General features: G+C 37.6%; 1 protein-coding gene and 1 long non-coding RNA gene across 9 annotated transcripts; one reads left to right on the forward strand and one right to left on the reverse strand.

Annotated features, from left to right (window-relative positions):
- The first annotated feature begins 1,297 nt into the window (after nucleotides 1-1,297).
- LOC134531541 (persulfide dioxygenase ETHE1, mitochondrial) lies at nucleotides 1,298-87,725 on the forward strand. 8 transcript variants are annotated; one of them, XM_063367214.1, is made up of 6 exons: nucleotides 1,298-1,467; nucleotides 16,062-16,206; nucleotides 26,948-27,133; nucleotides 36,304-36,486; nucleotides 70,389-70,505; nucleotides 87,495-87,725. In XM_063367214.1, the coding sequence occupies exons 1-6, from the start codon at nucleotides 1,450-1,452 to the stop codon at nucleotides 87,533-87,535; spliced, it is 690 nt and encodes a 229-aa protein (XP_063223284.1). In that variant the 5' UTR covers nucleotides 1,298-1,449; the 3' UTR covers nucleotides 87,536-87,725. The 8 variants fall into 8 exon arrangements, with proteins under 8 accessions (XP_063223284.1, XP_063223283.1, XP_063223287.1 ...); XM_063367213.1 differs by lacking the exon at nucleotides 1,298-1,467 and adding an exon at nucleotides 1,679-1,807; XM_063367212.1 differs by lacking the exon at nucleotides 1,298-1,467 and adding an exon at nucleotides 2,043-2,342.
- Nucleotides 87,726-92,026: 4,301 nt separating this feature from the next.
- LOC134531539 (uncharacterized) lies at nucleotides 92,027-103,417 on the reverse strand. The gene is made up of 3 exons (XR_010075025.1): nucleotides 101,597-103,417; nucleotides 98,643-99,354; nucleotides 92,027-92,323 (listed from the first exon to the last, which is right to left on the reverse strand). It is a non-coding gene; the product is annotated as an uncharacterized LOC134531539 (long non-coding RNA).
- Between the last annotated feature and the right edge of the window lie 40,762 nt (nucleotides 103,418-144,179).

A 144,179-nucleotide genomic window follows, 5' to 3' on the forward strand; every position in this document is an offset into this window, starting at 1 on the left:
GACTGGGGTAGGCACCAGAAGTGATGACAACTCCAGAGGGCTAAGGGAGCATCCAACTTGCTGGTGAGCTAAGTGGAGTAGGGGGCCGGAGGTGGTACATAAGCTTGGATGGGTAGCCTCAGCCTCTGTGTATAGCTAAAAGCTCTAATGCTCTTCCTGGTTGCGTATGCGGCGTATCCGCATCCATGCTCATGGGGGCCCCAGGGCGGTAGGGCCTAACGGCTAAGAGCGCTGGGTTACGAAAGAAAAGGGGGGGTAACCCCTGTGACAGTCTATGTAGGTGGCTTCTGTGGAGAAAGGATCTGTTTTTTTTGCTCTTTATTAGCGGTTTCTAACCAAAGACAGGTATCGAACTAATCAATCGGTATTCCAATAAATAAATTTTTTGATGAATTTTGGAATTTTTCTCGTATCTCTAGCATTATAATTACGGATTTTGAAGATGGCGGCCGTCACGAAAAGTGGAATGGTGTTTTTTTAAGGATTTTTATTATTTAATTCGGTTGATAATTTTTTAATGATTTTTAATTTTTTTCCCGATTTTCTAACATAAAAATTACGGATTTTCAAGATGGCGGACATGACGTCATGCTCACTGGCGATATATATATATATATATATGCTATTAACAAAGTGGTGGGGGCAAGTCTGCCAGCGTCCACTGTGAGGGAAGGATCGGTCAAAATTTTTTTGCCCTCACCAGTTTCGAACCGAGGACTCCGATCTCCGTGCCGTAAAAGTTTGTTTTTTAATAATTTTTATTAAAATTAAATTAATGTGATTTTTTTTATAAATTTTATAATTTTTTAAATTAAAATCAGATAATAAATAAAAAAGTTAAAGATTGCGGGCATAACGGAAATTGCAATGGTGACGTCATAATTCAAAATGGCGGAAAACGAAATGCCGGAATGTTCGAGAAAACAAAATGACGTAGTCCAAAATGGCGGATCCAAGACGATGGATCCGAAAATGACTGTCGGGGTAAAGGTCAAGGTCACGACCATCAAAGATGGCCGCCATGACGTCACAATCCAATATGGCGGTCGGCTCCTCGGCCTGCGCTCGGACCGACCAAAACATACTACTTTCGGCTTATACTTGGTATGAGTTATGGAGTAATTTTAATACCTATAATGCAAGTTTTTGAAATATGTACCTTGTTTGACCTTAAATAATAATAATAAAATACTATTAAAAATACTATTTTTTTTACTTTAACAACAAGCCTTACATCGTGCATTTATGACCTCGTAGTTGGATTTTTATATTTCAGTTTTTATAGGAGAAGTAAAATGGTTGTTTCAAGACCTTTAATGGGTGGGTGAAGCTATTGCCTGGAAGGAAAACTGGGCGCGCGATCTTGTTGCTGTCCGTCGACATTTAAAGTGTCTGCCCAGTCGAAAATTCTGAACAGTAAGGTTACAGCTTTCATTTGGTGCATGGCTGATGTTCGACCTATACTTGGTATGAATCATGGAGTCGTTTTAATATAATGCAAGTTTTTGAAATATGTACCTTGTTTGATCTTAAATATTTAAAAAATACTAACATTTTTATTTAAATAACCAGCCTTACATCTTGTGTTTAGGACCACGTAGTTAGATTTTATTTTTCAGTTTTTGAACGGAGTAGTAAAATGGTTGTTTCAAGGCCTGTAATGGGCTGAAGCTATTGCCTGCAAGGAAAACTGGGCGCGCGATCTTGTTGCTGTCCGTCGACTGTCAAAAATTCTGAACAGTATATTTTCTTAAGTAAGGTTACAGCTTTCATTTGGTACATGGCTGATGTTCGGCCTATATTTTTGGTATGAGTCCTGAAGACGTTTATATATAAAGAAATTTGTAAAAATATGGGCTTTGTGTAACTTGATATTTCGACAATTTGATTTTTTAATTTTTCGCAACTATTTTTTTTTTTTAAATTAATGGAACATTTTTGTTGTTATGTTATATATTTCATACATTTTTTGGTCGTTTATATGCTTTTATCTTCGTTAAATTATGGTAAATCTGTGATTTTTTCAGCGTGTATAGTATTATTTTCTCTCATATAGTATATGATAATACTGTCCAGCGCATTTTCTAGACAACGGTGTGTTTATTTACTTATCTCTGCTATTCGTAATTCTCGTGTATAGTATTTATATTTATTCCTTGATATTTATGTTGGATTCAGAATTTTTCAACAACGTTACGTCCTTGTGATTTTTTTTTTTTAATTTTGTTATGTCGGCAAATATATGGCGTTGTCAACAGTGGGTAATTTTGAAAAGAAAATGTGATACAAGTTGCCGAAAATATTGTAGTTTTCATATTTGGAGAGACGTTTTATTGAGACAGGTACATTTAAATGTTCTTGTGGGTGTATCTGCTGGTTTTTAAAAGTTTTTTTTTTTTGCTAGAAGTTTTCTTTTTATATTGTGGTTGTTGGGTTATTAAATACATTTCAAGTAGGTAAATTTGGTATTTGGGTCGTTGTTGAACAGAGTGGCTTTTCTTTGGTAAAGCATGTTTGAAAATTGTGCTTTATGAGTACCGGTACCGTACTACTGCTCTTGGGTGGTTTTGAATTCTCACTGAATTAGAAATACTTGGATGTGATGATTAATGTGAACGGCATGTTAGGTTATATATATTAATAATGCATAAAATCTTTAGTTAATTTACTAGTGTAGTTAATCTTCTGAAATAAAAATTTAAAAAATTGGATGTTACTGTTGGTTAGTACTTATGGTGTTCTCAGATGATACCTTATAAGCGTTGTTATGTAACCTGACATACATTGGTAACATTCTTATCCTCTTGAGACCTGGAAATTTAAAAATTTCTTCAAATCTATTCAATATATTTTTTTTTGTTGGAAAAATGGTTGTAAATCATACAACTGCAAGTAATATTTTTAATTCTTTATTCTTTATCTCAATCCTATGTCACCTGTAGGATACATTAGGCTTTTAGCCTTATAATGCTCCTCTTTTGATTCAATTATAAAAATCATGAGTTTTGTTACATTAGACATTAACAAAATAATTTGCAGCTGTCCCTCACTAACCATTTACAACAAATGCATACTTAATAATTTCTGTGTATCAAACCATATTTTACAAGTACAAATATGCTTGTACTTTGGTAACAAATTTAAAATAAATATACAAAATTCTCACAGAAAAAACTTTGTCACTACACTTGTCAGTCATAAATCATGGCAAAGTTTGAAGCAATTCCTGTTGGGCAGCACACAAAGAAAGACCTTACATGTTGAACAACGTATTCTTGCTGTGTTGAACCCAGAACCTGGCAGACGACATCTGTTTTTTTGTGAACTTTCTGGGAACTCTGGCAAGTGAAGCACATGTTTCTTGCGAAGTGCATCTGGTGGATGAGGAACTCGAATTCTCGATCTTTTGGAGACAGAGGAAGAAATTGAAAGTCTGGATCATCTTCCTTTTTTTTTTCAGTGAAATTGAGGAACTCTTCATACTTCATTCGGAAGCTGAGGCAGTCGAGTATGTCTTTTTTGGGAGTTCCAAGAGCAACCTGGTGTCTTCGGTATTCTACCCATCCGGCACTGATTGCAAAGTCAAAGAAATGCATGATTATTCTGACAGTCCATTTCCTGGTCTTTGCTTTGATTCTGTAAAGGCTCATCAACCTGTCTAACATGTCCACACCTCCCATGTTTTTATTGTACTCACGAACAGAAAATGGACGATCAACTTGAATTTTTCTCTGCTCTTTCTTGCTCCAGTGTTGACACTTGTCGGTTGGCAACATTCCCTCTTTGTTGGACAAAATCACAACAGCCTTGTCAAACCATTTGGTGACAGAAATCTGACCATCACTTCTGACACACTGATCCATTGCCCCTCTTCCTTCTCTAAAACTTTATCAGTCTTCAGTTTGGTGTTTTTTGGTATCCTAGATGGCTGCACAGTGACTGTACCTGTACATCGTGCTTCAGAGTGCAGGCGGTCGAGCAGGTGCACAGAAGTAAAGAACCGGTCCATGTAAATAGAAACTCCTGCAGGCAGATTCTTTACCAGTCTCATCACCGCCTCCAAGGCACTGAAGATTACCCTCTTCAACAATTGGATCTCCTCGTCCTTGATAAAAGAAGAAATCCAATGGCAGTCCATCAGGTGCAGCAGCCAAAAAAATCTTCATACCACATGGGTTTGGTTTTGATTTGATAACTTGCCTAGCAGGCATACGACCCCAAAATGGCACCATTTGTTCATCGATGTAGATATTTGTAGGGTTCAACAAACAGCCATTCAGTACCATTTGTACTAAAGGCTTAACTTTCCAAAACTTTTCTTTCTTTTCATCATTAGGGATTTCATCATCGTCAACAAGTTTTAAATTGTTTCTGATGGTGAGATATCTGTCTCTACTCATTTTTTCAGCTATGCCAGTTACTCTGGTTTTTCCTGCCCAGTACATTCGAATGCGTGGATAACCAAGATATGACATCAGTACAGTTACTGCAAAGAATTTCTTCATTTCTTCTGGAGTACATTTCAATTCTCTACCAATTTCTTTGAAAAATCGCCTGTTTGTGTGATCGCTGAGCAAAGAGAAGATATCATCTGGTAGGTATTTTCCCACATAGTCCTGGGGTGGCAAATTTAATGCTTGGGTTTCTTCTGGTTCGTAAGTTGGTGCTAGTGGAAGAGGATCAAAATTCTCCAATTTTTTCCAGAATACTCTTTCTCTTACTGTTTCTGGATCCATGTAATTATTTTTGAATGGCTGTGTCTGCTTTTCTTCATCTTCTTCCTCTTCATCTTCTTCCTCTTCATCATGGCCAGCTTCACATTCACTTTCAGGTTCATAGTCTTTATCATCATCGAGGTCGTCGTCGTCGGATAGCTCCATTTCACTTTCGTTTCCATCGAAGTCATACCCCATAAATTTTTTGGAGTATGTTGATACTGAAACAAACATAATACATACATGTAGTGAAGGAAACTTAATATTTTTTTCAAAATGTAAAAGTTTTTGTTTTATTTAAGGGCAGTTAAATGGATTATTTAAGCCATGCACTAGGTAAAAACATTAATTCGAACAATACTGATTAAAAGTTGCAAAACAAAAAAGTTTATATTTTAGTATTTTGTACAAAGAGAAATGAATTTTTTTGAGGTTAGGGTATCACCGTGAATTTTTTGTACTAAATAAAACTTATTACACATTATTTCAAACAAAAAATTAGTTTTGCAATGATTTTTGAGTGTTAAATCACAATAAAATTACAGCAAATGCTATGAAAACTTCACTGATCAAACTAGCAGAAAATAAAAGCCTATGGCCTAATGTCTCCTATAGGAGACATGCAACTCTAGAAGTCCATAAAATGGTAAATAAACTGAATTTGTGAAAATTATCAAAGGCATGTAGTCGAAATAAGTTTTAAGAAAGAAATACAGCTATCTAATAAAAAATAAACTTAAAAATAATTAGTGGGAAAACTAACTTACCAACACACCGTCGTTTACTGCTGTTGGAACAGTTTTCAGCCATCTTGTTTACAGCTATACATGAGCCTGTTAAAGCCATAGTGGTATAAGTCACATTAACCTGCAATTGAGATATATCAAGACGTTTAGTAGAGTTGTCACAGAAAATTCCAGAGCACTAACATCTCCAATAAATCTAAGTAAATGTACTTTATATTGAATGGTTTAACTATTTATTAATTTATTATTATGTTACTAACATGCAAATAAAAATTGTTAGGCCCAAAAGTAAGTTACACCACTTTGGCTTTTAACATTTTAAAGATACCAAAAATTAAAAAATTACAACCACAACAGAATTATTATGAAAATGACTTTGCATTTCAATCCAATACTAAAAGTATTTATTATAAACACACTGAAAACAATTAAACAACTTAACAAGTTTCCAACAAATCATATTTGGTTACTCAACATAAGTATTTTCACCAGCATCCAGTGACCTGATGTATTTTGAAGAGACTGCTGTAACATCCAGAATATTATTTTGCAACACTAAGAATACCTTAATTTGCATAAATAAAATAATGTTAACAGTGCCTTATTACACCTCATCACTAGTGCTTGTCACAAACTCAATATTTCTGTTTTTACTCATACGTGCTTGCGTCATCTGCATCAAGAGGTCCAAAATCTTCAGCCGAGTTGTAGTACAAAGATTATGGTAGTACTCGTGGCTGATAGGGGGTATATAAGGCAAAAGTGCTTGCATATCTGGTCGTTTTTCTTTTGTCACAGGCCTTGCTCCATTGTAGAGTTGTTTTAGAGGTATATTGGCCAGAGATATTGGCCGTCCCCGTTTTGATGATTGCTATTGCTTGATGTCTAAGGTGTAAAAGTCGATTTCATCACACATGTTCTCTTTGAAAAAAATTTTTGTATGGGTCAGTTTTCTTGTACCGAATCCACTGCATCTTGAGCCATGACACTGGATGTTTGTCTTCAGCAACTTTTCTCGTGGGGATTGATTTCTCTAGGTTTTCTGTGGATACAAATTCTTCACTAGACATCACGGTAAGATGGAACGGACGTTTTGTCCTAGCTTTGGTGATAACTCTATACTCGTCAGAAGGGCAAAATATCTGTTGGCTCTTACTATAAAGTTCAATTGATCCAAAGTCAAAGTCATTGGGAAGATATGAATAACCACTTTGAATGAACTTGTGGTCAATAACTTCAATACTGTTGTTTTCACTTAAGACTAGCCTCATCAGTAGTAATGCAAGTTTCCAATTTCTGTTTTGTCCTGTACATGTATCACTGTACATGACCACATGTTTAGCTGTTGATGCCCTACTTTCTATGTGTTTGATAACACATGCTCCAATTTCTTGTGAGCCTCGAGATCCAATGGTTTTGTCCCAACAATACATGTAACCTAATCCTGTTGAGAGCTCATGACAACCTAAATTATAAACGTACAAATTACGTTTATAATATGCTATTTGGCATGTCAATTTAGGGAAAGCTAAAGATTTTTCCAAATCAAATATAAAGGAGTAATAAGAGCTATCAGAAGCAGAACGTTCAGAGTCTGTTTGCATAGACACCCTTACTTTATCAGCTTTTCGTAGATGAAGCTCATGTTGCTGGAGAAGGGATTTCTTTGCATGTTCATCTGTAGAACAGTCGAGCTTTATTTTAAATGAATCATACTTCATACAGGTATCTTTGTGTGGTGCGTGAAAGTGTAAATTGAACTCTGTATTAAACGTTCTCCAGTAGAAGTCCATAGGTTTTGACGTGACGTCTAATAAATCGATGAATGCCAGCTGCATGCACAAAAAAGTGTCCCGTAACACACATTGTCCCACTACGGATGTGTCCTGTTATGCTCATTGTACACATGCATGGCATCTCTCTTCCACTCGATTGGAACAACCATCGATTTGACTTTTCAATCATATTTTCGTCGTTTGAATTATTAATATTATGTAATTTAACGATCGTTCACCAATTTTCAGCACAATCGGTACGGTTATTGATTGATTGATTGATTGACTACCAATCCAAAGGTTGACGGATCGAAACCCGGCCATTGCGATACCTTCATTTTTGTACTTGTATAAATAAATATGGCTCGCACGACACTACAAAAGTAATAAATATATTTGAATTAATGAATGCAAATAAAAGTAAATTTATAAATTAAATTGTAGATTTCGTTTCACTCCTTCTTTGTAGCCATACAAAATAGTGATAATTCAATAAAAATGATTCAATTTTATTCATAAAAGTATGCAGAGGTAGATTTTATCATACAAAAGATAGAAAAATTAAAAAAAAAATTTTCTTTCTCAAAGAATATAATATTTTTAATGCCTAAATGGTTTGGTTGCAAAAACCTATTACGGCTCAGTCTCAGGCCGAATATGATATTTCATTTTCTTTTGGATCAATCGTGTCATCAATGTTTTGTTATGACGTCACGTTAAGCTATCGTCCGTAAACCGACTTTACAGACAACCAATTTTTTTGATTGCTTGTCTTCTGCATTCCATATATATTCACGTAGGTCTTGGATTTCTGCGACAAACAAATGTCCTACAACGACGTATGTTCGTCATTGCTTCCATATCAACCTTAACAGCAGGTATGACGTCGCTCTACCTTCTTGGCTCTGGGGTAGAGCGTCTGACTTGTGACTTGTAGGACCACCCGGGTTCGCGCCCCGGCTCCTCCAAGGCGGATTGCTCAGACAAATGGTGGCATTTGTCTGATAGGAATACAATCCCTTGTAACAAGTGAGGCTTACCCAAGAGGCGGTTTGGGTGGAAACAAAAAATCTGCTAAATTGGCTTCCATATGGGAGCACGTTTCTTTATGTGCTCCCATATGGAAGCCGACCTGGGAGGTTTCTCCGGGGTCGTGGAGTTTTGCCAAAAAAAATATATATATATAATTTTTCATTTTAGATTATAAAATTGTAACGTTTGATACATTATCGTGTTGGAAAAATATTAACCACTTTTTAAATACCAGACAATGAAATGTAATTTTAAAATAGTTGTATCAAACGTAATAATTCCTTTTACAAGTTAATATTTACGTTACATTGCATTACGATATCTAAAACAAAATCTTATGCACGGAATTTGTAAAATTTATCTGTATATTATTGATTATAAAATCCTTGTATATTTTGATTTTTGTCATAATTTTTTTGATAGTTTAAATAGTTTCATCATATTTTTATGCAATAATTAAGTTTAGATAGTTTCTTGTGAAATTGTTGCTTTTCAACGCTCGCTCTTTACGTCTGCCAGTCTGGGGCGGATGGACAAAGAAATTATATAAAAAAATTATACAATTTTAGCTAAATTCATGGCACACCCGGAATTCTGATCCAAATTCCTTTCAAAGGTACATAGCGACTTCAGCTACGGTCACCTGAAATAATACTGGGGAATATCGCATAGAGTGGTCATTTCATGTTGCACATTTACACTGTATTGCTTGCAATCTTTTAAAAAGGCTTGCTGAATTTATAGGCAGGCAAAATAATAATATTTAAAATGTGTATTGTATTTCTTGTAAGGCTGCATGTACCATACACAACCTATAAGGCCAATAAAAACATTTTACGAATGAAATATATATTGATTTCCTGCCGGAAATCTTTAGCCCTAAGCCGGTTGTTCACTACAGAATTATATACTGTACTGACTGTGTTGCTTTCAAAAGCATACTCTAGCCGTAAAACCCATAAAAATTACATGGACGAGTGGCCGCGATGCACGTTAGAAGTGATGTATCAATATATGTAAGTGATAGGGGAATAATAATGTCTACGAATGTGTGGATTGTGTGCAAGTATGCAAGTAGACAAATGCACAAGTATTCAATTAAGCGAGTGTGCTATAACGCAAAAATTTAATTGAGCACCTCACTCCTGAGCCCCGTTCCCCTATCCTCCTTTGAGTACGACACTGCTGATAGCTACCCTGTAAGTGTTACGCTTTTTTTATTCTGATTACAACATCGCCTCATCTTACTTTACCAGCTGTAAAAAGGTTACAATTAAATTTTCTTAAAATAATTGTTGCATCATATAAATACATACCATTTACTTTGACGTTTAGATGCTAGCAGAAGCTTCATTCGATTTTTCATGGACTGTCTACGGTGAGATAAAGGTGGCGAGATCTCGGAACACTTACGCCAATTTCTTCCCATGGCTTTAGTGTAGCAACTGGAGAATTGAACCAAGGAACAAAATCACTTGAAGTGTGGGTTTACTGTCGCGTGACAGCTGAAGATAAGGGGTGAAAGAGGGGGAGATAGGCGAAGTGGCAACAAGGCCGTTCCTTCTCTCATTCCACGTGGCCCTTATCGCTTGTGCGTCGCCGGAGCACATCATATTACCAGCGTGCGTTGCAGCCTATACATCAGGCACTGCCACAATATACATTTAAAACATTTGGTGTTGCTTGTATATTTAACCAGATACATTGCCATCGCCAAGGACTTTTCGTGAGATTGAGATATGACCAACGTTGTTACGAGATGATTTAGGGGGTGGAACATACTGACTGATAATTGTGACAAAATTAAAACTTAATTTTACAATATCAAACTTAAAAAATTAAATAAAATTAAAATTGTTTTCGTAGCAACCTATATGGTTATAATATCTACAATTTGGTGTTTGTTTTAATTTTCTATTACAATACTGACGGAATCGCGTGCATTTAAGTTTAACCTGTAAATCCCTATCCCGCCAATCGGCTAGAATGGGAGTGAACCGAGCCCTTAATACATGTAATGACAATTTGTCTTAAAAGCATTATTTTTTCTTGAAGTTATTGTGCTTTTCTTTTCAACTAGCAAGTGTCTAGTTTATATTTATTGTGTGGGGTCATTCCATGCCATTTCACACACCTGTTATCACCATCACCGAATTCAATGAAACTTAGGGCTTTAACAGTACAGGTGCAGGAAAGTGAATTCTCAAAGTTACAGCCCCCTGTGAATAATACTTTTTATACAGCAGGGTTGCCAACTTGTGGAAAAAGTGGAAATTTTGCTGCACAAGGTCCAATAAAAATATTTGTAACTTCCTTTGTAGTTGAGTGAGAACCTTGATGTAGGGCTCAATAGAAAACTAGAAAAGTTTACTTTGAGATAAAAATAAGTTTTATGAATTTTAAAAGAAATTTGTTTCAAGGTTATGTTCATGCAACCTATGACCTTGAAAATTTTGAATAGTGTATTTTTGAAAAATGTGAAAAAATTATATGATATGAAGTGTATTATTGGCTATAAGTGACATAAATTTCATTTTGGTATGGATCTGGGATCAAACACTAGAACATTGTGAATTAGGCCATATTCACTAAAACTACTCTAGTAAGGCATTAACACAATTAAAAAAATGGCGTAGCTTTAAGTCATTCGTGGATTTAACACTGAATTAATTCCTATATATGATTCATTTACTCATTACCAATACTGCAGGTTACTGTTGCTTCCTTTCCTTTAGTTGGCTTTCCGAGGTCTTTGTGTCAAAGGCTGTTAAAACGTATGTCCTTCCAGTTGCTGTTCTTGGATCTACAGTTGTGAGCACATCTTCAATTGAAATCTTCATAACATCTGGATGCTGGGGATATACATAAGATGGGGAGGGACCTTGTGGTTGCAGGAAACTAATAAGAATTTCATGAGAACTTTCTTCTACTTTCAGAACACATCCCAACCACCAACCACTTTACGTACATGCGTGTCACAAAACCTTTAACTTCATTCACAGACAATGTACATTTAATTTTATTTATGTAGGTAGTGAGTTTCACCTTCAGTTTCACTAGAAAATCTCTTCACAATTATTTCCTCAGATGAAACAGGCAGGAAGGCATGACGCTTCTGAGTTCCAGGTATTGGTTTAGCATTTGCACATATTTCAGACAACACCTTTCTTTCATTCATTACCTCTTCCTGAGTGACATAAGCAAAATTCATGTTATGCAAACTACTTACAGCCCATTCAAACAGTTGCCGTGGGGTCATAATTTGGTCTGTAAGGACGTTGCAGACTTGCCCTGGCTGCCAGTCGCTTCAGTGTTCCCTCTAGACCATCACATGTATTATTGCCATGAGAGGTGGCAAAAAAGTGCCACTCAGCTCCAACTCCAAAATCATTTACATGATACAGCAAATTTGAGAAGTTACTTTTATTCTTGTATTGAGCAGCACAACCATCAGAGACGTAATATATTTCACATAAAGTGACTTTTTCTTTCAAAAATGGAATAAGATGTGTAAGAAAAGTATGTACTGCAATGACATCATGTTGGAGACAGTCAGAAATTATTGTTAGGTTGGTAGAAATTATTTCCTCTGTTGACTCATCACGGTAGTATGTTGCAAATGGATGAACTGTAGCCTGTGCATTGTTCCAATGGAATCCCTGAACTTCATCTTGCATAATGAAAGAATAATTTTCTGCAAAGTCACATACAACTACCTCACCAATATCTAATTTTTTTTCAGATCCTTTAGGTAGTTCCCTTGCTGGTATGCGATGAAAGAGTGAGTTTGTAATATTAATAATTTAGAAATGAACAATTCTATGAAATAATCAGATGACTTCACAAGAACTTCAAGTGTGTAAACTTTTGATGCAACCCACTGCTTGAATGTTACAGTTTCAATTGAATTCTGCTCCAATGTCGTCTCCAGTGATTTTCATATGTTATCAGGGCCTGGGCATTCTGCACACTCATGGGAAAAACATTTAATTTGGGGAGCATTACACACCATTTGAGCCACATAGTGGTGATATGTTAACAGATTTTCTCTTTCCATGAGTTTGGCCAAATTACAGCCATCTATTAACAACTTCATATTTTGGTGTGTTACACAGACACATACAGTGTGTGTCCCAAACCAGTGTGTGCCAAAACTACATATTTAGGCCGTAGAGATGCAAATTTGGAGAAACCAATTTTGACACTTGGATGCTCCTGTTTGAACAAGGCATATACTTCTCTCAGATTGTTTAGTAGGAGCCTCTTTTGTTCTTTGTTCTGTGTTCTTTGGTATCGCCAATTCAAATAGTTACAAAGTCCTTTTTACCAGGCATCATTCTGCTTACATTGTCGTTTGAATAAAACATCTGAACAATATTGACGACACTGCAGTCTAGATTTCTCCCTTGTTTTGGATTAGGTGATGTCATTATTCCACTTTCCTTCACTAACTTCTTTGATGTTCGTATCATATAGTTCGTTGCAGTTGGGAATTCCTTCTGTATTCTGCTAATACTCCAATCTTTAGGTAAAATAGTCAAAATTTGCACCTTCATACTTCTTTCTGTACACCCTTCAAACTTTTCCTTCAATTGTTCTAATATATTTTTATCACAACTTTATTCCTGTGATACTCCTACTTCTGGTACAGAGATTTGAAATATTCTTTCTTGAATTGCAGATGATATTTTCATTACTGTTTTCCTTGCATATTTTGCTGTTCTCACTTTTCTGTTCTTTATGGGTGATTCCCCTATACTTGGTATACTGTTATTAAATGTGTGCAGCACTACATCCATGCTTGATTCCTCTTCATCACTGTCAGTTGAGCTTTCCTCTTCACTGCACTCTTCCTCCCGTGTAGTAGTACTTGCACTTGCTATTGATGAGATTTGTTTCCGACATGAATCACATACCTTCTGTCCAGTCTGCAGGTGTGGTTGTTTCTGTATCATCCACTGAAGAACATTTCTCAACTGTTTTCTGCTGCTTTTGTGACCCTGAATATTAAAGGGGTTACAGCACTGTGTATTTATGTAATTCTTTTCCATTGTTGCAAAGTATTTATCAATACGGCTAAACTTAAAAAATTCACACCAAATGTATAGCACTGTTGTCAATGACAAAGCTGCACTAAGACTGACCTTGCTTTGTGAGACTGACGTGATTATATACACTTGTCTGAACTTGCTCTAAGAACATTGGGTGCAAAAGTGGCTCAATTCCACTGCATCCCTAGTCAGTATTCGAGATGTAGCTTATGTTCCCAGATCCATCCCAAAATGAAACTTATGTCACTTATAGCCAATAATGCACTCCATAACATATAATTTTTTCACATTTTTCAAAAATACGCTTTTCAAAATTTCAAGGTCACAGGTTACATGAACATGACCTTGGAACAAATTTCTTTTAAAATTCGTAAAACTTATTTTTATCTCAAAGTACACTTTTCTAGCTTCCTATTGAGCCCTACATCAAGGTTCTCACTCAACTACAAAGGAAGTTACAAATATTTTTATTGGACCTTGCACAGCAAAAATTCCACTTTTTCCACAAGTTGGCAACCCTGCTGTATAAAAAGTATTATTCACAGGGGGCTGTAACTTTGCTAATGTTTCTGCACACCTACTGCTAATTCGCCAAGTTTTTTTTTTAATTCGGAGATGGTGATGTCAAAAATTATTATTTTCTGGTTGATTTGGCATTACCCCTATGTCTGTCGGGCGATATGAGTTATCATTGAGTTTAATATTCTCTCGCATTGAATTCAATTTCATATTAGTCCATCTAACAATGTCCTCGAAAATATCAGGAGTAAAAAGAAGTCCCCAAATGTCTTCAGGGCTGGGATGAATTACATTTTGCATGGGGCCTTTGATTGTGGATGTTTTAATTTTTATAATATTTTGGCTGGAACGGCTGTTTATGGGTTGGGCTGGATCTTTATTCCAAATAAAATTATTCCTTCCCCTAAAACTCCCTGAAGGAATGCTGCTGTCTTGGTTGGCAGGAGACCTCGCCTATTCTGCTCTCACCGTCAGAGCTGTGCTGTGACACTTCCTCATCATCTTCCGAGGTCGACATCAGACTCCTCATCCGAATGTGCAGTTGAAGCAAGTTCTAAAATGGTTCTGGTCCGCGCAGAAATGTTGCTCGGTGCTCTACTCATGTCTGTGCTCTGCTCATGTCAGCCAACCTGAACAAATGATACAGATTCTATGAACATGATAGAAAAACTGAGTATGAACAAAACAAAATCTAAACAGTTGTAAAGAGGAATACCGGTCTCATAGACTGGCTCTACGATAAAGGAACATGAGTCTCTGAGACCGGGTGAATAATACACACAAAGAGGAATAACGGTCTGTCAGACCGGGAAGAAACTTACCTTACAGGGAACACCGGTCCAGGAGACCCTGTAGGTTTCAGAAAAGTGTTTATGGGCGACCACGAGGTTGAATGATCCGGACGCTGATAACGACTACCTGCTGTCCGAGGATGCTGTGAGACTCTCTTAGAAGGGCGAGGAGGGTGCCACCCTGCACGCTCTACAGCTCAAATTTGAAACTATACCGGCCCCACAGGCCGGTGTTCCGTGCAGAGGGTTAAATATAAAAAAAGTGTTTGAGTTTCCATTTAAAACATTTTACTGAAGTACCTAATTACTCTCTTTATTTGTCAGAAGCTGCAACTACACAGTTATTAATATGATTTTTAAAATTAATTTGTAATTAAAATATTTTACCTAATATTCAGTAAGTTAATAAATGTTTATGTTTTCAAATTAAAAAAAAAAGTGATCCTTTATCTATTTTGAATCCAATGAAAAAAATTATTTTATGTTATTTTTATGGGAAACTATTTAGGAAAATACTTTATAAAAATCTGTGACATTAGAGCATATTAGAGCCCAGATGATTTGGCATGATATATGGTACTAGCTAAATAGTTGAAAGAGTTTTTTCATGAATTTTAAAATATCTTACATAGTTAGTTGCTGCTTGCCATTTTAGTTTGTTCACTTGTTCACCACAGGACATAAATAATGATCTTGTAACTCCCATGTATGGTATGTAAATATCTACAGAAATTAAGATTTTGTATGTACAAAAAATGTATTATTGTAGTATTATGTTTTCGTACAGAGAAATAACAAAGTAACAATTATTGCACATGCAAAAATTATTTTGATTGTTTAGTTTGCCTTTTGAGAGAGCTGTTTGGTTAAACAACTTGTCACAGGTGGTTATTTTCAGTGTGTGTATCGGTCATCGTCATGTAAGTGCTCATGTCAGACACAATTTTATCCTTGTGAGAGACAATTTTTAATCTGCAATCACTGACATGGTGCCTTAAACCAATCATGTAATATATTGTGTATGTTTCTACAATTTTGTGTTTTCACGAATGTAACACAATGTCATATGGAGTAAATATTACAATAAAACTCATTCCTATGCATTTTTAAAATAAACAATGGCCTGCGCAAATATCAGCTGATCGGGATCAGAAAGTCTTGAGAGTAATCAATGCATTATGTATGAACTCAAGATACAAGATCACACATAAAATCTGTGGTATAATGTGGTATATAAAAAAAATTATCAAGTGGTTTTAATGTTAATTTTTGTTACATGTAATTCCAAAACTTTGACATCAGGAAACCTTAGAATGTGATACCAGGTCAGCCAAAAAGATGCCGGCAAAAGACGTGTCGGATATGAAAGATGGACAACTAGAACGGTTGTCCTGTTGCTGCACAAGGCACACACACAGCGTCTCTGTTGCAGTTCTTGGACCAGAAGAGCTGGACCTACACGTACCTGCTGGCAGATGTGCGGCACAGAGAGGCTGTGCTGATCGACCCGGTACTGGAGCAGGCAGAGAGGGACGCGCAGAGCGTTGCCCAGCTGGGTCTGAGCCTCAAGTACGCCAGTGAGTGACTGCGCAGCTGACTCAAGTACTCTGTTTAGAACCTCTCTCTCAGTTCGTTGCGAACGTGCTGGTTGATCTTATCTAAACCATCTAGATCTGCATCTTCTATCATTTGTTGGTCTTTTATGAACATTGTTGGTGTTAATGGTACAAGATCTTGTATATCACCTGACAGGTATATAAGCTGCCTTGAGCTTACAATCACACTACAAACATAACTTCCTCATAATTCAAGGAGGCTTTACCAGTTTGCCTAAAGTGCACTGTAACAACTTCTCCACAACTTGCTGTAAAGGTTCTCACCAACTACCTCGCTAAATTCCAATAAATTTGTAGCACATCAGCTTCAGATCCAATGGTCTTCCAATCAAGAGTTATGAACAAATCTACTGCACCATTATCACTGTACACGATCTTAGGTCTGCCGCTACGAGAAATAAATCTTTGAAGACTTGTAACAACCCAGATTAATGCTCCCCCACTTGAAAAATATTTTAATTAACAATTTAGTATGGAGTCTCATCGTGCTCAGATCATTGATATCATTTAAATAACAGCTTTTTATTCCTTTAAAGAAGATTTTGTGTGTTTGTCATAAGTTTTCTGATTATAACTTACATTGTTTCATGCTTTTTAAAGTGTTGTGACAATTTGTTTGCTTCATAGTGAAAAAGCCCCTAGGTCTTGTTTTTACTTGTTTGTGAATTTACGTGTTTATAGGCTTTTACGTATTTTTTGTATTTTTCTTGTTCTCGCCATGATATTTGTCTGAAGACGAGCAGGTGAATGGTTAGCCTAGTGTGTAATAATCTAAGAGAGACAGAAAGTTAGGTAGCAGTGAGAAAGGATTCTATGCTGTTGCTATGCACTGGTATTGGCTGGTATTTTTTACATGTATTTTTTTGATTGGTTTAGAATGTCATCATCAGAATCTGTTAGTTTTTGTTGTAGTAATTTTTGCCGGAATAGCCTCGTAGGGTGTAAGAAATGTTATTACTGCTATGTTTTGTGAGAGATGTGCTGTGATTGGAGAGGTGATGAACCTGCTACTTCTTCGGGCGGTACACAGATGCACGTAGCCTCTAGTCAGCATTGGAGAGCTCGTGTGTCTGTCATTGCTGCTGTGGTCCAAGTACTACTTAGTATAATCAACCTTTTTTTATTTGCACGTATTTAGCCCACAACAAGGATCAAATAAACTTCGTCTTTGTTCCAAGGACCCAGTCCTCTTCGATCTGTACCATGAGTTTGTGTGCAACCACGGGATGTAATTGTGAACTGTCGTTTTAATGTTCATCCTTCGGTACGTGTGAACGGTCAACGTGTTAGTTGGTTTTTGGAGTCTGTGAAAAGTTTATGTGTAAAAATGGCTATTGCCGCAGCCTGCTGAGTGGAAGTGTAATGGATAGTTTGTCGCTCAGAGAAAACATAGATATTATGAACTGGCAGTTACAAAGGGCTGTTGAGAGTGCATATGCTTTTCCAGCAGTAGCAGGGTCATGCCATTCACAAATGGCATCCAATGCAGATATTATTTTAGGCTGATCAACAGAGGACGGATTACACCGTCATGACGTTTCACCCATCTTGTTTCACAAAGACAGGCTAACTGACCCCCTAACTTCCATACAATGACAATGTTTCTTTTCCCAGAAGAAGAAAAGAGCGAAATTTTCTCTTTCATAGTTCCTAATGGCGGGCACCTCACTACATTTTGAAATAGAGTTGTTGAGAGCGTGGTTAAAGCATGGGGTTCTTAAAGCATTTTTAGCTACTTTCTGTATTTCAAGGACTACCCCTCATGTTTCTGATAGCATTACTGAGCATCCATCTGTGCCAATACCACACACTGCTGTAGAGGGAGACACATACCTTTCAATTACTGCAGGACTCTGCCTCCCAAATCTTTTCCTGTGAGGAAAAGCTCTTTATTGTCAGTAATCAGTGTTTTTCATTGTTTTTTTTTAAGTGATTTATCCTCTACTGTTTTACTTTCGCTGCATAAGTCTCCACTATCTTCAACTTGCACTCTTTCAAGATAGTGGAAAGCATCTACAAAACCCATAAGTCTTCTCTTAACTCACCCAGGTGTACATACCAAAGAACCAGACTTATCTGTGATTTGTGTGATAAGTCTGTAGTTTCGTCAAATATAATTAAATAAATTCCTGCCTGCAATACATTTGTTAAAATTTAACCAAAAATCTCGTTACGAAAACTGTCAATCAGTTGGTTTTGTGCGGTCTTGCAAATGTATGTAGCTCTGGAGGAAGTGTGTTTAAAATGATTTTCAAGCATTTTCTCTCCTGCAGATACTCTAAAACGTAACAGCTCTCTGAAATTACCTTTATTGCAAATGTTTTCATTTGTCTCTGACTCTGACAGCATGAGCTGACCATCATCCTAATGTCCAATGTCCACGAAATGGAATATTCTGTCGTCCTAAGAAAATAATGGACTCCACAATGGGCTTCAGTCTCAGCCTGTTGTCTTGGATTTCTTGTATGCACTGCTATTGTCTTCAGTAGAATGATAGCTTTTGAGAAAACATTTACCTGCTTGCACAGCTTCCTTGTGATATCTAGTATTATTATGTTCCTCTAAATTACCTTTCTGACCTAGCAACTTAGAAAATGTTGCTAGGGGTTTCGTAACTAGTTTTTGCAGTTGTACTGTTTTTTGACCTCCTGCAACATTCACTACAGTAAACCATGTACAGTACATGCAATAAAGTCCCTGTTTGGATGGGGAGAAAAATAGCCAGTTATATTTACTGAGGTGATTGTGGCCCAGAAATCTTCTCACCACTTTACCATTCTTGGTGTGTATTGAATGCGGAAAATTGTAATTTGGAGGAGCCTGCCAAGGATGCTCTAATAGTTCACACTTTTGAATGTCATCTATCATTTTCCCAATGAAAATTCCAATGTCATTTACAGCTGTTTCTGATAAAAATGTATCAGCTTTAGTATTTTCATCACAGGTTGAAGATCCAGGATCTGGAACTGAAGAACTTTCAAAATTCACTAAAGTAGGCTCTGCCATTTAGAGTCTTCAAGCATCTGTGAAATCATATGCAACTACTGGTGTCAGTTCCATTGAAAGTTTTGGAAGATTGTTTGAAATAATCCCAGAATAAGTAGGGTCATCTTTTAAAACATTCATTCCTAATGGAAATGATAAATCCACCAGAATATGATTAAGGCTCAAGAGTTATTGTCACCAATAAAGCTGGTACTGATAAATCCGCAACAGAAGACTTAGGAAGTGCTGGCAAGAAAAATGAATTTATTGTGTTCCTCCGTTTCTTCGCCGATCCTTATCTTTCCTCACTTGCCTGTAAAACCAAGCAAGGAAGTAAACTCAAGTCTTAAATTAGGTGAACTTAAATTTTCCTGAATATTTATTGATCACAAATTTATAAGCTTTCAAATTTTATATTTAAAACTGGATCCCACATAGCATTTTGGCTTGCGGAAGACTTTAAAAATGACTTTCAGTGATCTAACGTGTTTACTTTGTCAGACTTGCTAGATCTAAAGATGAAACATTATTATGGGGTAAGAGGAGCTCCAGGAAGTCAGATTGATCCAAAAACTGAAGAATTAATTTTGCTGATACACAAATTGGACATTGAAAAACAAAAGTATGTTCATGTAAACTGAGAACGCCACATGCACATGTCCGTCCACAATTAACACATGGTTGCAACGGAACACACGGCCACAATGGAACACACGGCCACGACACTCCATTAATAATTTTGGACTGTAGAAAACTCACAACCCAGTTTTCAGGCCTTTAGATGTTGCAGATCTGCATAATAATTTTTTCCCGCACCTACCGGTTAGCCGCTAATCCTGCATTTTACATACACTCATTTAATCAAACTTTTGAAAAAGTATTTTTCGTTTATTCTCCTTGGTGAATCAAGTGTCTTAAAATCAACAAAAAGTGTTTTCAGACACTACGGTTTATTGTCATGATTGTCTGGTTACGGGTTCATACATCACTCAAACTAGATTCTCTTGTCATTCATGAAATTCATACAATTCTCAAACCTATAAACAAGATTGGGGTGTCTCTGATGTCTGTGAAAGATAAAACTCCAGCCGAAAACCTAGCTGTTGTGTTCAAGATTCTGTGTTCTTGTTGCAAGGTGTATGTGTGTGTGTGTGTGTATATATATATACACACACAGAAACACATACACACACACACACAAAAAACTGGCAGACGAATAATCACAAGGGTTAAAGAACATATCATTGACTATAAACATGAAAACAGTGATCAGCTATAGCTAGGGCCTGGAATTTTTTGCGATCACGGTTTCGCGAAAATTCGCGCGAATTTTGCATGAAAACGCGAAAAGTAAGTACATTCGCCAGGGATGTAGCCACATGGGGCGGCATGGGGCGGTGAAACCCACACTCGGAAATCGCCGACCCACACTAATTTTATCTAAAAACCATATCTCTATTCCTGGATGTATGGCAAGGAATGTTATCTCCTTGTTGCGCTAAGCAGTTTTTGCCGCCTGGCCGGAGCTGGAGGAGTGAATATGGAAGGGGGATGAGCTATTTTTAGACAGTCTTGCTGCGTGTGATGTGCCGCTGCAGAGAAGCTCTCTGCTACTTCCTTCCCACCCCAAGTCTCTACGTTGCTAGGCAACCATTCCTCCCCCTCTTTCCTTACGTTGGAGGGACAAAGACAAGGTCAAACACTCCGTGCCGCCTAGCCTGGCTCGTTTGCCGCCGCGCGTCTGATGATTTAGAGATAACAGTGCCGCCAGGCGTCAACAAAGGACCTTCCTATCTTCCGTGTTAAGTGACAAGCAAACCACTCTACTGCACCATCAAAAGTGACATGTAGGCCTATACTAAAACATTAATCTGTTGTATGAGTGTCAGAGTGGATAGGTCAGTTGGACTTGTGAAAGTTTTTCTTTGTTATTGAGAGAAGGCTTGTGTATTATGAGGTGATGAGTATATTTACTTGTTACTTCCAATGGCCTATTTCTAGAGTGCCAAAGGAGTGAGTGAAGAATTTGTGACAAATGGTATACTAATAAAACTTTTGTGAGAAAACTAACATAAATAAGCCATTAGTTTTAGTAATAACATTGTCGGTTCTGTATTTATTTTAAGATATTCACAAAGGGCTTTCTTTTACAGTAGTGTAAACATGTCTAACAATGGGAAAAGAAATCAGACAATTACAAAGTTTTTCGTTTCACAACCAAGAAAAAAACGGGAAATTTTTCTGGACAGTGAGAATGTTCATTCTGAGGAGACTACCAAATCAAATTGTAAAGTATCAGAGTTAGAAAACAAGTGCCTTGTGACAAACACTGCGCCTATTGAAGACCAGCCACCAGTGCCATCAACTAGCTCATCAAGTGTTGTGGGTGTATCTACAGAAGACCAGCTACCAGCAAGCACACTAACACCCTCAACTAGTTCTGCAGTTGCAGTGGGACGAAAACAAGCAGTCACATTTAGGCGAGAGTGGAAAACTAACAGAGCATGGTTGGTTTACAACACAGATGCTAAAGGTATGTTCTGCTTGCTGTGTCAAAAATTTAACAAAACTCCTTTTGATAGAGATACTTGGACAAAATCCCCATGCACTCGTTTGCGATTGGAAAGTGTTGTTCGACACGAAAATTGTGCTGCACATATTGATTCACTTAAACTTGAATTGCAAGCCAGCCTTCATGGTCCCATCAGTGACAAAATACAGCCAAGCATGTGTGAGGAAGATCTCATGAAAGCGTTTGCATGTCTATACTTCTTGTGCAAAAAGAAAATTCCTCATACAACAAACTTTGAGCCTATTTTGGACTTGGCATGCTTTCTTGGTGTTCCCATCAAAGACAATTCGTGTAGCAAAAAATGCTAATTACTGTAGTAGAACATCCATTCAAGATATGGTAATTAGTTTATCCACTGTGATAGAAAATAAGATCTTGGGCAAGTTACAAAATGCACCATTCTTCTCAATTGAAATTGATGAGACTACAGATTCAGCTGTAGTTGAACAATTAGTCATTCATGCACGTTATGTTGACAGTGAAGGTGTCCTGCAAAGCAGTTTCCTGAAAATTATTGACATTCTCAGTGACTTAGGAAATAGTGGCCTTAGTGGTACAAAAAATTGTACCTCAAATTTGCAAGGTGTTGCCCTGAACTCTGTTAACATTTCAAATGCTGTTATATCATATTTGCATGATAGTGATCTATGTTTCTCAAAGCTGTGTGGTATTGGAACAGATGGTGCACCTGTTCTTACAGGTAAACATAATGGGGCAGTTAAAAAGATAAGAGAGAAACAGGTAGAAATTCAGCAACAGCTAGGTGTAGAAAATGTATGTGAAGCTGTTGGTGTACACTGTGCAGGCCACAGGTTGAATCTGGCTGTATCGCAAGCTGCTGAAAAGACCCTTGGAATAAAAAAATTCTGTGACATTATGAGGCAGGTATTTGACTTTTACCAAAACAGCTCTGTCAGAAGTGCTGGCCTGCATGAATTACAGTGTCTATTTCCTCAAGATCCACAAGGCAAGGTCAAGCAGCCTAGTCATACAAGGTGGTTGAGCTATGGAGAATGTGTACTTCGGATGAAAGATATTTATCCAAGTGTTGTACTTAGTCTTGAAAGGGAATGTGAAGAAAGAAATGATGCAAGGGCTCGGGGTCTGTGTTCTTATGTGACTGAATTCTCATTCATTGCAACACTGTTGTTAATGTGTGACGTATTACCCATCATGAACCGTCTTTCTAAAATATTTCAACAGGAAAATGCTGATTTGAGTATTGTGAAGTCTTTTGTAGATTCAACGATCAACAAACTTCAGAGACTGAAAGATTTTGAAGGATTAAATGAGAGGGAAATTGCATCATATTTGGAAATGTGTGCAAGTAAAGGTGTCTCAGTTCACACCAAGCCAACAAATGCTGCTCATTTCAAGAACATTAAATTACAGTACCTCCAAACACTAATTGAAAACATTCAAGTCAGATTTACCGATTGTGACATTCTAACATGTTTTTCCATTTTTAACCCTACACATCTTCCATCTCCTCATGACCATCGCTTTGATGTGTATGGAACAGAAGCTATAAAACTGTTGTCTGCAAGATTTGGATTAGAATCAAGACTTTGCCTACAAGAATGGTGTGAAATCAAGCAATACATGGCTGATAACCACAGGAAAAAGACTTGTACAGAAGTGGTCCACTTTCTTTGCACTGACAAAACAATTGGCAGTTTGTTTCCAAATATAGCCAAACTCGCACAAGTGTACAGAGTCATTCCACTTCACACAGCTGACTGTGAGAGAGATTTCTCTCAAATGAAGCTCATAAAAACTGACTTGAGAAACAGACTGAGTGAGTTCACGCTTGATTCCCTGCTTCGCATTTCGCTGGAAGGTCCAGATGTCCAAGACTACCCATTTAAAACTGCAGTTCAGCATTGGGCAGCACAGAAGAACAGAAGAATTCGCTTGAAATAGAAGTGAACGTTAACGATGGTTGAGAAAATTTGGTTAAATTTAAACGGGGGTGTTGTTTTTCCTAAAACAATTGACGTTAGTGTTGTGGTATTTAATTTGCTGTGTCGCCATTTTTTTGCAGGCAACCCACACTCACATTTTCCTAGCTACATTCCTGATTCGCGAAAATCACAACATTTCTATATGACACTGCGAATATATCCCCGAAAAGTACCATTACAGTAGAATCCCGCCGATGCGACCCCCCTCTAATGCGTCCATTCCATTTATAGGACAGTTTTTTGAGAAACAGTGAAAAATTTGAGCAGAGAAAGTCGAAAATTTGAGTAAAATCGGCTGAAAAACAAGTCTGTTACACTTTGTTGGGCGCTATGTGTTCACGTTTATTTTGGCGAGAGCTGTACTGTAAGCAGGCAGGCATACAAAAGACAGCTAAAAATAGATACCACCCCTCTAGACTGTCCACGCTGCAGTGTCTAGACGAGCTCGGCGCTCCACTATCGCACGAAAAGCCGTCTCAGCTGTCATGTTATCTTACCCGCCCGGCGGCTTGACGTCATACGTGACGTGACGCTTGCCTCTCCCATCCCCTGCTAATTCTTCAAGGCAAATCCCTCCCAGAGCCACAAACCATGTAAAAACAACCCCCCCCCCCCCCCCCCTTTTAACAGCTAACATTTCAACACATTCCCTCCCTTGTTTCAACCATCTGCGTGAGAAACTGTCAGCATTCTCCTCCCCTCCCACAACGCGTGCGACAAAAGCCAGGTTGTATAGTCTATTCTCGGTAAAATAAATATTTTTATGGGCTTATACGACTGTCCTTCACCGTTGATAAATACTTTATAAGTTTAAGTTATTATGATACAATTTGTTTATTAGTCACAGCAGTTTCTGCTGAAAAATCACTAATACCTCGAATTTTATTGAATAGAAAAATTTAGCAGGGCCGTAAATATATTTATTTTACTGCATAGTTACTTTTCCATCTGCATCCCGTGTTTTTTTCAATTTTTTTTTTTTTTTTTTTTACGCTGTGAAGGGACGTGGAAAAGATAATTGCTTGAGCTGTCAAAATAAACATCGCTGACGGCAAGGGCGGGAGCGTATCCTGTCGGTCTGTCGCTGTGATTATCTACTCCAAAAACATGTCACAGCATTTCAGGATAGCATTGTTCACACTAAGTTTCTTCTCATTTGTGCACCAGGGTTTGTTCAAGTGGCAACCCCGTGTTCCTCCACTCCATTATACCAATACCGTATTTATTGAATGCAAGCAAACTCAAACATATGCACTCTACGAAAAATAAAAATAATATGATGCCGAATTCTAAACTACCGTGCACACTTGGCCGAATATGAGAACGTGTTTATTGTATTTTGCGAAAAGTGTATAAAATATATCAAAGCAAAAGAATAACCTAATATCTTGTATTTATCCAAGTTGCGTTGTATATGGTAAAATGTAAAGGTCCAGGTTAGCCAACATAGCTTCTACTAACTTCTCATGTAAGTGAATGCTTCCTTACCGAAGATCATACATTTCCCAGACTGTGAGAAGTTTTGTTTTGTGTAAAGCTAAACACATATGTTAGCGGCTAACGAATTTATCTTACCGTAGTTGTTTATTTTGTGTAACTTCGTAAATAGCAAGAGAATAAGCAAATAATGATTTTGCAGGTACAAAATTAGTCTGCGCAGCAAGACTAGGAGTGTGCGGGCATGCGTGACTATCATGCAGCCAGCATCTGTTGTTGACGTCACGAGCCGCGACAGCGTTCCCAACGTAGTGGCATTCCACTGCTGATATTTATTCGCGCGCTAAGTTTAGTTGATTGTTTTCGTAAGTCTGTATGTAGTATGTTGCAACATATTTCTGTCTAGAGTTTGAAAATGCCGAATAATACTTTGAGTGCTCGAGACCGAGCATCAGTATCAGAAACATGGGTTTTATTGTACTGACAATAGCACAGTGATGTGCAAATTTTGCAACTGTAAAGTTTCATGGGAAAGAAAAGATTCCATTGACAAACACCTAAAGTCGGCTAAGCATGTGGCATCGGCAGCTGAAAAAAAGAAAATTTGTAGTTGCACACATCTATAGCAACGTGTCTGTTTTGTGTAACTGTTTTGGATTTAATTGGCTGTTATTGTGCATATTAGGTTATTCCTAGTATACATGGATTGTTTATTAAATATGTAAATTATTATATTCAATAACTGCACTATTTAGTCAACATTTAAAATACCGGTAAAATTTCCATTGCATAACGAAAATACCGACTTTAAACCACCGCTTTTCTAATTTGAAAGTACCGCTTTTTGCATACTGAAAACACCGAAATCTTCCAGGCCCTAGCTATAGCAGAACACTCCTTGGAAACCAGACACAGCATTTATTTAGACCAATTCCACACTGTAGCCAACATCTGCCAATACATGAAAAGATACATTCGAGAATCAGTAGAAATATTTAAACATTCAGAAAACATAAATAAATAATATGGCTACAAATTAAGCAGAATATGGGATTCACTTTTCAGAAAACCTCTAAACCTAGCTCTGCATCTAACAAAAGACAGGTTGCCTCTGGTTGGTCCAGCCACAGCCAACCAGAAGAAAAGAGGCCACTGATTTGCCAGCACCCGCAGCCAATCACAGAAACCTAGCTCCGATTGGCCAAACCAATAGGCCAACCAGACGGCCCACAGCTGCAGCCAATCGGGTAACACTTTCCTCTCAGGCGAGAGTATTAAAAGGCAAGAGAACTCAGTAACCTCAGTAGGTAACTCTTCCCTGATGATGGCGACTGCAATGTCGACCTAAACATCGGTGATCAGTGATTGGACTCTGCTACAACCCAAAAGCCAAGCAACTTCATTACCAAGGTATTTTGTGCGAGCATGTAATCTTTGAACATAATTGGTGATATATATATATATATATATATATATATATATATATATATATATTTGCCTAGCCTTTCCTCAACTTTCTTAAATCATTCCATGCCTACCTACCTCATCTCAAAATTTTTCGAAATGGTTACCAATAGTTTCGTTTTCAGTCAAAATTCTTTTTAAATTATATAGAATATTGGAAAATACTTTGGCGATAAATGACAACATATACAGTACCATAAAACAAATTAAAAGTGAGTGGAAGACTGTGTAGTTGCTACACGAGGTCTGGCCTAGCAGGGGTTGTCATGTTGTGCTGCAGTCAACACCCACATGCATGCTGACCACGTGACGGGCACGGGCAGGCTCAAGAAGCTACTGCCAGGCTGCAAGAGCATCATCTCGCGGTCCAGCGGGGCACGAGCTGACCTTCACGTCACCGATGGAGACAGCATACAGTTCGGAGGACACAAGCTGGACGTTGTGGCCACTCCCGGGCACACCGATGGTGCGTGCACAGTCCTCCTGCCGGCCGTCGTTGCTGAACTACCTAGCATCCAACTGCTTGTTTCGAGTCCCTTTCAAGTAAAGTGAGCTATATCTGTTTTATTTATTCAACCACCTTATATTAACTCTAATGCAGACATATAGTTTCTACATGCTCTTTTATTATTTCCCCAGCCATAACTTTTTCCCACTGATTTTCTTGAGACTGCTTATTCCTTGATTTCTTGTTAGATAGTTTTCAGATGTTCCTTGTCAGTTAGCCCACGTTTTGTGTCCAAAGATGAATGTATCTTTCTACACCTGTTATTCCTGTTATTCCTGCTATTCTGATTGATCCATCTAATTCTCTTTTTTCAGCAAAAACATGTCTTTGTTTTTAAAGAAAATTTGTTTTATTTCAAAGTCATTTTGTACTTACAGACATTATTAGGTTGAATAATTATTGATATTAGGCCCTGGTAGTGTATTTGTTTTCTCTGATGAAAGTGAACTGGGTTTAAACATTGACAAATCCTACCACCACACTTCGCTGCTGGACGACACAGCAAGCCAGTCATTGTTGAGAGTAGCAGGTTCTTAATGACATTAAATGGATTTCCTGATAAGACGTGAGTAAATATTAGTGTTTTTATACAGCTGACATTGATTTTTTTTCATGCATCAGCACATTACATAACTCAACGAAACTGGGCCACTCAACAGTTTCACCAAAAAACGTTGGTGATTGCAGTTTTAGAAGTAGTTTTACACAGCTGTAAACAAATTTTCATTTTGTTAGAGGATTTTAGGAAGCAGAAATAAGTTTTACAAACCTGGCATAAACCTTTTGGATTTGGTTATATGCAATATAAAATTAGTTACTAACCTTACTTGATTATGAAACAAGCTGTATGTTTTCATTCTTGTAATCCAGCCCTAAGTGTATGTGTTTTGAAAATTAATACTGATTAGGTAGTTCCACACTGTTTTTATCCTTTTACATCTTATCAGCCAATGTCACCAAAAGGTTCGTACATCCCTTCTCAAACTGCAGTCAAGCTTTTAATACCTTTTGCGACATTTTTAGGCAAGAAGCTAATATTCATGAGCAATAAACATAACAAATTACAATCAGCAATGGTAGAAATCAACAAATTATGAGTGTGAACTACAGCACGTTGTACTGATTTTTTACTTGAGTTTGCAATATGTACGTGCCAATGCCATGGATGACAAAGTTTACCTCTAAACAATCAAAAATGAGCCATGATCAACCAAACCAACTGAGTGTATCAGTAGAGCACAGTCGCCTATTCAGTTGCACAAATGGCCTGGTACCAGGTTTACCATTGCATGGCACAGTTTTTTGTTAGCATGAAAGTAAACTCATTTCGACCAGAGGACCACCATCACTTCGATGTTGTAAATCATATCCACGGATTGTCCATGCATTGTCGTTGCAACCCACTCACCTCATGTTCCGCATGTAACTAACTCCCATAAAACAAAAAAGAAATTACTGGTAGCAGTGGCACCTGGTAATGGTACATTTTGATGGTCAATGAAACTCACTGCCCAGAAGTTTAATTAGTTCATACATACCATTTAAAACCTAGTTTATAGCATTTATGCATAACAGTTTGTTTCTTCTCCTCAAAAATAAGCTCAAATTCTTCCCGTTTAGAACTTTATTGATACAGTTCCCTTGATTTGTCAGTTTAGGATAAAAAAAAATGAAAGTTACATCAAGTCTGGCATCAGTTTTGCCATTTAAAGTCCATTAGAACAATGGACTGTTTTGTATTGAAAACTTACTTTTTCCCTCATACTTGTTAATGTGTGTAGAATTGAGAATAAGTTTAATGTAGCCCAGGTCAGTAATAGAGCAGATGAAGGAGTTTTCAGGAAGCGAGGTAAATTCGAGCCAATCCCAAACTGTAAACTTAGTCATGAATATTAGGCATTACATGCTGTGCAGAATATGTGTAAAAATCATAATTATCTGGCCCAGAGGACCAAGAAATGTTTGCATGTACAGTACATTCAATGTTTGCACCGAGTGAAAGACACCACGTTATAAGAACTGTAGCACATTCAACATAGCGGCTGAGTGCTAAACTCTAATAGTACCAGTTTTCAGCTGTAACGCAACCTGAATGGGTCAGTCAAACAAAGTGCATTTGAGCCAAAATTATGATATTAATTTTAACTACATGTTTTGTATTTATTTACATATCATGGCATTTGCCAACTTTTGGGCAATATGTAGGGCAGGGAATTCTTCGGTACTTTCAAGTGGCATAAAGCGGTATTTTCAAACCCAGAAAGCGGTACTTTCAGGAAGGGAAAATCGGTGTTTTCATATTAAGTGTTTTAATGATTCCGCAATAGTTTTCTCATGATGTATAAACAATTTTAACCTTCTGATGCTTCCAATTGTGAATTAATAAATGGGGAAGTGTTTTTTAACTGAGGAAACGCCATAATACGTATGAAAACAAAGCAAATACGGTAACATTTAATTTATTGCAAATAATTACTAAAAAAAAAGTTTAAAAAATACACAGACAACCCTAGAAAATACTTGTAAAAACAATGTAATACACTGAAACACTTGGAGAATAATATTTTCTTTTTAACATAATGTCTATGTCTGAGGAAACAGTGAAGTTTAACTTTCAAAATAAATTGCAGTGAACATTTCAACATTTTCTTGTTTCAGGCGATGACGCTTATCACTTAGAATGTTGTTGTAGTTAGAAAAAAACCTTTCACAGTCAACGTTAGCACATGGTAACCACACAGACTGCAAAGCAGCACGAGCAAAGTCAGGATGGTTCACTGAAACTGCCATAAGGAGTGAAACAATGTCAACAGTTTGGTTTTCACTCAACTTTTTTTGCACAAGAAACTGCAGTTCCTTGTACCCTTGAAGTAAAATGTCTTCACAGAGCTTGGAGAGCAAGAAGAGCTTTTTCAATTTTTTGCCGAGTTCGGGAGAGATGCTTTCGAGCACAATTTCCGAGGTATCAAATACAGCAACATGTTGATAAAATTTCTGAGAAGGATCACCTGCCTTTAATGACAGGAGTTTTGTTGATGCATGTGATGCTGCTGTCACCAAGGCAGATGTGATTTTCCCTTTGAAGACAGCTTTTTCACAAGCAATCAAGAGCTCATTTACTTTCTGCCCAAAGTTTCCGCTTGTAGCAAGCTGCAAAACCTGCTCTATTTTGCGGATTTCACCACTGAGTGTGTGACTGCAGGGATATGATGACCCTTCCAGTTTCTTGATAAGGTGTACAGTAGCCTCACACACTTCTTTTACAAAAACTGCCTGGATTTTCACACATTTAACATCATCCCTTGATGCCGTAGTGAAGTACTCTACTCCAGTGTTGTTGATACAGGAAATTTCATCACTGGTCAAAAATTCGACAATGGCATCAAGATTGTCGGCGAGGTAGGAGGCGGAGTCATACCAGGAAGACCACCTTGTCAACACTGGCATTGGAAACAGGGGAATGTCCTCACATGTGAACTTTTCATCCAGGAACTTCTTAAACAAATGTTTTCTCTTGCGTGTGTTTAAAAATGCTGACTTTACTTTGGCAAGAGCCTTCTGAAGCTCAGGGAGGTTTTTTCCAAGCTCATTTACAACTAAATTGAGCTTGTGAGCCCAGCATTGCACAATGAGCACATGGTCGGCCATGATGTCTTTTAGTGTGTCAAAACACTTTGCCATGTATCTGGCAGAGTCCGAAACAAGCGCTAACACGTTGTCAAAGTCAATGTTGTACTTCTTTAGGGAATCCAAAATAGCCCTGGAGCAGTTCTTTGCATTGGCTGTTTCCAGAGTATGGACATCACCAACAACAGTATCAATTTTGTCACTGCTATCAATTACTTTAAATAGCACAACAAATACACTGCTTCCTCTTGAGTCCGTAGTTTCATCACACACAATTACTATAAGTTTGTCTTTCACCTTTTCTCTTACTACATCCTCTCTCTCTTGCTGCATTGATGGAAGATGCTTTTCTTTTAGTACTCTTAGACAAGGAATATCACCAGCACCTTCAACAAACTCGTTCAGGAAATCTTTAAGATGCGGATTTTCAAGATTTTTTAGCGGAATATTTGCTTTCAGAAAAGTTTCCGTCACTCATTTTGTAACGGTTCGTTACTTACAAAAATAAAAAGATTTAAAGCGTCTATTTTCGTGGTTTTATTTTTTCAACTAGAATTCATAAACAAATTGAACCCAATGTTTCATTCACTCGTTTCACACATATATCTGCCCGTCGAAAACTGCCCTCAGTTCGCTTGATGAGATTTAATAATAAAATAATAACGTCGATTAAGTCCTTCAGTAATGTTTTACTGCAAGTACACGAAGATGGTGCGACCTCTAACAGGGCTGCACCCAACGAAAAACAGCGAGCCGCCGAAACGCGGCCTTGCCTGGCAGCGATCGACAGACAACTGGTGATCTCATGAACTCGTCTCCTCCACGCAGGGAGTAGACGTCACATGACCTCACCGACCAATCACACGCACGCTTCATTCACTCTTACAGATACAAGCCAATCACAGAACAAGTTACAACACATGAAAAAATCCTTTACACACAGAACTCTGGGCTTCCCCTGATCTGTCTCTTTTCAATTTCACATCAAAATCGAGGACTTCCATTCTCGTTCTCTCTCCCACACCGTGAGAGAGCAGTTATCACTCAGTTCCCATGCAGGGGGGGAATTACCGTCTTTATCTCGGTTGGCGAGGAAGCACTGTTCCTTTCTCACTCCCACTTACAGGCCTCTCATGCCTCTCTTTCTAACCATCACACCAGCCCAGACACAGTACCGTGTTCTAGAATCATCCAACACGTTAATGAACATTATAAACAGCAATTATAATACAAATTACTTTACCAAATTAAAATTATTTCGAAATAACCTGAAAAAGTAGGCCTAAACAGGTAAAAATCTAGTACAACGGCTCATTTGTGAATAATTTCATAAAAAATAGTAATGATTAAAAACGTCTGTTAAAATACAAAATACCTTCTTAAAACACATAGCAAGCGAAATTAACATATATTAATAGCCATAACGTCTGATTCTACTGTCTCATAATATACACACCACTCTAAAAACATTGACTTATTTATATTTACTTATACAGAAAGAAGTTTAAAAGAAAATTATTTAATTTGGAGGGCAGGGTTCTGCAATGCTACAATTTGCCGAGGTATTCAGCAGTTTTTTTCTTCCTTTCCGCACTACTGAAGCATGTAGCGATCGAAGTCTGTAATTTTGTTTCAGGGCAACCTTTTTCTGCACTGATGTGCTTGGCAGATTTTAGGTGTTTTTCTATAGAATCTTTACGCTCCCACGCAACCTGACACTTACAAAATTTGCACATTACGGTGCGACTATCTGAGCAATAGAATCCATTTTTCTGATATTGAAATGCCCTGTCGCGAGCACTTAATTTATTGTTCGGCATTTTCAGTACCTACTCTCACTTCAAATCACCTTCAGAATGTTTTTAATTCACCATGATCAAATTACCGATATTTGCCAGTAGTACAAGACAATTTGTTTATTTACATCTACATACATACGTGCGCTAGGCAGGTTTTACCGTGACTGCTGTCGGGCAGGTGCACTGCGCAGGTCGTTTTGCTTCCCGGTTGGGTTGCGAGGGGGGTAGTGAAGTGTGTTGAAGACGAGGGAGGCAAAGCTATTTTTAGAGTAGAGCAGCCCGAAAGATAGTTGCCTAACAACAGTGACGTCTTCCTGCGTGCATTCCAACCACCCGTCTCTCTCTTTGTCGCTATTGCCCTCTTCTCTACAATTTCACGCGCAAAGCCAGTCTGCGTCATTCCCCCCTTTTCCACTTCCTTCTTCACCCCCTCTTCTGCTGCTAAGCGGGAGAGGGTCGTTATGCTGGCCGCTGGCGCCGGCGGCCAATGACTCACAGTTATCTGTCGAGAAAGAATGAAAGGTTGAGGGGGAGGGGGGGAGGGTCTGGTGGCGGACAATATGCTCCCTTTCTCTCTGTCTCTTTTTCGCTCGGCCGTTTCAAGAAGCCCTTCTTCCCCTCCCCCTTCCGCTGTTCATTTACTGCTGCTAGGCTGGCTTTCGGAAGAGGGGTAGCTCTAAAAATAACCCAGCCCCTGTGTACGGTGTACTAGAGCCGTGTCCCCTGTGTGCGTGTGTGCATGTGTGTATACGAGAGACCACGTTGCGTACGTTAGCGTGTTAATGGAGGCTCAGCAGCAAAAAAAAAAAAGCACTCTTCCTGTTTAGCTTTACAGGATTTAATGATGCAATATTACGATAGCGTCTGAGTTTTCCCACAAAATTTTCTGTTTCTTGTTGTAGTGTGGTGGAACCAGGGGTACCGGCACTATGTTGAAATGTGCCACACAAGAATTCACTTTAATTAATAAACCCCTCACAATAACTTATATTCGGCATGCGACACCGGATATTTCCCATCAGAAACGGCAACAGCATAAGGAGGGAGGAGGGCAGATGTCCTTCCCCTCTTCCCTCCCTCCTACATTTTCCTTTCTCCATTACACTTATCTCCTCTCCCCTCCCCACCACAAACCTTTCCTTTCGTCTAGCACGGCGCGGCGACGGTGCCAGCGGTTACTTTGCGTCGCGTAGCTCGGCCAGGAGTCAGACCATTTCATTCGCGATTAAAACAAAAACCGTTGAAGATACAAAAAAATTATACAGGCCTTTTCTATTCCAAATTTAATCTGCTTCAACTTTTATTCTATGCGTTTATTCACTACAGTGCACCGTTTTGGAGTTATGGAGTGACTTTTAGACATTTTGGTAAGGTTCAGGATTTTAAACTAGACTTGAATTTTCTATGTTCGGTTATTACGAGTACTCGTTACGAGGATTTTTCTCGCCATTGTAAGCTCTCGTAGTAGCGAGGTTCCACTATCAGAGCTGCCAACCATTACGGATTTTCCGTAATTATTACGGATTTTAACCCCGAATTACGGAATTACGGAACATCGCTAGTTTATTACGGAAACGAGGCTTTGTGCTGCATGGTAACGGAAAAATTTACGTTTCTGCTGTGCGTGTTTCGTGAACGCTGTTTGAATACTTCGGTTGGTTGCTCAAATAACGGAACTAGTAAGTGTGCGCATGTACGATGTACTGTCGAAATAAGTAAATTAATTCTCGTGTTTTCAAATAATAATGGGATGGTATTACGTCCGTTGTACGATACAACTAGTACATATCCTCGGACTTATCGTTTGAAGGCTACTTACATCACGATAATTTTTGTACGGTACTTTGGCTAACCTGTGTTGTATTAATTTATTTCTTGAAAGCCATTTTTTTCATCATAGTGTTTTTGTCCGGTTTTTGTCGTGTCTACAGACGTGAAAATTTTTTTATTTTTTTCGATAGTGTTGTGTTCTTCAGTGCCGGTTGTAGAAATGAAGCGTGTGACAGAATAATGTGCATCTGTGGGAAAAAACACGCAAGACTTCAGAACTTTCCACTTAAATATTCAAAAGAATGGCCATGATTGTCGTTTTCAAATGTTTGGAACGCCACGGTTTTGTAATGTATGCGCGTGTGACTTTTCGATTGCACATGGTGAAAGGGATGACTGTAGACGGCATATTGAATCAAAGAAACATGCAGAACATTTTAAAGCCGTGACTAGCAATAAATCTATATTTTCGTTTTTTCGCTACATCTGAAGAAACGAAAGTAACGAACGCAGTTATTGTTTACAAGTCCTTGTGTTTGTCTTGTTTGTTTACATGACATTTCTTATCGAACCAGGATAAAAGAAGCAAATAAAAAGACAGTTGTTTTAAAGTTTAACTTTGAATACATTGAATTGAAGATTCAAAATATCCAGTAAAATTATTAATATTTCTTACATATTCAGATGATTGTATTGTTCAAATAGATTTTTTTATGTATTAATTTGCATTGTATTCATATTTTTCTTTTTCTTTTGCATATTATTGTCGTTGTTTTATCTTGTGAGTGTGTTATAATGCCCCAGGAAAAATTTATCGTGCATGATTTACGCGTACTTTTTTCATATACCTAATTGCCATTACTGATGGGTGTGATTTGAGGTTGGCAGCTCTGCACTATGTTTAAAACTTTTTTTATTAACAATAATGTGCAAGTTTTGCTATATTTTGTGACTAAGCTATAATTCACATTTAGCCTCGGAATTCGCGAATAATTCGCGACCGCGAAAAATTCCCTTCCCTAGCAATATGTAAATCTAAATATGAATCTTGGTCTCATGGGTATTTGTTTGATTTAATATTAATTCAAGTTTGCATATTTTTCATTATTCTATAACCTCAGTATATTTTTATGGCTATTATGATCAATGTAATGGCACAAAAATTGTATTTAGATTCTTCCTTTAAGTAAGTATTCTGCAAGTTATCTTAGGATATACATTGTTGTGTCAATGACTCAGATACAGTATGAAAATTAAAATTAATGGTTTATGCATTTTGATAATAATTAGGTGTGATTTTTATAATATATTAAAACTAATTGACAAGATTTATTTTGGCTAAAGAGAAACTTTGTGCAGGATGCTGATGGAATTCCAAAACTACTTGAAGATGTGTAATGAACTCAAGTTATGTTTTAGGAGAGACCATTTTCAAACTGGGTGTATTGTTCTGTTCATATTGAAGCATGCTAAAGTTTCATGGCTACAGCCGACAGCAGAGTACAGTGGTCAAGTGGTGCCTTTTTTCTTAATCTGCCTTCTCATTTTATCTTCTGTCCGAACTTACTGTGTTGCTAAGCTACTTGAACTGCTTCATTTGAATCCCAGCATTGACATTTTGTTCTTTGACAGGTAAGTTACATCATGTCGCTTCAACAAGCACTGTTTTAGTTACGTGCTATTGCATGTTACTTGAGCATTATTGGTTAGTCAAGAACCAAAATTACAAAGCAGCCGTTGCAAAAACTACACACAATAACAACAATTGGAAACATTTTCCTTGATACCCTTAGAATTACCAGTTCCATAATGTAAATGCTAAATGTAACAAACCTAGGAGCACGAACCTCCACCACCTTGAATGACTCATAACTATATTCACTGTCCATCTCTGCAAGAATTACTAACGTATAGGTTGTTTAACGATTGCAGGTTGTGTGACATACGTCTGGCATGACCAAAGAATGGCTTTTACGGGTGACACACTTCTGGTACGAGGTTGTGGTCGCACTGATTTCCAAGAAGGCAACCCCGAAACACTATATCATTCTGTCCACCAGAAAATATTCACCCTGCCTGATGATTTTACTCTTTATCCGGCTCATGACTACAAAGGTAATCATTGCATTGTATTCTTTTGTGGTGCCTTTGTTTTTGTTAAAGGATGTAGAAATTAGCAAAGGTTAAACTACACACTAGACATTAGATTGCACAAAATAAAAATATGTGACTGCTTTTTAAGACCCCATACACTCAGTTAATGTTTTGAGCAGTTCCTTTTATAAGTTGCTTTGGTCGGTGATGGGTGCAACCAGTATTGTCTGTATGAGATTTCAACACAATTCAGGTAGATATTTCTGGTATTAAAACATATATCGCACCTTGGGAAGAAGAGGGCCGCAAGTGCAAAATTGTTATTTTTGAGATATTTGCATTTTAACATTGAAAAAATTCTGGAAATTCTACTTTTTAGTATTCTAATCACATTTCTTGTGGATGGACACAGAATTGGGTGTTCTTTACATACAGTTATACATATTTTGAATAATGTGTAATATGAAATATTTTAATTAATAATTTAGCACTTGTGGTCGTATTGAAATTAAAATGAACTTCAATTCATTTCATTATGGCCAAATAAATTAAACTATAATAATTTTTTTTAACTCAATGGACATAAAATGTTTTAATTGCACATAAATAATATTATTAAATATTGACTATCATTATTGCAATACAATATCCATCAATATTCATTTAATGTACAAAACATTATTTTAAAAGCATTCATATTTTTTTTCAAACATAGACAGTTTTGAAACACTGTTTTGTCACACTGCTTAATCATCACTTTCTTGCTGTAGGTTGTCAGAAACTCGAAGATGTTTAAAGAAATTGTGGTATTGTGGCTTTATATGCTTTGCTTCACACAGAATGAGAAGATCTCTTTTCTTTGCTATTTTTCTGCAGAAAGGTATGTAGGCAGGGACCAATTTCATTACGTCCACGTTTAGCTTGGCCCTCGTGCCAAATGAAGCAATGTCCAGTGCTAGTACCCATGTTGAATAAAGTGAAGTTGTATGTCGAGAGCCTACGTTTGTAGTAGAACTGTGAAACGTCTCCACTTGGTGTAGGCAGTACAGATTGCATGTCAAAGCAAGCTGCAATGCACTCTTTTTCTTTAGATCGATTTGAGTCAATTTGTTTTGCACGTCTGCTGAGCTCACATTCTTTCTTGTGTTTGTCGTAATTTTCCTGCAAATGTACATTATCGTTGGAATTCTTCCAAGTTTCACACAGCGAACACTGGTCTTTTTTAGGAACAAAAAATCCTTAAACTGTGTTATGAAAATATATCTGTAGGCTGTATAGTTTCCAAATTGTACTTTTTTAACTCTGCAATCTGTAACATAATCTCTGTGGAGATCTGCAATTGTTTTACTGCCACTTATGTTTTCGCGAGAGGTTTGCTGTCTCAAATAATGAGATTCAATCCTAGGAATGGAATTGATATGCTCGACGATTCCTTCCCTGATGGTTGAATCTAATGTTTTGTGGTTCAAATGCTTTCCCCGCCTATCTTGTTCTATAAAACCATCATCAAGTTTCTTTATGACATTTATTATCATTTTATCCCCCACATCTAGAGTATTCATAAAATACCTTTTGCAAACTCTGACTCTCTTTCCATCTACTTCAAAGTAGTATCCATTATTTAACCCCCTGGATGTGTTCTCTGAAGAACTTACTCTTCTATATTTAGGATTTACTACAAGCATCTGTTTTGCAATGTACGCTCTTTGAGAATTTATATCCCCCAAGCCCCAGTATTTGTCAAAAATAGATTTCCTTTTTTCCGGGCTAATGTTTATACACTGAAATTTACAATTCCCTTCACAGGCTGGTTTCATAGAACGTGCCGACACAACTTTACCTTTGCAATTAGTATACTCTAAGCCTAGATTCCTGTCACATTTAGCCTTATTTTTTTCCAGTCTTGAGTAAGTACATTGTTTTCTTTTTCTGGTCTTCTTGGGTGAGACATTTTTGAGTGCATCGGTTTTCTCTTGGATGTTACCTGAAAACATAATGGAACAGTATTTTGTAAAAAGGTTTTTATGTGCACGGGTGAACAAAATACAGTTAACATACAGTAACAGACATAGCAATGAATAAGTGTTGCTAAAATGTTAATACAATGCTGAGCAGCATGTGACAGTCATCGGATGGAAATGAAATGATTTTTAGTCAATGTAAGAGGCATGATTTGTATGTGATTGGAAACTACTTTTAAGCTAAACTTAGTTTTGAATTGCAAACTGGTACAAATTTATTTAGACACTATCAACATGATGTAACAACCGGCATCAAAAACGAACTGGATAATCATGTTTTACTTTAAGGTGAATTGAACTTTCGTCAATCTGGAATTCCAACGTAATTACGTTCCAATAAGTACATATCTATAAATCTGTTATAGGATAAACAGTAAAATAACTAATATAGTACTGCTTTTAATAATCTTCCTTTTCAAGAAAAAATAAACAAATTGTTCACGTCTTTATGTCATGTAAACAATATAACATTCTGTCTTAATTCATGGATATTTTACTTGGTGTAAAATTAATCATTATTTTATCTACAGCAACACTGTACTTAGACTAAAGTTATACTATTTTCAGAAAGGCATTAATTTACTAACAGTTAGCTTTTCAATTCTCATCTACATGGCATTAGACTGTGCCACATAAACCCTTTTTTATTGCTAGTTAATGAATGCTCACAAACATTGGCTATCGGATATTTTTAAAACTTATATTTTATAAAAATATCTTTCGGCGGTACCTTATGGTGTATTATAGAGTATCTGTTAGAGGCTTAAAAGGTTAGTCATGTCTATTTTCAATGGAAAACTCCTTCCATTTATTAGTGTAAAGTTTGTAGACATCATTCATGCAATTGCCGTACGTTGGTTCCAAATATAGTTTTGTAGACAAACTTCTACAATAGTGGGAAGGCAGCTTAGCCAAATCATCCCAAGAAATTCGCTAAAAATATTTTCTTTTCATTTTTTCCTCAGGAATGCTTTTGATATGTGTCTTATGCCATGGATTAGGGATTTAGGCATGTTTTATTTAATAGTTTGTTATCTTAAATATTTTTGGAAATTTTTTTTTTACTCCTATATCTTTACTACCAGGCCCTCAGCCTCTGTTCACAGAGGCGAGCTGATTTTTTTTTCAGCCTAATGCTAGGGTAGCAGTCTGGCTAATATTTCTCCCGCCTCCAGGCACATCGGGGGCCGGTAACTTTATTTCTTCGCGTGACTACTTTTGCCTAGAGCAGCTTGTGAAGCAGTGCTGAGCCCTGCTAACTCTGTCACGAATCGGTATAAGGTTCACTAGCAGCAAGACACGACAGGAGGATCCCGTGGGCCTTGCGTCCCACAGACCATGCGTTTTTTGAAGCCATCCCCAACCTGCACCTCCACCCTTTCTTCTTCAGAATTGAAGCCAGGAGCGATGACCGCTTGTGAACTCCTGGGGACGGTAACCGAATTCAAGACCATCTCAGGCATGACAGCCGCAGATACGATTCTGGTCTTTAACGACATCTAGCGATGGCTATGGTCACTAACACCACTTGTGGGCGTCGGCAGCGCAGACACTAACGCGTTCGCGCGGAGGTAAAGACAACCTTTCTCCCCCTTATATCTCGGGCCGCTAGGTGGCAACACTGGTTGCTCCATAAGCCCCTAGCAGTGACACTCTCATCGGCCACAAGTCAATTTCTTAGTACTTCTTCTCGCCACCAAAAGATAGCGCCTAAGTTGCGCAGTCACTCCAGTAAAATCTAATATATATTTTTTTTATGCCGGACACCTTCGGTTGGGCCTGGTAATTTTCAGCTCAGAGCCAATTCTCTAGAGATCCCGCGCTTAAGAGATACTGACAATATCCCATGCTGAAGGGACTTCGGTCCGCGCCTCGTGGCTGACTGGTTCCTCTTGTAGCTGCGGTCTTCGGCGAATTATCGGCATCGCATCTAGTATTATGTAGTCTTCTCAGACTATGGGGATGAAGTCCCTATCTGAAAATTTAAATTAACCAGTCAGTAGATTAGTAAGAAGTAGAGAAACTTAGTATTTTTTATATATATATTTTTTCTTAAATTATGGAGACTTCAGCGTCTACCGCGCATCGTGGTTCGGGTTTTCCGAAACGAGACGCCCTCTCTTGAGCGCCAGGACCAACACCCTGTTCTGGTAAGTCTTGACGTCATCCCCCCTTTATTTTTGAATTTGGACCTCTGTTTCAGACAGGGTTCCAAGTTTGGGGCAAACAAAATCCTCTGCCAGAACCTCTGGAGTTGGATCCTGAGCAGAATCCACCATCTTTAGGCTTTACGAAATCAAAAATAGTCTAACCCAGTTAAGACAGCGGACAGTTAAAGCAGTTAGAGGAGAGGAAATTCATATGAAGTTTTGCAAGGACTATATGTACAACCTTTAAAGTTAGCAATGTTAATTTCATTCATTTCTTTAAATATTGTAATTTTTGTTAAACATTTAGGGCCGGCCCTCTAATAAATAAAATTAAAGAATATAATATAATAAGTGTAATTGTGAGGAATTTATGTAAAATCACTTATCAATGAAAAACAAATGTTACAAAGGAAAATTTAATCTATAAAAAAAGAAAGAACAATGATTAATAAAATAAGGAAGTCTATAGACGTAACTGTTGTTTTTATTTAATTAATCTATAATAACGATCCTTTTTCTCCCTAGTGTTCGTAGGGAGTCTCTAAATTTTCTTTGTTTACTCCTAGTGTCGCCTCTGATGTTTACTTTTGATAGCTATTAATTGAGGGCCCCAGTATTCAGAGTTTCCAAATTTTTTTACCTATTTATTTAATAATTCTTTAAGACACTTCGGGTATTACAGTCTGTTCCCTCTTCACTTTCTCAGCTGTGCAGATTCCACTCTTTTCGGTGCCTTCTTCTACCCAGTGAAGAACTGACCATTCACGCAACCCAAAAGTGGAGAGAAATATTTTTTTACATACTCTAAACACACAACCATCTTTTGTTTTCACTGTGTAACTTAAAGTTCCTTACCTTCTCGACTCATTCCCCGATTTTGTTACTTTGTTTCTTTTTGTTATACTTCTAGTAACTAAAGATGCTACATACCGTATTTACTCGTGTATAGAGCGCCCTCGTGTATAGCGCGCACCACGATTTTTGCAACAAATTCCCATAAATAAATTTTACTAACATTTTGTGGTACCTGATTATTTAAATTGATGTGTGGTGATGCGTCAGGAAAATACTTAAACTCTGCTGTGTAGACGGAAGATAATAGCGCTGTATCGTCACAACTGGTACGTGGGAGGGAGGGAGGGAGGCGTGCCGCGCTACGTTGCTAAGCTGGCGCGGAGAACTAGATGACTCACCGGTCGCTGCTGGGATGAGGAATGGAGGAAGAGAAGAAAGTGGGCCGGGGGGGGGGGGGGGGGGAAACTGGTGACAACATTCCCTTTCTCTCTCTTTTTTTTTACTAGCTTCTGAGCAGCTTTCTGTAAAGGGGGGAGATCTAAAAATATACAAGAGACCATGATATGCGAGCTTGCGCGCCGCGCAGGTGTGTGTGTGTGTGAAACAGAGGCCTTGTTGCTTGTGCGTATGTGTGGGGGCTGGCCAGAAACGTCACACGTCACCCGTCACCCGTCACCCGGCAGTTAACGACTTCCACTCCTCCTCCCCGCCTCCCCCCCCCCACACTTTTTTTCCCCATGTATAGCGCGCATCCTTATTTTTTTCCTTTACTTGAGGGGGAAAAAGGGCGCGCTATACACGAGTATATACGGTATATCATTCTCTGGTCACAAGTCATGTCACTCCAAAAGGAACGAAGTACTTCCTTCCTCATATCTTTAGTTAAACCTTGACAATTTCTCATGCTAACTTTCTGACACTGTATGGATGTACATAGTGGACCAATTTTTCTTGCTTCCCTTTCTTGCCCTCTTTCTCCATTGTGCACGTACTCATGGTACTACACTAATAATAATAAGACGACAGACAACTGTTATGCTGGATTGGAGTGACCCAAACGTAAACAAACACCTCATTTGTTTACAAACACAGGACTGACTGAATGGTAGATGATATTTGTCAATACACGAGTGCCTAACATTACTTGGCCCGGTTTGCCATAACTTTTAAATATTATCAAGGAGACTAACCTGTAATACAAATAAACAATATATGATTTTAAAAGAAATTTTAATAATATTGATGAATTTGAGGCAAAAACAATAACATAACATATTTGACAATGGCTAAAGTTCTCTGAGGCACAATGTGACTAGCAAAAATAATAATGTTATTGAAACTGCAGGACGTTACGGAGGGCACCCGGCTCGACAAAAGTCCAATTCAAGTTCAGTCTCTATTGTTGACATCCGACACAACACGTAGATGCCGCCTACACATTCAATAAGGGTGGGGTTTGCTCCGGGCTAAACTCTGTCGGTAGGCTATTTCTACCCCCAGGACCTCTGGGGGGACCGCGTACATTTACTATTAGGAGGCACAGTCTCTGCGATAACGTCTCGTAGCTGGAATCACCGCGCAAGATGAGGGGAGTTTGCAGTTCAACAATGGGCTGGCGCCGACTCAAGGCGACCGCGCCTTACCTTGAGAATGCTGCGCTGGCTCCACGGTCTCCAGACAGCGTGAAGGCTGTCCCAGGAAGTGCGTTGAGATGCACCAGTAGGCACCACACACTTTTAGTCACCAGAGCACTCACACAGGCGAAGTTCCGGCGCGCGCGAAGTCGTTTCCCGGACCGCGGACGCGTTGATGAATTCGATAATTACCGTCCGAAATGTTGATAATACCGAACGTTCAACTTCAAATCGCGATTCCGCAGCCCGGAATCGCGGGTAGCGAAAATTTCTTAAGCGAAGCGATACGTGCTCCGACTCAGTGCAGCGGACCGACTCCCTGAGAAATCGCCAGGAGGCTCTTTTATACTTCCGCCGAGCGTCCCCAGCGGCCTCTCCTATTGGCTCGTTTTTAAGTTCAGTCGGTTGCCGATTGCCGCTAATTCTCCTGGCGCTGGCGTGCATGCGCCGTCACACTGGCACTTCGAAAGTCGAATATTTACTACTGCCGTGGACCATTGTTGACTAGGTCCCTTCAAACACAGTTTATATTTAATTAAATAAGCCATATTGACAATGTATATTTATATGTGGGCCGTGTATCGGTACACCATGTTGGCCCTTAGGCTTTGAACCCTACGTATTTTTTGCCCTGTTTTCTCAGTCGTTTGTTTTTGTGATCATTCCACTCCGCTGGATGTGAAACTCTTTTCGTTGTTGTCGCAACCTTGTGTAATGTTTCAGTTTGGGCTTCAGTATGTGTATTATGGATTGGATCTTCAGAGTCATTTTCTTATTCTATGGGTAGACTTACAATTTGAGACTGTGATGTATTTTAATTTGGCAGAAAAAACTCATTCGGCTCATCCACAACTTCACTATCTAATTCTTCTTCGCCAGAATTTTTTCCATCGCGTTTGTGAAATTCTTGCATTTCTTGGAGTGTGTTTTCTGCTGCATTGTAGGCTCCAGCTTCACTTTCATTAGAGCACCTCGGCCTCAAGAACTACAGGCATATTCATGAGTTCTGCTCTGCATTCGGCATTAACGTGGTCTTCACAATACACTCTCCAGTTCTACATCTTTAAGGGGCAGAGACAGAGTATCGGATAGAAGAACTAATGAATTTGGTACAAGTGCAGGAATTCGGTTTTCTTGAAATTTTGCATTGGCTTTGATTCCAATATTTACGTTGAATACGTACTTGACATTCTCGCACTTGGTTCTGCGCGAAGTACAATATTGATGTCACTTGGGAGAGGTAGAGACTGTGTTTCATTCGGATCCAGAGATTCTGTAGCAGCTGGAGGAACTAGATTCTCGCCTGCTTGCTGAAGAAGCTGCTGTTGGGCTAGCAGTGCCATCTGTTTACCCCTCGAGGACATTGTGTCTGGCTTCATTGTTGCCCTGGAATTGGAAGACATTATAGCCCAGGAGTTTTAGGTTAATATTTAAAGAAAGTTCGAAAAAAATAAGGTAAATCTGAAAATTTGGTCATTGATACAAAACACCTTGCTGAACAACATACTGAAATTCCCCTATTTTCCCATGCCGGCATCATAATTTTTTTCGTGCAATAATGTCGTAAGTCCCCTTAAATGACACAAGGACGCAAATTACATCCGAAAACTATTTGCATCAACTGAAATTAACGGGAATCGATTCAAATTAACCACTGGACCACACCAATGTTATATATAAGCAGACACAGTAAAAAAATCTACTTGAAGTAAAAATATTATAGATCGAACATTGACAATTGTCCGAAAATCATGGAATTTATGAAAAAACTATCCATAGGTTAAAAAGTACCGCAAATAACAAAAAATAAGTTGCACAAAATCAATTCCTTAGGATCTGAGCTTTTCAACGGTGTATCTCACACTGCTCTGTGACAAACGGTTACCGAGATACGGTGGCTCAAGTACCAGCGTGCGCCATCAGAAAGGACTCGGGCGGAAGGCGGGATGACATTTTCACCCGTCAATATTCTGCTTATGGTGCTTCTAACGAGCCATTGCTCTAGTAATATATAAACAGCTTTGTTATACTGTGTAAGTAATGTTACATATGGTTTTTTATGATATTAAAATTATGCTCCTGCTTCTCAAAAAACATCTCGTACGATGTTATACCCTGTGTAGTCATTTTTAATTCAGGTTTTACTTTGTAAAGTCATGCACTATAACAAATTCTTTATTGGCATCATAAGAAATCTCAAATAACGAGAAACAATAAAACAGAAATATAGTTTTTGTTCACATACCTCAGCTAACTACATAAGATCTGGGTCGTAATTAATATCTTCAGCTACATTCCTATAACTTCTACCTCTACAGCGTGTGCAAAACATAGAGCACGGAAGCCAGCAATGCGGCAGGAGCACTTTGATCCACACTCAGATCTACATGCACATGAGATGAGATGTAGAAGTTCATCGGGAGCTGGTGGCAAGTCACTGGTAATCGGAAGAAGTGTTTGTTGAATCTCACGCCAGCCCCAGTTGATTGGTGTTAAAGTATTACCCAGCCAATCCTGGACCTATATTGCAGGGTTAAATATATGATCAGTTGATAAGGATTGCCAATAAAATTTTCTGTACACACAGATCCTTATAACGTGAGTTGTCGTACCTGCAAGTAAGTCCTGCGCGAGTGTTGTAAGGCTGCAGACCTTGTTGGAGGAAGGTTCGCCAGCTCGAAGGTAGCAGTCACAGCTTTTCGGGCCACAGTTCAAGCATACAGATGTCCACGAAGTTCATTCAGGGTGGAGAATTTCTCTGTAGTGTACATGTGGATAATTAATTCCTCGCCAGCAGCAGTGATTTGTTCTGCAGTAGCAGATGTGTTGCTAAATATGGAAGCAATGTTCTGGAGATGTGGATTTTGTTTCAAAAGCTTCCAAGCATTAGCATTTCGCTTATGGCTGGACACAATTTCTACTTGGTGCGAAATTGGCTGTCTCCGTTCCATTGACTATGGTGTTGTTGGGGATGACAACATCAACTGTGACTGTTTGTGTCTGTTGGTGTTGCAGCTAGGTAAGAACTTCGGCAATGTCAAGTTGTCAAGAAAGAGTAGGGTGAATCCGTAGCAGCTATGAGCCGAAGTATTACCATACGTGATTAAATTGTTCCCGTCTGTTCCCAACAGTTGTTTATGGGCCATCCACCACCAATGTGGTGATTTGATGGAGTATCTGAAGTATGAACTTGCACCAAGGCCACCCTCTTTGTTTGATGAGGTATCAATGCGAAAGACACCTAAGTCTTCGCTGCTGCAGATCTTAACTTCCCACCAGTGCATAGACAGAATAAATGAAGTAGCCACAATAATCGTTGATGGTGGTTTTCTTCTACATGAATTTGTCTGGGACCACACACTAAAATATGGTGAAGTTGTTCATTCTTACCTACAGTATGTTTTGAAACATTATTCGTCCAGGGACCATTGTTGTGTTCGATGGATATGGAGAAAGTCTTGCAACCAAAGGAGAAGAAAGAAAGTGCCGTGCATCACGTAGGTGCTCAAGAAACTTTGAATTCGATAAGAATACAGTTGTCACTACTTCACAAAAGGATTTCCTCAATAACACACACAACAAATCACAACTCATCAAATTGTTCTCGAAGAGCTTTGAACAAGCAGGACTCACTGTTCTTCAGGCACCGGCAGACGCAGGCACACTGATTGTGGAAACTGCCATGGGAAACGACGTCTGTGAAACACCAGTTGTCGTCATAGCAAATGATACTGATATCGTTATGCTGATTGTAAGAGCTAAAGAAAACACTTGCATCAGTGTTCACAGCCCTGGAAATAATACTAGAACAGCAAAATTGTTCAACATTTGTGAAATTCAAAAACAACTCGGAGACTGCAAGAATTGTTTATTGTTTGCTCATGCAGTCACGGGCTGCGACACCCCTTCCGCCATTTTACGTAAAGGTAAGAAGAATGCTTGGAAGCTTTTGAAACAAAATCCACATCTCCAGAACATTGCTTCCATATTTAGCAACACATCTGCTACTGCAGAACAAATCACTGCTGCTGGCGAGGAATTAATTATCCACATGTACACTACAGAGAAATTCTCCACCCTGAATGAACTTCGTGGACATCTGTATGCTTGAACTGTGGCCCGAAAAGCTGTGACTGCTACCTTTGAGCTGGCGAACCTTCCTCCAACAAGGTCCGCAGCCTTACAACACTCGCGCAGGACTTACTTGCAGGTACGACAACTCACGTTATAAGGATCTGTGTGTACAGCAAATTTTATTGGCAATCCTTATCAACTGATCATATATTTAACCCTCCAATATAGGTCCAGGATTGGCTGGGTAATACTTTAACACCAATCAACTGGGGCTGGCGTGAGATTCAACAAACACTTCTTCCGATTACCAGTGACTTGCCACCAGCTCCCGATGAACTTCTACATCTCATCTCATGTGCATGTAGATCTGAGTGTGGATCAAAGTGCTCCTGCCGCATTGCTGGCTTCCGTGCTCTATGTTTTGCACACGCTGTAGAGGTAGAAGTTATAGGAATGTAGCTGAAGATATTAATTACGACCCAGATCTTATGTAGTTAGCTGAGGTATGTGAACAAAAACTATATTTCTGTTTTATTGTTTCTCGTTATTTGAGATTTCTTATGATGCCAATAAAGAATTTGTTATAGTGCATGACTTTACAAAGTAAAACCTGAATTAAAAATGACTACACAGGGTATAACATCGTACGAGATGTTTTTTGAGAAGCAGGAGCATAATTTTAATATCAAAAAAAACCATATGTAACATTACTTACACAGTATAACAAAGCTGTTTATATCTTACTAGAGCAATGGCTCGTTAGAAGCACCATAAGCAGAATATTGACGGGTGAAAATGTCATCCCGCCTTCCGCCCGAGTCCTTTCTGATGGCGCACGCTGGTACTTGAGCCACCGTTTGTCACAGAGCAGTGTGAGATACACCGTTGAAAAGCTCAGATCCTAAGGAATTGATTTTGTGCAACTTATTTTTTGTTATTTGCGGTACTTTTTAACCTATGGATAGTTTTTTCATAAATTCCATGATTTTCGGACAATTGTCAATGTTCGATCTATAATATTTATACTTCAAGTAGATTTTTTTACTGTGTCTGCTTATATATAACATTGGTGTGGTCCAGTGGTTAATTTGAATCGATTCCCGTTATTTCAGTTGATGCAAATAGTTTTCGGATGTACATTTGCGTCCTTGTGTCATTTAAGGGGACTTACGACATTATTGCACGAAAAAAATTATGATGCCGGCATGGGAAAATAGGGGAATTTCAGTATGTTGTTCAGCAAGGTGTTTTGTATCAATGACCAAATTTTCAGATTTACCTTATTTTTTTCGAGGTAAAAACCTTAAATTCCTGGGCTATAAGCTTAGATTGGTATTCTGACACTAAAATAATTGCTATAAAATATCAGCTGGCTTCTGCTCATTCAATGGTCAAATAAATTATTTAAAACTTGCCCCCACTCTCCTTTTCAATGCCCAAATTAACATCAGAATTGTTTGGAGTATTTTATTCCACATGTCCTTTATTATTAAGTTAGAAATAATTTACAGAAGTATCAGTTCCTCACAAACTGCAATACATAATATTACTTAATACTGTTGCCATTATTAACTGATGCTCACTTCAATAAGAGCACACATACTAATGCCAAGGATGTTGATGTTTGGTCTGTACAAAATGACATAAAAATTGGAGCTACGATAGAATTTCTTTTCACACTTATATTCTGTAGACAGACGTAACTAAAGTATATTTAGATAACTGAAACATTTGTGAGAAAATTTTGAATAATTATATTACATATTAAAATGCATTCGTGTAATTCGTTTTAAATATACAGTAAACTCCCGGTATATCGCGCCCCGATTGATCGCGGAATCGGGTATATCGCGGGTCAAACAATGTCCCCCAGTCAGAAATGAATAATAATGGAATAAATGGTTGATAGCCGATTAAGATAATTTTGCGTTGTAACTAACAATTTAAGCATCGGGCAGAAAAAAGCCTAGGCGTAGAAAATGTCCGCAGTGAAATTCTAAACAAGATATCTCCGTACATTATTCCTCTATCTTGTAGGGTTTTCAAATTATGGTCCAATCCAGCCCAGTGATATTTTCTGAAACACTAGTTCTTAACGTCGCTTTATCTCACAAATGAAGCATTGGACAGGGGACCTGATAAAGCCCACCGTCCAGCGACATCCAGCGTGACTCGGCTGGGGATTGATGTTGGATAGGCTTGGTTGTCGGCAAGCGCGGGGTAGGGAGAGGCGAGCCGAGAATATGGAGAGAGGTAGAGATTAGAGCGGGCAGAAACACCAGGGGGCGTGGGGGAGGGAATGTGTTCACGCAGCACACAGGCAGAGCATGAGTCACTTGACTGAGCAGCGTCCCTGCGTACAAGGCAAAATCAGGTAGTCCGGTGTTTAAAATTCCACTCCAGAATCTTAATTGGTACTTTACTGGACATCTGTATATAAATGTTTTGTTACAACTTAAACCTACAGACGTAATATTATTGGGTAATTCATTGTATTATACACGTTCATCTTTTTACTTTGGTATAATGTTTTAACATTAAATGGTAAAGTAAATCAGCTAGCGTATTTTTAATCTTTGCCCAGGAATTCCCAGTGGTCCAATATTTACGTGAACCATACTGTACCACTTTTGCCGTGAGGTAGTAAACAATACCCGGAAATGTTTATGTGTAGCGGTCTCCCGACCTTTAACCAGAGGCTGGGGAATATAACACTTGCCGATCCGAGCCACACACACTCAGCAACTCGACACAGTGTTTGGTGAAATAAGTAAAGACATAGTTTAACACGGTTTTTAATACGGCGTCACTGATTGCGCTAATATTAAATTGGCGCAATTTTTGTTTCCCCACACGTGACCATTTATAATTTACTGTAAGCATGGATAATAAAGTTTAACCACTTGACACGATAAACGATTCTTTATTTTTTATTGTACGAATGCTAGAATAGTTTTTTCCTGTATCTGCGGCCTACTTCTGCAAAAGACAAGCTATCTGTAAGTAAATCTAGAATTTTTATTTTGTCAATCAAACTCGGTACTTTGCGATTCATATTCGGTTTGAATTATCACTACGGCCTTTCTTTTTAGAAGACTTCGACCACAGAATCGTGTGTAACCGCACACACTGCACTTACTTTGTTACGGACACTGATGAAGCAGATACTGTGGCTGACACCACGAGACTGGCAGCAGCGTGTGTGCCGCACGTGTGTATGGCGTGGTGTGGCGCGCTCGTAGGCCGTGCGACAAACTGTGCGTGGCACGCGGAAAAATAAAAACAATTTAACATTTAATATTTATCTTTAAAATTTATTATTTTTATTTTTTCACCCGCGTTTAGTGAAAACTGCGGATGCAAAGTCCGCACAACGGCGGGCCGTCTATACTGTGCGTGCTTGCCGACCTATTAGAACACAGGCGGTGTTTTATGCCTTTTGACCTTAATCACATCGAAACATCGCGGTTATGCAACAACGCGGGTAAAAGTTATGTCCCCCAACAACCGCGTTAAATAGGGAGTGTACTGTATTTCATAATTAATTTCCGCAATGGGTCACTATGTATCTAGAAGGAAATTTTCGCCTAACATTAATTACTTGCTGTGATAGCTTGTACGTCATTGTTAACAATGTGTGTTACCATTTATCTTACAACATAATTTTTCAAAACAATTACAAATTGCTACGATACCTCGTATGTCATTGGAACCATACAGTGTTAGCACGTATTTTAATGACAATTTTTATTATACGTGCGAAAAATTGCAGTGATAACTCGTATCTCATACACTTTATCGGTGTCTCGGTAGTGATACCTCGTATCTGCAAATTGTTATGTATAGAAATGTGAGTGTTAAAACTGAAACTAATACCATTACTACGAATGATAGAGAGAAAGACATTTTAACATGGCATTGATTTTAAGAAACAATTTTGAATAATATGCTTATTGAGTTGTAAAACTGTACCTTTAAAAAAAAAACTTCGAATTCAGTATTCCTAAGTTGAAACATATGTGATACCTTGTAACTGCATCTCATCAAATACAATATTGTTATAATACACAAACAATGTTGACTCAAACAATATTCTTCAGTAGATGTATTGGTCTACAACAAACATATTATTCAAACAAGTAAACAGCATAACAATAGCTATACCTTTAGGCTGTTATATCCATCAGACTCCATTCACCTACGAGATCTCACCGGACATGTGCTGCTCTCTCCACTTCTTACCACCACTGCACTCTACCCTGTACATGCGAAGTCTCACCAGACCAAACAGTTCCGGTATCTGATACTAGATGTCACTTGAAACTGTTTTCCGATTTTAATATCCACGATAGAGATACGAGGTCTCACCAGCAGGTGTAGTGATTTTTTCTTTATATTATCATACACGTATTTCATTTTCGACAAAATTGTAAATACGAGGTATCACTTCTTAGCCAACGATATATACCTTGTCACAGGAACATGGAATCTTGTACACACCGGCTAGGTTTTCGGCAGGTGTTTTGTCTTTCACCGATGTCAGAGACCCCTCAATCTTGTTTATGGGTTAGAGAACTGTATGAATTTCATGCTTCCTAAGAATTCTTGCCACTTGGTCAGAAATTCCTTTGACATAAGTAATGAAGGTTTTATTAGGAAGATTTTCTTTCTTTTTCTGACTTTGAATAACCATTCGCTTGAAGAGCATTTGTAAGATGTTTCATTTCTTTCCCAATATTGTCTTCTTCACAAATGGCTCGAGCTCTGTATACCTAAGTTGAGATGACTGTTCTCTTCTGAGATGGAGGGTGTTGTGAACTCGCCTGTAGATACCTGTCTGTGTGGGTTGGCTTTCTGTAAACACTGTGGCCGATGTGATTATCCTCTCCTCTTGTGAAAAAGACATCCAGAAAAGGCAAATTTCCTTCTACTTCCACCTCCATGGTGAATTGTATGTTCGGATGGATGCTGTTCAGGTGTTTTAGAAAGTCTTGTAGCTTATCTTTTCCGTGCCTCCAAGTAACAAAGTTGTCATCTACATACCTGTACCAGCACTTGGGTTTAAGCTGGCTGGTACTTATTGCTTTATCCTCAAATTTGGCCATAAAAATGTTAGCTAATAAGGGAGAGAGAGGCGAGCCCATAGCAGTGCCTTCCTGTTGCTTGTAGATCTGCCCCTTGAATGAGAAGGAGGTTGAAGAAACACAGTGTTCTGTGAGCTTCACTATGTCTGCTCAGATTGTCTTCTCCCGGGCATGTGAGGAGAATTTGAAGGGCTTCTGGGACAGGCACTTTAGTGAAGAGTGAAACCACATCAAAGCTGACCAGGATATCTGTTGGTTGAATAGAAAGTTGTTTAAGAATATAAATGAAATGTGCAGAATTTCCGACATGAGAAGCTGCTGTGGGTACTTAATTAATTCAAGTATCTGGCTAGTGCATGGGTAGGAGAACTGATTGCACTCACCATCGGGCGAAGAGGAGTGTCCTTCTTGTGTATCTTCGGAAACCCATAGAATGTCCGGGTTCTGACATCTTTGACAATTAGTTGTTTCTTACAGTTTTCGTCTAAGCTTGATTCGGTAACTAGTTTCTTTGTGGATGATTCTATTGGTTTTATAGGATTTTTCTTGACTGCTGCATTATGTAGGTTCGGCAAGAATTTTGTGGATTTTCGCTTTATAATCTAAAGTATTCATGACCACAGTCGCATTTCCCTTGTCTGCCTTCAGAATCACAACATCTTTGTCACTGCGAAGGTCTTTCAGTGCTTTTCTTTATTCTCTGTTGATGTTATGCATGGGAGGCTTGGCATTGTGAAGTACTCTTGTTGTTTCCGAGCGAAACACCTGCTTCACCTGCTTTGGACAAAAAAAGAGTTGTTGTCAATCTGTTTCACTTTTAGCCAAAGGCATGAACTTCGCAGTTGCACCTTAGGCAATTCCCACAGAAGATATCGTCTGTAGAGTAGAAAATTCCATTAGTCTCTTGTCTCCAGCTATAGCTGATGAGATTTTATGAGATGTTATCATACATACACCCTGAATATTTTTGTACTGAGTGTATAGTGTAAAGGTTAATAACAAACTTGAATTTTTAAAATAGCAATAAAATGATAATTTCGGCATGAAAAATTGTTTTCATTTTAATGTGCCAAATAACATCTTAAATTTAAAGTCTTTAACTGTAATGCAATAGGACAAACATATTTTAGTCTCCTCATGGTTCATAACATAATTAGAAAGAGTTCATTTAATTTTTTTTATCAATATATATATATAGTTGCTTTTTTGTAAGAAAAATTCAAAATAGCTAAATTACATGGAAATGCACAGTTCTAAAATTCTTTTGTAAATCTAAATACTGTAGGTAGGAGCTGAGGGTTATTATGCAGCTGGCACTATGATAGTGATTAAAAAACCATCATAAGATACTGTGTACAGTGTGTACTTTTGTAACATTGTTTCCAGTTAGTTGAACTTAACACTTAGCACACTGACGCCACATTTTAACCAAAAGTATCTGTATACTGTACCTTTTAAGGTTAATTGGTGATGTTATTTCTAAAATTAGTGGTACTTTAAATAATGTGTATAATATTTTTTTTTTTTTTGAAACTTTTACTTTTTTATAAAAATATTTACTTAAAGTGTTTTAATTTATATATTACTGAAAATAATTTTATAATAATAACATGTTTTCAAGAAAATAAAAAAGTTTTATAGGTGAAATAGTTGTTGCATTATTTGAAAATATGATATAAGTTTATGTATATATATTTTTTATTAGTTTTCAAATTTATGAAGTGTATTTACAACATTTTAGCACTTGTATAGCTAATAAGAAAGAAACTTATACATCACTATTATATATAATTGAGAATACAGTAAAATAGCACAATTTAGCAATATAGGTAATCAATGAAGTGAATGTGATTACAGTAAAGAAATCTATAGCCACTATTTATTTTCTTGGCAGCTCTCGAAATTGAAAAACTAACATACAAAATTATATCGCTATTATAGAAAATAATTTTATAATTATATAATAAAAATATCAAATTATCAACACAATGGTTAATAAACAAGGTTCCATATAATAAAAATAACTAACATTATGCATCCTATTTTGAAATAAGTTTTCAAAATAGTAATAACATGTTAGAAAATATGGGTACTTTTATAATAAATAATCAAAATAAAAATAGCATAATGGTACAAAAATGTACAAATATCATACAATGAACAGTTCTGCAAAATGTTATTTTTTGTACATAGTTTTTCAAACAATAATGTATATTTACAGAATTTCAATCGTATTATACCAAATAAAAAAAATATCAAAACATCAATACAATGAGCAGTTGTGAAAAATTTCATTCTAGTAAAAAAAATGAAGTTACGAATTTCAGTTGTGACATTACTTTTCAATTATTGTATAGCAAATTTCCACATGTCAATAGTGATTATACATAATAAAATAAATAATAATGTAGCAAATTATCAATAATATGAACATTTATGAAAACAACATTATAGTAATGAAAATTTCGGTTCATTAGATACCTGTTATTTTACTTAGGAAAATATAATTGAAAATATTATTTTCTGTTGGATGCAACATCATTTATGCTGAATAGTCTCTTGAGGAGTGAAACTTCCTGAAACACTCAGGAAGGCATAATGGCACACTGCAAGATGAGCACATCCATCTTGTGTCTTTCCGTACTTTTTTGCCAGTGTTTTTCTTGCTTGTGTCGGCACACACATTGCACACACTAGTGGGCCGTTCCTTCTTCTCCGTTGCAGGAATCTTTGAAGGAAAGTGCTTTGAGGTGAGTCTTGATGCACAAGCAAGCCCTGGCAATGAACTCTCTCTCCACTGTAGCACAATCTGCTAGAGAACTTGCTACGGTCCTTATAAAGTCAGCAAAATATAAGCGACTGTTCTGTGCCTGTAGTCCTTTGTAAACAAGATAAGCATTGGCTGCTGACATGATGAGGTAGTGAAAAAATAGTTTCTTCCACCATTTTAGATTGCGTCGTGCAAATGGGTAATAACCCTGCAGCTGATCTCCACGATCCACCCCACATTTGTAGAGATTGTAGTCAACTACAACGTTTGGCTTTGCTTTCAACACATGACCTCCTTTTGCTTTGGTTTGAAGTACAGTGGCACCATTCTTGTGCAATGAAGATAACATGAATACATCACGTGCATCCTTCCACTTCAGAAAAAAGAGTTCTTCGGAACGTCGAAAAGAAAACTCTCCTTTCTTCAAGGGTGTGTTCACTAACTGCTTACATAGTCCTTTCCTGTTCTTCATTACGGTCCCAACACCCAAAGTATCATCGTGCCGGAGCTTCCTCAAGAGAGGACTCGTGTAAAATCTGTCCATGTATATAACATATCCCTTTCCCAAATAATTATTACACAATCTGTAAATGAGAGGCTCAACCGCATTGCTGTGTCCTGCAGCTGCTCCAGAATACAGCTCTGTGTTCAAGACATAACCAGATTTAGCTTCAGTCCATACTTGTGTGGTTTATTTTTTATGTACACTCTGAATCCAATCCTTCCTCGAAATGGACACATCCCCTCATCAACTGTAAGTTCTTTGTCTGGAGACAATGATGCTTTACTTTGCTTGTTGAAATAATCTAGTATTGGCCTAATTTTGAACACAGGGTCGTGATTGGGGTCATTTTTTGGAGCATACTGGTTGTTGTCGTTCAGGTGCAGCATACTCAGTATAGAAAGAAATCGGTCTCTGCTCATGAGCTTGCCTGCAGATGAGTGAAGGACCGGGTCGGTGCTCCAGTAATCACTTTGTTCGGCTTTTTCAACAAACACATGTGAAAAACACTTTATTTCGTGAAGCTTCAGTGATTCGGAAAAATATGATTCAGAGTATATACCGGACTCAGATAAGTGGCTGTAGAAATTTTACTGTAAAGTTTTACCATTACACTTCATTCCGTATTTTTCGGCATGTAAAGTACTGTTGAGTACAAATGTTGTAATGTTTGTGAGCTAGATTGTGTTTCTTATCACGTAGATATTTATGGGAAGGATAAAAGACTGGCATTTGCTGCTATTATTGGGCTTCATACGAATTGGTTAGCAGCTCAGCATGTTTTCCTAGTCACGTCGCATCGGTGTGTAGCATTGAAACCGGCTGCGTGCTTATCTCTTCGCCATGTATGTGGCTTCTTTTATCACGCTACCACTGATTGCATTCGGGCAATATTTGTTATTTCTGTAGGAAAAGTAATATGGGGAAAACATAATGTTATATTTTACCTTGTTTATTGTTATACATACTTTTTTTATTGCCTCTTTATATTATATTACTGAGCAGTGCTATATAAATGTACTGACTGATTTTTTGTAGGTTGAATGTAAAAAATTAACATTCGAATTTGCAAATGAAAATATATTTATACATACATTTCTTTTATGTAAAATGGATGGGTGTTTCAATATTGAAAATCGCCCCTAGTAAAAACACTAGCTAAAGTAATAATTGTTTCTTATATTATCCAACAACTTTGGCGGAATATTTCATATTTCTACAGTGAATTGCTGCTGTACACACTTTGATGTGGATTTTGAAATCAATAATCTTATTCATTGAAAAATTATTTATTAACAAAAAAATATATAGACGAGCACTGCTTGTTCTGTAGTGTATAATTCCCGCTGAAATGCATTGTGAAATGGAAAACGAGTGGCGCTCGGGCGTAGTGTGCTCGGTGCTTCATGTAAACCCGAGTCGTGCTCGGGCATAGTGTGCAAAGTGTTAAAAGGAAAATTGAAAAAAAAAAAAAAAGTTGCAACTTGACTCACTCAATTTTTTTTTGCATTACTTGTCACGACTTAGCATTAAAAATGATAATTGTGCACCCCTAATTAACAGTAAATGTGTGTGTCATATATATACTGTCGTCCAGGCTATTCCCCGGGAAAGGTGCAGCTGCCCGACTGCTCGAGGTAGAGGGGGGTTCCGGCCTCGTGTCCTCCGGGGGAAGCTAACCTGGTGCTCGTAATCACAATGTCCAAGTTCAATGGGCGACTGCTGGTTTATTGACACACCGACCCTGATACATGGGGCTGACCCCGTCCCCGCCTGTGCACGTCTTAGGGGGAAGCCCGGCTCCGTGAGCTGTGCCACGCCGATCTGTGCCGCACTGCAAATCAATGCGCTACTGGCTCTACACGAAGTCTACTGGCTACACGATGTTCAGGATATACTCCAAATCTCTGTGGGTTGTGAGACGTCTCTCGCGTCTGACTCGTGACTGTCTGTTGGGACGCCCGCGCCACGAGGGCCAATTGCGGTTCTCACAACCTATATTTGTATACAAAATTAACACATTCGGGTCCATGCTCGAGCATAGTATTTTAATACAATGAACGGCGCTCGAGCGCACGTTTTCATGGACTAACATGTGCTTGCTCGAGCGATAAACGGGCTTGGATTGCCGGGCGTTCTTTCCACAGTCGTCGTAGTACTATCGGTTGCCGCTAGATGGCATCTGCTGTACTGTTTTACGTTTGAAGCTGCTTCGGGCGTGTTTCATCGTGCCAGGGGAATTACAGCGGTTTTGTTGCAGTAGAAATGGCAAAGAGATCGCGCGAGAGTGACGAATTTTTCGAACATGAAGAATTTTATGCTTCTTCTGGTTCAGAAGCTGATAACTGCAGTTCTGATTCTTTGTATGAACCATCGTCTGAATATTCTGACACATCAGGTTTGTATGCAATTATTCAAAACCTGCCGAATGAGCTTGAAACTTGTTTTACCCATGTATAAAAATTATTATTTTTGTACATATCTTACCCAGGATGTTTTTTTTATTACAGATGAAGATTTTGCAAAAATAAGGAAACAGAAGAGCAGTTTTACACAGAAAACGGGACTTTCACAAGCTCGTCCATCACAGACACCTGATACAGGTACTGATAGTGGTTCGTATTTTTTTCCCTTGTGTATTGTAGATATTTTACATTAGCTCTTGGACCCTTACATGTAAATGTGAATGTCACATTATTATTTTTTAGATGAAGATGATGTTCCGCTAGTCCACATTGCGCAGCTGAGCAATGCGAATAGACAAGACCACTCGGATAAACCTAGCACAAGTAACGTTTCTGGTAAGTTACCCAGCTTTCATAAATATTACATTTTTGTGCCTTTGAATTTCTTTATAAGCTGGTAATCGTTTTTTTTTCACATTTACGTAAAAGTAAAAAAATTATGCAAACAATGTAAAAAACATATGGTTTTTGTTTCAGATTCCAATACAAGAACACAATTACTAGCAAATGAAAAACCTGGAGTCATAGCTGGGTATCAATGGACAACCAACCACAGCTGCCTGTTTTTGAGGAAGCATCTGGCATTCTTATCGACATTGATGAAACTTCCGATGAACTTACCTGTTTCTCTAAATTTTTTGGCACAGACGTCATAAAAAATATAAAGACTGAAACAAATCGATATGCAGGTACCATGATTGACAAAATGAAACGGGCAAAAAAATTGAAACCAAATTCAATGTGGCAGCGTTGGACTACGGTCAAGCTTCAAGAAATATATTACTTCTTTGCAGTGATCATTCACATGTGCTTGGTCAGGAAACCCAAGATAACAGATTATTGGTCAAATGACAACATAATGCACACTCCATTTCCTGGGCGTCTCCTTAGCAGACAGATTCCGGTCAATATTATTCATGTTACACATAAATGACAATGCTACTTACGTACCAAGAGGACAAGAAAATCACGACCCTCTACATAAAGTCAGGCCGTTTTTGAATCATTTTGTCCGTCAATGTAAGGCCTGTCTTTATCCATCAGAAAACCTGACAATTGATGAAGGAATGTGTCCTTTTCGAGGACGTTTACACTTCCGCGTTTATATAAAAAATAAACCTCATAAGTATGGTATAAAGTTATATATTCTTTGTGACACCAATACAGGATATGTCCTAAACTGAGAGGTTTATACTGGTGGTGCTGGAAGTGTGGAAAACTCTATTGATAGAGCCAAGATTTTACGGTTTTATTTTTTGGGAAATTTCGTCCTAAAGATTTTGAGATTTCGTCTTTATCGTCATAAAAATTCAAATTTCTTTTGTATTGTCTTTATGATTTATTTCGAAGATTTAAGGACAGTGATATTAAATGTAATTATAATCCCTTATTTTAATATTTACAATTTTTGCTTAAAGTTAATTAAAACATTGTTCAAAGTAAATAAATACTAACGGTGTAGATTGTGTATAAAAGCAAGTATAAAAACACGATAAACATAACTTAGGACATAATTTTGACATTGTTCTTCTCATATTTGGTAAAGGCACATTTATATATAGGTGGCAGTATTTTATATTGGTTATCATTATTCACAAATCATGAGAAAGCGACCATAGTTAAAAGTTCTGCATTCTCAGGCAAAAGAGATCTTCTCCGGTCACTGACAATTACAGAATATTTAGAAAATGACCTTTCAGTGTCAACATTTGATGTTGGTATCCACATTAATTTTAGTGCAGCTGCAGCAAATTCAGGAAAGTCACATTTTAGTTGACACATGAGGTTCACTATGTCTACATTGTCTGTGTGTGGTTTTTGTAGTTCAATGTTTACAAGCTTTTGAAGGGACATATAACCTGCTGCCACTGCAGTTCTTGGCACATTTTGTAGGAACGGTAGAAAATCAACCATTTTGGAGAAGTTTTTGCCTTCTATACTCACATTCCCAATATTTTTGGGGTTGAGCAGGGCATCAATATCACGAAAAAGTGCATGAGAAGGATCACTTGAGACCAAATCATGTAGCTTTAGTAAGCTAAGCTGTGATGTCTGTTTGAACAGTTCTTTCAAGGCTGCAGACTGAACACTTTTCATTTTGCTCAGTAACTTTTCAACACTCTCTGGAAAAATTCCTTTTGTTAGAACTTCCAATGAAATTTGAAGCTTCTGAAGCTTTGAATAGAGGAGGTGGGCAGTTGGGTAGGAGGATCCCTCCAAGAAGTTTATTGTGTCAACAAAGCAGGCACAATTTTCAGTGACAAACACACACTGAGCTTCCAGGGCTTGTATCTCAGTTTCTTGCAGTCCCTTTATGAATTTCACACCAGCATTATTTTCTTCACTCAGTTGTTCGAAGAAGCTAACAATGTTATGCAGGTGGTCAGCCAGGTAGAAAACAGCATGAAACCACGTGTTCCATCGTGTCACAATGGGCAGTGGAAACATCTTCGCATTATCTTCTCCATTCTTGTCCCTCAAAAAGTTGAGGTAAGCATGCCGTCTCTTTCGTGTGTTCAAAAAAGCATTTTTTACCTTGATCACAAACAGGTTTAAATCCTCCAAACTGTTCTGCCAGATCTGCCCTACCAGATTGATTTTATGTGCCCAGCACTGCACGTGGTACACATGTTCACCAAATATACCTTTCAAAGTGCTTGCAGATCTGGTCATATATCTAGCACCGTCAGTTACATATGCAACTATGTTTTCTTCTTTGATTTCATACTTGGTGCATATGTCAATCACAGCTTTCGAGCAGCTGACAGCATTTGCAGCTTCAAGTACACATGATGCTCCAAGTAAAATGCTATGTTCTGCCCCTGGTTGCAATATCTGGAAAAGAATATTGAACACACAGTTATTTGCTTTATCTGTGGTTTCATCTGCCATAATTACAACTTTCTGGTCTGCCACTTTTTCTCTGATCTCTGCCTCTTTCTTTTCCCTTAAAAGAGGAATATATTTTTTTCTTACCCAGTCTGCACTAGGTATATCACCAGCACCACCGACATGTTTTGCTAGCCATTCCCTAAGTTTGCAGCTGTCCAGTTTCTCAACAGGAATTCCAGCAGCAATAAATGCTTCAACTGTTTCCAGTACAAATTCATCTTTTTGTTGCTTGGCTCGTTTTAGCACTGGCTCTGCCTCATAAATTGAAAGCTGCCGTTTTGAAGTTTGTTGCCTTTGCTTCCCATTTTTGTGTCTCTCGGACTGAGTGTGTTTGTTTAGTGTATCTTTCCTTTCAAACTCTAAACGACAGTCGCAAAATTTACACATCAGTATTTTACCGTCACTCACATAAAACCCTTCTTTTGAAAATTCTGCTGCACGTGCAGCCACTGTTGGTTTATTTTTAGGCATTTTTTTTGTTTGTTACACGATGTTGCTACATCTTCCTAAAACAGGAACACAGAGAAAAAAATCCACGAAAACTTAACGAACGTAAAATGTTGTAAAATGTAATGAAAATATAACTCTAAATCTAAATTTCAGCACGGCAAAAGTATAGTCACGGACGTTGTAAACCACTTTTTTTTTTTTACAAAAATAATGTTTAATGCAATCGTGCCAATACACGAAACATTAATATTTTTTTTTCTCTTTACACTGGCGATGCGCTGCACGTCATAAAGATTTTAAAGCTTCGGGTGCTGCAGTACATTTACTTAGTCAAAAAACGACAAATTTTTTCCCAGCTTTTAAATTACGTTATGAAACACACGCGGAAAATTATTACGCTCAATACAATTGTATTTGCGCTTTGCGTGTTGGCTAACGGTGTCTGTTCACAATCTTCGCATAATGGCGGCACTGTTTTTCTAACGTGCGTATATAACCAAATATTTTCAATGTTTGATATAACCTAAAACTAGGAAGATTATTATCCGTGAAAAAACTATGAAATATTAAAATCTTCTGTTATATTTGTATATTGGAGAAGTGTGTTTGAAACGCCTACAAAGATAATTGATCCAAGAAACGTCGTAAACAAAAATTTGGCATCTAACGATGTTATTGTAATGCATTTCGTGTTTATATGGTACGTATTCTATTTTTCGCGTTTCGGTGGTGTTAACTCTCAATATCGTTTTATTTCGTGTTATTTCGCTTGTGCGAAAAAATCGTGGCCCTATCTATTGAGAGTCTTGTCCGGAGATTGTGTCATGATTATTTTCATAAGGCGCACACAATTTACATGGACAGATTTTCAGACCTGCCAACTTGTACGATTCTGCCGTAATTTGTACGGGTGATTGCAGTTCTTACGTTTTTACGGGGAGCGGCATTAATTTTACGCATTACGTTTCTTCTGGCCTGAAATTCTACATTGACTCACGGGGCACGGGCTAGCGTTTTCAATCTCGTGCCATAAAATAGTGTACTTGCATCGGTAAATACCATATATACAGTTTTTGTACCGTATTTTTGTTGGAACAGTGCCGTTAATGTCACGTACAATACCACAGTTTTGTAATGGTTTTTACGGCAAGAAGAAAGGAAGTACCGATTTTAACGTGCTGCAAGATTGTTTTAACCGCATTTTGTTGTACATGTACTGTAGTTTACAGTACAGAATACCATATATTTGCACTGACCCGACGACATTTTTTGCCGCGCTTCCACGTTACTGCGCTGTGGTGAATACTTTAGAAATCGTTAGATTCAGACCACGGTCTAAGAAGGGGAGGTCTGGACACTCGCCAGATAAAAGTGACCACTTACTGTCTCCATAGTTCGTTCGACGTCCGCTATTCAACTCTAGCGCTAGGTGTCTTGCGGTGGAAATATATCATTAGGCGTTATGATGATTTTGTCAATTCTCGTGAAAAACAAACAAGAGGTAAATAATATACGATACAACGATAGTTTAAAATCATCGCCGGAGGACGCACAGTAACGTGATAATCGGGCATAGGGCCACATTTCCGCAACCTAATTTGTTAATGTCTATAAAACTTTAAAAAATACACTCGTTTAAAAAGGTAATTTTTATGCAAATTACTGGAAATATCGCAATGCCGTTTTGCAGAATGATCAGGAATCATGTAAGGAAGTAAAATAAGTTTTGTTTTTACTTTTTTTATTTCCATGGTGGCCCTATACTCCATAATTACAAACGTAGAGAGTTACGACAGTATTTGATGCACTGCAATGAATTTTAATATAATTACACTATATTTTAACATTTAAAATTAAAGGCTGAATCAAATTACATAACTTGGCTGATTTACGTATTTGAATAACAATACCAAACCTGCATTTTCAATACATTATTTGCTACACAAATAAGTGCCATCGTCAATGTTTCGTGTCTCATGTCAAGTGTTGACGCTTCAGCTTGGGTGCATAGTAGGGACGTATTTTTTTAATTTTTTTTATTTACATTGCCTTAAAATATCCAAATAAAAAATATATACGTTTTTATAAGTTGTCGAAAACAAACAAGACGCACATACACAGCAAGCAAAAATAATTTTGATAGCCGCATGAATGCACAGGTATTGTAATGTAAATTACAAACTGCTATTACTCCTAAACGAGTTTGAATTCCGTATCTGCGCCTTTTAAGATAACAAAGGAAAGTTTAAAGCACTGAATAAAAGTATTTTGGGATTTTTATAATTTTTTTAAGGAAGAGATCGCACTCGTTTTGCAAATTTTGTATTTTAATAAAAAATGGTGTATTGTCAAACTACTTACAAACAGGTATTATCAGGGTTGTGCTGGTCATTAATAAAATTTGACATAATACATTCCATTTTTAAAAAAGTTGGGCCTATACAAAAATAAGTAATCTTTAGACTACATTCATACAAATAATAAAAATTAACTTACTATTCCAATGACGTTTCCGAACTGATCTTTGTGTTCCTTTTTTTGTGAGAATGTCGTCTTCCACAAAATGTTTTTCGCATACATAATGGGATCTTTTAAGTACAAACTTGTCTCAAGGAATTGCTTTCTGCCACAATTGCCTAACATTGTCATCATTGGGAACTCGGAATATTGCAACTTTCTCGTCCGACTTTGCCTGATAATTTGTTTTGCACCCAGGTGCAACACAAAGGTTAGGCATTTTCACAATTAAAATAATATACGCTTATTCTCTTTACTAACAATCAATGCTCCTTGCTCACAATGAAGTTCCCGCCAATGCTAATGTGGAAACTATACTTCGTAACCTAATTGACCTAATTTATGAAATAATTCCCAAACTTATAAAAAATAAACACATCCAATTTAATACTGTATCGATATCTGGAGATTAATGCATTTTAAACATTTAAATGAAAATTTAAATGATTATTATGTTGAGTTGTTCATAACAACAAAGCTTAAAATACCACCGCGTAACAACCAGCGCTACACGTCAGATGGTGGAGCGGAGCGGAACTACGGAGACATTAGGTGTGCCACTTTTGCATGCTGGCCTGGTTGGGGAGTGTCCAGACCTCCCCTTCTTAGACCGTGATTCAGACATCAGACATCGTAATTGTAGACTGGACAGTCGTATGTGCGACATGTGACGTCATTCATTCACTTTAAGATAGTAACCTTTATCAATGGGATAAGGACACGGACCATCCAGAGGCCACAGGTTCGGACTGTTGTAGATGGGCCCGTCGTGTACGAGATTGCAGGTTATGTCCACGCGTGTAGTGTTGTGTTTGATAACAAATAGTGGTTTGGTGTACATTAATTAAAAACTATAGTGGTTCAGTTAAAGCAAAATATTTACGATACAGTTATGTTTGGAAGTGTATTTGAGTTTCACATACATTTCGTTATGTAGTGAAGCAAGAAAGAAATAAAGTTGTTTGAGTCAAGGCGTCGATTATTTTTCTTAATATAGTACTTATGTGCCAACAAAAGGTATAAACTGTGCTTAAATATGTAGTTGAGCGGTATTTGCGAAAAAAAATATTAAAAATCTGAAAATACTTTTATTATATGCTCTTTAAATTCATCTTTTCATTAAAGCCGGCGGACCATTTTAATTAATTAGGCATTCACGAACACACGGCAAAATAACAAAAATGGCAACGGTCGAATGATTACACACATCTTCTATAGCATAATTAAGAACGGCGATATCTCATAAAGTATTTAGAATTTCTTATCTTCGCCGGCTTTAATGAAAAGAGGAATTTAAAGAGCATATAATAAAAGTATTTTCAGATTTTTAAAATTTTCTTTCGCAAATACCACTTAAGTACATATTTACCCACTATCCATATCAAGTGTGCGAAACATGTAAGTAATTTCAAATACCAACAGGAAAATAAAAAGATATAACACTTACTTTGGTACAAATAGTGTTGAAAATGAGGTTATTCAGGCTGAGTGTTTGTTCACTGGTTATTTTGTGGAACACAACATACCCTTCAGTGTTGCAGATCATATTGGCCCACTGCTTAGAAAAATGTTTCCTAAGTGTGATGTGGCTAAACAATATAGCTGTGGTAGAACTAAGACAACTGCCATTGTTAATGAAATGGCTTTAGATGTAGTTTCTAATATTGTTGACCGTTTGCAAAATGGGCCATTTTGCCTTTCACAGATTCTTGTTCCAAACTTCATCCCCTCGTGGTGACATATTTTGTTAAGGTTTTACAAGTGTTTGCATTGGCATAATTTTAACTTGAGTGTGGCAAAATTCAGGGGGGAAAATAACAAACATCATACAAAAGATTGGTAGGTAAGTTGGTTTTCAAGAATTCTTAAAAGAAATAGTGAATTTTATGTTCAGCATAAGAAAATTAAGTTTTGAAAATTACTTTTCATCTTGTTTGTTTAAATTACGGAGAATAGCATTCATTTGCATAATATGTGATGTTTGTGTGTAAATATGTGTATAACACATGTTTCCCACTTATTTATGGTGAACAAATGGTGTGTATAACTGACATGAAATGCCGCGACCTATTTACGCACTTTTCGGAAAATTTTAAAATCTTACTGATAAGCAACTTTACAAGTTGGCAGGTCTGGATTTTATTCAAGTCCTTCATTATTCTATAAGTTATGGGATGAAAAAATAACTGCTGTGGGTACGGTACAAAAAAACCGCAAAGGCTTGCCACCTAAACTGAAATGCAAAGAACTTGCAAGAGGTGAAGCAATTTTTCGCAGGTGCGGTCCTTTGTTGGCTGTAAAGTGGAAGGACACACGTGATGTGTACTGCCTCTCCACAAAGCACAAAGCCACATGCAGTGAAGTCACTGTAAGAGGTAGAGGTGGCTTAGTTGCTAAAACCAAACCCGATGTTGTACTTGACTACAATATAAACAAAACTGGTGTTGATCATGTTGATCAATTACTCAGTTACTACCCCTTTCAAAGAAAATCAATGATGTCAATCATAAATTCATTCATTTTGTTCAAAAGATCCAGGGCTGATGGCAACAAAACAAGTTTGGAAAACTTCATGAGAGCTCTCGGGAACCAGCTGGCTTCATATGGTGCTACCGATACAGACGTTCAATCATCAACATCATCCTCATCCACAGATCGATTGTCTGCTCGACATTTTCCAAAGAAAATTCCACCAACCGAAAAAAAACTCAACCCTACCAGATACTGTAAAGTATGTTCCGATGTAGGCAAAGCCAACAGTGGAAAACGGCTGAGGAAGGAAACTCGTTGGTGGTGCGAAGACTGTGGCTTTGCTCTGTGCGTGCCAGGGTGCTTCCAAAAGTTCCATACTAAATCAAAATTTTCATAAACATAACCAAATAAAAATTATTTACGTATTCATATATTGGTATTAATTTGGAAATGTGAAATAAATGTTAACTTAACTGGATTTAAATAAAAATCACAGCAATGAATAGTATGAAGTGTGTATGAGAAATTTTTTTATTTATGTAAAACATAGTTTATTATAAAAAATAAATTATCAGTAACTAAAAGAGATAAAATCATGTTTTAAATTGAATTAAAAATTGTAAAATCTAAAGTTTTTTATCATGTAAAAAGTATTTTAAGTACCATATATGTTATTTAAATAAAAAAAAAATGGAAAACCATAAAAACCCCTAGTATTCAGTGATTTAAACCAGTCATAAGCAACAGACTCGAATGTGTTAATTACGACAGCCGAGATTTTACTGGCGATGCCACGTAGTTCCGCGCGTCTAGCAAAAGGCCTATCCTCGTCCTGACCAGCGACGCTGAATGACTGCTCACCCGCACTGGGAAAAAACCGCGACCTCTCCACTCCCGCGACTGACTGGGCCCGCGACTCGCTCGCGACTGCCGCCGTCCGCATCTCCCCTCCCCTCCCCTCACCGTCTCCCACGGAGTTCGAGACGTGTCGCAGGCGGGGCCCAGTGCACAATCAGAACAAGACCCTTCAAATAAAAGTAAAAATTATATACAAATTCAGTCTCTTCTGTGATACATAAATTGTCTGCTGAAAAAAAAAACACATCGCCCTTGTCGCCGGGAAGTACTGTCGTACTTGTTGGTACCACTGCGCCTAACTGGCCCCTACACCCCCCCCCCCCCCCCCCCCCCCCCACGCCTTAGCTACACTGCACCACACACGCATAATTGGCAGGAGGGGCGTTGCCCCGTCATAATGGCTGGTAGGGAGCTAGGTAGGCACTTGGTTCGACGTCAATACACACACACATATATATACACATACATATATATGTTGATAATGTTTACTGTGTTTAGATTTAAAAAATGGAAGGTCATTACTTTTATATTATAAAATTCAAATTTTTTCATTAATTTGTTCTGATCAATACAATCAAGAGCCTTGGACAAAATTGTACGAAAGTGCAGCTACTGATGATGAACTTAATTGGTTGTTATAGGTATAGATTGTTTTCTTATAAACATTTAGCTATTGTCTTTGTATTTAAAGGGATGAGTGGAATGTTCCTGATTAATTTTAAATGTACAGCAAAATCCCGCTAATCCGAACTAATTGGGACCGAACTATGTTCGGATTAGCGAAAATTCGGGTTAGGCAGAATTTTGTCATATAATGCCATATTTTGTCTTTTTAGTGTGAAATATGTATGAAAGGTCAGGTGAAAAATACACCTTACATACTTATTTAGTATCATATAATATTTTTAATTACTCTCATAGTCTAAACTGCAATTTCAAATATTCCAAGTTTATCAAATCCAACAGCCTACATTACGTGACAACATTAGGTTGAAATGAAGGGCGGTTCGTGAGTGTGTATTAGCGGAAGGGCAGTGACCAACCATAGTAAACAAAGCCCGCATCCTCCTTCCCGCATAGGCTTACACATTCCTCTCCTCTTCCGTTCCCAACTATGATGAGTCAGACAGTCAGTGCGTCACATGCTACTGCTGTGTCACCTGCTACTGCGCACTTGACCTGTGTTTTGTGAGCCCTTGTGAGCGGTGTGAAAGTGTGGTTTTTTACATTCTGTGCTTGTCCCTGCTGTTGGTCATCATGACAAGCAAGCGAAAACATAACTTGTGTATATTAAAAGAAAAACTGGAAGTGCTGAAAAGACTTGACAAAGGTGAAAGTGCCACTTGTTATCGAAAGAATTTGGTGTCGGCAAAGCAACCATTTCCGATTGGAAAAAGAACAGAGGTAAAATTGAGCAGTTTTGTACTACCACAAGTGAAAAAAAATATTGAAAAACGTAGCAAAATGACAGTGTCTATTTACGAAAAATTGGACAAGGCACTTTTTTTATGGTTTGCCCAAGGAAGACAAAAAAGAATCCCCATCACTGGCCCTCTGATTCAAGAAAAAGCGCTTCAATTGAACAAGCTCATTCATGGTAACGCATCATTTATGGCTAGTTGGGGTTTCTTAGACCAATGGAAGAAACGACATAGAATCAGGCAGCTTACAATAACTGGGGAGAAACTTTTAGCGAACAATGATTCAGCTAATGAATACCTTGAGGAGTTCAAAGATATAATTTCTTCCTACTCGCCACAGCAAGTTTATAACGCAGATGAGACGGGACTTAACTTTAAAGCATTGCCTACCAAAAGTCTTGCATCACGAGGAACAATCTGCACCAGGGTTTAAAATGGATAAATAACGCCTAACTGTGTTAGCCTGCTGCAATGCTTCTGCCACAAATAAGCTTCCACTGATGGTTATCGGCAAATCAGCAACACCACGCTGTTTTAAAAACATGAACATGAACACACTCCCTTTATTTTACAGAAACCAAAAGAAAGCTTGGATGGATCGTGTCTTGTTCCAAGACTGGTTTAAAAAACAATTTGTGCTAAAAGTAAAGGCTTTTAACAAAGAAAATTGATTGCCTCCTAGTGCTTTGTTTCTCATAGACAATGCTCCGTCACATCCTGAAGAAATGCAACTTGTTTGCGGTGATATCAAAGCCATTTTTCTCCCACCAAACGTCACTTCAATTTTGCAGCCAATGTACCAAGGAGTTTTGCAGGCTTTCAAACAGAATTACAGAAAAATGCTTCTTCATAGCCTGCTTGAAGAGAATGACGAACTGACAATCTTGCATAAACTCAAGAAAATCACCATATAATATGTCATTTACTGGGTAGCAGAAGCTTGGAAGAAACACAAAAAGAATCTTTACAGAAATCATGGAAAAATCTCTGGCCTGATTTAGAGTTTGTCCAAACGGTCTTCCCCACGGCAAAAGAAATGTTTGAACTTCTTCAACTAGTGACAAAAATTGTACCAGGTTGCGAAAATGCAGAAGAGTGCGTTGAAAAGTGCACGGCCATTGACGACTGTGGCTACGAGGAATACACAGATGAAGATATCGTAGCAGCTGTGCAGGGAACGTCAACTGATCTCAATGCAGACGACAGTGAGGAGGAAGGGAACGCGCCGACTGATATTGTTTCTCACACTGCCGCAGCCAGCGCCCTTGATCTGGCTTTGCGCTACGTCGAGCAACATGCCGATGCAACCCCAACAGATGTTATGTTTATGCGGCGTTGGCGAAACATTGCATCTTCAAGCCGATTTAGTGCATTGCGTCAAAGGAAGATTACTGACTTTGCCTCTTAGATAATGGTTTGCTTTTTTACGTTTTGTTTTGTGTCAATCTTGTACAGAACATGAATTCTACACATAGTTTGTAATTAAATTTAAAAAATTTCAATACTTACATATGTATTTAAGTACTATGTACCTACATAATCCTATTTTTTCTTTTCAGTTAGAAAGTGAAATAGATAAATTATAAGTTTCTTATTAATAAACGTAAATTACTTGAAAAAACTTGTTTTTCTTTACTTTTCATAGTTCTTAAATGTTATAAAATTAATTTTTTTTTTGTCCTAGCCCTGTTCGGATTAGGCGGATTTTCGGATTAGCGGGGTTCGGATTAGCAGGACTCTACTGTACATCTAAATTAATACTTGTCATTATCTTTTGGTGTTTGCAAAGCACACTAGCAGTTTTAATGTTAATTTCAGGACATACAGCAACCACAGTATATGAAGAGAAGAAGTTTAACCCTCGTTTGACCAAGTCTCTGGAAGAATTTGTAAAAATCATGGAAAACCTGAATCTTCCATACCCGAAGATGATTGGTGAGAACATAGCATTTCTTGTAGCTTAGTAGTTTATATGTTGTTGCTGTGAGAGTTAGCACTTAACTGGGAGCACAAAGAGCACTACAGCTAAGTCGTAGACTCATTTGTTGTAAAAGAAGAGTTAGTGTACTTGCCAAGCGCAAGTAGTAATGTTGTGCACAGGAACCTGAAAGTGTGTGTTAACTTGCACATGGCCTGCATCATCTGCCACTGCTCGTTCCATTCATGTTCACACGCTATGACGTGACGAGATGCAAGCAAACCTCCAAGGCAAGGCTTGAGTTTGTCTCACACAAGCAGGAGTCTGTAAAAACAATTTTGTGTTCCTTTTGACATGTGTTCTGGTAATTGAAAAATACTCTTTCAATTTGTTGTTTAACATATTTAGTTCACATGTCTAAATTTAAAAGCATTTCCAAAGGATGACTAAAACTTTGATGGACTGTGCCGAGATTATACCAAAGTGCTTCAGAACCTATTAATTATATATGTATGTTCCCCTTAAAAACATTGAAACCAGAGTAGAAAATTATAACTGTGCATAAACAAGAAAAATATACAGTAGCAAATAATCAAAATTACTTGCCCATTGCGTATCAGAAAGATATTTTTCTCCACTGTCTGTATCGCTGTTACTTTAACAGCCAATTTTTACTATTTTATTGAATTCAATGTCTATTCTTCTGTCATTCTTCACATAGTCCTTTTCAATATTTTTTGTGTTTGCAACACTTTTCACTTGTCTACAGAATAGCTGCTGAACATTTCCTCACAAAATTGTATTTATCATATAGCAATGAAGAGATTTTTTTCCAGTATCTGTTTTTTTATGTTTGCCTACACCAGTTGTCAGGTTCTGATCAATGTGGGTTGAAGCCTGGCGAGTGACATCATGGCCACATTCCGTAATGAATGTGCCTATTTCAAATTGTTTTGTTGTTCGCGTACTTTTTACTGAAAGCAAAGACTACCATTTGTTGTTGTTTTTATTTTATTTATTTATTTTTTATTTATTTGAATTTGTCACATGCTCACCAACAGTCATAGACTTTAGTGGTGGGCACTACATGCAATAACAGGAACACAGTTATCACTACCAGTGTATGGACTCCCACCTCCGTGGGTACCATAGGAGGAAAACATCTACAGATGGCCAGCAAACGAGAGCAAGAGTACCACACACTAGCAGTGATAATAACAAAACAGACAAAACACTAACAAAGGTTAAAGAACCATTACACATAACACATAAAACATATAGGTAAAATCATATTATTAAATGTTAAGAGAGATTGAAGGAAAAATAATATAGCTATGACAGACATAAATCAGAATTTATAATCAAACACTGTTGGAATTCAAATATAGATTATTGTAATTTGTTATAAGTCTATAAATAATATCATTATTAGTAAGAAGAGTACACAGAGTAGAGCGTAAGTGGGAATTGAATTGAGGTATTCTTAAGGCAGTATTGTCAAGAAAATAAGGGCATCTGAATTTATGAATGTAACAATTATGAACAAAAAGAGCATCAAGATAGGCCCTACGGTCTACCAGAGGTGTCCAATTGGGGCGTGGGAGGTTCCTTGTAGTAATTAAATCTATAACTTTATTTTGAATACTTTCGATTTTTTCAGTATCTGTTAAGTTGATACCATTCCAGATAACAGAACCATATTCTAATTTTGATCTTATAAGTGCCATGTAAAGAGAGATAAGCGAGTCTGAATTGGTTGCATAAGAAGTAATAAATTTTATAAGCGCTAGAGTTTTTCGTGCATAGGAATATATGTAATCTACATGTTTATGGAAATATAGTTTTGAATCAAGAATGATACCGAGATCCTTTGTGTAGTGGGCTTGAGAGATGATAGAATTCGCTAATTTGTATGAATATTTAATCGGATGGTATTTCCTAGTGAACGATATAACCTTGGTTTTATCTTTGTTGGGTTTGACCAAGTTTCTTAGACACCAATTATTAACTTTAATAATATCTTCTTGTAATAAATCACAATCCTCTAAGGAATAAATAATTTTATAAATTTTTAGGTCATCAGCAAAAAGAATGCCAGTAGAGTAGCAAAGTACTTGTGTAATGTCATTAATAAATATATTAAAGAGAAGAGGTGAAAGAGTACCTCCCTGGGGAACACCAGAACACGCATTATACTGAGAAGATCTATGATTGTTGATCGATACAAAAAAACTTCTGTTGGATAGGTAGCTTGAGAACCAATTGATATAGTTTCCACAGAGACCAAAATGGGATAATTTAATAAGAAGTAAGGAATGGTTTACAGTATCAAAGTCTTTAGCTAAGTCGAAGTAACAGGCATCGGCCTGACCCCTATTAGTATCTATATTATATACAGGATTAAGAAAGGTAAGAAGATTAGTGATAGTAGACATACCAGACCTGAAACCATGTTGATTATTGGTGAGAGTATTACTAAGTTGAAAATTTAAAAATTTAGCTATAATTTTTTCAAAAATTTTGGAGAACCCATGAAGTAATGATATTGGCCTGTAGTTTGAGACATCTAATTTTGAACCATTTTTATGAATAGAAATCATTTTTGCTATTTCCAATTATTGGGAAATATATTCGTTTTCAGACTGGTGTTAAAAATGTGATAAAGTAGAGGTACTAAAAGTTGGGCACAGCCTTTAAGAATAAAATTGGGAATGCCATCAGGACCTGTGGATTTAGTTGATTTTAAGTCCTTAATTGCCCAAAGTATTAGACTTTCAGAAATTTTAGGCACAGCTATAGTCTCAACAGACATGACCGATGTAGTTATTGGGGGAGAAGTATTTGGGGTTACATATACACTAGAGAAATACTGAGCAAACACATTAGTTACCACATTCGGATCATTTGATATATCACCATTTACTTTAAGAGAAAGTTGTTCATAATAACCATCTTTCATTAATTTAACATATCTCCAGAAACTTTTAGGGTTTTTCTTGATATTGTTGTTTGTCGATTGAGTCCAATGGATTTTGTCGCGTTTAATTAGAGATTTCACAGATTTTCTAAAATGAGAGAACTTCGCATAGTAGAAAAGATAATTGTTTCTTTTGTACAACTTGTGGAAATGTTTTTTAGATTTAAGAGCACGTGTTAATTCGTTGGAAAACCAAAGAGGATATTTAGATTTTTTTTTACTAGAAAGAGGTATATAAGTATCAATTTTTTCAGAAATACAAGTTGTTAGTTGATCCACGAGATCATTAACATCAGTAGAACTATAAAAGTGTGACCAGTCACAGTCATTAATAGAGTTGTAAAGACCAAGATAATTACCTTTTTTGTAATTTCTGAACACAGAAGAGGGATTAATATTATTATGACATGTTTCTAACATGATGTTAATATTTAAAGCGGGATGGAATATATCTTCTTTGATAAGGATATCAGCAGAATGTGATACCAAACAATGAGGAAGATTAGAAAGACACAGATCTAAAAGATTTATAGCTGGTTGGGTACAATTAAATTGTGATAAACCAAGACTGGATGTGAAATTCAGTAGGTAACTGGCTTTAGATTTGACATGTGAGTGTATAATGTTATCAGCAAGAGAATTAGACCAGTCAATGCCAGGCACATTAAAATCACCGAGAATCAATATATCATCACAACAAACTAGCAGTTTATCTTCCAAGGCTTCAAAATAATTCCGGTAAACATTAGGTGTGATATCTGGAGGTAAGTAGATAGTACCAAGTATTAATGATTTCGTAGGCGTTAGTTTTATTTTTAACCAGACAGCTTCGATGCCGGGGAAAACGTAATCATACAAAGGATGCACTGATAAGAATTTATGCTTATTGATGGCAGATAAGACACCTCCGCCTCTATTCTTCATTGTCAGTTCTGAGTTTCTATCGTCTCTAAAAACTAAATAACGGTCTGTAAAATAGTGAGAGTTTATATTATTTTTGTTAAACCATGTTTCTGTTAAACAAATAATATCAAAATGTGAGCTAATTAGGTTTTCCTGAAATTCAATAGATTTGGTTCGTAAACCTCTCACATTTTGATACGCAACTGAATATTCTTCAAGAAACTGTTTCACAGGTGGAGATTAAGATGCTCCTCCAGGCACCAAGATTGAAGTAGATGTGGATGCGGAAATAGAAGTAGAGGTGGATGTGGAAGTGGATGCACTAGGCCTGATGATGGGTTCTTCAGATGCAGAGTTGTTGTTTAGAATTTGATAATGATGTAGTTTGCCGTAGAAGGGGCTTAACAAGCAGCCGTTTGGCCAAAAGACAATGTTATTTATTCTAGAAAAGTCCTCTTCCAGCACGAAAATGTGGAAAGATGCGTAGGAGTTGAATTTAGTTTTGAGTTTTGTTACTTTAACTTGGGATAAGTTCAGTTCATTAGATATGTAATCAATGATCTCTTGTTCTTGCACGGTCGGATCAAACCTAGTTATAAAAAGTGCCTTCGTTTTTTTATAAATAGGTTTGGGAATAATTTTTAACAAGGATATATTTCCAATGCCCACTTTCATGGGTGTTTTTTTCATGACCAGTTCACGCTTCATTTCAGGATGGCTTGTTGACTTGGCTTTACGTGTGTGCTGTACCAGCGTAAAACCATCTGTGTCGTCACATTTGTTATTTTCCTTTGTGCTGTCGCGCTGAGTGGAATGTAGGTCAGAGGACAGGCTGCTATTACCGGCGTGGTTCTGTGGAATCGCGCGGTCAGCTGGCTTGGCGATGAAAGGCTTCTTGAGGGCCTGACTGTATGAAGATTCAGGATGATTGTCGGAGAATAGTTTTCCTTTAATATTAATTATTTCCTGCCTGATTTCTGCTGTTTACGCTCTGGAATCCATAAGCAGGGTTTTCAGTATACAGTTCCCATTTTTTAACTCTTCGATTTTTACACATACCGTATTCATAATTTTGAGCAGATCTTCCATGTTCACCGTGTTCCTGTTGATACTTTCAGAAATGAGGGTGTCATTCGATGGTAGTTCCTGAGTGAACACAGGTTTTACCGGTGTTTTTTTAGGAGGTGACCGAAACATGGTCGCACAGACGTCACTGTCTAGTACTGATATAGATACATCGTTACTTGATAGATCAAAACCCGCAAATTCCGATTGATCTAGTATTGAGGAATTAATGATTAATGATCCTGAGCACTAACTAAAAAATTTTAACACGGGAGTTAATCGCTTCAAAACATCGAAACCGAGGAGCGCGCCTTAAACACGTCCGCTCAGTCTGAACGCTCGTCCGCAACTCTTTGTTGTTATTGTTGCAGAGAATTTAATATTGTTATTTGTCAGCCAGATCTTGATGTCTTGTGTTAGGGATGATGGTGTAAATAATTTTTTCAACTTAACATTATGATAACTAGCATTTAAAGTTATATTTTTTAGTTAATTACTTTTCGCCCACATAGAAACGTTTAAAAAATTCATATCCTTATGGTAGTCTCAAGACTTCTCTTTGACTAATAAGCAAAGAATTTGGAACAAAGACATCCTCTTAACCTGCATGCACAATAATTAATCATTAACATTTTCCAATAGAATCTGTGATGCTTATTTCCATAACTGACTGCCAAAAATCACTTACGCTGTGTGTTGCATGAACATAAGTTTTGTCAACAAGTTATGCTAGTTGCGAAATTCAAGTATTTGTTAAAGATATTACACTCTACAAGTAGCTAATTTATGCATTTCAGTCAAAATCTTTCACTTCAGTTAGCACTTTTTTAGCACTTTTTCAATCGGAAACCTAGCTTCTTCAATAAGTTTCTAAAGTATTCCCTGGAGCAGTTTAAAATGAAGTCTTCTTTCAATACCTTATTCAAGTTATTTATTGTTGGAGCAAATTTTATTACAGCATAAATCTCGTGCATTTTTTCCCCACACACCATGCAAAAGTGTCTACGTCTATTGTTCCTATATTATCTGTTTTCTTACCTGTAGGTGCCAAAAAAGTCTAACTGGATATGCTCTTTGCCTCTGCTATAATTTGTTTAGCTGTTGATGTTGAGGCAAATGTTGAAGCACTTTTTTTAAGCAACATTGTACTTCTATCTATACAACTTTTTTTTTGTTCACTAAAGTCTGTTGCAACTTTGAACACCATCTCCCATGCTTGTCCCGGCAATGGCACACCAGATTTAATATGTGATTTAAAACCAGGTGGTTTTACGTTAATGGTATGGTGTAACTGTGACTGCTGGACTGCCGTGTGCGAACTGTCATCAGTTGGAGCGTGTTTCATCCATAGTTTGCAGTGAGCTTGTAGTGGGCATTTACTCTCTTTTTCCAATGCATGATGTCTGCTATTAGTGCTGTCCTTGTGATTCGGTGTGTTCTGTTTCCAGATATATTCAAAAAGCACAAAAGTTTTAAACACAACTGTTAAAAATATTATTTTATAATTTGGAATAAGAATTTTGGAAATACATTGTCTTCTTGTATTTCATCAAGAGAATCATATGATCTTACTTCTAAGGAAATGTAACTGAAAGATGCCATCTTCATGTAACCTTTTTTCTTATACTTTTTTATATCTTTTAACTAGTTGCCCGACCCGCCTTCGCACGGCTATACTAATGGAAAAAAATCTAGCCACATCTCCCATTTACAGTAATGGTAAATAAAAAAAATTCAGTGAAAATTTATTACAATGCTGTATAATGTACCGAAGAGAAAATGAATAGCACCGATGGTTTCCCGACTCGTGCACGCAATGTACAACTGAAGTACCCGTACTTTGCTACGACAGTCTACAGGCAGATCACTCTTGCGCCGCTCATTATACATGCCCCTCCTTGTGGGTACGCCACTGCCGCGCGATGCCCATTGCCATGGAGACGCAGAAGGCATGAACAATGCAAAATCCTGTTCTCATGCAGACAAAGTACCCACTGTTGCCTGGTTTTAACCACCCATGGGATTAATTTTCGGAAAATGTCATCCTGCGTAACATAAGGAACATTACTGTGAAGTTTCAAGCCTGTAAAATATATATATACTTGAAAAAAAGGGCAATAAAAAAAAATTAAACACAGAGAGAGGGAAAAAAACAATAATTTAGGTTTGCGATTTAAAGTGATAAAAAGTATTTAAATACTAATTGAACTCGTATGAAGGTACTGATTGCTTCGTTGTTAAATCACACGGGTGTTTTTTACTTGTATGGGAAAATTAAGAATGATAAGGCATCTAGTGCCTGGCAACAATGTTAATAGGCAATAGGAAATAAACTTCTAGCGCCTGCGGCATTGTCAACACACACTTCGTACGTGTACTGCATGTTGTATCTAACCCCCTACAACGCATTTGATTATAAATTGTACTTTTAGTAAGGATCCCTAATGTTATTGATAATATAATATAATTTTTCAAATCGGACCAGTGGTTCCTGAGATTAGCGCGTTCAAACAAACAAACAAACAAACAAACTCTTCAACTTTATAATATTAGTATAGATATTAAACATTTTGGATCAATATAACTATACTACATAATTAATAGTATGCCTTGTTATTGTTAGTGATCAACTAACTGGTACAAATATCTTTTTGTGTGAAATAATAATTGGTGTTAAGAATTTATATTTTTTCTTTGAGAATGTGTACAACTGTAATAATGTTGTCAAAAGACATTTTTGTGATCTTAAAAAATGAACTAATAGTATAATTTAAAGAAATCGTGAAACTGATAATAATTATTGATGGTATAGAAATTAAGAATTTTAATGTTAACAAGCCAGGTAGTATTCAATCTGTTAACAGTATGTAACTTTGCTCTATACTGCAATCTAAGTGTAAGCTAGCTGCTTGACCAATCCTTCCTCCACTCTCTATGTGCACACTTGGTGACATTAGGGCCTGCACTGGTTCTCTTGCCTTTATGTTGCCTTATATACAGGGTGTATCAAAATTCATGTTACAACGCTTGAGGGTAGAAAGCTCTTATTATTTGCAACCATTTTTGCCAATAAACATGTTGCCGGAAACGCGTAGTTAAGCCCCTGTAGCCCCAGAAAGAGTCAGCATAGGCAACCCGTTGTAGAGTGTTATGTTGTGGATGTGCGGGCGTTCAAGTAGAGAAATAACCTTTTTAATCGTGGCACAGATTTTAATTTCACTCTGAAATCAATCACAGCTTCGGCCTTGTTTCACAACATTGAAATGTTGCATATGTTTTAACAACGTGACAGCCTAAAGCAACGGCTCAAAAACACGCCCACCTTGAGCGACACAGAGGTGGCAACGGCGAATCATGTTTTCACAAATACGCTGGAGCATATGTGGAGTCGACCTTATGATTTCGACCAATGATTCGCTGTGTAAGCTCTTCTACCGTTTCTACTGACGTAGCGTAGATAAGCCCCTTTAACGGGGTTAGGTCCGGTGACCTTGGCGGCCATGCGACAGGGCCCGCTCGTCCAATCCATCGGTTTGGAAATGTTTGGTTTAAATACTCTCGCACTTGCAGGGAAAAATGAGCTGGTGCCCCGCCATGTTGGTACCACATCACACGTCGGACATGCAATGGAACCTCTTCAAGAAGACCTGGTAGTTCGTTCTGAAGGAAGTGGAGGTATCCGGCGCCGGAAAGTCGTGGCGGAAGTAAACAAGGCCCGATGAGTACGCCGTCAACAATACCGGCCCACACATTAACTGAAACACGTTCCTGGCGAGCTGTAACACCCGTTGCATGCGGATTGACATAATTCCAAACATGGCTGTTGTGCGAATTGAGAATAGCGTCTTGAGTGAACTTGGCTTCATCGCTGAATAAAACCGCTAACTAGGGGTTCCTCAATACTCTTCAAATGTACCAACGAGAAAAGGTCATGCGAAGAGGATAGTCCGCCGAACCCATGTGTTGCACTTTTTGAAGGTGGTACGGGTACAAGAGTTGCTCATGAAGAACTCGCCAAACAGTCATTTTGTCAGGGTCCATATCGGAACCTTCTGCCCTTGTGCTTGTATCCGGACTCTCCTCAAATCTCTGAAGTACATCTTCTTCAAAACTGGGAGTACGAACCCTGCGTGGAGCACCAGCATTTGGTCTTGTGACGGAACATGTACCAGTATCACACATTCGCTGAGTAAGTCTTGCAAACATGGTGTGAGCTGGAATCCTACGACCCGGATATCGTTCTTCGTACAGACGACGGGCGGCTCGTCAATTTTGTCTAGCTTCCCCGTAAACAAGCAGCATGTCCGTGTACTCACTAAACGTGTACTCCATTGAGCTCTACTAAAACGTCGCCCTTTTCAGAACCACAGCGAAAGAAATGACACCATGAGTTTGCTTGTACGACAGAACAGTCAACGACAGACCCCCAGTGATAACAAAACACACTGCAACACTGCGATGTCACGCTGCGCAGTGCTATGGCACGGCACGAACGGAAGTAAAGGGCGAGGGCGCCACCGGAAGTAAAAAGGGGCGGGGTCAGCATTCGACATCATACAGTCCTCTCAAGCGCTGCCCGGCGTCATAAACACGTAATTCACCACAGCATCGTCTGTCTCGCACAAAGCCCAACTGGTTGCCTACGCTGACTCTTTCTGGGTCTACAGGGGCTTAACTACGCATTTCCGGCAACATGTTTATTGGAAAAAATGGTTGCGCAATAATAAGAGCTTTCTACCCTCAAGCGTTGTAACATGAATTTTCATACATCCTTTATATACTTGCAATAATATTGCCAAAAGTATTTTGTCTGTAATTTTTAATTTATACTATACTTTATTTATTAACTGGTAGGCATGTGTGAATATTAAATTTTCATTACGAATCGAAGTGAGAAGCGAATAGTTACTATTTGTGCAAAGTCGAATCGAGTGTGAATAGTAGCATTTTACAAGCAAAAAATTCTCTTAAATTTTTTTTTATCTCAACTCGCCAACCCCATTAATAAAGTGCCCCACATTAAAAAAAAAATTGAAACTTTGTTTTGTTATTTGAAAACATGAAATAAACTATTTTGAAAAAATTCTTATATGTAAAATTGAATTATCATTGTTTTATAAACACATACACCATCTCAAAACATAAATTGAAGTACTGTTCTTTGAGCTATCAAAAGTATCCATTGTTATAAATATATTGAAATCTTTACTACACCGGGAAAAATTATTGAACTCCAATGTGAATTTGGGGCAAGAACAAAACACAAAAACTATTTTAAAATATACACACACAAAACACCATTTAAATCTATTTATATATATAACATATAAACACTAGGATTTGGTTATAGCCTGTCAGTAGTTTAGCTGAGGAACAAGTTTTCTCTTCGTGCTGAAACAACATTCGCAGTTGCTGAAAATGAGACGCTCTGAATTTACTTGTGTGGCAGGAACCCCCAGATACTTTAGAGCTACTTTGGGTAAATATCGGTACTTTGTGCCTTCATTTTTACACCAATTTAATGGATTCTTATGTCTGCTGATGCAGGGTTCTTTTAAGTACCTCATACATCTTCTCCATCATAATTTTTATTGTCTTGCGCTGGAATACTGTCCAAGACAGCCCTTGGAGAAGATGTTAGTGCAGAGTTAGGAATGCTAGATTTAACTTCTTGTACATAAATGGAATCAGTTTTCATACTTTTAATTTCCGACAAAAGAATGGTTTCTGATTCCTTTGTTGATAGAAGAACACATTTAAATCTGGGATCTACCAACATTGCAACACACTGTAGGAGCTCGTGCATGCAGTTTTGAAACCTCGACTTAAGGTTTTTATGCAACGCACTTGCAAATGTCACTCCATCTTTTTTGATTCGAGGTTACAAAGAAGACAGTGCAATACTGGAATAATCATAGACAATGTTGGGTGTTTCCACTCATTTCTTCTGTGGTCTCTGCATGTTGTTGTAAAACTTGAACAAAGTTCTCAGCATGTTTCCATTCCACTGCAGTCAGCATGTCTGTTTCACCAGAGTTCACGTGGTCTGCAACAAGAGCAGGTTTCATTTCCAGCAGTCTCTTGAGCATTTGGTACTCTGAGCACCAACGAGTATCAACATGCTGAATTACCTTCAACTGCTCCTGGAGTGTGTGTAGTCTTCCTAGCACGAGTGCTTCTTCGGTAATGACCAACTATACTCCTGGCCTTACTAAGAAGTGTGGTTGTACCCGGGCAATCATTCTTGCTGTTTTCAATTGCAATTTGAAGGGTATGAGCAAAACATGATCTTGAACCATCTCTAAATAATGACGCAGAAGCCTGTCTGAAATTATGGGCATTGTCAGTGATACAAAATAATGGTATAGGTGACACTGCTAGGTCGATTCTCCAGTCAGTTAGAACATTTTTTAGGGTAGCAGCCACATTAACACTTGTGTGGGATTCATTTACAACAGTGTTGCTCATTGCAAATGATACCGAAGTTAATTCAGGTCGGAGATAATGGCAGGTAAGGCTGATGTAACTGTCTGTTGAACGTGAAGTCCAGCTATCAGATGTAAATGCTGTGGATGATATTGTTGGTAAATCTTCTTTGAGGGTTTGTTTTTTTCCTCATAAAGATCTGGAATAAAAAGTTCAGAGAAAGTACTTCTTCATGGTACTGTGTATGTAGGTGCACTATTTTAGTGTCCCATTAACTCTTGAAACCCATTCCCTTTTACAAACTTGACGTCGACCGGGGCTACGCCCGATGTGCCTCACGTCTCGCCCCTGCAGGCCCTCCTCCCACCACCACCCTCTATGATCCGGGCGTAGTGTGTGTATGTGTGTGTGTGTCCGCCCGCGCCCACCGGTGTGACGTCAGTGCTTCGCTCCCGAGGACGAACATTCCCGAGGCAGACTTTAATTTAGTCGAAGGCATAAGAAAATTAACAAAAAAAATACATACGAGTGGTCGCAACGTGACATAATTGAGTTTCACTTTGTCTTTTTTACCACTAGAGATTACATTATAATCAGAGAACAGTTATTATCATGCATATAATAAATTATATCGCTGTGTACGACCTACAAATTATCAAAACAATACAATTTTCATTGTGACATAACCTACAGGCAGGCATTTGAACGATTGTTTGCATTTATCGCATTGTGCTGAACAACGTCTGTGAAAAAATTCCATATTGCACTACTTTTTTTTCTTTTTGACGTTATTTTTTTAGCTTTTAATGATCCCTCTGCGCCTTTATCCATTTATAATTTTGTTAGACAAAATTAATAAGCCCAGTAGGCGACACAATGTTGCAGTAGGTTATGTAACTCTTAAGATTAATCGATTATGAAGTCAAATTTGTACGAGAGGTCAATCTTCCAAAGTTAACAGAAAATAAATTGCCCGTGTGACGTAAAGACTTGAATCATATGAAGCTTTATTTAATGCAAACAGTTCATATCGGTTAGAAGTGCCATTTAATATTAAAAAAAAATTTAAATTTGATTGTACTATCGAAGTTTTGCACATGCCTATGAACTAGCTGAATTACCCATGCTTAGCTAGGGCAGTCTAAAGGCAGAGCACACCGCACTGCTCATTGCACATGCCCCTACTCCACTGCCATTGCGAAAGCCGTTGCCATGGAAATGAAGAAAGCGTCAACAATACCATGGTGAAATTTCATCAAGAATAATTAAATTCTGTTTCAAGGTGTGGGTTTCTAAAAATCTCACCTAGATAGCAACCTTCCTTGTTATTTTGAAGGTCAAGTGTGCAATATTTCATCATAGTCAGTTAAATGGTTTAGAAATGTATATAGGAAAAACTAACATTAATTTATATATACAGTATCCGGCAAAAAGACTCTCGTAATTCAAAAGGCAGTTACAAACAAACAAGGAAATGTACATAAAATATTCTTTTATTTGTAAACAACAAATACTATGCCATTTTAAATTACTTGATTTTAAACATTATGTCCGGTAAATGGCGTCCTCCATTGTTGACACATTGATGAAGCCTTTCCCAGAAGTTGTCCATCGTTAGTCATATCATTTCCGGTGGAATGGCAGCCACTTCCTGGTTGATTGCCTCCTTAAGTTCTTGCAGGGTTGTGGGGCGATGTTTGTACACTTGCAACTTTAAGTTTCCCTAAAGAAAAAATTCACAAAGTGATAAATTTGGTAACCTTGGGGGCCAGGAGATGTTTCCTCACAAAGAGAGAAGATGCCCAGGAAACAACTCTCAAAATTGCTAGAGATCGCCGCGAAGTGTGAGCTGTGGCTCCGTCTTGTTGGGACCAGACTTCTGCCTCTGCATGGTTCCCAACAAACTGGTGTAACTGAGGTCGGAGGAAGGTCTCAATCATGTGGCAGTAGCGATTCAAATATACAGTTACCGTTAGCTGATCTTTGAAAAAATATTGACCCCACACACCAAATTCAGCAACGGCACACCAAACTGTCACACGAGGGCAGTGAAGTGGTTGATGGTGAAGTTCCTCAGGGTTTTCTGCTGCTCAGTAGTGGAAATTTTGTTTGTTTACAGTACTTGACAAGTGGAAATGGGCCTCATCAGACAAAATCAACACAGCGCCAGGGAGAATGTTCTGAAGAATGTCTCTCACTTAATTCTTGGAACCATCATTTTGTAGGGGTGCATGTGAAGATCTCTGTGCAGGATTCTTCTTGCACTCTATCAAACAATCCCGTAGTAGCTGCCTGTTAAAGCGCTAAACACTTTGGAGATTACTGAATGACGCTCTCACACGTACCACATTTTCCGGTGTTCTTACAGTTCGAGGTCGGCCAGGTGATTTTCTTTTCAGTGGAGAACCTGTTGCTCTAAAGTTTGATATCCAAACGTGAATAGTTTTTCTATCTGGAACAAAATCATGTCGGCCAAGTTCAAACCGAACTGAGTATTAATCACAGAACCACCATTACGAATATACTCCTCCACAGCAAACACACGATGCTCACAATACCATGCCATTGTACCTACTGACAATGGCATGTATTTGCTATCGATTGATAAAATATGGTTAACATAAGTCATCAAGAAGATAGGGACCTACATAGGTTCTATATTCAGTTTGTATTTTTTTCATTTTAATTGTAATAAATTGTGTGTTTTTAATTATTAATAGTGTAAGGAACATCACTTGCAATAAGGTTGTTGTAGTCAGAGTTCAACGGCACCCTGTGTTGGATTGGTAGTTGAAGGGTTTGTAGTGTGACTGGGGCGGAGATTGGAAGAGAGCTGGAGCAGTGTACTGGCTGGTTGAGGCTGGCAGTGGGGTTGGCTTGCGTGGTCCCTGGAGAACGTGACTGCCACTTGTCTCTAGTTCTAGTGTCAGCTAGACAGCTCATTAAGGGGGTAGTATCCTAAATTAGTTTGCTTCTAATATTTCTTGTTTTGGCACATTATAGTATAAACCATATTTAATTATTTATAGAATGTTTCCTCTTCTAAACAAGTCTTTATTTAATGGTTTTTATGAACTTGAAGGAAATTTTTTACTTCTTATGTAGTGAAAGCATGAAATCATTTTGTAAGTATACAGTTTTGGATTAACCATTAATACGTAGCCTTCGTCTTAACACTGGTTTTTAATACATCGTTCGTAAATCAATAAAAACTAAGTTATCTCAAATTCCTGAAAAAATTAAGGTTTAGGTTTTGCAAAATCTACTTGCTAATGCGAAGTTGAGGGCTTAGTCAGTTTAGAATATTGACCTGTTTCCTGCTACATCTCTACTTCTGTAGTGAAACAAAATACTCTTAAAAACAGTTTGTATGTTCCATATTAATGCACTAAAAAGGTTGTCAAAAATTTCTACCTGCATCTTAGGGTTTGGAAATGTCTTAGCATTACTCATAATGTGTCTGTCACATCTTTAATACACGAATCAATGTCGCCTAACATCTTTACTGGTTTTTGATACTTATGCCAATTTAAGAAGGTTCGTTTAGTCAATAGTTCATTTAGTGTGTGCATAGAAAGTAACTTAACTCATAGCCTGGAGATCATAGGAAAAATAATAGAATAAAAAATATTTGTTTAGCTAACCAGATCAACAAAAGTAACCACAACAAAACAAAACATAAAAAAAAAACATGTGATACAAAACACATTACTTAATCTTAAAAACATGTTGAACTTATGAAGCATGAATGCAAATTTACTTTGTTTTGAAGATGATTGTTTGTTTTAAGTCCTTTTAAATGCTCCTCAATTTCTGCAACTTTGTATTGAGTTACTGAGATTAATTTTTGCTTCTTGCTTTCCAGTTCTTTGGCCATAATTAAAGATTTACTTTTATCACTTACCTCTTTCTCCTCTGCTTTGAAGTGACTTCATAAGAACCATAATTTGAGGCCTTATTTAATTCATTAGGATAAACTGTGCCCACAAAACATAACAATTGTGCAATATGCAGAACATGACACACAAGGGCCTGGTTAGCTGTCAGTGTCACATTACCAACTGACTGCTCATCAAAAGACATGACAGTGGCCAATGAGACAGTCTTTTTTTCCAGCAAGGCTCCACAAGTGATGATCCAACAGTTCAATAGGCAGTAGGGAAAAGACCACGGGGACACAATCTGGAGGATTGAACTCGAACGGAGCTTGTTTCCACCAAGTGGGACAAATGAGCTCTTGGAGGTTGTTCACCGTGTTAGTCATGAACAACTTCATCTGATGAGCTGTGTAGTACATGCCAAAACCACTTGTGAATCAGTCCAGGCAGTGAGGAAAGACACAGACAAGGCTTCCTTGTAAGTTCCAATCACATGGTGGAGAGCTCTGAACAGCTCCAAGCAAGGGGGTCTTTTAACCTTGACTGGCACAACTTCGGTGTTGCTTGTTAGCAGATGAATGCTGGCTCAATAAGCATCTGTATTACTGCAGCATAACTAATCTCAAACTGTCAGATAACCCACGTAGAATACACAGAGCTTTCTGGACCTGCAATGAACCTAGTAGCAGCAATTGAGGACAGACAAGGAAGCTCCCAGCTAAAGTGATCACACTGCTCAACAATATCATGGAGATGATTATCTCAGTCAATGCAACTAATTGTTAGTAAACATCAACAGTTGAGTAAGCCATTCTAGGGGATTAAATATTCTAGCCACTGTGGCAAGGATGCTCCTCTTTGTGACCTCGGATTACTTAGGAGAAGGTGTCCCAGACAGGGTTCCATTGTAGTCCCATATCAGGATCCAGGTCGAACGACTGGGGTAATGAACAATCTCAGTCAGAAGTCAGTTCAGGAGAGCTGATAGGTTGCTCATGAATTTGATAGACTTGGTAATGAGATGAACAGTTATTTGTTGATACATTTGTTTGTAGTCTGCTGTAAACACAACCATATATGTAGCTGAAAATTCAATAAAACAGTAACAAATCATAAATGTCTCTTTCTAGATTTGGGCCTGTCAGTAATGTGGCTTTAAGTAAGACACCGGTAGAGCTTTCAGATGATGCATGAAGAACCACATATAGATTTGTAGTTGTATAGTGTGTTCACTATACAGTGGTAGTGTTCATATTTTAGGCTGGAGATTCATTGCTGTACTCAATTTTATATGTAATTCCTACATTTTAAATAAAACATGAATTGTTGGGTTCAGACTGAATATTTCAGTGTGAAATAACAGGAAAAACAAAAAAGTTATTAAATTGATAATGTTACACAAATTTTAACTTGACATAAAAAGTGCAGTGGCAGACCCTAAAACTTGACTAGAATTAATATGAATAAAAACCATTATGTACAATTTTTTTTGCTGTTTGAATATTTTATGTTTGTCATTAGACTTGTGGAAGTAAGACAGTGGAAACTAGCTGGCACTAGCCAGGAAGCAAGTCACTAGGTACTAGGCAGTACAGTACACGTATGCTACAAGAGCAAGCGTACTGTAACGTTATGCTGGGCTGGAGACGCCTGTGTGTGCCTCTAAGCATCACAGTGACTCTCAGAGCTGTTATTAGCTGCTGCCGGTCCACTGCAGTCATTACTACTAACTGTGTTCTTATAACCATTTATTTCAGATGTAGCTGTGCCCGCCAACAGAGTGTGTGGACTTCAATAACTGCTCTAGTCAAGCCAAGTATCAAGATTATTAGTATTGGTTAGAAACTTTATGTATTGCGTGATATCTGTGATATTGTTTTTTTTCTTCACAAATATGTTATAATGCATCTAAAAATGTAAGTAATAGATAGGAGCTGGAATATGTAGCATTTATTTTTGACAAAATTAACATCTATTATTTTTATCAACTAGACTCTAATTATTGTGAAAATATAATTATAAATGCATCTTATTTAAAACTCAACATTTACATTTAAAATGTTTGTAAACTAAATATTCATGTATACAAAACTAAATATTCATGTATACAAAGAACCAACTATTTCAGTTTTGTATAAAAAAATTTTTAAAGTTACTTTCTAGATAAAAATTACAAAAAAAAAAACAACTTATTGCATTTAAAAATTGGTAGTGTAATATGCTAACAAACGTTAAGTCGCAGATTTAATCTATAGAATAATACAAAAATCAACTGAATTAAGTGGTGGGGCTTGCATAAAAGAGATATGGCAATATCACTAATAATTTATTATTTATTATTTATTTATTAAAATTTGTGACATGCACACCAACAGCCGAAGCTTTAGAGGTGTGCACAGAACAAGTAATACAAACACGACACATACAAGCGAATAAATACAACATAAACAGGATAATAAAAGACGACACATACAAGCGAATAAATACAACCTACACAGGAAAATAAAGGACGACACAATAACAAACAAAACAAAACAGCAACTGAGATAATTTTAACTAATTGATCTAAAATTGGAAGAATAAACAGGATTATAAAATTACTCAGAATATTAGGGTAATCATAAAAATTAAAATTTGAAGTTTTTAATAAAATTTTCATATTTATTGAAATTTGAGATAAGTCTGTAAATTAAATCATTATTATTGTGTAAGGAACATAATAGGGATCGAAGGCGGCTTTTGAACTGCGGGACTCGAATACCAGAGTTATCAAGTAAGTATAAGCAATTAATTTTTGAACTATAGCACTTAAACACAAACAGGGCATCCAGATGGATGCGACGATTTGAAAGAGATTCTAATTTGGGTAATTGATGGTGTCTAGAACTAATTATTTTGAAAAATTTATTTTGTATGGATTCAATTTTGTCACTGTCGGTGGTGTTAATACTGTTCCAGATAACTGAGCAATATTCGAGTTTACTTCTAACTAAGGACAAATAAAGAGTAAGAATGGATTCAATATTAGATGCATAGTAAGTTATATAATTTATTAAATATAAGGTTCTACGGGAAAAGGATACTAAAGAATTAACATGTTGATGAAAGAATAGTTTGGAATCAAGAATAACACCAAGATCTTTTATACTAAGAGATTTGGAAATTTTTGAGTTGTCAAGAAAATAATCATATTTAACTGGATGAATTTTCCTTGTGAAAGAAATAATTTTTGTTTTATCTTTGTTAAGTGAAACTAAATTCATTTTGCACCAATTATCAATTTCAGTAATATCAGATTGAAGAAGCAGACAGTCATTTAAGGAGGAAATTTCTCTGGATATTTTAAGATCATCAGCAAACAGAAAACCAGTAGTATGATGAAGAACTTTAAAAATATCATTGATATAAATATTGAATAATAAGGGAGATAAAGTACCCCCTTGAGGCACACCAGAAGTAGCATGATATAAAGTAGAAGTTTTTTTATTAAGTGAAACAAAGAAACATCTATCTTTAAGGTAACTAGTAAACCAGGTTATATAATTATTACAGAGACCGAAGTTAGAAAGTTTAGCTAGTAAAATGGAGTGATTGACAGTATCAAAGGCTTTAGCCAGATCAAAATAACATGCATCAACCTGCCCCCTTGTTGTAACTTTATTGTATTGTCACGTGCACCTAGCCGGTGCCACCGCCATTTCTGTCACGATCCACCTTCAGAGGGGGGGGCGAGAATCGTAGCTCTTTACATAGAAACAACTCGCTTGGCATCAACTAGTCTTAACTTCATAAAATACTTTACTGTACCTAGGATCATAGGTTCGTCATCCCGTACAGGATGTCTGGTGAGAGCTGAACTAAGGAGATTTTGCAAAATAACATAATACTTAATTAAAATTATTTTATTCTTAAAGTCAAATACTCAACATCATTTTAAAGAACATTTAAATAGCGGGATTACAATTTAAAACAATAATCTCTTTACTTCCTTAACGATTGAACGACCTTACAAGAGAGAGAATGAGAGAACTTCACTAAACACTTCCCTAGTCCTTCCGAATACCTCAAATCATAATTAATACTTAAAATTAAAACAAAGATAAGTCCATACTCACATTTTCCGAAAAGCCTTTCTTGATCGATTACTTTAAAAAAATAACGTAGGGGCCTCTCCTGCCCTTGAAATCCCGAACGAACATTACATTTTAAAAACTATGACGCGTGACCCCTGACGAGGGCCATAGCCTCCGCCCGAAAGCTTGACGACTACATTATGACCTAACTTAAATTAAACGACTCGTGGCCTCTGGCGTCGACCATAGCTTCCGCCCGAAAGCTTGAATTCCTACATCACGAACGAACTAACAACTCGTGACCACAGGTGAGACGCATAGCCTCCGCCTGAGTGAGCCTGAATTCCTACATCACGAACGAACTAACAACTCGTGACCACAGGTGAGACGCATAGCCTCCGCCTGAGTGAGCCTGAATTCCTACATCACGAACGAACTAACAACTCGTGACCACAGGTGAGACGCATAGCCTCCGCCTGAGTGAGCCTGAATTCCTACATCACGAACGAACTAACAACTCGTGACCACAGGTGAGACGCATAGCCTCCGCCTGAGTGAGCCTGAATTCCTACATCACGAACGAACTAACAACTCGTGACCACAGGTGAGACGCATAGCCTCCGCCTGAGTGAGCCCCGAGTCACCAATCACTTGCGCTTAAATTCGCGCGCCCTGCCGCGCCTACCATAACAAAAGCTCGTTATTGAAGTCAAATTTACTAAACAACTAACTAGAACATCTGGGAAGACTACCCCCCCTCTACCCCAATGTGCAGGCCACACCGCGCGGCTTGTTACGACAGCGCGCCCCAGTAACTGCGGCCCGTGGCTGCGCCAGCGCGCGGCCAAACAAACAAACAAAATTCTGCAAGCCCGCAGCGCGCCGCGCCGGCCCCGTGCCCCAATTACATGGTCACGCCACTTGCGCTGACGAGTGAACAGAGCAGCCAGCCCAGAGTCCCGTCAGTAAAGTCCCTAAATTTGATTTCAACAACCCTGCAAAATTTCAACCCGCGACATAACCCTCCCCTCACAGAGCTCGAGCCCCATCGAGCTACCTCAAAATTACAAATTGTCTTTTTCCATTAAACCATAACTATAAATTCCTCATTTCACAAAAATAATAATTTTCTTAGTTCCTTGCTGTCTGAACATACATCTAAATTCTGCATAAGATTTATTTTAAAACAACAAGTATTCATAAAATTAAATGTAAAACTTTTATCTGGTTTGTTCTCACAGGAACCTTCAGAGGCTCGAGTTCTCAATTCTAAAAAAATTGTTCTGTTAGTGAAGCTTTCTTTACAAATTAAATTACTGTTCTTAGTTTCTCAGTATTCGTTAAACAATGTGCAAATTCTTGATAATTATTATTATTATTTTTTTTCGGTTTCCGTTTATTACCATACTTCTTTCGTTCTTCAAAAAAAATTAAGTGTCCTTACAGTGTTTCAATTAATTAAACTCTTATCTCGTGAAGGTTGGTGCAACTCCTCGAAGTCAGTGTTGTCGAGAAGAGTAGCTCCCTGGGCTGGCCATCAGCAAACACCACTCAACTCCAACAGCTACTGGACTGGCTTCCAGGGCAGCTCACAACTTCTCCCCACATCTGCTTCGGAGTTGTGCCATCCTCATCACGAACAGATTACAATTCTGAAACATCATCAACAGGCATTACCATCACGCCTGACAAATACAAAACTAACTACTAAACTGCAATCGATGGGCAAGGATGCAAACACACAAAAAAATAAAATTAATTAATTCAACTGCTAACATAAAGTATCCCACCCTTAGCATAATCTAATCAGGCAAATAATTTGATAGGAAAAACTTAAGGAAGGGAAACATGACCTCCAATGATTTTCCCTAACTCTTGAGTCTTGATCTTCTCTATACAGCAAATAGTCCCCACGAAGTAACTGGGTTGAAGGTCAGTTCACATGACCCACCCATAACCTCTTCTACTCTTCTTTTCTTCTGGGGGCAACCACAATGCCCACCAATCTCTCTCCATGGTGCCGAACCAGCTATCCCATGAGAGTAAACAACGTAGTCAATAGAAGCGCAGAGGGGAAACACCAATCTCTGGCTTGTCGAGTCATAAAACTGCTTTATCTTCTTCTTCTTCTTCTTCTGAGTAAAACATCTGATTAATCTTGCTACTATTCTTCCCAACAATAAAAAAAAAGTTCATCAGGTATCTTCATAAAAAACATTCTAACTAATAATTCTTCATTTTTCTTCTTCTTTATTTCTGTTAGTTGTAATAGAAGGCCATGTTAGGGAGGTTATAGGGAAAAAGAGTGGCCAATTCCCACCCCATCACCCACCTAGATCATGACTAATTAACTTTTAAATTTTCTATTTCAAACAAATTAAAAAAAAACCATTTTTATTCAAATTTTTAAATTATAGCTACTTTTCCTTCATAACCTCAAAAGCAAATCAATAATTCTAAATGAAATTGTGATTTACTGCATCCTTGTTCCATCCGATCTGTTTGTTTATAACCTTTCTTGTTAAGTATAAAATTTTCAAACATTACTAATTAAAAAAAAAATTAAATTCTGGTGTCCTTTGAGTTACAATTAACTTTACTATTTCTTAGCTTGAAATAATTTAAGTTTTCAGAACTATTTCATTGTCTAATTCACAACACCTAAAAATCAACTCAAAACAACAAATCATCAAAATCAATAAGATCATCTGACCTACCTATCAGTACTGTGAACTTGAACTGTTCGTACACATTTATAATAAGCTATTGTATTTAAATTCCAACCTAAATAAGGTTTAAAAAAAACTACTAATCCCTCTGTAAATTAAGAAAATTAACTTTAAAAATTAAACTTAAGGTATTAGTTCTTTTTGACAGCTACCACAACTCACTAGTTCCATTACATTACTATAACCTAAAAAGTTCTGTAAATAATGTTTATAACAAAAAAACTCCAGTTACTGTCTTCCATAAAAAAATAAAACTTTACATGACCTTATTAATCTCCACTTGTAAGTCCATGGCTGCCAGCTTTCTCTTCTCTTGAATCTTCAGTCTTGGCTCTTGTTTCAGTGATCTTGTATCTTGTCTCTCGAACTCTTGTCATCTTGTAAACTGGACTGCTGCTCAGCTCATCTTAAGGAATCTGTAACAGTTTCAAAAATACATGTTAATTTAAATTACATAATTCCTGTTCTTTGGTCCTAAAAAAAACAATTGTATTATTAGTACACATTACCCTGAAACAACATTATTATTCATTGTTTATTACTTAAAAAAAATGCTTTACCATAAAATCCTTTTTTGTTCTTTTCATTAGGCCTATTTATTTTCCTTCTTCTTAATTAAATTCTGCTTCAAATGTTAATCCTAACTTAAGACCTACCATATATTTATTATTCATTACCTACATTATTTATGTTACCCTAAAATTCCCATAAGTTTCTAATACTTCCTATCAAAGACATTCTCTCTAAAAAAAAATTTACTTGTGACTCTTAACTTAACAAACTTAAAAAAAACTTTTACACTAGACTTAACTTATTATTCATTCTTAGTTACTAAATTTCTATATGTAAACTTTAGTACTTACAAACAAAAACTGCCTATTTCTCTCTACCTCTTAATCTCTTTCAATTATTACAATAATAATGTTACCTTGCATCTTTAAACTTTCTTCTTTTCAATTAAATTAGACATCTCATAACAATAAAAATTCTGCCTATACTCTTCTTATGGGTGTACAAACCAACAACAAAATTTCAAATTCTCAAGTTTCCTTATATTTAAATTATGCAATGCACATAACCTCTGTGGTGCCTGTACCCTTTTAGGCCTACCACCTTCTTCTCATCATGACAACTACTATTCCTCGGGGTCTGTCTTCACTGTTCCAAATCAAATTTCTCAAAAAAATTAAAAACAAATTTATTATTTTAAGAAAACAAAAATTTACATTGAATTTACTATGGAGCCTGGAAATCTTAATGTCTCACAGCAGCTAACATGACTAAATCCCATGGAACCCCAGGTTTACATAACCTGTGCCCAAAAATTTAAGCATACCAGGCTTTCTCTGCACTGGTTTTACAGCATCACACACTATTTAGGGCCCCTGATCTGCCATCAGTCCCAAGGAGTTTTCCCACAACCCCTCTCTACACAAGCGCCTACCGCATTCCTCTCAATTGGCTATCGGTTTTACGGCATTCTTTTGGGATCCGACCATCAAGTTAGGGCTAATCGAACATTAAACCTCCATACTTCCAAACTAATGTAAATCAATTAAATTTTCTCTGTAAATTCTAAAAATCAAAAAAAATTATTCCAACATGCCAAAGAAACTTCCAAAAAAAATTCATAATCTTATCTTCAAACCATTAAAATAAAAATAAATAGATTACTCTGTTTTCTCCTTAATAACTGTAAACTGTCAACAAATATCATGTCGTAAATTTTAACTATGCTTACTGACTCTTAATCATAAAATCTCATTTGTCCTAATTAATAAACAACCGATTTCCTTAAAATCTCACTGTATCTCTCACACTCAAACTTCACTGGCTGAATATCTCAATAAATTCAAAAACAATTATCTAAACTCTTAAAGAAACTCCTCCCCAATTATTCAAATTACTTCACCTTATTTTATTTCATTACTTAAAACACCTTACTCAAAAAAAAATTAATTAATTATCTAGCTATCTTCCATTATTATTTATTTACCGAACAAAACTTTCTCATTAATTAATTTATTAAAATTCAATTTCACATTAGGCAAGTACACTAACTCTCTACAGCAATGTTTCTCATTTCCCTCCTTCCTAACTGAATCCAATCTTACTTAACCTCCAGGGAATTTACCTCACAAAATAACCAAAAATTTCACTGTAGTGCCTATCTGCTATAGGCCCACTACACAGGGGGCTCTAACCCCACCAACAAACTTCATTGAAATGGTACCCTATCCCATACAGGATAGCCACTTCGGTACTACCATGGGGAACTCCTGCCCCAAACTACTCACAACTCTCAGGATTCTCCTGACCCTTAATTCCGTAGTCAGCCCATCTCCTATGGTCTGCGCTACAATTCCCTTTCTTCCCAGGGACACAACGCCTCACCTTAGGGTCCCTCGCCCTAATGAAAACATTAATTTTGTCTCTCTGTTCTTTTGGAGTAAATTCCCTCTACACACAAAATCTAGCCTTCCCAGTTTTCTCAATGCTTATCGATTTTATAGTGTACCTCCTTAATAATGTTTACAAATCCCAAAAAAATATTTTTAAAACCGAGGTAGAATTTAACTAACAAAACATAAACAACTTACAACGAAACACTTCTAGCCTATACATCATACACTTCTTAAAATAAATTACTTACATACTGAAAGTTCCTCTTCTCCTAAAACACACTTAAATTTAAATTTATTTAACCAATAGTCTATTTTCTTATCGCTAAGTTACCGTACAGCTGATCAAAACAAGGTCACGGCCTGTCCACGTCTCCGTATGAGCCCGTGACGTCACCGAATTCCATCAGGTGCGCCAACCCTCGCTTGCGGTTCCTCCGTTCTCCGCTAGGTCTCAGCACCTCCCCGTCACGTGTTCATTCTGCCACGTCCACTGACGTGTCGTTCTGAAACAACTCTCAACATTTTTCTAATTAAAACAAAACATCACTATAAATTCTATAACTCTCTTTTACATAAACTCTCGTTTTCTCTTTAATTCCTTTCTAACGTTTATCCTTCCCTCGACTGATTTAATTCGTACGTCTCGTCTCCTACGCGCACGACAACAAAACAAACTTCACTTGAAAATAATTCCTATTTACGACAAAAAATTTTTATTTTAAATTATAATTCTCTTAACCTACAATCTTAAAATTAATTTCAATTAAATTAAACCACTTGCATTATCTCTATTAATCATTTAAATTATAACGTATTCTCCTCACGTAATAATCCCCGATATAAATCTACAATAAATTCAACGACTTAAAACAACTTATCACTATAAACTTTATCCTTACAAGTATCCTCAAATAAACATCTGTTACGTCAAAAAAAAAATCTCAAAGACTTCCTCCACTATAGACTAAAATTCCGTAATCCTCTCCTCAAGTAAACTCTTAATAACCTGCTATCAGAAGCTGAAACTAACTTAATAATAAACATAAAAATCTACCTCTCTCTCTCTCCAGAAATAGAACCTACCCGGCGCCTCCACCATTTCTGTCACGTGCACCTTCAGAGGGGGGGGCGAGAATCGTAGCTCTTTACATAGAAACAACTCGCTTGGCATCAACTAGTCTTAACTTCATAAAATACCACCTTCAGAGGGGGGGGGGGGGCGAGAATCGTAGCTCTTTACATAGAAACAACTCGCTTGGCATCAACTAGTCTTAACTTCATAAAATACTTTACTGTACCTAGGATCATAGGTTCGTCATCCCGTACAGGATGTCTGGTGAGAGCTGAACTAAGGAGATTTTGCAAAATAACATAATACTTAATTAAAATTATTTTATTCTTAAAGTCAAATACTCAACATCATTTTAAAGAACATTTAAATAGCGGGATTACAATTTAAAACAATAATCTCTTTACTTCCTTAACGATTGAACGACCTTACAAGAGAGAGAATGAGAGAACTTCACTAAACACTTCCCTAGTCCTTCCGAATACCTCAAATCATAATTAATACTTAAAATTAAAACAAAGATAAGTCCATACTCACATTTTCCGAAAAGCCTTTCTTGATCGATTACTTTAAAAAAAATAACGTAGGGGCCTCTCCTGCCCTTGAAATCCCGAACGAACATTACATTTTAAAAACTATGACGCGTGACCCCTGACGAGGGCCATAGCCTCCGCCCGAAAGCTTGAATTCCTACATCACGAACGAACTAACAACTCGTGACCACAGGTGAGACGCATAGCCTCCGCCTGAGTGAGCCTGAATTCCTACATCACGAACGAACTAACAACTCGTGACCACAGGTGAGACGCATAGCCTCCGCCTGAGTGAGCCCCGAGTCACCACTCACTTGCGCTTAAATTCGCGCGCCCTGCCGCGCCTACCATAACAAAAGCTCGTTATTGAAGTCAAATTTACTAAACAACTAACTAGAACATCTGGGAAGACTACCCCCCCTCTACCCCAATGTGCAGGCCACACCGCGCGGCTTGTTACGACAGCGCGCCCCAGTAACTGCGGCCCGTGGCTGCGCCAGCGCGCGGCCAAACAAACAAACAAAATTCTGCAAGCCCGCAGCGCGCCATGCCGGACCCGTGCCCCAATTACATGGTCACGCCACTTGCGCTGACGAGTGAACAGAGCAGCCAGCCCAGAGTCCCGTCAGTAAAGTCCCTAAATTTGATTTCAACAACCCTGCAAAATTTCAACCCGCGACATAACCCTCCCCTCACAGAGCTCGAGCCCCATCGAGCTACCTCAAAATTACAAATTGTCTTTTTCCATTAAACCATAACTATAAATTCCTCATTTCACAAAAATAATAATTTTCTTAGTTCCTTGCTGTCTGAACATACATCTAAATTCTGCATAAGATTTATTTTAAAACAACAAGTATTCATAAAATTAAATGTAAAACTTTTATCTGGTTTGTTCTCACAGGAACCTTCAGAGGCTCGAGTTCTCAATTCTAAAAAAATTGTTCTGTTAGTGAAGCTTTCTTTACAAATTAAATTACTGTTCTTAGTTTCTCAGTATTCGTTAAACAATGTGCAAATTCTTGATAATTATTATTATTTTTTTTTTTTCGGTTTCCGTTTATTACCATACTTCTTTCGTTCTTCAAAAAAAATTAAGTGTCCTTACAGTGTTTCAATTAATTAAACTCTTATCTCGTGAAGGTTGGTGCAACTCCTCGAAGTCAGTGTTGTCGAGAAGAGTAGCTCCCTGGGCTGGCCATCAGCAAACACCACTCAACTCCAACAGCTACTGGACTGGCTTCCAGGGCAGCTCACAACTTCTCCCCACATCTGCTTCGGAGTTGTGCCATCCTCATCACGAACAGATTACAATTCTGAAACATCATCAACAGGCATTACCATCACGCCTGACAAATACAAAACTAACTACTAAACTGCAATCGATGGGCAAGGATGCAAACACACAAAAAAATAAAATTAATTAATTCAACTGCTAACATAAAGTATCCCACCCTTAGCATAATCTAATCAGGCAAATAATTTGATAGGAAAAACTTAAGGAAGGGAAACATGACCTCCAATGATTTTCCCTAACTCTTGAGTCTTGATCTTCTCTATACAGCAAATAGTCCCCACGAAGTAACTGGGTTGAAGGTCAGTTCACATGACCCACCCATAACCTCTTCTACTCTTCTTTTCTTCTGGGGGCAACCACAATGCCCACCAATCTCTCTCCATGGTGCCGAACCAGCTATCCCATGAGAGTAAACAACGTAGTCAATAGGAGCGCAGAGGGGAAACACCAATCTCTGGCTTGTCGAGTCATAAAACTGCTTTATCTTCTTCTTCTTCTGAGTAAAAATATCTGACTAACCTTGCTTCTATTCTTCCAAACAGTAAAAGTTCATCAGGTATCTTCATGAAAGAAACATTCTAACTAATAATTCTTCATTTTTCTTCTTCTTTATTTCTGTTAGTTGTAATAGAAGGCCATGTTAGGGAGGTTATAGGGAAAAAGAGTGGCCAATTCCCACCCCATCACCCACCTAGATCATGACTAATTAACTTTTAAACTTTCTATTTCAAACAAATTAAAAAAAAAAACATTTTTTTTTATTCAAACTTTTAAACTATAATTACTTTTACTTCATAACCTCAAAAGCTAATCAATAATTCTAAATGAAATTGTGATTTACTGCATCCTTGTTCCATCCGATCTGTTTGTTTATAACCTTTCTTGTAAAGTATAAAATTTTCAAACATTACTAATTCAAAAAAAAATTAAATTCTGGTGTCCTTTGAGTTACAATTAACTTTACTATTTCTTAGCTTGAAATAATTTAAGTTTTCAGAACTATTTCATTGTCTAATTCACAACACTTAAAAATCAACTCAAAACAACAAATCATCAAAATCAATAAGATCATCTGACCTACCTATCAGTACTGTGAACTTGAACTGTTCGTACACATTTATAATAAGCTATTGTATTTAAATTCCAACCTAAATAAGGTTTAAAAAAAACTACTAATCCCTCTGTAAATTAAGAAAATTAACTTTAAAAATTAAACTTAAGGTATTAGTTCTTTTTGACAGCTACCACAACTCACTAGTTCCATTACATTACTATAACCTAAAAAGTTCTGTAAATAATGTTTATAACAAAAAAAAACTCCAGTTATTGTCTTCCATAAAAAAATAAAACTTTACATAACCTTATTAATCTCCACTTGTAAGTCCATGGCTGCCAGCTTTCTCTTCTCTTGAATCTTCAGTCTTGGCTCTTGTTTCAGTGATCTTGTATCTTGTCTCTCGAACTCTTGTCATCTTGTAAACTGGACTGCTGCTCAGCTCATCTTAAGGAATCTGTAACAGTTTCAAAAATACATGTTAATTTAAATTACATAATTCCTGTTCTTTGGTCCTAAAAAAAAAATTGTATTATTAGTACACATTACCCTGAAACAACATTATTATTCATTGTTTATTACTTAAAAAAAATGCTTTACCATAAAATCCTTTTTTGTTCTTTTCATTAGGCCTATTTATTTTCCTTCTTCTTAATTAAATTCTGCTTCAAATGTTAATCCTAACTTAAGACCTACCATCTATTTATTATTCATTACCTACATTATTTATGTTACCCTAAAATTCCCATAAGTTTCTAATACTTCCTATCAAAGACATTCTCTCTAAAAAAAAATTTACTTGTGACTCTTAACTTAACAAACTTAAAAAAAACTTTTACACTAGACTTAACTTATTATTCATTCTTAGTTACTAAATTTCTATATGTAAACTTTAGTACTTACAAACAAAAACTGCCTATTTCTCTCTACCTCTTAATCTCTTTCAATTATTACAATAATAATGTTACCTTGCATCTTTAAACTTTCTTCTTTTCAATTAAATTAGACATCTCATAACAATAAAAATTCTGCCTATACTCTTCTTATGGGTGTACAAACCAACAACAAAATTTCAAATTCTCAAGTTTCCTTATATTTAAATTATGCAATGCACATAACCTCTGTGGTGCCTGTACCCTTTTAGGCCTACCACCTTCTCCTCTCACAGCATGACAACTCTTATTCCTCGGGGTCTGTATTCACTGTTACAAATCAAATATCTCAAAAAAATTAAAAACAAATTTATTATTTTAAGAAAACAAAAATTTACATTGAATTTACTATGGAGCCTGGAAATCTTAATGTCTCACAGCAGCTAACATGACTAAATCCCATGGAACCCCAGGTTTACATAACCTGTGCCCAAAAATTTAAGCATACCAGGCTTTCTCTGCACTGGTTTTACAGCATCACACACTATTTAGGGCCCCTGATCTGCCATCAGTCCCAAGGAGTTTTCCCACAACCCCTCTCTACACAAGCGCCTACCGCATTCCTCTCAATTGGCTATCGGTTTTACGGCATTCTTTTGGGATCCGACCATCAAGTTAGGGCTAATCAAACACTAAACCTCCATACTTCCAAACTAATGTAAATCAATTAAATTTTCTCTGTAATTTCTTAAAATCCAAATAAAAATTATTCAAACATGCCCAAGAAACTTTCAAAAAAAAATTCATAATCTTATCTTCAAACCCTTAAAATAAAAATAAATAGATTACTCTGTTTTCTCCTTAATAACTGTAAACTGTCAACAAATATTATGTCGTAAATTTAACTATGCTTACTGACTCTAAATCATAAAATCTCATTCGTCCTAATTAATAAACAACCAATTTCCTTGAAATCTCACTGTATCTCTCATACTCAAACTCCACTGGCTGAATATCTCAATAAATTCAAAAACAATTATCTAAACTCTTAAAGAAACTCCTCCCCAATTATTCAAATTACTTCACCTTATTTTATTTCATTACTTAAAACACCTTACTCAAAAAAAATTAATTAATTATCTAGCTATCTTCCATTATTATTTATTTACCGAACAAAACTTTCTCCTAAATTAATTTAGTAACATTCAATTTCACATTAGGCAAGTACACTAACTCTCTACAGCAATGTTTCTCATTTCCCTCCTTCCTAACTGAATCCAATCTTACTTAACCTCCAGGGAATTTACCTCACAAAATAACCAAAAATTTCACTGTAGTGCCTATCTGCTATAGGCCCACTACACAGGGGGCTCTAACCCCACCAACAAACTTCATTGAAATGGTACCCTATCCCATACAGGATAGCCACTTCGGTACTACCATGGGGAACTCCTGCCCCAAACTACTCACAACTCTCAGGATTCTCCTGACCCTTAATTCCGTAGTCAGCCCATCTCCTATGGTCTGCGCTACAATTCCCTTTCTTCCCAGGGACACAACGCCTCACCTTAGGGTCCCTCGCCCTAATGAAAACATTAATTTTGTCTCTCTGTTCTTTTGGAGTAAATTCCCTCTACACACAAAATCTAGCCTTCCCAGTTTTCTCAATGCTTATCGATTTTATAGTGTACCTCCTTAATAATGTTTACAAATCCCAAAAAAATATTTTTAAAACCGAGGTAGAATTTAACTAACAAAAACATAAACAACTTACAACGAAACACTTCTAGCCTATACATCATACACTTCTTAAATTAAATTACTTACATACTGAAAGTTCCTCTTCTCCTAAAACACACTTAAATTTAAATGTATTTAACCAATAGTCTATTTTCTTATCGCTAAGTTACCGTACAGCTGATCAAAACAAGGTCACGGCCGTCCACGTCTCCGTATGAGCCCGTGACGTCACCGAATTCCATCAGGTGCGCCAACCCTCGCTTGCGGTTCCTCCGTTCTCCGCTAGGTCTCAGCACCTCCCCGTCACGTGTTCATTCTGCCACGTCCACTGACGTGTCGTTCTGAAACAACTCTCAACATTTTTCTAATTAAAACAAAACATCACTATAAATTCTATAACTCTCTTTTACATAAACTCTCGTTTTCTCTTTAATTCCTTTCTAACGTTTATCCTTCCCTCGACTGATTTAATTCGTACGTCTCGTCTCCTACGCGCACGAAAACAAAACAAACTTCTCTTGAAAATAATTCCTATTTACGACAAAAAACTTTATTTTAAATTTTAACTCTCTTAACCTACAATCTTAAAATGAACTTCAATTAAATTAAACCACTTGCATTATCTCTAATAAGCATTTAACTTATAACGTATTCTCCTCACGTAATAATCCCCGATATAAATCTACAATAAATTCAACGACTTAAAACAACTTATCACTATAAACTTTATCCTTACAAGTATCCTCAAATAAACATCTGTTACGTCAAAAAAAAAAAATCTCAAAGACTTCCTCCTCTTAGATTAAATTCCGTAATCCTCTCCTCAAGTAAACTCTTAATAACCTGCTATCAGAAGCTGAAACTAACTTAATAATAAACATAAAAATCTACCTCTCTCTCTCTCCAGAAATAGAACCTATCCGGCGAACTCTACCATTTCTGTCACGATCCACCTTCAGAGGGGGGGGGGGGGCGAGAATCGTAGCTCTTTACATAGAAACAACTCGCTTGGCATCAACTAGTCTTAACTTCATAAAATACTTTACTGTACCTAGGATCATAGGTTCGTCATCCCGTACAGGATGTCTGGTGAGAGCTGAACTAAGGAGATTTTGCAAAATAACATAATACTTAATTAAAATTATTTTATTCTTAAAGTCAAATACTCAACATCATTTTAAAGAACATTTAAATAGCGGGATTACAATTTAAAACAATAATCTCTTTACTTCCTTAACGATTGAACGACCTTACAAGAGAGAGAATGAGAGAACTTCACTAAACACTTCCCTAGTCCTTCCGAATACCTCAAATCATAATTAATACTTAAAATTAAAACAAAGATAAGTCCATACTCACATTTTCCGAAAAGCCTTTCTTGATCGATTACTTTAAAAAAAATAACGTAGGGGCCTCTCCTGCCCTTGAAATCCCGAACGAACATTACATTTTAAAAACTATGACGCGTGACCCCTGACGAGGGCCATAGCCTCCGCCCGAAAGCTTGAATTCCTACATCACGAACGAACTAACAACTCGTGACCACAGGTGAGACGCATAGCCTCCGCCTGAGTGAGCCCCGAGTCACCACTCACTTGCGCTTAAATTCGCGCGCCCTGCCGCGCCTACCATAACAAAAGCTCGTTATTGAAGTCAAATTTACTAAACAACTAACTAGAACATCTGGGAAGACTACCCCCCCTCTACCCCAATGTGCAGGCCACACCGCGCGGCTTGTTACGACAGCGCGCCCCAGTAACTGCGGCCCGTGGCTGCGCCAGCGCGCGGCCAAACAAACAAACAAAATTCTGCAAGCCCGCAGCGCGCCGCGCCGGCCCCGTGCCCCAATTACATGGTCACGCCACTTGCGCTGACGAGTGAACAGAGCAGCCAGCCCAGAGTCCCGTCAGTAATTTCTTGTCACGATCCACCTTCAGAGGGGGGGGCGAGAATCGTAGCTCTTTACATAGAAACAACTCGCTTGGCATCAACTAGTCTTAACTTCATAAAATACTTTACTGTACCTAGGATCATAGGTTCGTCATCCCGTACAGGATGTCTGGTGAGAGCTGAACTAAGGAGATTTTGCAAAATAACATAATACTTAATTAAAATTATTTTATTCTTAAAGTCAAATACTCAACATCATTTTAAAGAACATTTAAATAGCGGGATTACAATTTAAAACAATAATCTCTTTACTTCCTTAACGATTGAACGACCTTACAAGAGAGAGAATGAGAGAACTTCACTAAACACTTCCCTAGTCCTTCCGAATACCTCAAATCATAATTAATACTTAAAATTAAAACAAAGATAAGTCCATACTCACATTTTCCGAAAAGCCTTTCTTGATCGATTACTTTAAAAAAATAACGTAGGGGCCTCTCCTGCCCTTGAAATCCCGAACGAACATTACATTTTAAAAACTATGACGCGTGACCCCTGACGAGGGCCATAGCCTCCGCCCGAAAGCTTGACGACTACATTATGACCTAACTTAAATTAAACGACTCGTGGCCTCTGGCGTCGACCATTGCCTCCGCCCGAAAGCTTGAAGATGACTACATTATGACCTAACTTAAATTAAACGACTCGTGGCCTCTGGCGTCGGCCATAGCTTCCGCCCGAAAGCTTGAATTCCTACATCACGAACGAACTAACAACTCGTGACCACAGGTGAGACGCATAGCCTCCGCCTGAGTGAGCCTGAATTCCTACATCACGAACGAACTAACAACTCGTGACCACAGGTGAGACGCATAGCCTCCGCCTGAGTGAGCCTGAATTCCTACATCACGAACGAACTAACAACTCGTGACCACAGGTGAGACGCATAGCCTCCGCCTGAGTGAGCCTGAATTCCTACATGTTGTATTTAATATATAATTTTTTAAATACAGAAAAGTATATTATCTTGTTTTTCTTTTAATATTTTGAAAAGCTTGTAACATATTTTAACATATTTCTTTCTAACCAGGTCTCTTGTAAAAACAGTCTTGGTTATTTCTGCAAGGCAACAGTGGCACAGTGTTGAGTTGAACCTCAGACTCATCTGTGTACACTATCCCTCACTTAGCACGACTATGCATCCCTAAAAATGTTTGTTATACAGTAGAACCCCGATTATCCGTGTTAATGAAGGGGACGAGTGAGTCGGATAATCGAAAATTGCGGTTAGCCGAGTCATGCTTGCCTCAAAGGTCATTAGCCCACAGACAGCCATCTGTGGACATTCGGAGATTACATATATACACATGCTTTGTGTGCGTGTGCGTTGTTGACATAGAAGCGGACTGCTTAGTGCTGGGCAGCAGTGGTTTTTAAGTCTTTCGTGTGCGGAGACGTGGGCACGCGAGTCGTTGTTGCACCGAGGTGTGTGGCTAGCCGCCCGCCAGTCCGAGGGCCCAAGACAGCTGATAGCTGCCAAGGTCACGCATTCTTTTCATCGCGCGTAAGCGACGCTGCCACACTTAGCTCATTGGGCTGGTTATTGTTTTACAGAACGACTGCCTTCAAAATTCTTTTCGAGATAAGATTTTTCATACCAGTGCATTGAGACTTGATTTGATGGTTTTGAAACGGTGTCTCTGTCTCGTATAATTCACGGTGTTTTTATCTCCCTTTATTTATATGAATTTAAAATGTTAGATTTTTTATTTTTAGCTTGCTGAACGTGGAATTAGTGCAAAAACGGCCTAGACTTAGTGTTGCAGATGGGTCGGAAATCTTATAACGACCACCTCTTTATAACGACCCTAATCTCGGGAACCGTGAGGGGTCGTTATATCTATTCTCCGTTCACTCTTAGCTGAGTTTTGAAATAAACAAACACCGTCGTATCACTGTGCCGCGTCAGCAAGTGATAGGCTGAATTTATCTTGCGTGCCAAGCACTAGTTGCAACACACACCCTTCAGTACAGTCGGTGCTAATAAAATAACGGAGAAGTAATATAACAGGAAAATGGTTTTTCTGTCAAACCTAGTTTTTTTAAAAAAAATTACGTCTGCTGTGATAAAATTACGCCACTTAATGCTACACCCTCCGACATTTTCTGTTGAAACCATTCAAACAAACAAGTGTCCAAGCTGCTAAATGTGGATTCGTTCATCGTCTTGCGTTTATTTAACCCACTTGAAGTGTCAGCCTGTGAAGCAAACTGAAGGATTTTTTAGCGATTTTTTTATGATGTCGCGCACTGTTGTGTTACCGACATTAAACTCAGTCGCAAGTTTGCAATCGTTTCTCCACTCTGAAATCTTTCTATAATTTTTGTTTTGCTGTCGATGGACAGTACCAATCGCTTTCTTTTCTGTTCATTTGATGACATTATGAAATGTTGCGCTCAACACTTCCGCACAACACAACGGTATAATCCGTCGGAATGCAGATCACTGTTACAATACATAAAATTATCACCACCTTGACGCTTCAACAACGTACACTAATGGAATGGACTGTCTCCATGCGCCGGGTAATCTCTGAGGCACGGCGCCGTGCTGCGCGCGGGAGTGTACAGTCCGGTCATGCGGACGTGGAATCGCGCACCAGTGTATAATCTATTCACGTAACATGGAACACAAAAATATTATGTACATACGTATGTATGTACTAGTATTTTTTTTTTTTTAACTTTCTGTGTATATAAACATAACTGAGTCAAAGTACTTTGACCAACATACATTTTGCAAAGTATTTTAACATTTACATCCAATTTGAATCATTGGTTATATGTAACTAAAAAATTGGACTTGATTGACATAAATCGCGGTTAATCCGCGAATCGGATGATCGAGTCGTGGATAATCGGGGTTCTACTGTATTTGAAATTGCGTATTCTGAAGTATTAGTCTCCATAAAATAAGCCTAAATTATTTGATGTTTTCCAAGATGTATAGGGAAATAATCTTTACACAACATAAATGCATAGAATAACACCTAGCAGAGAATACGTCAAATCATTTATCTTTTTAAGCCTACTACTGAATACTTTAGATGAAGAAAATATGACACAGAAAAACGGGAAAAGCAGATTCTGATTGTCCCTACAGCACAAACATAACAATAACATATGTACAATATTTAGACAAAACATAAAAAAACTTAAATATTTTCTGAACGGAAATTAATATTATCTTGCTTTTTCTCGAAAAACTTGTTCAATTTCATCTGCTTTGGTTTCTGTTCTGTCAAAAAAGTGTTGTAAACTTCAGATTCTTGTTTGATTCCTTTAATCACAGTGTTTTTTTTTTGTTCATCATCTGGATCATTTTAATCCAGGACAGAAAATGCTTCGTTAATCAGATAGAAAAATTTGGTGACATCTTTCTTATGCAGTTCTCTCTTAGGTTCGGCATTTTCTTCTTTATCTGGCACTAAACACTGTTCCTCATCAAGTTCAATTTTTTCTTCAGCTCTGAGTACCTGAGAATGAGAGACTAGCATTTGGTTCACATCATGCAATTTGAGTTCATCGTATCCTAAATGATGGCCCATGTCCATGATATCAACTATCACATGTCAGACGGTCTTCTTTCGATTCGAACCCCCAGAATTCTTCTGTGAAAGAAGGGCACATCTTTTTCCACAATCCTTGAAGGCAGGACATCGATAGGGGAAAGTAGGGTAATGGCGCTTACTTAAGGTGTTTTGTTGCGTAGAAAAATGTTTTGTAAATATGAACATTAAATACATACAGATACTGAAAGAACATTTATTTTGCTACAATAAAACATTATAAAAATTCTAAATACCACTAAAATATAGTGTGCATGGCTGCAAAATTGAAAACACTACCTTGAGCGGTATTACCCGACATGTGAGGGTAATTGCATGCTATTGCTAAGGCATTTAAAGTACTACAATGATTTAATTACCCAAAAAAACTTTTACACAGTCTTTTGCACTGCCTTTTTTTTTTTTTACTGAATTTTTGATTTATTCATCCTTAACATGGAATACCACAAAAAAAATATGCATCATTTACAAAATCTACTACCAAATGTAGCCTTTTTCACTGTCTTTATCACTGCATTGTTGATGTGCCCTGTCTTGATACGAACCAGCAAAACCAAAAATTTATTCAATTACAGTAGAACCTCGATGAAACGTTCCCATTTCATGCATTTTTCCAGTGTCATACGCCAATTAATTTTGGTCCCGCCGAAAGTACTATATTTACAATGGTTTACTTTCCTGGAACATACACTAATAAAATCATTAATTTCCCATTTAATACGTTTTTACAAAGCGGTAAAGTTCCAAAATTCACAAATGTTTTTTATATTCCTCCTTACAAACTACGTTTTAATGCTTTTATTTTGAAAAAATCTATTGTTTACCTTTGCAAACATAAAAAAATAACTTTATCGTTTATCGTTTAACTTTATCGCTATGGATAGTATCCTAAAGAATGTGCACTTCGTTAGTAGCATCTATGGCCAGCACCGAAGCGAGACTAGTGCCGCAAACTAGCAATGATTATGAAAATGGTGCACGCTCTTTACCAAGGCACGAATCTCATATTTTGGGCATTTATTAATCTTTGAACTGAACATACCCGTTTATTATGTTTTCTTACGATCGGATTGTTTTGTATTCTACGTATCTAAGGTTAAAATTTTATTGAAAATTGTTCTGTTGCATAAAGTTGTTTGTAAAAACGCTTTAATGGCAATGAAATCTAGTAGCAGGAAACGAAAACCGCTTAAAATTGAGCAAAATATTGACATCTTAAAAGTGTTGGATGCCCGTGTCGGTACACGTGTGTTGTTGTCAAATAAACTTGGTATGCCAGTGTCGACGATTAACACGATTGCGAAAATGTGAACGTCTATTGAAGACGTTGCACAAAGAACTGGGCAAATGGCAAAAATAATTATGGCCATCAAAACATCGCCATTTGAAGAACTAGACGATTTGGTGAAAGAATGGTTTATCAATGTACGCGCGGCAGGTCTTTCCACGGATGGTAAACTACTGCGAGAAAAAGCATTGCATGTAGCTTCCCACCTAGGTATCCAGAATTTCACTGCTTCAAACGGCTGGATTGATTGTTTTAAAAAAATGACATAACATTGTTTACAACACTGTGTGTGGGGAGAGTAGAAGTGTTGATCCTGACACTGTGGAACACTGGAAAGAAAAACTACCATCTCTTGTGAGTGAGTATGAACCCCGCAATATCTTCAATGCGGACGAAACTGGACTTTTTTTTTTTAATGTTTTGCCAAATAAAACCTTGAGCTTCCATGGTGAAAGTTGTCATGGTGGGAAGCTTAGTAAGCAACGGCTGACTGTTTTGCTGTTTACTAACTGTGAAGGTAGTGAGAAGTTACCGCCTGTTGTTGTTGTAGAAAGTTTGAAGCCAAGGTGTTTCAAAGGTGTGAAAACTTTTCCAACAAAATATCATGCTAACAAGAAAGCATGGATGACTAGGGAGTTATTTTCATTGCAGTTGCATGCTTTGGATGCAAATATGGGGGTACAAAATCGCAAGATTATTCTTTTCATCGACAACTGTGCAGCTCACACCGAGACTATTACTTTGAGAAACATTACAGTTTGTTTGTTCCCACCCAATTGTACAAGCGAACCGCAACCGCTAGACTTGGGAATAATTCAATGTTTCAAAGCTGAGTACAGGAGAAGGCTTTTTCAAAAGTCCCTCACCATGATTGAGTGTTCTTAAGATCCACGTTCACTGTCAATTGGTGTGTTAACTGCACTGCATTTTATTGCATTGGCTTGGTCTCAAGTTGACCCCAGTACCATCAGAAAAGGTTTTAAGACATCTTAACACTATCATCTCAGAAGGCTGCATATGAGCAAATCATGAAATGTGAAATGAGTTTAAATGTCTCTGGATCACAGTCTCTGTTTTGAAGCTCTTTCTCATCCGCCTTGCCCCACCTTACTACCTACGGGTAATGACCTTCCCAATATTCAAAATGCATACTTGCTGAACCACAGAGTAAAAAATCTTGAGGTTTGTAAAACACTACCTCTAGCTTCAGCAACTATTTTAACTCTAGTATAATTAATGTGGCTTAAAGCCTCTTCGTAAACTAGTCGCACTGCTACACAATTGAGGGTGTATACCATTTGTCCGAATGTCCACTTCCCCGAACAACCACTACTCCAAGCTCCTTTTGTTCAAAGGACCACTTGTCCGAGTGACCACTTGTCAGAGCGGACAACTCTCCGAGCTCTGAGGGACTGATGGTGTCTCCCACTCGCTCGACCTTGCTCCGCCCTGCCTCCTCCTTGACGCCCAATCCCAGCACTGCAGATAGGCCGCCAATCAGCAATAACAGTTACACACTGGAAGGTGGCTACCATCACTAAAACTGCTCGTACAATTACGTACATGAAGCAGGCATGACCCTAGTCGCCCGGAGAACGAACCCATCCTCGGGATGAGCACACTATCGACACGTTGCCGTTTAAGATAAAAATTTACATTTCAGTTTCAAAACGTGTCTTAACGCAAGCTTGTTTTTTTAAAAATATATTTTGAATGTATTTAAAGAAATTTGTTTCAATGTTGTAATTTAATTTTTATATTACATTTTTTTTATCTTACGACAGAGTAATGACTAATTAAGACAAATGCAAATTACATTCATGCCTTACCCAAGACTTGAATCCTTGTACCTCTCGCATTAAAAGCCGGTATGCATTCAACTACGTCACGTAGATCAGCAAGCTTATTATCAAGGTAATGTTTCTTATCTCACTGGGTCACAAACAGCGATGAAGATGATCTTAATAAATGATATATTCTTTTAGATCAGTTTTTTTCTAACAAAATACTTCCAGCTTCATGGTGCATTAACTAATTCTGTTTAAAAATGTCCGAAAGTAAACGAATGTTCACAATACTGACTATCGGTGATCAGAACCTTCTGACCTTTTAAGAGTTGCGTACTATTTTTACACTGCACATAGGCTTTTTTTAAAGTTTGATTTATTAATTCCGTAGTAAAGTGATACATATTTTATAAAAAATTTGATTTCTGTACACTTAAAACTATTTGCAAATTTTATGCCAAGTGAACACAAAATAATCTCTTTCGGTAAGTCTACAGGCGCAGGTATATTTCGAACTATTTCTTCTAGAACGTTGTGGAAGATTCTAAAAAATTTCGTAACATTTTGGGAATTTAATGTACATAACATCCTTATTTATGTTCTCCAATATTCCAAATTGATGGATTATATTTTTTTCAAACGAACTTCATGCTATGCCTACTAGTAGATAGTCATGAATAATTTTTACCTTCCGATACCACATTTTCTCCCTTGGCCAAGTATTTGTCATATAAAAATTTGTTTTCGATAAAGGTTTTAAGGTAGGGTAAGTGTCCCAAATACCGCCTATCATAACTATTCTTGTGTATCTCAGTCTCCTGGATTTTGAAATCAAGCTGGAAGCTACATGAATAACACTAGGAACTATCCTGATTTGGTTTTCAACCATTAAATCCCTTGGTATCTACACCATTTTAAATTAAATAGCAAAATTGCAAAAAGTGACAAAGATAATATCTCCAAAGATAGGTTCCTATTATCGCCTACCTCTGTTCCTATTACCGCCCACCAGGCGAAAGTAGTCACATATGTTTGAAACGAGTTGCTAATAGAGTACACATGCCTTTTTCTAAACATTTCAAAAATTTTCATGTGAATAAAGGAAAATTAAAAAAAAAAACTAGGTTAAACCATGGTTGCTACAGGACTAGAAAACCGGGAAAACCGTAAAATGTCAGGGAAATTAAAATGGTCAGGGAATTCCGGGAAATGTCAGGGAAAATTCTACGAAATCTGGAAATTTTAAAGTTGCGTATAATTCAAACAAAGCTTTGTTTTGATGCGCTCGTACCGCTACCGAACGACTCCGCTGAAAGGCTGCTGCTTAAGGCACACGGTAACTGCAACTTTTTTTTTACTTGGTCTACGATTCTCCGTTGCAATAGGTTGTTACAACCACCCACCATTACTTCGGCCAATCTAGGCACTCGTTAGTTCACTAGCGAACCCAGGCCTTCATTTGTTTGGTTTTGCTCCTTTTTAATTTGCCCTTGAGACTTTGTTTTATGTTCCATTCCTTGCAGTGAACTACAGAACGGACATGGCGTCGTTTATCTTTTGAAGGCAATTTTCACGTGGAATAAGGTGAGTACAAAGCTTATTACGTGAATTTAAAGGCGTTGTTTCAGGTGAAGTTAGTTTTTGATGCGATCATAAGAAAATAAAGTGCATTTTGATAAAGCAGCAATACCAATTCTCATTTTGAAAACTACCAAGCTGATACAAAAACACGTGGCTTTTGTGTGTGGTTATGTTTTTGTATTTTTTCTAATTTTTTTTAATTACTTTTTTTTCAACCGTTATAATCTGTGAGTTCAGTTGCGTGACACTTACATTGAGTATAAAAAAATATGCATAACTGAACATGTTTTCCCCAGAATCGTTAGTTAACATTGTAAGATTGTACATTGCATGTTGTAATGTACTATTGTAATTCTCTAAGTAGACCCGTTATATTGCTAGGTGTGAATTTGTAATAGTTTTTGTATTTGTGTAGTTATATTTTTTTAAGAATTCATAAACAATAATTTTTTAATCTAGCCTGAAAATATTAATAAGTACTTTTTTTTTTTTAGCATAGAGATGTCGAAGAAAACTATTTTTAAGGAGAATTGGCTCAAGGAACCACCGTTTCAGCATATCAAACCCTCTGCTAAAAACATAAATTCTGGGTACTGCTGTTTGTGCTACAAAAGTACTGAACTCAGCAATATGGGTCGAAGAGCTCTCATCAGCCATGTCGAAGGAAAAAAACACAAAGCTAAAGTATTAGTGAAGGATAGCAGCTATCCTATTCAAATGTTTACGACAAGTATTACTTCTTGGTGGCTTGCGGGAGGGGGGGGGGGGGATCCTCCCAACCTCAGCGTGGCACCTCGGCGCTTGTGTACAAGAACCTGACCAAAACTCTAGCGTTCCAAAGGTGATACAAGGAAAGTAGTTCTCCTTCAGATAGGAGATCTGCAGGGCTAGTGTGGTGACAAGCAAGCAAAAACAACGCGCTCTCAATAACGTTTTATTGAGAACAAGAATCCAGAAGTAACAATCATGGGGAGAGAGGGCACGGCCTCAAACCCAACTAAGGCACAAACCCGAAAACAACATTCCATTAAAACGCCAATACTTAATATATTCATACAAATTAAAGCCTTAACCAGATTACTATAATTCATAGCCCATAATGCACATAAAAACAGATAAATCACAAGTATCATGCCGGTTATTCGATAAGGCAAAATTGCCCGATTAATTTTAATGGCACAAGATACCATGAGTCAAACAGGGCATTTCCAGACACATGCCCCTGAGAGCATTTTTAATGTCATTAAATTCATACCCATTTACATCGACCTCGGTTATCACTCGCCACATGGCCGAGATCCATTAGTCTAAGGGTAAGGTGCGGCTGCCCCGAACACCGCCGAAAGTTCATACAACTTGTTTAAATGGGTGGAGCGAGATGAGTCAAAACTATGGTAGGTTAAACTTGATTACACTCCTTATACATGAGCGAGTACATTCACGCAAATACAGAACTTGCGAAGACAAAGCACATGACAAAAGCTATAAAAATACTGATCTGAAACCATCATGAAACAAGCAAGATTAAAGTTCGCCCGCGCAAGGGCATAAATAAGCTCATGAAAATAAATAGAACATCTCTACATTAGCCAAGTTAATTAGTACAAGTTAATTTAATTCTCTCTATTACACATTAAACACTATACACAACTCTATACACATTAAACCTAACCAAGAAGCACGATAAATACGACACCTCTCACATTCTCGTTCGGTCGTGAATCACTAACCTGACAAGAAACCTAGCTACAAAGAAAAATAATTATAGGTCAAAATGGGCGATCAAAAACGGAGCGAACAAGGCACTGGAAAAGCGGACACTGGCATGGTTGGCGGAAACAAGATTAAAATCATTAACCATTAAAATCGTAGAATGCCAAAATGAATTTTGAGGGGAAGGGCCGAGAGGAAATTTCATCACAAAGGCCAACAAGAAACGCTACGATACAGACGTGTTCAACTGACACACCTCCTACACTCCATCGCAATCAGTTGTTATCAGTTGCCAACCCTACCATTGTCCTGCCTCCGAGCAAACACTCAGGACCAAACCAGACAGAGAAGTGCCGTCAACCCCGCCGAACAGCTACAGCACTCTTCTGGAGGGAAGGCAAGAAGGGGAAAGAGGGGAGGAGCAAGGAGGGACGGAACAAAGGGGGGGAAAGGAGGGGAGGGCCGTCCAGCACGAACAGCGCTAGCTGTCCGCTGCACAGTGTTAATCTTAATATGTAGTTACTGATGGCAGTAGACATTGAAAGTAGTTACTTATTTGAACCTAGATAAATTAAAAAAGGGTTATTCTTTAGGAGAAAGACTTTTACATAAAATTAAAAAAAAAAATCCTTAAATTAATGCATTCACATGTTTCCTAATGTGTTTTCCAATCCTGCAAGAAGGCATTTTGATTTTTCAAGTAGTTTATCTACGTTATGAATACTGTAAAACAGTGATTTTGGTTAACCAACCATTGAAATGAATTTGTAAAAATTTTGATGAACTTAACCATATTACAAAGTCTTTGATACATAGTTAACCTAATCAAATATCAACATTATTCCTCTGTAGGTATCTTATTATGTATCTAACCTGACCTCACAAAAGCAATCAACTTGGAATATTTTATTAAACCATCCTTCAGCAATAGTAAAGGTAGTATTAATTCATTATGCCAGTAACATATATTTCATTAATTTATTCCAATAATTAGCTACTGTCAACATTTATTCTAATGGCTCTATTTGTATGTATATTGTGTTTTAAATTAAACAGCTTTAGTATTTCTATAACCATTGTAAATTAGTGTAAAACTATTTGATAATAATAATAATGTGAAGAACTTACTTTTCACCTTAAATTTTTTGTGTAAGACTTGATGGCATTAATTGCAATAAACTCTCCTTCAGCTATTGAGCTTATTGCTTAAATTAGGTATCAAAAATAAGTAAATAAAAGTTTTTTGTTCATTTATTTTTTATTTATATTTATAAATTTTAACCTATAATAAAGTCTGACAATGTCACAATTTTTATTTGTAATTAATGAGCCCAAATCATTACACAGCAGGGGTTTAGTAATGGTCTTTGTGTATTCAGCTATTGTTTCACATAAAAAAAAAAACTGGATTTATAAACCTACAGGTACTTTGAAAATTGATATGTTACAGGTGCCAACTTAAAAAAAATTAAATAAAATTCCGTAAATCGATTGAGTTCCTTTTTTTTTTGTTTTGTTTTGTTTTGTTTTGTTTCCTAGGCGCTCCCAGAGAATAAGAGTCAATTGGAAAATCTGAGCAATCCTGAGGTGGTAGAGTCGCCTACATCCTCTTCATTCAGCAGCAGTGCAGTTACTTCTGAGAGATATGGTCTCAACAAGTACCTATTGAGGGATGATGTCTCAAAGGCAGAAATATTGCTTGTCAAATGTGATAAACCACACATCAATGTCTGCTGCAGCAAAGGCTGTTCACATTTTTCCGAAAATGTTTCCTGACAGTAAAATTGCTGCACAAATGCAGTTAGGCCGGGCTAAAATGGCCTACACTATTGTTTTTGGTTTAGCACCGTACTTTCACACAGATATTCTTATGAATGACCTCAGTGTCAGTCAAAGTGGATGTTTTGTAATGTATTTCTATGGAAGTCTGAACAAGTGTGCACAGTTGCAACAAATGGATATTGCTGTCTGTTTCTGAAGCAATAAAAGTGTTGAAGTGTGTACTAACTACTTCAGCTCGGCCTTCCTTGGCCACACAACTTCTGCTGACATGTTAAGTGCTTTTCCAAAGGAGCTTTCAAGTTTGGATTTGAAACATTTGCTTCATGTTTCTATGGATGGGCCAAACGTTAATTTTAAATTCATTAAAGATTTACAGGCACATCTCCTGTCGCACAATGATGAAAATGATCCTACGATTCTTTCTATGGGCTCTTGTGGCCTGCATGTTATTAACAATGCATTCAAGAAGGCTGTAGGTGCCACTGAGTGAAGTTAATCCCTTTCTTGAGATCTATGTACAATGTCTTCAGAGATTTGCCTGCATGTAGGACTGATTACAAATTGCATTCCGGCTCATCCCTATTGCCCAAGAAATTTTGTTCTGTAAGGTGGTTGAACAATGCAGCAGTTACTGTGTTGTGTCTGAAAGTGTAAGTGATAAGCTCATGGGAGCTAAGTTAGCATTTTTTTCTCATGTTGCCAGAATTGTAGAGCCATTTTTGACGGAATGTCAAAGTAATGACCCAATGGCTCCATTTCTGTACACAGATCTAACAAATGTCATGGCAGAATTGATGTCAATGTTTGTAAAAGAGGAAGTTTTAAAGAAAGCCACTAGTGTAGACAAAATTGACTTAAGGAAAAAAGAAAACCTTGTTTTGCTTCAGTATGTGAAAGTGGGATATTCGGTGAAAGCTGAGCTACGAAAACTTGAACTCTCCAGTCTTGAAGTTATGCAATTCAAGAAAGAGTGTAGGGAAATGCTGACAGCAGTGTGCAGTAAATTACTGGAAAAATCTCCGATCAAGTATAAGTTGTGCAAGGGCATAAGCTTTTGTGACCCTTCGTTGCTCATGGCATTTCAGGATACCTGCATCAAGAGCCTTGGACTAACTCTTCAAATATTTCAAGATGGTAAGTGGTTGGCAGGCAGTGATTGTGATTTTATTGAAAGAGAGTTCAAGATGGTTGTGTCAAATCCAGACATTCAGAGCTTGATGAAAGAGTTCAAGAGGAAAGATTGTCTTGATCATTTTTGGCAGTCAGTTCTGACCAACAATGGAAGTTCACAATTGCTGTTATCTTTCATGCACAAAATTCTGATAGTCATGGGAATACATTTGTTGAAAGGGGGTTCTCTGTAAACAAGGAAATTGTTATTGAAAACCAGTTGCCTAGGTTGCTTATTGCTCAGCGGCAAGTATATGATGGTGTACAAGCAGTAGGTGGCCTGGAGCTAGTTGAAATCACAAAATAAAAATTGATATTGAAAGTTCGAAATGCAAGAGCATTGTACTCTGAGGCACTTGAGGAACATTAAAAAGAAAATGAAATGAAAAAGCAGGAAACTATTGAGAAGAAAAGTCTGTGTGATCATGTTCAAGAACTGAGAGAGAGAAAATGAAAATTCAGCTAGAGAAACAAAGAGAGACAGATGCAATAGATGAAGAGATACGTCAACTCAGCAATACAGTTTGAACCTGTTCTCACACGTAGTATTTATTATTGTCTAGGACTTCAAAGTTATTTGTATATTTTTCCTTGGTGGTGTTCCAGTGTAGACACTTGTGTATTTTTTTATTTTTTAACTAAGCAACCTTGTATATTTCATGACAATTATAGTGTATGTTAGCCCACTTTGTGCAACCTGATTTGTGCTGAACATGGCTTAAAAACAAAGAAAACACATAGATAAACTGAAATTGCTGTTTTCCATGTCTGATTTCACATCCTGAGATCTTATTGCAGTGTGTAAGAGTTTATATGTTTTATACGTAATTTGTATAATATAGTTTGTTAGCATAATTAGTTCTATATATAAAAAATTATCCTTAAGTATATGTGAATGACAGTTTCATGCAACTTATTTCAAAGATGAAATTCCAAAGATGTATTTTTGATTTTAGTGAAGGAGGTTAGTAATTCATCATGGATGTAATTTATGCTTTATGAGCTTACAATATGCAATTAACATAATTTTTGGTGATATTGTCTTCAAAAACTTATTTTTTGGTGAGGTTTTTGGATAGTATGTAAATTTTTTCATGTGTTTTTGTTTAAAATTTTTTACTCTTAGTGGGTTTTTTACACTGTAAATTAAATTGTGTATTTATGTAATTTGTATAGTGTTTAAAGTTATTTTGCAGGTGAAATGAAATTTTATGCTTAAGTAAGTGTTCATATGACTAAATGCTCAATATACAGCAAAAATGAAAGTGTCCTCTTTAATGGCCCCACTAGAATTTTAAGTGTAATCGTGTTTAATATCAATATATTGAAATAAATTTCTCCTTTAGTAGGCCTAGTAGACCTCTTCCTCTTTGGTGCTGTCCCGCTAGTTGAGGCCTGATTAAGCATCAAATTTTTTTGCCCTTTAGAAGTTTAAAAGTCTTCCAACTTATTCTTATAAGGAGAGTTGGTCAACACAACACACTCCCCCCCCCCCTTTTCGTTTGCAAGATGGCGGTTGCACTTTTGGCACAGCCCTTATGTCCTTCGGTGAGATTGCCACGGAGCCAGATGGGGAATGTGCCTCAGATAGGGGTTCATCTTGACCAGTAATCTGAGATTGGCGGCGGTCAATGATAGGTGGAAGAATAGTTGGTTCAACTCTGGTTGAAGGCCTGTCCCCAAGTAGCCTAGTTGTGGTGCGCACTCAGCATCGGAAATAGGTTCTGGACGGTTGGGCCTATTGTTTTCCTCAAGGAAATTTGCTTCAGTAAACACAGAGTCATTAAAAGGACATATTCCAGTGGCACGAAAACCACTCACAGCATTACCCATTGTTTCAGCGCTGATGTAAGCTTTGCCCATGAGCTCAGCAACTTCATACTGTGTCACAATTCTGCCATTATTAGGCCTACTGGAGAGTCACTTCTCAATTTCTTGTTTGTATAATGTTTTGAATGGCTTTATGAATGCCACATCTAATGGCTGCATACAATGTGTGCTGTGAGGTGGCAGGCAGACCATTATGATGTGAGTTTCTCGAGCAAAGTTGATCACTTCCAAGTTTCTTGTGTGGGTGTGGTGGCCATCCAAGATAAGGACAACCGGGTCTTCTGTAGGTTTGACAGAAGAAGCCAAATGTTTCATCCACTGCAGGGCCGGCGCAAGGTAAATTGGCGCCCTAGGCGAAAAACCTTAATGACCCCCCCCCCCCCCTCCCTGGCAGACACCCCAATTAAAATTTTCCTTGCCTCAAAATACATCAAGATTTTGTCAACAATCAAATGTAAGCAGGCTTGTGTTTTTTTTTACTTTTTTACTAATTACAAATCATAAACAGGTCACTGTGGACTTTAATTATTACTTATATTAATATAAACATTCCAAACTGTTACAAAAATCCATTTTATCTAGTTTCAATAATCGTTAAACATATTATATCAGCTGTTATGTGTCATGCTGCGCCGCCCCCAGCTACTTGGCACCCTAGGCGGTTGCCTAGTTCGCCTATATGGATGCGCCGGCCCTGATCCACTGACAGAATAAATCACACTGAATCCAGCCTAACGAGTGAAATCCTGGAGGAGCACCTTTCATTAGCTTCAAGTCGTGTTTCTTTCTGGGAAACACTATCATGGGAGGCACATACTGTCCAGCAGCAGACATACAGGTGACAATGGTATTTAGTTTTCCCCTCTCTGCAGACAATATTTTGTAGACTGCCAGTTTCCCTTTAGTGCAAATCACTTGTACATTTTTGCTTTGAACTGTTGTGATGTCAATTTCATCCACATTAAACATTCTGGCAGGGTTGAACTTAATTTTCTCAAGTTCTGCTTTAAGAATAGTGAAAAAAGCTTTCACATTGTCATCAGTGAACCCTAAGATTCTGGCTCTAGACAAGGACTGTGGGGTTCTTACTGTCGACTGGGAAGAGTGTCTTTTCAAAAACATGTTCAACCACTTTCGACCTGCAGTGTTCGTTTTTTTAGAGAAGAAGGGATGGGGAAGATTGTTTCTTAAGGTAAGATGGAAGGCCATCAGCTTTATGTCATTTCGAGTCAAACCATAATAATTCTTTTCCATTTCCTTGCAGTACTCAACCAGTACTTTTTCTAAATTTTATGTCAACACAGGTTTCCTGCCAAGTTGTTTTACCACTGCACATACTTGATTTTCACCTTGTACACTTATTTTAATTTAGTCTCGAATTGTTGTTCTCGGTACTACAAACGTTTTAGATTCTCTCTGTGTTCCCATTTCTTTGTTCTGAACAGTTTGACATGCAGCCTCAAGACTTGAAGTGCTCCATGTCTGTCGTTTCTTATCTTCCCTTGACATCTTAGAGCCCTGGCCTACAAAAAATATAAACAAAGCACTTTAGAACAAACGAAATTGCAAATAAAAAGAAAACAGGATTGACGAAAGTTAGAGGTGGATTGGTAGGTATATAAAAATTGTTGTTCCAAATATCGCCTATGAGCGATATTAGGATCGTATTAATAGGCGATATTAGGAACAGAGCTCAGTCAACACAAACACACACTTAATAAAGTTACAAACACCTATTTATAAAAAATAATACCACCTTCGGAATCCTTATTTAATGCACTTTGATATGATATGAACAAAATTATAATTCGGAAACACCGGGTCATTCCCTGGATTGATTGAATACACAAAAAATGTTCGTCATAGTCTCAAAGATATCAGACACAATATTGTCGTTGCTAACACTTCTATGAAACTTTCCGCTGGAAATCTGTGTGATGCAACTCAATCATGTAAATGTACATATATAAATTCATATTAGCGTGGAAACACAGGTAGGCGGTACCATAAAATGGGGTGAATAGATACACTTTCAGAGGTAAAGCACTGTGTACATTCTTCATTACAACCAGAAGGAAAATCACAATTAGGCTAAAACATGGGTCTACACTAGGAGTGTTCAATAATGTATACAGAAAGTTTTTATGACATTAATTTATAATAAAAAAAATTAAATATGTGTTATATCTATTCACCCCTTGGTAGGGGTCAATAGCTACACACATGTTAAATGCCATATGTAGCTATTGGGCAGGTTTGAGGGGTCAATAGCTACATTTTGGTGTTATAAAATTATATCATAAGGTCTTAACTTAAATATATTACAAAACTAAATATGTGTAACTAAATTACGATACATTTAACTTCCTATCAATGTGTAGCATTTGGCACTTTAACTGTGTTTACACATTAATGTTAAATTTGAAGAGACCACGGCCATAATTATTTGGTAAGTCCACTGCCCCCAAAACTTGGTGAAAACTGAACTGGCAAATGTCAGAAACATCTGGGTATCGGTACACATAGCCATTGAAGTCTCATTGGTTTTGCACGAAGAAATGAGCCGCAAAGTGGGCTTTTCCTATGAACTGTCGCGGCTTGGATGTTCCTGGCTTTTTCTGTCCAGTGGGAAATCAACCAGCAGCCAGTCGTTCACACTGTTTCTTTCTTCAATTCCATGAATATATGATGCTGAAGGCTTGTTCCGAGATGTGCCATTTTTATGTTTCATGTCTAGTAAAGACATGGTGTTATGTGAATCACCATAACTAGAGTTTGGCAAATCATGATCAGGCATTTCATCTTCAGACATGCCACCTACACTCATATTATCTTCAGGCAAATCAGCTGCATGCACATCAACTTCTTCATGAAAATCAACTACATCATCTTCACACACACTGTTTTCAGACTTGTTGCTTTCATTTTCACTAGGGTCATCACTGCTATCAAATGTGACACTTTTTCCAGCAACTACTTGGAGTTTTCCCCCTTGTCTACGCTTTTTAGGAGCATCGCCATACCTCATGGATTTTAATAAGTGGACGAAACTAGTGTCAACAACTGCAGCATGATTTTCATCGGTGATGTCATCTGCCACTCGGGGCAATAGATCCAAAACTTTCTCGCGACTCAAAGGAACAATTCCAGTTTTCTAAAACCCTGCCTTTGTGTTTATGGACTTGTTTGCATCTATTGCAGCAATGAGTTTTGTCAACAGTCTTGGGAAATTTTTTTTTGAAATCGTAGCTAAATTTCTCCCTGATACCATTTTCCAAGATGTCAAAATGTTTCTCCAAGTAGATTTTAGGGGTCTGAAGAACGCAACATCAAGGGGCTGTGTTGAATGTGTGGAGTTCGGAGGAAGGAAAACAAAATCAATATTATTGTCTCTACACAGTTTGATTGAATCAACAGATAGGTGACATGACAAATTGTCCCCTATAAGGATTTTCTTTCCATTTAATTTCTTTAAATAAGGGACCATAATTGTAGCCACCCAATCATCAAAAGTTATGCCATCAAACCAACCTGACGCTGTTCGGTTATACCTGGTTCCTTTTGGTCCTCTATCTGCACACGATGAGTATAAATTCAATGCTCTATATACCACATAACATGGGAGAAGTACCCCATCTCCCGAGGCAGCAAACATTATAGATGTGGATAATTTTTTGAGTTCATAACTCGTTTGGGATATTTGCAGACTCGCTTAGTGATGATAGTTTTCTTTCCTGGGTCGTAACTCAAATTTGTTTCATCGAAATTCACTGTTTGCTGGTGGCATGTTCTCCAGGGATTTTTCCAGGTGTTCGAAATATGAATTTATATCTTCAGGAGATGTGGCTGCTCGTGACCGCTTAATGTTTTGGCATGTTCTAGGTGCGGGAAATATCTTTATGCCTTTTGACAAAACCTACTGCAAAATATGGGCCATGCACATTGTCCTTAAGTTTTTGTACTGTTCGTCCCAGTCTGTCTAAATAGCCTTTGACAGTAACTCTTAGGTCAAAAAGATCAATAGGGTATCCCCATTTCGCACATATCAAAACCCCGTCCACTATTATATCTTCATCTTCTTTTGAGAGAACTGTGTGTCCACCTTATTGTTTGATTTTTTTTCCTTATATACCTGCCGATTATGGTGAAATTAATGTCAATGTCTTCCTGCCTCCCTTAAACTAAGCCCCTTCTGAACTGCATCAATTGCTTGCTGAAGAACATCTTTGTTCAGTGGCCTGTACTGCTTTCCGCGTCGATTTGGATTATATTTTCTAGGCATTGTCTGTAGCTATTCACCCCATGCAAGTCTGAAACATGTAAACAAAGACAATATTATTTTGTCATACAGTGAATTTTTAAATGACACTTAAACTAGGTACCACAGCATGTCACTTACCTTCAAGTAACAATAAGAAAAATATCTATATAAGTCTGTCTCTGCTGAAAAAAAAACTACGCACAAAGTTTAACACACATTCCAAAACTCACTTAAACTTGACATCGTCCGGCCGAAGGGCACCCCAAAGCCCGACCTGCAACCGCCAGTATCCGACCCCGCTTACTGAACGCACCCCTAGCCATGGCCCACCCGAGTCAGGCGAGCACCGGAACAACAGGTAGAATCAAAGACCATGCCCTAATTAACCAGCCACCTCGTACCCAGTTAATTATAAATCAAACACAATTTAATGGTACTGTCACTTTTTATTAAAAACCCCGTTCAAGTGCGATGTAGGAGTGCCCGGGTAACTCACGTGTGTATTTACATCAATACATTTGTGAGTGCTCCCCTTGCGGCCTTCTGCCTAAATTAATTAAAGTATTGTGTAACGTAATTATGACCTCCCCATTTTTTGTGTATAACTTGCCACTGGAGCAGTCACCAAGTGACGAACAGTCTCCAGTGTGACTCGTATTATTCAAACTTAATTAATGTAAACTTGTTAAATCTAATTCTTAGAGAGTATCTGCAAATTAGATTAATCTTTATTATTTAATTTATGAATTTAGAGCCACATTCAATCTCTTGTTAATTTAATAATTTCCGAATAACGGTACTTTAGAAACCTTGGCGCGAGAGAACGCTGAGGCCTCCTCTCGCGCCAAGGCCAGACGCCAGTACCGAGTGACTCGCGGACTGGGGCTGACGTGCGCCCCACGGGGAGTCCTCATCTTTTGTTTCCACAGAAATTAACTACTGGTAATTATAGTAATTCTTCAAATCCTTTTTGTACTTTAACTCCCCGTGCGCACCCGGTCCCTTTTACGGTGTAGGGCCTAACCCAGCCGCTTAAACATATACTCCCCGCACAAAGCATTACGCGGGGCAGTGCAGCATATGGCACGGGCCGACTCCCGCCACCAAGGACTTATGGATAATCGCCGAGTGCACAGGCACCGGTAACAACGATGTAAACACTTGTAATAAATATAATAGCGAACCGCGGTCCACACAGGTAGACCCGGGTATCGCCGTTGTGCAATTTTCGGGATTGGCCGCCTCCAATCGACATCCCTCTCAACCTCGACTGGAGTGAGGATATGGGATTAGTGATGGCGCATCAGAGCGCCCAGTAATTAAGTGTAATTTTTGTAGGGAAATTCAATGTGCATCGTGTAACTGTAAACTGCAAGTGTAACTGTTCTATTTAATTAAACGTCCACTCCACACACTCCGTGCGCGACGTGTATACGGCAGTGAAAAACCGAATCCTTGTACGTTATTGTGTGAACTTCCCTAACCCAGTGGAGGAATCAGCGTGCTATGCTGTGCAGGGCCCGTAACGTGTCAATAACCAGGGATCCCTCCAACCACGACCACTGCCGACGGTCCTAGCGGGCCACGCAGGGGCATTCGCACCCAATGACCCAACTCTTGGTTAGACACAGAGCTAGCCTGGCACCCTCCCGGACACACTTTTATTAAAAAACCAGCCTTTCCGCTAGGAACCACGCCGGACCTCGAACACGAGAACCCGGACGACGGCAAACTTACTTTGAGGTTATGTCACCATTTGTTAACAAAAACAACATGGAAAATATTCATACATACATTGACACAACCACAGAATACATGGTACAAAGATAAGAGACTTACATAATGTTTTTAGTGTACCCTTGATTTCATGACGGTTATTGTTGGTCATGTTGAGGTTTTGTAGCTAATCACCCCGCAGTAGCTATACACCCCCATTTTATGGTGTTAGGCACAGGGGCGATATTTGGGACACTTACCCTAATGTTTATATGGTTTGCAGTAAGTTTTAATGGATTTGATAGTACAGACAGGAAGAAAGTTTTAAAATATATTTTTATTTCAACCTCTGTATTTTTAACCCCATTGAATCATCTGAAATGCCTTATCAAAAATTGTTTGGCCATTTATTTTAAATAATATCTACGATTCAATAAAATTAAAACAGATTTGATATATTATATATTAAGGGAATTTATAAATGTACTTGTCCTTTATCCTCAAGTTTTACACCCATAACACATGTTTACATTAAAAATTGGTTTTAATCAAAAGTTTTAGATAATATTTATGAGGGGAAGAGACAAGTAGAATGATTTTGATAGTATGCCTGCTAAGGATGCTATGAATTATTTTCCCCTTCAACAATATTTTTTTACACCGCTTTCTGTAATTGTTGGTCGTATGTAAAGTATTTCAGTAAAAAGTGATAATAGGTAAAGTTTTGAAATAAAAAAGTAATAGAATTGATTGTATACATAGTACAATAATAATTATTATTTATTTCAACCGCAATTTTGAACCTCTTGCAGCAATGGTTCATATTATTGAACAGTTGTTTAAGACAAAAAATTACGATAGTATTTATAGAGTTCCACATGCAAATTGAATTGATTTAATGGTGTCCGTAGTTTGAGAATTTTGAATTCTTTTGTCCACTTAAACCCTGTTATTTCCACCCCTTGGAGTCGCAACAAAAATTCGTTTCAACAAACGTTTTTGTCATAACTCGTAACGAAATATAATGTCGGTATATGGATACAATATTTATAATATTAAAGAAGTCATAACGATTTTTCTGTTTTTCAAAAACTTTCTTTATCTGTTCCACTTTGGTTGGATTATGCCAAATACCTAACGAACTTGGCTTAGATTTTCCATCAATTTTAGAAGTGATTTGTGCAAAATTACGACAGCCATTGTGTAAATAAAATTGTGATTAAGGTATTTACAAATGTATTTAAATACTTTTGAGCTGACGATACAGGTATATAATATATAAATAAATGAATGTTTGTATGTTTGTCCTCTATGCATTCATAAAACATTGATCCGATTCTGATTAAAGTTTATTGATATAATACTGTGTATTCTTTTACGAATACTGGTGCATTATTATATATTTTAATTTATGTTTCATTCAAACATTTTTTGTTAACCGGGAAAAAGTTAATGGAATAATTAATAATTACACTTTATTTTGTTGTATTATGTTTATTATGTGCGCTGTTAACAATGGAAATTTATTCAGGGAACGGTTTGCAAATAACTCCAACTATTGGAGGTACTAGGACAACACAAAGCATAAATGCCCGGTTAAAAATAAAAGTGTGCCAGTATGCGAATGTGCGAGAACGCAAGTGTGCAAGTTACAACTGGCATATAGCATGCTACTCTACCTATCTAACCCCCTTTCTCCCTTTTACTATCTTCCCATTCGACCGCTTGTGCATGCGATGGAGTGGCGTCGCCGCATACGCACTCTCCTTTACCGGTCCCTCCCTCCCTCCATGTACCTAACTATTCCCCCCGTGCAATTAGAATTTTCATAACGCTCGAAAATTGTAGCTCCCTCAGCAAAAAAGTTTACTTCAAAAAACCCTTAAAATATTCGACTCTGAAAAAAAGTTTTCTTGAGATTGTAACTTATTTTGAAACCTGAGTTACATAGTTAGTAGTCATGAATGTCAAGACTTGGTTGGTTAATAGTCTCTTTGTTTCGTTTCGCTTTTGTTCCATTGTCTAATATTTCCTTATAATTGCTACCACAATATGTAATGTCAATTATATATATATATAATTTTCAAATAAGTCAATACAAACTTAAAGCAAAATATTATGTGTATCATGAAAACTTAATATTTTTTTTATATTTTGTCATGTTAATGTATGGCTAATGTAAATAAATAGGGGAACCTGGCCTAAAATGACATACTTTTTTTACTGCCCTATAATTAAAAATATATATTTCTTAGATAAATTCTGGCTGTGTTCTAAGACATACAAACATATCACACATCACTTGTACTCATTAAACTAAGGTAAGTGAGCCAAATGTGGCCCACTTAAGCTTTAACAACAAATAAAAAACCTTTTATTGAAAATTAAAAATAAGATAAATACAGTCCCACATACTATGATAAAAGTACAATGTATTCCAATTGCAATATCATAAAAAATTAAACTTCTACTGTTATTAATTGAAGTCATAAAAATAATGGAATTTTGGCCACCTTAGGAGCATGTGAACCAAAGGTGGCCCTTTTGACAAATAAAATTTCATATTGAATAATAATAGCCTGTACTCTCTATATTATGTAAAACATGAATGAACAATCAAACATATATATTCTGTGAAACATACAAAACATACAAAATCAATAAGTATAAACAAATGACAATTTTAGTCTGACTTTGCACAGTATGAACACACAAATAGTGGGATTTTGTCCTGTTTCGTGAGTGCCTCACATTCCTCGTGGACATAGCGACGGCATTGATTGCAAAACCTTATATCAAGTGTTCTGTCCGTCTTACACAAATGGCAATACCAGATTTTGGGTTTTTTTTGAAATTTTTGGAGTCCACTGGTGGAAGCCTCAGCATAGACTTTACTCATTTTGGCTTTTGATTTTGGTTTGCTTCTTGCCAGGTTAACTTTCACACTTGTACTCTTGGGTTTAGTCATTGACTTCTTGTTGTCCTGGAAGAGAGAAGCTACGACTTTTTGGGCCTTGTAATTGATGGCTTTTCTTCTCGGAGTCACATTTTTCTTCGTCGGTGCTTCATGTGTCCTCAGTAGTTCACCTATTGATGACTTAAGTTCAGTTTGGGTATCGCGATGAATATCGTTTGAGGAATCATCATTATCTTCTTAAGCAAATTCACTATCAGAATCAGTGGAAGAATCTACACTGTGCAAAACTGTAGTCTTACTCTTGGTTTGGGGTTTAACTTTAGCCATTGATGCAGGTGATTGATCAAACTGTACTTCGATTCTTGGTTGATGAGTCAGATCACTTGGTGCATATGCTTCCTCAGGAATCCTGTTCGAATTAAATGGGTAAATACCTGTTGCTTCAAATCCAGAGCTTACATTACTTGGTGTCACTGCCCTGTTCCATGCTGGAATAAATATTTTCCAAAGTCACTTCTTTTAATTGTACGTTCCATTCTGTTCATATGAACTTCTTTGCAAGATGAATTTATTGTCCAAAATAGCATCACTTCATCATCACAGTAGGATTCAAATGGTTTGAAGACACACTTATCTAATGGCTGAAGCTCGTGCGTAGTATTGCTGGGTAGACAATACAACGTCACACCATGGACTTCAGCCGCAGTGACAATATTCGCATCCAGGTGAGAATGAGCTCCATCAATTATCAGAAGCACTGGTCCCGGGGATTTGAATTTTACAAAATGCTCAAGCCATTTTACAAACATCTTTGAAGTCATTGATGCTTGAGGTGTCATGAAAACATCACTTCCAGGAGGCAAGTTCTCTCTCCATTCTGGTTTCATTCTATCTCCCTTAAAAAGGATGACAGGTGGCATGACATTTCCTAATGCATTCCCACAGGCAATGATCGTTACATTTTCGCTATGTTCTAGTGCAATATTATGAACATGCTTGGCTCCTCTTTTAGCCAAAATGACTGGTTGCTTTTGAAGACAAAGACGAGTCCCCTTTTCGTCCATATTGTAAATCGAATGCGGTTTCTGAACCACATCCAATTCAGTCATTACAGCTAACAACTTGTCAAAATGGTCTCCAATAATGAACCTATTCAACTTCTGGGCACAGGCTGGGTTAAGATTCTGAGATTTTCTTTTTGCAATATCGGAGTGTCTTTTCAGGAATAACGTTAGCAACTTCCTTCTGGCAAGGCCAGATGTTTTGTTGAATGGGTGTTGCAGTTGATTGACCTCACAGAAGGTAAATATTGTTCATTTGATAACTTTCGGTGTGACAGGCATCGATAAGTCAGCAAGTCTGTGTATTCTTGTACAAACTTCTAATTCTTGCATTTCATTTAAGATTGGTCTTCTACCGCTTACCTTAGCTCGGCATCCTGAAGCGAGATGGTGTCGTAATGTTGTCATTGGTATTCCATACTCTTCTACAGCAGCCCGAACTGACACACCATCCTTCTGAACAGCATCCATCGCTGCTATGAGCTGATCTTGATTCCACGATATTCCTAGCTTCTTTTCCCCTTGTTGGACATGTTTAGGACTGTTTTCCTTTCACTTCATCTGAAACATAAGTAATAATAACAGTAAAGAAAAATGAGAATGGTAAAGATAGAAAAATATCTAAAACACATTTTATTTGAAATTATTAAAATTATTGTTTCACCAATTCTATTAATGGTGTGTGGCTATTCGGGGAAAAATAAGCATTAATAATAAATAATCTGTTTTTACTGTATGGTTACCTACGGTACCTAATAATTTTTACATTTTTTTTGTGGTAATTTTGCACATTCTGACAATATGAACACCAAAATATGGGTTGTGCCTAAGGTGGCCCACTTGTACCTAAGGTGGCCCAGCAGGTGGGCCAACTTAGGGACTCATTAAAATACCACACTTTGACACTAAGGAAAAATCGCTATTTTCAAATGGTGTAAGACAGCATCACACTAGTTTAAGACTTACACACATCACAAATGAATTGCTTTGCAGTTTTGGAAAGACCAGCACATTCGTTACGAGCCCACATATTACACATTGAACACTCTAACCATGTTTCTCCTGGCTTCGAGTGGCTATACAAATCGTTACAATATAAGCATGGAGTATCTTCATCGTCGTTATCTATTTCAATGTCAGAATCTTCTTGATGACTTGAAAATAAATATTATTCTTGGCACATATTGCAGAGCATCGCATTTCAACTGCATTCTTTTCTGCCAACTTATTCTTCATTTCGTCAATGTTAGGGGTGCTTGTTAAGACTTGAGTCCCTTCATGGTGTCTTCTCTTTGACTTGGATCGTGTTCCAGAGGGCACTAGGGAAATATCACTTGGCGTTATAGATAGGCCTGTCTGCAGTTTTCTTTGGCATGATTCGAATGAATTTTATGGAATAGCCAAGGTTTCTTCTCCATGAGTTTTTGAAGCATTGTCCATTGCTGGTTCTTCTATAGGCCTTTGTGAAGCAGGATTTTCAAAAGACTTTTCACTGACAACATTTGTTTCATTTATTCTTTCTGGCTCATCTTTAGTTGCAGCAGGGCCAAAAAGAAAATCTGGAATTAAATCAGGATCAATTGGCCAGATTCCTGTGTTTGCAAATCCTGAGAGCGCATTGTGGTTCGTTGCAGCTTTTCCATAAGCTTCAGCAAACAAACGAGCTACCTGATATTGGGAAACCACCCTTCCTGGATGGCACTTCAACCACTTTGAAACTGCTTGATCATAATATGTTTTCAGAGGACCATAGAAAGAAACATATAGAGGTTGAAGACGGTGGGTGCAATGAGGAGGAAAGCAAAGCATAACTATTCCATGATCCTTTGCAAATTGTAAAACTTCAATGTTCTTATGGCTTGAATGTCCGTCTACCAAAAGTAGAACTTTTTTTTTCAAGGCTGGGATTTGTAAAAGCTTTAAAGTGTTCCATCCACTTAAGAAATACTTTACCAGTCATCCAACCTGATTCCTGAGCTATTCCCAGAGTGCCAGTGGGTTCACCATCAAGCAATTATTCTTTCAAATTCTTCCAAGCAAATATCAAAGCTGGAGGAATGTAATTGCCAGCGGAACACATACAAACTACACATGTTACATGCTGTCCTCGTTCAGCACTCGTGACTGCTCCAACTTGTTTTCTTCCTTTAGTAGCAAAGATTTTTTGAGGTTTCTGCACTGTTTACAGTCCAGACTCATCAACATTCCATATTCTGGTAGGATGAATGTTGTGTTCAGTAATAACATGATCAATAGTTTTGAAGAAATTGGCAATCTATGATTTATTGAAGGCCTGAGGTCGAGCTGCTGACGTAGCTTCAGGACGTCTTAAAGCTATGTCTGGATGTCTCTTCCTGAAGCCTCTTAGCCAGTCCCATCCGGCCATTTCATCCATTGAGCTGAACCTATGTGCGATGCCATTTCTCTCTGCTAGTTGGAAGGCCAATTTTCTCACTTCATTGCAGGTTAACCCAAAAAGTCTGGTCTCTAGCAACTTAATATGCTTCCAAAGTTATCGTTCCATTTAAATGTAAATGTTGAATTGTAATGGCCCAATCCCTTCTGAGTACCCGAAACTTGTTTATTCTTGTCTGCTGCTCTTCGTCGCAGGGTAGCTTGTGGAGCACCGAAGTTTTTGGCTGCTTTAAGCCATCCCATTTCATATTTGTTGACAGCATCAATGGTATGCTGCATTTGAATTTCATCCCATGACTGTCGATCTGTTTTGCGTGTGTATTTGCCAACCATACTGCCCTGAAACAAAAATACGGCAGTGGTCACACCCCAAAATATGTGGCTAGGTAGAAGAGAGGGCGCGGGCGACACAGCACATGGACTTTAGTTGGTCCACTCCTATTTTTGTTTTTAGGCTGCACAAAGATTAAAATACCTGAGCTAATTAAATATGTGTACACCAATATCTCTGAAAATTTCCTAGAAATGTTACTCTACAACCATATTCATATACCTTAACCTACTAACCTACAGTAAATTAGTGCATTTTTATATATATATATATATATATAGACAACCTGACTAAAAATTACTTTATTAGGCAAGCAGGTGTGGCAGCATCGCTAGCATTTACAATAATGGCGCACAAGTTGGTCTGCCCTACATTCAAAAACTAGTGTATCTAGTTGCTATAATTATGCTTGGAGTTATAAATGTTCTTGTCAGTGTGCTTTGGCATGTATTTCTGTAATAATACTTTTTGTGCTGTGACATAAACTAATAAAATTTGTTTCTTGTTTTAGAGGCTTAATAATTAATTGGTGAAAAATAAATTATGCCATTAATGGAAATGTTTTTTTCAGCGAGTGAATTATTTTTAAAAGTTTAACCTAGCGTAAAATGACATACTGGGTCATTTTGCCCTGCGTGCCGATATGTCATTTTACCCACATTGCTACACTGCCACAAAGTTAATTTTTCGGGAACAAAGCAGACATTTTAACCTAAGTATGAAACCACACAAAGAAAGTGCACATTTCACAGAGCATCGTGGAACATTATTATTTTTTAATCACTAAATATTATTTAACATTCATTTAGAATGAAAAAAAGGACACAAAAATATTTCTGGATTTACTTTTAAATGATTCATATCTCACTGAAAAACTATGCAGCACAGCTAACCACTATTTTTGTAGCACAACTGATACCAACTTTGTAGAAATACACGCCCTTGGAAAAACTTTCAGCCATTTTGTTTTCATGAAACAGCCACTGTGTCATTTTATCCTTTTATGTCATTAAAGGCCAGGTTCCCCTACATTCAAACATATTTTACTTCACTTCATTAATACAGCTTCTGGCTCTCCTCTCTTACTGGGCAGTTATGTACGAGAGTAAGAAAGCTGTTGTAAATGGAACATTACTTATTTATTTAAATCCTTTGGATTAAAATATGTTACTAAAAATTTGGACTTATTTTATTACATCATTTCCAGTAAACACGATAGCGGTACAGATGCACAGTAATTTGGTTTTTAATTACTCAGTAAAAAATTTGAGAAAATTGGACATGTAGGTATGCAAGATATTCGGAAATTTCTGGACATAAATGTGTTCGCGCTTTTCCTAAATTGTTCACCTAAGAGAATGCAGACAAGTCATTTTTTTTTCTGTTCAGAGGGAGCTTTATAAAAATGCTTGTAGTGTTATGACAAGTGTTGCAGGTTCCTGAAATCTGTGTATGTGTGTGTGTGTGTGTGTATGTATATATATATATATATGAAAGTATGTCCGGGCGCTCGTGCGAGGAGCTGGTGCCGGTCCGCCATCTTGGATAAAAATTACAAAAATTCTGGCTTGTACTAGAACTCTATCCTGGTTCAATAAATAAGTAGTTCACAAGCTGGCAGAAGCTGTTTTTGTAATTTTTTTACCATTTTTTTAGTTTTTTTAATAATTTTTTAATAATTTTACTTTATTATATTAAATTTTTTTCTGAAATTAAGGAAAACTTATGATAATTTTCTCCATGTGCTCCTGATTTTTTCTGACAATATATATTAATGGTTTTCTCCGTTTCTTGTCAATATTTTGATGGTTTTCTCCGTGTGCTCCTGATTATTTCTGTGGTTTCTCTAAGTGCTTCTGGTTATTTCTGAAAAACCGATCTCTGCATGAAGGATTGTTTACTTAATGAGTCATGTCATTTTATTCAAGGTTACATTTAATTAATGAATTTCTGCTACTAAAGCAGCACTTGCAATATTTTTATCAGATGTAATAAAAACAATATTTTATCACTCAGCCAAATAATAATAAACTCTGAGGCATCTAAGAAACACCAACAGGAAAGACAAAATTCCCTCTCATTGGTGTATAGCGAAGCCGTCCTTCTTTTGAGGTCGTTAGTGATCATCACGCATCCCACAGAAAAGAACTGAATAATATTTATCTACAAGCAACACGTGTCTGCATCTGTTGACAAGAATCGACACTACTTTAAACAAGTTATTTTACATGAGATAAATTAACTCTCACCACTGATTTTTGCTATTGTAATCAGAGCCAAGTAGTCTCGTAGCCACGTAGCCTTGTGTCCTGGAAGTTTCGCAGTCCTGTAGCCTCGCAGTCTCGTAACCTTGTGTTCTGGAAGCTTCGTAGTCCTGTAGCCTCGCAGTCTCGTAACCTTGTAGACTCATAATCGCGTAGTCTCGTAACCTCATGGCTCGTAGTCGCATAGTCATGATGACATGGAGCCTCGTAGACTTGTAGCTACATAACCAAGTAGCCTTGTAATCTTATAACATAATGCTGCTGGAGCAGTTGGATCCAAAGAGAAATTTCCGTCGAAGACACATGCAGCATTTGGAGTCTTGTAGACTTGTAGCTTCGTAGTCAAGTACTCATGTAGACATGTAGTCCAGTATCTTATGTAGTATCGTATCTTCGTAGCCTCCTAGTCTTATAGTCAAATATCTTTAGGCCTAAGACTATTTGGAGTCAAATACTTTTGACATCATTGATTGTTGGAGCCAAAGACAGTTGGAGCAAATTACTTTTGGAGCCAAAAGACTGTTGAAGCCAATGACTATTGGAGCCAATAACTTTTGGAACTAAAAACTGTTGGGTTCATAGACTGCTGGAGACATCATATCCTAACTTAACATTGAATATCACATCCTACCGAGTTGAATGTACGTGAGCATGCACCTTCATTTCGTTAAATGCGCTTCCTTTTCATTAAATGCTTGAACTGCATGAACGTTGTGTAGTCATTGTGTGTACATTGTGTACTGTGCCGGAAATTAGGTATTTCGGAATGTTTTATTATTTTTATTATAATTTTAAATTATTTTTGGAAATTTTATTTTCTATATAATTTGGTTACAATTGGGTAATTTACACTTTGTTAGGCTGGTGTACTCTACATAGTTAAACTTTGCTACAGTGGCCCGAGGCACCTTTTCTCAGGGACCAATCTGATATTTTGCAAGTCGACGTCGTTAGCAGCCCGGTTGACATTTCTCCCGCTTGCAGTCACGTTCCCGGCCTGTAACATTATTTCCCTGCATGACTAAATTTGCGCACAACAGCTCTGGATGCGTTTTACCCTTTCTCAGAGATGAGCTTAGGACAGCCATACCTGTCATGAATACGTCTTAGGTTCACTCCTAGAAATTCACGTTAGGACACTCTTTCCCAGCCTTGTTGCGTTTTTTGTCCACCCTCACCTCCCAGTCCCCCACCCTTTTGGTTCTCAGAATTTAGCTCAGGATCATTGCCCTGTGGTGAACCCGCCAGGCAGTGGCCGACTTCAAGGACGATTTGTCACAGAAAAAAAATGTGCAAAGACGGACCACACTCAACATCTAGCGGCAGAAATAGTAACTTCTTCTCTTGTCGCCAGCTAGTGGAGCTAACACCCGCGACATCTGGTGGCGACTTTGCTAACCTTCTTTCCTTCCCCTGTAGGCCACCAGAGAGCAGCACCGACTGCGCCATTAGCCCCAGGCTGGAGCAAACGTCTCGGGCGAGTCGATCCCTATTTGTTTCAGACACCCCTCAACAGGTAGCCCTAAAATCGGCCAGTGCTACCAACTCCGAGATATCGTAGTCAGAGTTTTTTTTTGTGATTCCCACTCGGAGAACTTCGGAACCTTTCGGTCCGGACGCCCCAGTCTCCCCCACCAACTTTTGTTTGAGCATTACCTTTTAATTACGAGACGCGGCCCTTCCACGGACACTTCACATCGCGATTCCAGACGGACTGTTTTAGGTTATCTGCGATACGCACCACTAGACTTCTGTCCGGCCGTAACCGACGATGTAGTCGATTAGACAAGGGATGCTATCCATATTATTTCTTTAAGTAGTTTAGTCCGTCTGTACAATACACACACAGTATGGTAGTTTTTTTGAAGTAATTTTTTTTTTAAATGATGGAAACGTCCGCGCCTGCCGCTTATCCGCGATCGTCAGATACGGACTTGCTACGCTTCAGAAGCTAGACGACAACTTCCCTGTCTGGTGAGTTACTATCAACTTTATTACCCAACCTCTCCTTATCTTTTTGCGGGCCTTTTCTGCCCAGTTTGCTAACTGTCTGTGTACTAGTTCTGATCATGTTTGATTCGGACTGTTCACAGATAGGGTCCAAGAGCCGGATGCAGACTTAGCATTTTCACACTCTTCCTCTTCAACAAACAGGCGCCCTGGCACCATGTTGACTACTGAAATCCAGGCAGCGAACCACCGACCTACAGCGCTACAGTATTTATGAACATTTTTTGAACAATCTTTAAACTACTACGTTCGAAGAAATAAGAATTATATAAAACTTTCATTCTGGACTTTAAGAACTGACACTGGGATGGTTTATTTTTTTATTGGTTTATTTATTTTTAATGAAACTTTTTATAATCTAATTTAGGGCCGGCCCATATTTTTTTAACATATCCGAGAGCTCTTTAATTATGTAATTGAAATTGTATTTTAACATATTTTAATATCTGTTATAAGTTTCCTTATATAAATATGGATAAATTATATTCAGACGAAATCACACCTTGTTTATGTTCATTCCTCATGTCCTTGTGAAACTAAAAGATCCACAGTTACAGCAGTGTATAATGATAATGGTATTATTTATGTATTTAATCTGATTTACCTACACTGCCACAAAGTAAATGGTAATCAGAGCGCAATTCTGTAACAGTACATTGTGTGTACATTGCGTGCTCGTTCCGTTTACTGTGTTACTGTGTGTTCATTCTGTTTCCTGTGTGTACTGTGTCTTCATTCCGTTTCCTCTGTGTACTGTGTGTTCATTCCGTTCCCTGTGTGTGCTGTGTGTTGCGAGTGCATTGCGTGTATTGCACATACATTGCGTGCCGATTGCATTAACATAGCGTTTTGTAGCAAATAGATCTTTAGAGCTCTTGGAGCACTTGACGCTGATGGCCTTTTGGAGTTTTGGTGCCAAACGTAATTGATCTGATGGTACGAATTGGAGCTCATGGAGCCTAGCGTATATTGGTGAGATTGAATTCCTGAGGCGAGAATGTATCACACCACATCAAATTTTTTCTATCATATGGGCTACTATTTTTAATGTTGTTTTACCTCGTGTATTATAGTAAACGGTTCTTGATTTGACAAGCATAATTATCCATTGGGTGAATATATATAAGCAAGTCCTAGACAGCAGGTCGCTCAGTTTGTTACTGTCGTTGACGGTGTAAGGATCACCTAGTTTGTTTCATCTGGTGCATAAGTCGCATTATTACCTGTGCTTGTGAACTCGATGGCATTATTTATCGTCTTTAATGGTGAACTCGATGGAGGTTGTATCATCGATTACGGGAACCCTGACGTCAGCATCCACGATGATGGAGCAGATCCCGTTGGCAACGACGACGACCACACTGGAGGAGACTTCAACAGTCGTGGTACTACCATCAAAAGAGAGCTTAATGACTTCAGTGCTGACTGCACAGGAAGCCTCGACGAACACTGTTTCGACCTTGATGAAGACTTCAATGTCTAGTGATTCAACAACAACTAATAAACATCGGTGTCGTCACTGTGACCAGATTTGCTCAAACATCAGCAATGCTCGTCGACACGAGAAGAGAGAATGTGCTAAGAATCCTTCTGGCAAAATGTTTGGTTGTGTGAAATGTCATAAGCAGTTTGCCAGAAAAGATAATATGAAAACGCACATGAAGACATGCAAAGGTCGTGCTGTATGGCAGAAACTGTATTTGGTGCTCTACAGGTGAATGATAATGGCTTCTACTTGGGTCAGTCTGCATTTCGTGGAACATTGAAAGACTACAATTATCTCAATACGTTTAGTTAGTCAAAAAACATTTGCAATTTTCTTGACGAAATCAGACAACATAATCAATCTACTTACTGATGATGTAGCAACAAACGGACCTTTAAAATATAACTTGTGGTTGGACTGTATATATGGAAAGCCATATCCGTTCGATGACAAAGTGAAGAAATGTGCATTCAAGACATCGGCTGCAGTAATTTACAGTTCTGACGATGTGAAGCTAACTGTTAAACATGGTATCCAGAAACTGTCAAGAAGAGGAGGACTATGTCAGTAAAGGTTCTGACGACTGTCCGGTCCGCACACGAACACCGATCACCGAACTCCGCGAGTCGCACACGACGGCCGAGGGGTGAAGGCCAACTGGCGCGTCCTGGCAGGTCCCATTAGGGCTCCAGTCAATCTCCGCTCTCCATGACAATCGACCTACACCCGTTCGAGACACCACCGACCACGAACACCGACCAGTGAGGCACCGAGGTGGCATAACGACCTGTGCGAGCCACGGGAGCACCTGGGACGACTTCAAATGTTTAATTAGACACAGTAGTCTAATAACTCTCCTATGTCCAAAATTTTCGCTAGCTGACTATGCCAAGCTACGAAAATAATGTATCAGTTTGTGTAAAAGTATCAATTTTTGTGAAACTAACTATAACAAAAGCTTAAACTATGTCGTAAAATAAAATTATCAAAGTTCAAAGGTCCCATATGTCCAATGGTTCAACTTAAAAAAATGGAGACAAAATCACAATGGAAATTGTCTACAATGGAGTTTTTTTTTAAAAAAAAAACATAAGAAAACAAATTAAAAATAGTCACATTCGAAACTACTAGTCATCCATTTGAAATGAGAATTTTTTTTACCATCATTAAAAATGACCCCCCACCCCCCTGTTTTAATACCCTTCGTATCTGGTTGTTTTTTGCCAATTTAATTTTAAAAAAATTACTAAAAAAACCAAAACCAGCAGGCAGGTAGCATGATCAAATAAGCTAAGGAGAAAAGGTGATTAAAATAATTTTTTTGAGTTCCTAAACATCATTTTAAAGGCTTGTACTAAGGGAGGCAAACACTATAAAATGATCTTAATTAAAATTTCAATGTTACATTATTGTTATGTTTGTCTCCAGTGTCTCTACGTTACTTTAAACAAATACCAAAACAATTTTCAAGTTTCAAACTATAGTACTCAATTTTTGTTTTAATTTTTAAAAGAGTCCCTATACTAGACAATTACCTTGCATGTACATTTATGAACACTACTTATGTACAATTCAATAAATCACTTAGGCCTAATTTACAATAATTAATTGCATTAATTGGCCTTTATTGGAAGTTAAATGTTGTCATATAATGGGCCTACCTAGCTTATTTGGGAGCCGTCGTTTGGCCTAAAATATTTGGCCTAAAACTGTTTCAGAACATTCACTTAGCCTAAACTTTTTTTACCTAAAGTCATTAGGCCTAAAATTATTTGGTCTAAAGACGTTTGGCCTAAAACCATTTAACATAAATTTGTTTGGCCTAAAGTAATTTGACCTAAAATAGTTTTACCTAAATTCGTTTGGCATAAAGTTATTTGGCCTAAAGTCATTTGACCTAATAATTGTTTGACATAAAGTCACTTGGCCTAAAATAATTTTGTGACACTTATTTGACCTAAAATTATTTGGCCTAAACGTATTTGGCCTAAAGTCATTTGACATAAACGTATTTACATTTACAATGCCTAAAAGTTGCATCAAATTTGGCACATGCACAGAAAAACATTGCATAAGCCTAATAGGCTACTTTAGGTGACTTCTTTTCTGTCAAATGTGCGAGCATGCATTAGCAATATTGAAAAATTTCAACTCCCTAAACAATAAGCTGTAACGAGTGCCATTAGAATTTTTAATTTGCATTCTTTGTGCATGTGTTATTTTTAGCGCTATAGCAATAATTGTTTGTTAAGTGGCTTTACATAAAACGATATTAAGATTTAAAACAATTACACTATTTTCTTACAATAACTGGAAAATAAATATTTCTATTTGTTTTCTTACACGTTAAATAAATATTCATAGCATAAATTTACGTTTTTATCAAATGTCGGTCAATATGGAATTCCTACACTTTCGTTAGGTAATATGGAATAGAAGGTATTCCATATTACCCGACTCACCATGTTTAAAATTTGCCATTCTCCTATACCTACTAGATGAAAATGTAAGACTACATTCTTGGAAATAACACTGCGGTCTCTTACTCTTAATCATACATCATGATTAACAGTGTTAAGAAACTTCTAAATACTGTTAACATGTTTGAAACATTCACCTGCACAAACTTTCTAATTGCAAAAACCAAACAATTGATTATAAAACTGCCCATACACGACCGACGTTCACGCGACTGAATACATAATACATGGCCTCTAACGAACACAGGGATGTAGTTCGAACGCTCACACACAGGTTTCAGCACCTTACAGCTGAGATATCCACCTATTCCATATTACCCGCCTATTCCATAATACCCTCACTCGGAACCAGACGGCACCACTGTCGTTTTTATTTTCTCCAAAATCTCTCTCAGCCAAGGGTAAGAACCGAACCCGAGATCGCCAGATGGTAGACCAAAGATAGTTTCCGTGTTGTTTATTGATGTTATGTTTACAGTCGTTTTATGTATTAAGTTAGTTATTTATTACGGAAATTTACCTATCACCTAAGTAATATAGTTAAACAAGTCTTACTCATGTTGACGCCGTCCCCGCTGCCTGTCCTGAAATTTGGTTAATTTAATTTATATAAAGTGAATTTAGTCTCAAGGGCGGGGTTCCTGGCCTCGTGGCTGCAGGCAGGGACGCGTCGACAAAGGGCCCCCCGGGCTGTTATGGCCTCCCAGGATGCCGTATCAGAGAAATACACACGTAAATTTAAGCGTTTTATTCCGGTAGCACACGTTACAGAACGTTACACGAGGCACTGGCACGTGACTGGCCGTATCGTCGTCAACCTTCACTCCGCCTACACGGCCCTCGAATGGCGGCACTGATTACGTCTCACGGTGTTCCGAAGACTGCTCACCGAGGGGTGCAGGCTATCCTGAGCTACGGTGATAACGGTTCGTGGCTCGGCACGTCTGGTGCATAACACGTGGTAGTTCGTAATGCACTTACTGACTGGAATTGTTACTGTCTAGGTGAATTAACAATTAATACGAGTGATACATGGACACGATGATGACGACATACACTACTCTAAAACACGTTAATTGATACTGAATAATTATTGGTACGTCCCGGACTCGAAGTGGGTACGGTCTCCAGGCATCTAGTGATCACGGGGAGCGAGGCTGGTCCTCGTAGTGGCGGGGCCACGTTTAAACTGGGAACGGACGCGACGGGACCCGACGTGGTCTCTCGTTCGCGGCCGTGGTACGTCCCAGGGATTGAAGCGTTCGTACGTTGATGGGGCGCGTTTGGCGCAATGCCGCCCTGCGCGGGCAAAGTTCAAACTCCTCGTGGGGGAGGTCTTACAGCGTGAGGTGCAGGCACCTCGGCGGGCTGCCTTGAAATATAAATTACGTATTACGTTAAAGACCCGTAGCTGGGTCACACACTTTAATTATGGACCGCACGACAATTCGTACGGCCGGTTAGGGCCGACCGGGAAGCTGAGGAAAGATGATTCGGAGATAATTACCTATTGATACTAAACGTGGTTATTGGCGCGAAAGTTGGATGCTCCCCGTGCGCGGGGCTGCCGGCCCTGGCGAGTGCTGGATGGCTACTGACGACTCTCCCTGGCAACCGGGCCAGGGAGGGGAGGAAAACGCGCGGGAAAACGACGGAGCGCGGGAAGGCGATGCCGGCCAGTTTTGTGCATGGAATTAATTTACATCATCATTAATTAATTAAACACAATTTTTATGCTTGTTAGAATTGTTAGTTTCTGTTTGTTAAATCATTTGCATGTGTACTGAATACCTGTTGCGCATGCCACACCCGGCCGGGCGCTTCGAGCATTTAGCTGGCCGTGACTGACGTCACGCCGTTCGGGGCGCTGCACTAAGCCACACACGCGGGCGTGTTCGTAGCACTGGCACTGGCTCGGGTGTTGAGGACACATAGCGGCCTGTGCTCTCAGAGGGAGCACCGACGGCGGTGTCAATGTTTTTTATTAATTTATTTTGGTTCACTCAACTCTAACTACACAATTGTGATAAGGACAGTATGACAAGACACTCACATAAAACATGTGGTGCACATTATTGGACTTTTCCAGGGACGGGGTAATTATTAAATGAATTAACCAGAAAATATAATAATCATTCACTAATTTCGCTTAATAAAATAACCGCCAAAGAAGCAATATGTAAATAACAAGGAAACAAAAAACTTTAGAACAGAAAATTTCATCAGTGTTTAATCCACTAAACTTGTTTTAAGTTTTATAGCCATGTTGAATGTTCGAAGAGTGTGGTAGATAGATAGAGAGAGCTAAAAGTGCAAGTACTTCCTATTGCCAGAAATAGTTACTATCTACCAAATGACCAAAAATTGTTTGGCCTAAAATTATTTGACCTGAAATAATTTTCGGAAACTTATTTGACCTAAAATTATTTGGCCTAAACAGATTTGGCCTAAAGCCATTTGACATAAATTTGTTTGTCCTAAAGTCATTTTACCTAAAATTATTTCGCCTAAAGGCGTTTGGCTATAGATATTTGACGTTAAGTCATTTGACCTAATATTGTTTGGCATAAAGTCACATGCCCTAAAAATATTTACCCTAATTTTAGGCCAAATTATTTTAGGCCTACTGGAGGGTACCCGCTTATTTGCTATAAAGTAGTGGACATCATCTGAACTCATTTACCTGAGCTATTATTTTGCCCGATTGATCTTTGTGAGTAATCTTCCGAACAATGTCTTCTTCGTGAAAATGTTTTTCGCACAAATAATGCGACAGTTTCTAAACGAAGTCCTTTCTCGGAATTGCCTTCTGCCACAAAAGCCTACGTTCCTCTTCCTTTGGTGTAACAAACATACTGCATTTTTCTTTGCAGCTATCATAGTTTACTTTACAACCGGGCGCAACACACCGGTTAGGCATTTTGTTAATGAATGATGTTATAAACTCATTTTAAAGAATGCAAAAACACATTGTAAGAATTATCATAACCAACAAATCAGCATATTACTTTACCGAAAATGTATTCATAATAAACAGCACATGTCTTTATAACTATAAAAGGTAAATATGTAGTTGAGCGGTATTTGCGAAAAAAAATGTTAAAAATCCAAAAATACCTTTTTAGACCCTCTTCAACTTCCCCTTTTCATTAAAAGAGGCGGAGGTAAGAAATTCCAAATACTTTAGGAGATATCGCCGTTCTTATTTTGCATACAAGACCTGTGTTTATCATTCGACCGCCGCCATTTTTTTATTTTGCCGTGTGTTTGTGAATGCCTAATTAATGAAAATGGTCGATTAGGTCAGGTCAGTTACATTATAAATACTTTGAAACTAAGCGTACATTAAAAAAAAAAAATGGTTGTCTGTAAAGTCGGTTTACGGACGATAGTTTAACATGACAACGTCATAACAAAACATTGATGAAATGATAGATCCAGAAGAAAAGGAAATATCATATTTGGCCTGAGACTGAGCCGTAATAGGTTTTTACTACCAAACCATTTAGGCATTAAAAATATTATATTCTTTGAGGAAGAATTTTTTTTTAATTTTTCAATCTTTTGCATGATAAAATATACCTCTGCATACTTTTATGAATGAAATTGAATCATTTTTATTGAATTATCACTATTTTGTATGGATACAAAGGAGTGAAATGAAATGTGCAATTGAATTAATAAATTTACTTTTATTTGCATTCATTAATTCAAATATATTTATTACTTTTAAAATGTTGCGTGCGCCATATTTATTTTTACAAGTACAAAAAAATTTTGCAGCTGCCGGGTTTCGAACTGACAACCTATAGTTTAAGAGTTAGGTACGCTAACCACACGCCCACGAGGCCATACTGAAGTAACATAGTTTCAAATTATATATATATATATATATATATATATATATATATATATATATATATATATATATATAAAAACTTTGTTCACGGTAGGGGTATAATATTAACACGATTTTATAACAAATACGCATCCCAAACACACCAAACTTATTTATAATGTGTTACAATATTTTTTAAAACATTGTGCAAGAGATCCCGGGTGTAATTTGAATTATTATGTGTAACTGTAAAACACCATTGTTGGTTCAAAACGTATTTGAATATTCAACATTACTTTTAAATAACCGTACTGATTGTGTTGAAAATCGGTGGACGATAGTTAAATTACATAATATTAATAATTCAAACGACAAAAATATGATTGAAAAGTCAAATCGATGGTTGTTCCAATTGAGTGGAAGAGAGATGCCACGCATAGGGTTACCAGACACTGATAACAGAAAAGGAGGAGATTTACCGTGCAAAAGGAGGACATTTCACTAAAAAGGAGGACAATATATTTAAAAAAAAAAAAAGCCATGAATTAATTACAATGGAGTACGATATTTTACAATGTTTTGGCATTTAATACAGTCTCAGAATAAAGAATCAAACAAATTACGCATATACAGCATATTAAAAACACGTGCTTCTGCATGTTCTGCTACCTGTCTAGCTGTCATAGAACTACTTACTAGTGGGGTGACTGCGGACAGCGCGCGCTTTACTCAGAGTGTAACTGCAGGAATTATCTCACTTTATAAAAAGCCGGACATTTTGGAGCATTAAGGAAAATCCGGCCGGACGCAAAAAAAAAACATAAAAAGGAGGATTTGTCCTCCTTTTGCTGGGCGTCTGGTAACCCTAGCCACGCATGTGTACAATGAGCATGAAAAGAGATGCCACGCCTGCGTACAATGAGCAAACAGAACACATCCGTAGTGGGACATCCGTAGTGGGACACTTTTTCGTGCGTGCAGCCGGCGTTCATTGATTTATTAGACGTCACGTCAATAATATGAAATTATTTCAATGGTTCTTTAGTTTTAAAGTATTTATAATGTAACTGACCTGACCTAACAAACCGGTACAAAGGATGAACAGTAACAACTCACGTAAAATTTTTTTGTTACTTATTACTTGCGCAACAATAAAAAATAAGACTTTAAAATTAGAAACGTTAAAAACTCGCCTACGTTGGAGGCGGTAATTAAACACCG

Source organism: Bacillus rossius, chromosome 5, assembly GCF_032445375.1.
Source record: "Bacillus rossius redtenbacheri isolate Brsri chromosome 5, Brsri_v3, whole genome shotgun sequence".
Classification (NCBI taxonomy): Eukaryota; Metazoa; Arthropoda; class Insecta; order Phasmatodea; family Bacillidae; genus Bacillus; species Bacillus rossius.

What these genes read in the sequence shown, in the direction of transcription:
- LOC134531541 (XM_063367212.1), top strand. Translation starts at nt 2,229, where the DNA reads ATGTCGGCAAATATATGGCGTTGTCAACAGTGGGTAATTTTGAAAAGA. An exon ending in GAGACGTTTTATTGAGACAG is followed by an intron (nt 2,343 to 16,061) that starts GTACATTTAAAT and finishes TCTCTGTTGCAG; the next exon opens with TTCTTGGACCAGAAGAGCTG. An exon ending in TCCGGCTCATGACTACAAAG is followed by an intron (nt 36,487 to 70,388) that starts GTAATCATTGCA and finishes TGTTAATTTCAG; the next exon opens with GACATACAGCAACCACAGTA.